The 144179-nt window shown below is 39.4% G+C and overlaps 2 protein-coding genes across 2 annotated transcripts in view; both read right to left on the bottom strand.

Moving 5' to 3' along the window:
• Positions 1-44653: 44653 nt before the first annotated feature.
• Positions 44654-117395, bottom strand: LOC127644518 (potassium/sodium hyperpolarization-activated cyclic nucleotide-gated channel 2-like). Its single transcript, XM_052127712.1, has 8 exons — positions 116599-117395; positions 113457-113880; positions 94937-95098; positions 80128-80346; positions 58834-58980; positions 57109-57349; positions 48311-48475; positions 44654-46612 (listed from the first exon to the last, which is right to left on the bottom strand). Exons 1-8 carry the CDS (start codon positions 117393-117395, stop codon positions 45633-45635), a joined length of 3135 nt encoding a protein of 1044 aa, XP_051983672.1. The 3' UTR covers positions 44654-45632.
• A 15536-nt stretch (positions 117396-132931) lies between these two features.
• LOC127644532 (E3 ubiquitin-protein ligase RNF126-like) overlaps positions 132932-144179 on the bottom strand; it is a 25380-nt gene continuing 14132 nt past the window's right edge. Inside the window, exons 4-9 of the mRNA XM_052127731.1 lie at positions 142542-142777; positions 139415-139483; positions 139254-139323; positions 137444-137537; positions 135601-135716; positions 132932-135105 (exon numbers count right to left, since the gene is read on the bottom strand). Coding sequence (XP_051983691.1) covers positions 134953-135105; positions 135601-135716; positions 137444-137537; positions 139254-139323; positions 139415-139483; positions 142542-142777 — 738 coding nt within the window. The 3' untranslated portion in view covers positions 132932-134952. The remainder of the gene's footprint in view (positions 135106-135600; positions 135717-137443; positions 137538-139253; positions 139324-139414; positions 139484-142541; positions 142778-144179) is intronic.

Genomic DNA, 144179 nt, shown 5'->3' with positions numbered 1-144179 from the left:
TTATTTTAAATTATTTTTACATAAAGATACCCATGTATGGGACAAGTGGTGATTTCTTAGGGCCAGCAAAGCCTTCTCTGCTGGCCTAACATGCCAAATAAATACATATTTTTCATCATTTCATTCTCAATCACCTCTTCTATGTATTTTTAATCGCATTCCACTCTTAATTATTCTACAAACAAATAGAGAAAAACAAAAATGTTTATCCAATCAGAATTTATTCCTTGATGTTTACATGCGAAGAGTGACAATTGTTCCACAAATCACATGCCCGAAGCATTACGTGGGTTTGAGCTCCGCCCCCACGGGCCTTCAGAATTTCTACAGAATTCCTCAAAAGTGCAAATTAATGAATCTGAACTAAAGTCAGATTGATCAGCCAATCAGATTGATTTATTTGTTCTCGCTGGATGTGATCTTTATAATATGTCCCAGTCGAGGCCTTCTAGCTGGCATTGAGTGACGCAATCACGCTTTAAGTGACGTAATTTAAAAGCAAAGAGCGTGAGATCTTACTGACGAGTCCACTGTCATTACTGCCGCTAGCGCCGTTGAGCGGGACATAGGAGTACTTTTGACTGAGAACATATAGGCTACTGTATGGGTGTATGGGGATCAGGTGAAACCCCTGAGAGAAAATTTAGAAAATGTAAAAGTCTGAATAGACCATTTTTATATTTTCCTAAAGTGAGAATCTATTTACAATAAACTAACAATTTACATCTTAAAAATACTGTTTGCTTAAGTTAAATATAAATGGGCTGACTATGAAATAATGTGGGACTGTTATCATCAGAAGCAGAGAACGATACTAGCCAGGCTAACTAATAATAATAATTTCTATGAATTATAACGACAGGTGACGACATCTCTGGTTTATTTTCACAAAATTATAACAAAAAACTGTTTGTCATGAAAGGCACTTAACATGCTGATTAATAAAGCTAAAGTCAGATGGGAAAAGATGTGACACGAGAACTTGTCCTGTCACAATCCTGCTTTAGCTGAACCGTCAGAGTCATTTATCAGAAAGATGAAGATAGTTTCACTTTACGTTATTCACATTTTCTGCAGTGTGCTTTAGTGAAAGATGCCAGTTTCCATCTTTTTTTCTGCTCACCGTGTCTCCACTGCTGTTGTTAAAATAACCACGCCTGGAACTCTACGTAGCCTAATCAGGCTTTATGCGACGCCTCATGTATATAGCGAGTTGCCACACACGGAGCAGGAAATGAAGCGTGTTCGGCGCTTGAGAAAAAGATGATATAGTGCTGATCGCCCCCGAGCGCTTATGGCATGTATAGCTCCATTGTTTTGATGCGCTTCTCACTAAAACTGTAGAAAGGTTAAGATAGGACAACCTCGTGGTCCGGATCCCTTACAAAAAATCTAAACTAGTTGCATCCAGCTGCCGTCTCTTCCCCAGGTAAACGACGCACACACACCCGTACGTCTACATGATCTAAAACAAAACAAGATTCATCAGACCACGCCACCTTCTTCCATTGCTCCATGGTCCAGTTCTGATGCTCACATGCCCATTGTAGACGGTTTTGGCAGTGGACAGGGGTCAGCGTGGGCACTCTGGCTGGTCTGCGACAGATCCTTACACTTGCCCATTTTTCCTTCTTCAAACACATGTAATTCAAGAACTGACTCTTCAATTGCTGCCTAATAAAGTATATCCCACCCCTTGACAGGTGCCATTGTAATGATATAATCAATGTTATTCACTTCACCTGTCATTGATGTTAATGTTGAGGCTGATTAGTGTATTCCACATTGTTGTAAGAGTTTCTGCATATCATATTCAAGTTTACCCCTCAGACATTCTCTTTCTGTCTAAGTGGGCAGTTCTTGACCAGAATAACATGTAAAGTAGATTTTTCTCACTTTTTCTCGACAGTAAAACTCTGGCTATGTGAGACTACAGTGCGCAAAACTTATCTGAGGATAACATGAGACACGAATTTCCTGTTCAGCTCCTGCATAAGCGTCAGTCCCAGCTTAGGTGTTTTCCTGAATCTTGACACACATGAAGGTGGATGGATGGGTGAATCTTGTATTTGGTCAAAAAAATGCCTTGGGATTCTCCACAACAATGCATAAGTAAATCACATATTTTCAATATTTTTTATGTTTATGCAATGTCAGTGTGTTTTGAGTGGTCACTAGGGTGTTGCTTAGGTGGTTGCTAGGGCATTACTAAATGGTTGCTAGATGGCTGCTTACTATCCCATGTCAAAATTGACCATCTTCAAGTCTCCGTGATATCTTGATCCCCAGATATGTGTGGGGACCTTTTCAATGGAAGTCTATGCGATTAGTTTTTTTGCTCAGAGCATACGTTTATATTCTAAAATGTATATATCCAAAAAAGCATGTATTCAGGGTAAAAATATGTCAATGTTCATGTTTATAATCAAAAGGGAGGTGTGCTGTATATCTTTTGTACTCAACCGGCTTTTTTTAACCGAACAGAAAAGTTGTTAGGAACTCCATAAAAAAGGTTAAGGTCAATGTCAAGATTATCAGTGAATAACAACTTACATTTCAGTCTGTTTTATGTTTCTGCAATATGTTCTGACATAAAATAGCTCTAATACAAAAATAAATATAAATGTTTGAAAAAAAAAAATAAGAAAAATGGGGAAATGTTGCACATACATGCTTTTTGAAGCTTGAAAGCTCCAGTCCCAATTCACTTTCATCAAATGGAAAAGAGCAACCAGCACATGCTTCAAATATTTTTGCTCCACAAAAGAAAGTAAGTCATACAGGTTTGGAACAGTGTGTACATGAGGGTGAGTAAACGATGACAGAATTTTCATTTCTTTGTGATTTATCCATTTAAGGACTTCGTTTAAAGAAAAAGTTCATTCATTTACCTGCAGGAAAGTAAGAGATGCATTTCACATGTGACTACATCCACTTTCTCTTTGACAGACTGACTCCCTCAAGCACTTCTGAGAAAAATGACTGCACACACACACACACACACACCACACACACACACACACACACACACACAAACCCACACACAGACATTTGCTCACAATCCCCATTTCTCACTCTCCCAGTTGAACCGTCATAAAGACAGGAAGGCCATCTGCCACCATAGATATTTCTGTAGGTTATTTACTGAGAATACGGATTTCTCACAGCCACGCGTCTGTAATACTTCATTAACTGATTGCTTTATGTTTCATTTCAAAGGATGTCATACTTTATCTGATGGCGGCAGACGTCGCATAGCTGGCATCATCCCTTTAACATGGCTGACTGATCTTAAACAAAGCAAATCTCACACAAGGTCAAGCGAAGTATGTGAGTTTGTGTGTGGGGTGTGAAATAGAGAGAGAGAGAGACCTGCATATTCAAAACAAAGATTTATGTTTCATCCATCTGATGCAATAATGACATCAAAAGTGAACTCACTTTTGGAGTTCACTCCACATAGACTCAGCTGATAGTGACAATGCGGCTTGAAACTAAACAACATTCTCACTAGTAATACATATTGCTAATATATCTTTCTCAATCATTTTCTTGTTCACTGCAAAAAGCACTGATAGTTTAAAGAGCAAGTAGAAAACCTCAATTTAGAGGCTCTTTATAACATCATGAGGCATGTTCCACAAATAGGTCACAAATTACTATACTTTTTTTTAAAGGCCAGCCTTGTTTTGCTGTGTTTTGTGTTCCCGGGAGTGTGAGTCTCCGGTAATGTCATGGTCCTGTCTACTGGTCAGGTTGGATTTTGTCTAACGAGGAACCTTTGTCTGACATCATCGTCCCCTGTCTGTCTTGTGTTTTGTGGTGGGTTATCACTGTGTGCGATTTGCCGCTTTGCGCCATCCAGTGATGTCACGGTCATGGCACCTTGCCAGGTTGTGTATTCACCTGTGAAGGTTCCTCTTATTTAAACCCCTGCATGTGTCTTGTCCGATGTCGGATCATTGTGGTCTATTGTTTTGATTAATAAATCCTACTGAACTATTTTCCTCTGCTTTTGGGTCCTGTCCAAACACAGATCCAGTGGAGGATTCATCTCTTCGCTCCACACTCTCACAGCAAGAAGCCCTGCTTAGGTGACACCAGGAGGAGATTTCATGCTAATTGGGGAATCGACATGTTGGAGAATGAATGCCCATGTTGCGCCTCATTCCTGGATTGCGGCATGGAGCTCTGACAAGTGTTCGACCCAGTCATGCTGCAGTGTGGTGAACCAATCACCGCCTGGGGAAGGAGGAGGAACCAGATGCCTGTTTCTCTGCTGCTGTCAGTTTCCACTGCCATGGAGGCAATTTCTCTACCACTGCCAATGTCCATGGCCATGAGGACCATTTCCCTGCTGTTGCCAGTGCCCACCACAGCCAACGAGCCAGCGCCCACGCTTGCCATGGCCAACGAGCCAGTTCCCATGCCTGCCACGACCAACAAGCCAGTTCTTTATGCCTCGTCCGTTCCAGTGGCAGCGACAGAAGCCTCATTCGTCCCATCCTCAGCTTTCCCAGTGCCAGTGTCCTTGGTCATGACGGCCACTCCCACAGCTCCCGGCCGCCTGGTGGAGGAGGAGGAGAAGGGCTCCTGGTCCCCAGGCATTCTGGCCATGGAGGCTGTTCCCCAGGTGCTGCCAGCATTCTCGGCCACAGATACCATTCTTCATTCGCTGCCAGTGCAGCCAGCCATGGAGGCCATTCCCTTGTCTCTGCCAGCACACTAGGCCATGGAGGCCGTTCCCCATTCACTGGCGAGAGGCAGACAGAGCATCGGACTTTGGAGACCTGTAGGCGGCCAAATCGCGCCGTGGCAGGATATGTTTTAAGGGCTCCATCTGCTTTTTCACCGTCGAGAACTGATGGGCGAAGTTCTCGACAGTGTCGCCGAAAAGCACCCCTTGTCGGCGTCACGCATCTCCACAAGGTTGAGCCACAGGTGTTGCTCTTGGACCACCAAAGTGGACATCGTCTGACCCTGGGCACGCCCCATGATTTTCGTCACCCGTAGAGCGAGGTCGGTCACAGTGCGCAGTTCCTGCATCAGCCCCGGGTCGGTCCTACCCTTGAGCAGATCTTTAACATTTACATTTACATTTATGCATTTGGCAGACGCTTTTATCCAAAGCGACTTACAGTGCACTTATTACAGGGACAATCCCCCCAGAGCAACCTGGAGTTAAGTGCCTTGCTCAAAGGCCCAACAGTGGTATCTTGGTGGTGCTGGGGCTTGAACCTCCGACCTTCTGGTCAGTAACCCTGAGTCTCAACCACTGAGCCACCACTGCCCCAAGCACCTTGGCCTTCTGGAACAACTAAGATTCGTCCTCCGCCACTACACCACCATGAGGACTTAGAGCGTATTGGAATTGGGTATACCAAATTGGGGAGAAACAGGGAGAAAATCTCAAAAAAAGGAGGACTGATTTTCACTTCAATAAAATTGGTGAAAAAAGTGTTTTTTTGCATTGTTATAGCAGAATCAGGAGTTTTGTAAGTGTAAATTAGGCTGAATGGAGCTTTCAGTGTTAGATCTAGTTGTGAAAATTAGCCTTACCATGTACCCTTACAAAACAACATTTATTTCAAGCAACATTAAAATTATAAATATTATTAGATAGCTTTTTCCTGGTTTTAGACCTCCTTGGCTTTGGTATTCGTGCATGTACATGTTTTTAAAATGTCAATTGGTATCATTATTTGGCTGTGACGTAAGGTGTCTTATTAATTGTAAAACAGTTTTTTTTTTTTTATGGCTTGAATCGCACTGAAGGCCTAGACTTAAAATGCATGGGCCACCAGTGATGGAATGCATATTTTATTAACTCCCTAAACTAAAACCCAAACACTATTTTAGAGTGAAAAGTACTACATTAGTTATGGTTACCCATTTAACCCTGTTATATTTCAAGAATTTTCAAGAAGGAATTAAACAGTTTTCTTAAATGTAATCATTCTGCCATTTTTGTTTTTAATTCAATACATTCAAATTCAATACATCTTCTTTAGTTTGATTTTAAGTTTAAATCAGGCTTTCTAACTGTATTTAGACATGTCCCAAATTGCAACAATTGCAAAACATATTTAAAATGAAATGGCTAAAATTATCTTTAATTTGACCACCTGAGGTGAATAGACAACATTTTCTGAAGGTTAGGCTCCACCTTCCACTGACCCTTTGTTGAAAGTGGTATTGGTGAAGCTCTCTGGGATTGTAGAACAATTGGAAACCACAGAGAATCTCATTACGACATCATACGATGGACAGAAGCCCATATAGCTGGAACAAAGCGAGTTCATAAATAGAATGCCCCAGGCTCCAGCCTTTGTAGTGTGCACTACAGTCGGCAGTGAATGATGGTGGGAATTCTGTCATAGTTCAGTATGACTCAGCTCTATGTAAATGTTATGGACCATTTGACAGCAAATGTCATGTTTGTCAAGACAAATGGCACAGTTATGCTGGCAGAAGACCTATAACTTTAACCATCCCAAAATAACAGAGATAATGTCCTGTCATTTTTACTGAAATGCTTAAAGCCTACTAATACCAATATCAATCCTCAAATTTCACAAGTTTCTTTGTCAATTTACTAATTTTATTTGTGGCCAAGTTCAATGCATTTGGTGATTTCAATTTCAATCTGACTAAATTATATTAAAAAAAAGACTTTTTCAAATTCGTGCTATAGTGTTCATCAGATTTTCCTGAAATTTGGCTTAGATCATCTTGAGATAATTTATTAAATGCATTTTAATATACAAAATCATTTGTGAGTAATGTATCAACAAACTGGATTTCATTCATTAAGGGATGCTGTATCATTGCAACGCTTCGAGATACTACAGTGAAGCATGCTGGGTATTATTACCTATGTTTCCATCCAAGTTCTGAATTGAATTTATTCCAAAAATCTGAATACCTGATGATTTTTTGATACGAATAGGAATTTATTTGATAAATATGTTTCCATCATAGTTAGAAACAAGTTTATGTTATTTATTTAATAGAAAACATTTATTGAAAATATGTTTTTGCCATGTAAATAAAGAAGAAATACACTCATCAAACCTTATGTGTTAATGTGAGGGACTCTGGACACAGAGTGCTGAGTGATGCAGGTCTAGCTGAACACATCCTCAGACATATAGCATATCACCAGAGTCTCTTAATTAAAATGGACATATTAAAACAGCGGACAGGTGTGAAACAATATCTGCGGGCTGTTTGAACAAACAGAACACACACACATGCAGCCTGACGAATCCTTGAAAGAGCCATGTAATCTAGATAGTGTGACTCTGAACTACATTAAAGGGAGAGTTCACCCCAAAATAAAATTTAAAATCTGTAATTATTTACTCACCCTCATGTTGTTCCAAACCGGTGGAACACAAAAAGAAACATTTGAACAATTGTCAGCCCAAAGTGACTTTGGGCTGTCAATTTCCAAAAAGGACACTAAGCCATCAGAAAATCATGGAAAAGTAGTTGAAACGACTTGTGCACTATATTCTGAGTTAGGGATGGACGATAGGATGATGTAATCGGATATCGATGATGTCTTACAAAGATCCCGTTACACTCACCCCCTAAACCTCACTCCCATCCGGGTCACGGCACCAATATAACCAGTCCTGCTCACCCCGTTCCGAACGGGACTCGACACTAGAGGCTAAAGGCTACAGCCTCTAGTACACCTATTGAGGTCAAGAGAGTGATGTTTACACATTGCACAGCTATCTACCAGCTGGCTCCCATTACACTCACCCCCATAAACCTCACTCCCATCCGGGTCACGGCACCAATGTGACGTTCTTATTCTACCCGCTCCGTACGAGACTCGAACCTAGGTCTCCGGCATGGGAGGCGGGTGCTCTAACAAGGAGGCTAAAGGCTACAGCCTCTAGCGTCAGTCGTACACAATGCACAGCTCTCTACCAGCTGGCTCCCGTTACACTGGCAGGCACGGCCGGAAGGGCAAGCCCCCCCCCCTCAGAAAGGGGACAGATGTACATCATGCTGAGGTTTCCCCGGAGGGTAAAGGAGGGAGGAGTGTGATGAGGAGGAGGGCTCGGCTGGGTCGTGTGTCTGCACGGCCGGCCCCCAATCAGGTTAATCAGATGAGGAGAGGGATAAGGCTGAGCCGGATGTGGCAGTTCGGGAGAGAGAGAGAGCCACAGCTAACGTTACACAGATAAGGTTAGTGAGCAATTTTATCACAGTAAAATCATGTATTTATTTGTTATACTTTTCAAATAGTGTGTATTTTTGTGTTAATGGACTGGCCCCATTCACTTCCACAGTAAGTGCTTTCCTGTAAAAGCAATTTTTTTTATTTATTTTTTTATTTGTATAAATGGAAGAGTTTAAATAATTTTTGTGGTAATCAATATTATGCCACATATTCTGTCAATTGAGTTTAACTTGCATTGAAACTGGAACATTTCTGTAAGTCGTGCTTTAGGCTAGGTGTAGTGGAATATGTTAAAATATTTTCAATAAATGATTACAATCACAACAAACAAATAGACTGTTTTGAACCCAGACCATCTTTCTTTAAATTGCTTTTGTTTCTCTGTGCACCGTGACTCCCAGAGATTGTACAGTAGATGCTCACCGTCAGTGAGCGCTCAGTGGGTGTGCCGTCTGATGTTAAGACAGGAGGGACACAGGATCTGTCGGGTAAATAAAGCCTGAGTCAGGAACACAGAGCTTGATTTAGAAAAATAAATTAGATGAAGGCAAGGCTAAAAAACCCTTCCCCAAATTCATTAGCCTCAGAAAGAGAGAGAGGAGCTCAGCTGTGAATCTGAAATGCAATATCACGTCAGCTCTGACTCTCACAGAAACACACAGCGAAGGAGAGAGAGAGACGTGAATATAAAATGGAATATCTTGTCAGCACAAAGTCATGGCAATTGCAAGGGTGTTAGATGATGTTTGTTTGTGCTGAACTAGACACAGATGCTATTTAATCTACCAGGCAGAAAATGTGCGTTGAAGCTTTTATGTTAAGCAGAACAAACTGGCTGCAGAGGGAGAAGACTGTATTTTAGGTGTCTGTGCAGTAAATACTTTCAAAGCATAGAGTGCAGAAGGGTTTATTAGCCAAGTGAAAATTCTCTAATAATATATATATATATATATTTTAACAATTTATCTCCACTTTCACTTTCACTTTCACTTTCACATTCTTCTTTTAGGTTACAAACTGGTAATTACAAGGGTATTATGCTATAAATGTGTTTTATGAGGACATTTCTACTGTCCCCATAATTTAAATAGCTTAAAAGACATTAAACACTGTTTTATTGAAAATGTTAAAATGCAGAAAGTTTTTTGTAAAGGTTCGGTTTAGGGGTTGTGTTGGGTTTAGAGGATAGAATCTATAGATTGTACAGTATAAAAATCATTGTGTGTGTGTGTGTGTGTGTGTGTGTGTGTGTGTGTGTGTGTGTGTGTGTGTGTGTGTGTGTGTGTGTGTGTGTGTGTGTGTGTGAATTTAAATGTGTAAATCTAAAAATATGTCCTAACGTGTTGTAGAAATATGCCCATTATCCAAAGGTGTCTTCACTTGTTCCAGGAAGGCTGTAAGGTTCTCACATCATGTGAACATTTTCAAATTCTGGGACATTTTGCATCCCGGAATGGAATTAAAATTCCATGATGGTTGGCTAACAACTGGGAGGATCCTGGAAAATGCTGGATGGGTGGCAACGCTAGGCATGGCTTTAAGTTGGTTTATCTCGTACTAGCATGATAGAACATTCTCTGTTAAAATGGGAAATGTTTTATCATCTTCAGCATCTTTTAAATGTGGGGTTCTGCAAGGTTTGTTTTTGGGACCAGTTTCCTTTTCCTTATACATGCTGCCCCTTGGCTCAATATTTAAAAAGCATGGCATTTCTTATCATTGTTATGCTGATGGTATCATACAATGTACCTTCCTTTGAAGTCTGGTGATGATGCTTCTTTTGCATTTTTTTTTGTATGATAATAAAAGTTGGATTGCTAAAGACTTTCTGCAGTTAAAAGAGAATAAGACAGAGATCATTATTTTTGTGATTATATATTCTGGGTGGGATTTTTTAAATTAAATTTGATAAACAGATTAATGCTGACGTGAAGAGTAGTTTCTTCCATCTTAGATCCATTGCAAAGCTGAGACCTGTGCTCTCATTTATTCATCTTGAGAAAGTAACACAATTCAGGTTGACTTCCTGTTCAGGTTGCTGCTGGCATGCTGCACGAGTGTTTGTAGCTAGCTAGCCTGCTTAGCATTGCTTATTCTTATTCTTATGTGTTTCTCATTTTATTCTATGGCATTTTACCGCGTGCTTAGTTTTTCCGCTTTTCAACAGTTTCAACTGCATGTATTTTACCACGCATGCTGTTTTTGAAATCTTTTTTCTTTTCGCGCTTGTCTACATCTTGTGTCTTGACTGCATCCATTTGTTTTCTCCACTGTGTTTTACACAGATTATTGCATCAATCTCAAACATCTGCTGATCAGGAACCACATCGATCTCAAACCCTCGCCGCACAACAACAACAAACAAATACGGTATGTCATGGTGTCAGCTCATGTTATTTCTTCCTGCATTGCATGCCACATGTTTACTAGAGCTTCTTCCATCAGCAGTGAGGGATTCACATGTGATACGTTTATGGAATTAGCCAGGCTGAAGGAGAAGATTTAATGAGTTAGAGACACGCATCCAAACACTAGTGGAGGTCAGTGAGAGAAAAAAAGCTGGTAGATAATGGATGTGGGTTGTACTGCGAGCAACACACACACTTTGGTTCCAGCACTAGAGCCCCTGCAGCAGGGCGTTTGGGTGACATCTCGGTGGCATACTCAACAAAGCGACACCACTCTCCTGTTCCTGTTCGGGTTTCCAATCGATTCTCTCCACTCAGTGATGCACCCACTGAGAATCATGTTGAAAGACCTTAATAATTGGTGATTCTATTGTGAGGAATGTGGAAATAGAGACTCCAGCCACCATTGTTAAATGAATTTCTGGGGCTTGAGCATCTGACAACAGATCAAATTTACAAGTGCTGGCAAATGCTAAATGTAGATTTTCTAAAATTGTTATTCATGTCAGCACTAATGGTGTCTAGCTTCGGCAGTCAGAGAGCACTAGAGATAATGTTAAAGAGGTGTGTGCACTTGCAAAATGATGTCAGACACTATAATATTCTCTGGTCACCTCCCTGCTTTATAGTAGTATAGGTTTATAGTAGTTTAGTGTCACTGAATAGATGGATGTCTGAGTGGTGTCCGGAGAATAGCATAGACAATTATAATAGCATTGTCATTATAGACAATTTGACACTCCAGGGAAGGTGCTCCAGGGAAGGTGCCTCTTTCCTCTCTAGTAATTTGGCTCATAGTCATAATAATGATAGTATTTGACTAACTGGGGCCCAGGCCAGGAAGCAGACAAACTGGTTAATCCGAACCTCTGCTAGCTGCCTTGAGACATCACAAAGGTCACATAAACTACAACACTGTTACGCTTGAGTAATGAGGCTGACGAGGAGATGCGGACTTGAACAAAACAAACAAATTAAAGATACACATCATGTAAAATAAGGCTACTAAACATTAGACACCTTTCTACCAAAGCACTAATTGTTAATGAAATTATTACAGATCATAGTTTGGATGTGCTCTGTTTGACTGAAACCTGGCTTAAACCGGATGAATATATTGGTTTAAATGAATCTACTCCCCAATGTTATTGTTATAAACATGAGCCTCATCTGAAGGGTCAAGGGGAGGTGTTGCTACAATTTACAGTGAAGTTCTTGGTGTTAATCAGAGGACAGGATATAAATGTAAGTCTTTTGAACTAATAATGCTTAATGTGACACCGTCTGATATAAATAAAAAAAACTTTTTATTCAACTTTTACCCATGCTACAGTGTATAAATCACCCGGGCCTTATTCTGATTTCCTTGGTGAATTTGATCATTTTTTATCTGATCTTGTAGTTACTGTAGATAGAGCTATAATTGTTGGTGACTTCAACATTCACATAGATAATGAAAATGACATATTGGGATTAGCATTGATCGATATTCTCAACTCTCTTGGAGTCAGACAAAATGTGACAGGACCAACTCATTGCCATAATTATACGCTAGATTTAATTCTGTCATATGGAGTTGATGTTGATAATATAGAAATTCTGCAGCAGAGCGATGACATCTCGGATCATTACCTCGTCTCTTGTATGCTGGAATCAGCTAATGTCACTCAATCTACACCATGCTATTGTTCAGGCAGAACTATTCTTTTGACCACTAAAGATAGCTTCACTAATAATCTTACAGATCTATCTCATACACTCAATAAACCCCAAAGCCCAGAAGAACTTGATGAAATAACAAAAAATATTCAAGAAATAAGCCCTGCACCATGGTACAATGATCACACACATGCTCTCAAGAAAGCAGCTCGGAAAATGGAGCGCATGTGGAAAAATACAAAATTAGAAATATTTCGTGGTGCATAGAAGGATAGTGTCTGTAGCTACAGACAGGCACTAAAAGCTGCCAGGTCAGCATATGTTAGTAAACTCATAGAAAATAACCACAACAAGCCTAGGTGTTTATTCAGTACTGTGGCTAAATTGATTAGGAATAAAGCCTCAACCGAACCAGGTATTACATCGCAGCACAAGAGTAATGACTTCATGAATTTCTTTACAGATAAAATTGAAATAATCTGAAATTAAATTGGAATTATGCAATCATATGTCATAGCACCTCAGAAAACAGTGTCTAATAATTTTCCTCACATGCAACTTCAATCCTTCTCTGTCATAGGTCATGAAGAGCTAACAAAACTTATTGAAACACTTATTTGAGCCACAACATGTTTGTTAGATCCAATACAAACTAAGCTCTTAAAAGAGGTATCTCCTGTAATTTCAGAACCTCTTCTTAATATGATTAACTCCTCGCTATGCTTAGGACATGTCCCAAGAAACTTTAAAATGGCAGTTATCAAACTGCTTATTAAGAAGCCACAACTTGATCCTGGAGAACTGGTGAATTATAGACCGATTTCAAATCTCCTGTTTATATCGAAAATACTAGAAAAGGTATTATCCTCCAAAATATGTTCATTTCTACAGAGAAATAGTATATACAAAGAATTTCAGTCAGGATTTAAGCCTTATCAGAGTTACAAATGACTTGCTCATATCATCTGATCACGGCTGCATTTCTCTTCTAGTGCTTTTAGATCTTGTGCTGCATTTGACACGATAGATCATGACATTCTCTTGAATAGGCAAGGGAATTATGTTGGCATTTGTGGAGTTACATTAGCATGGTTTTGATCATATTTAGCAGACAGCTACCACTTTGTCTATGTAAATGAGGAATCGTCAAACCAAACAAAAGTAAAATATGGAGTTCCACAGGGATCAGTTTTAGTGCCTCTGCTTTTTTCCTTGTATATTCTTCCCCTGGGACATATTATCAGCAATCGTGGAATAAGTTTCCGACGATACACAACTTTATATTTCTTCAAAACCTGATGAGATTTCACAATTATCCAAATTAGCAGAGTGTATCAATGAAATAATAAAAATGTCCTTCTACTCAATTCTGACAAATCACAGGTACTAATTATTGGACTAAAAAACTCTAAAAATAAGCCAATACAATATAATTTGACTCTCGATGGATGTACTGTTACATCATCTTCAACAACGAAGAACTTAGGTGTTATATTTGATACCAATCTGTCCATTGAAAATCAAATTACTATTCAGAATCAGCTTTATTGCTAAGTATGCTTACACATACAAGGAATTTGTCTTGGTGACAAGAGCTACCAGTGTATAACAATACGATAACAGCAGCAAGGCATAGATCATTAAAAAAATAATAATACAAATAAATAATTATACATATACGTACATACACTCAGACACACACCTTCATACATACCTACATATACACACACGTAGTGCAAATCTATTACAAATCCGTTATATAAAGAACAAAAATACAGTATATTATGTACAGTGCAATGTATGTAATGGCAGAAATGGATATGTTGGATAATATAAATAGACAACTGTGTATTGCACATACAGTGAGATAAATAAGTATTTGAACACCCTGCTATTTTGCAAGTTCTCCCACTTAGAAATCATGGAGGGGTCTGAAATTGTCATCGTAGGTGCATGTCCACTGTGATTATTGCTCTTATATAATTGGATAGCCTGAGGGAGAAAAACTGTTCCTGTGTCTGACAGTTCTGGTGCACAGAGCTCTGAAGCGTCGGCCAGAAGGCAACAGTTCAAAAAGGTAGTTGGCTGGGTTAGTGGGGTCCAGAATGATTTTACCAGCCTTTTTCCTCAATCTGGACGTGTACAGTTCTTGAAGGGGTGGCAGGGGAAACCAATAATCCTCTCAGCAGTCCGAACTGTCCTCTGTAGTCTTCTGATGTCCGATTTCCTAGCTGCACTACGTTTGTAGAACAGCATTCTTCCACCTCAGAAATATTGCTAAATTACGGCACATGCTCTCTGTTGCTGATGCCGAAAAACCAATTAATGCGTTCATGACCTCAAGACTAGATTATTGTAATGCATTACTGGGAGGATGTCCAGTAAGATAAAAAAATAAACTTAAATTGGTTCAAAATGCAGCAGCCAGAGTGCTGACGAGAACCAATAAATTTGATCATATTAGCCCCATTTTATCATCGTTACATTGTTACCTGTTAAATTCCGTATTCATTTTAAAATTCTGTTAATTACGTACAAAGCTTTGAATGGTCTTGCTCAACAGTACTTAAGTGACCTTCTACCACGCTATTCCATTACGTTCATTACGATCGGAAAATTCTGGCCTGTTAATAGTTCCTAGAATATCAAAACTCCACAAAAGGAGGCAGATCCTTTTCATATTTGGCTCCTAAACTATGGAATAGCCTCCCTAAAACTGAGGGAGTGTGTCTGCATCTCGAACAGTGTAAGTCTAGACTAAAGACTCATCTATTTAGACATGCATACACATAATTTATCCTTCAACTCACAATTAGGCTGCTTTAGTTTAGTCTTCCGGAACCAGAAACATTGATCACGATTTATACCTCTGCAATAAATTGAATGGCATCTATGCTAATGTTGTTCTATTTGTTTCCCTGTCACAACCTCGGGACTCCTACCCTGAGGTCACCAGAACCGGCTGGATCCAGCATCATTCCTGCTTAGTGTTGGACTCCACTGCTACGTGTTGCTGTGTGATGATGACTAATAGCAGCCGGTGCCAGCCAAGCATCACTTCAGTCTATTATGATGGTCTTCAGAGGATGAACTGATGCCAACTCCAACCATAAGACATGGGATACTTCATATGCCATTGTCTGAACCTTGGATTTAGGATGGACCACACTGAACCTCACCGAAATGACCGGCCAGTTTAAAATGCGCTGTGTGTTGTGAAAGGCGCTATACAAATAAAATAAAATGACTTGACTGTATAGAGCTCCTAGATCACTTCTAATTTAGTTGTATACTGAAAGTTCTTGGACAGATATTTGATTAATATTTTGTCCGCAGAACGATCCAAAACACTTTAAACTGCAGTACAGGCCTTTGAAGACACCCTCACTGCCTCATTGTCATTCCCATTAGTAATCAAAGATGCCACTAGCGTGAATAATGTCTAGTTTTGTTACATTTGCATTATTTTAGTTTAGTGTTGGTGTTAATGAAGTGTTTTAGTTTAAATGCATTTTAAGCTCTATCTACTAACGACTATCTCGACCGACTGTTAATAGTGGTTTAATCACAATTATCTCATGTGAACACGTAGATTGTGTTGAGGCTTTACTGCCTGTGTTTCATTGTTTATTGAAATACTTCCAAGTGACTTACTGTGAATTACACATTTTCCAGCAGCCTGTCAAAGTAAATCGCTTTTAAAATAAGTTAATGACTTTTGCCTTTAGTGTCACAGACTGCTGTTGCCGTACTGTCAAGCTTTACACTGAATACATCTCACACAGCAATTTCAATTTTTAAATTACTGTGTGCCAAATGCTTAGACATATTCATGCAAATGTATGCTAGAGGGGATGATTAGTATGGAGAAGACGTCACGTCAAGGCGATTTGAGAGGATGAAATCCTGTCGAGACAGGAAGACGACAGCTCACCAACATTACTGTTGCTAGCTGTTAAACTGATGGAAGTTTCTACACAGCAATCAATATGTCTTGTTTTCAAGTAAAACTAGCTAAACATCCTTAAAGCAATATAGTACATTAACTCAAGATACAAAACTGTGTAAGATAATAAGACGTGTTCGCAGAGAATGGATCTCGATTTAATCCCCCAAAATGAAAATTCTCTCATCAATTACTCACCCTCATGCCATCCCAGATGTGTATGACTTTCATTCTTCTGCTGAACACAAACGAAGATTTTTAGAACAATGCCTCAGCTCTGTAGGTCCATACAATGCAAGTGAATGGTGTCCAGAACTTTGAAGCAACAAAAAGCACATAAAGACAGCATAAAAGTAATTAATGCAACTCCAGTGGTTAAAGCCCTGTCTTCAGAAGCTATATGATAGGTGTGGGTGAGAAACAGATCAAAATGTACGTTTATTTTACTATAAATTGTCCTCCCTCCCCAGTACGTGGCGTTATGCATGAAGAATTTGAATCACCAGAAACAAAAAAAAGAAGAATGTGAAAGTGAAATTGAAAGAGCAGATTTATAGTCAAAAGAAAGGACTTAAATATTGATCTGTTTATTACCAACACCTATCATATTGCTTCAGAAGACATGGATCTAACCACTGGAGTCGTATTTATTACTTTTATGCTGCCTTTATGTGCTTTTTCAAGCTTCAAAGTTCTGGCTACCATTACTTGCACTGTATGGAGAATGAGATAGACTGAGATATTCTTCTAAAAATCTTTTTTTGTTGTTCAGCAGAACAAAAAATAGTCATACACATCTGGGATGACATGAGGGTGAGTAAATGATGAGAGAATTACTATAACCATAAAATCGTGTCCCTGTGGTACTATCAAAACATTGTTTTGTTTGTTTGTTTGAGCATCCGGACCAGCCGGCCTCAGCAACATTGATTGACTCAACCAGCAGCATGAGTTCATGGCAGGACTACCGGTTTGTTCCACCAATCGAGACCATTTTAAAAGAGCCATTTGTTTATAATTATTATTTGTTTTTAAATTTTTGGCAATTCCATTTGGTACCACTAGAGGCACAAAAATGACACACACCACCTTTAAGAAAAGCAATTTTTGCAGTGTAACATTTCAGCCAGCACATTGAGAGAGAGACAGAGAGAATAGGCTGTCAAGGACGGATGATCTTCAGAGCGATTCTTCTTGTTGATTGAATAGATTAGTTTGAGGACATTAGGTGGCTCTGGTGATTTGTGGCAAATTCAATTTATGTGGCCAGCAGGTTTCTGAGTCACTGAAGACGTCATAAGACCTTCGTACTTCATGTTTGACAGCTCGATTTTGGAGACCACATACTGAAATATCCAATCAAAAGCATGTTCTCACACACACACATTTCTATTCATATTTTTCTCTCTCTCACACACACACACACACAAACATATTTCTATTTACATTTACATTTATGCATTTGGCAGACGCTTTTATCCAAAGCGATTACAGTGCACTTATTACAGGGACAATCCCCTGGAGCAACCTGGAGTTAAGTGCCTTGCTCAAGGACACAATGGTGGTGGCTGTGGGGATCAAACCAGCAACCTTCTGATTACCAGTTACAGTGCTTTCTTCCAGCTTTTCTCTCACACACATTTCAATCAATTTCTGGACTGGAATTTTCTGGAATTTCTACACACGTTTTCTTGTGTTTTGTTGCAGAGTAAATAGCCGATCAAAAGCAATTACACAGACCTTTAAAGAATTAGTTCACCGACAAATTCAAATTCTGTCATTAATTACTCACCCTCATGTTGTTTCAAACCTGTATGCTGTTATTCTTTCAATGGAACACAAAAGCAGTTTTTGAAGACTCATGTGGCTCTTTTACATATGAAGACAATTCATGGTGGTGGTGTAGTTGGCTAAAGCACATAACTGGTAATCAGAAGGTCGCTGGTTCGATCCCCACAGTAACCACCATTGTGTCCTTGAGCAAGGCACTTAACTCCAGGTTGCTCCGGGGGGGATTGTCCCTGTAATAAGTGCACTGTAAGTCGCTTTGGATAAAAGCGTCTGCCAAATGCATATATGTAAATGTAAATTAAATGATGAAAATGTCCTTTAAATTTAGTCGATATTTCATCGTGCATTTAGTTCATTTTAATCTGAGTAAAATGGCATGACATTTTAGTTGACAAAGGTAACATATTTGAGTTAATTTGCTAAATGACAAAATCATGTATCAAACTGTAACAGAATTATTTTAACATTCAATTATTTTGAAATACATATACATATATATATATATACAATATTGTGTTATGCGTGGCACTCTTGCTTTTTTATGGAAACAACGTATCAACTACGCATTTTGACAAGTGCATAACTTAGTTCACCTTTTCATTGGCTTTCGTTGTCAGAGCAGAACTGCTTTCGTTGTCAGAGCAGATGTCATTTGTAACATTACATTTATGTTGAGGACATACTGTATCTGTTTAATCTCACATATATAAGATGTGTTTGAGAGATGTAATTAACTCAATAGTACAGAAGTTCAGCTCACTCAGCTCAAGCGGGGATTATTGTAATCGATTATTTCGAGATCTTTTATTTATTTAGTTGAGGAAAAAACTTTGTGAATGCATTGTTATTTTTATGCATATCTCAAATAAAATCGTTTGATTATTGTCATTATTGTATTTTTGTCTAGTCTTTCTTAACATTGATGAAATCAAAAAACTGTCAATGAATGTTTTGGTCAGTCATTTCCTTGACAAGATTAACACTGGCCAGAGGGGGGCGATTACAATTCAACAACCACTTTCATTTCAGTATTTTCTCTGCAGAAAGAATGGCTTCAGAAGACATGGAATGTAGTGCATTAGTTGGATGGATTACTTTTATGGTGTTTTTTGTGCTAATAGGAGCTTGACCGATAAATAACATCATACAGGTTTTGAACACAATGAGGGTAAATACTAAGATAATGCACATTTTAGGCTGAACCATCCCTTTAAACAGACTACAAAGGCTAAGAGAAGAGACTGATATCTCTCTCTCTCTCTCTCTCTCTCTCTCTCTCTCTCTCTCTCTCTCTCTCTCTCTGACAGTAAAGGGGTCAGCCACAAGAAGGGAACATGATTTATTCTGACATTCAGTGTATTGTCGGTGGATTGTGCGAGGACAGGCCTTTAAACAGAGACCCCAGGGAGAATGGCAGCTCTTTCATCCTTTCTCTCTCTCTCTCCATCTCTCTCTCTCTTTCTCCCTCCCTCTCTCTCTCTCTCCCTCCCTCTCTCTCTCTCTCTCTCTCTCTCTCTCTCTCTCTCTCTCTCTCTCTCTCTCTCTCTCTCTCTCTCTCTCTCTCTCTCTCTCTCTCCCTGCTCTCTCTCTCTCTCTCCCTTCTCTCTCTCTCTCTCTCCCTCCCTCCCACTCTTTTCCTCTCTCTCTCTCTCTCTCTCTCTCTCTCCCTCCCTTTCTCTCTCTCTCATTAAGTGTATCTCTTGCAGGTTGGTGGCAAGAAGATAGTGACACTATTCTACAGTTCAGTGATCTTCCTCTATTTCACACGGAGACATTTTCCACATTTACAGGCTCTTCACACAATTTTCCAGCATTCAGATATCCCCTTTTCCGCAGAAATGGCGCCGCTGCTCCAGAACCGGCCCGTACTTCCACTGAGAAGTCATGAGATAACTGATTGTTACTACATAACCTGTCTTTGTTTACGAGTCAGGACATTGGATGACGTACAAACTCCTGTTGTATAAAGGAGTTACTGTGGTCAGTGTCTCAAATTTGCTTGTTTGATTTGTGACCAAGGAATAGTGCAGAATAGTATATTTCTTCATACCTGCATAACTTTTATTTTAGGAATCAAATCTGTAAAGCAGCTTCCACATGATTCACATCAGTGTTACCCAATACATTGAACTCTATTTCTATCGGGAAGACACGCAGGCTTGAGTGAAGTTTAAGATGCCATTTATTTGATAGATGTAAAATGGGAGGTGATGTCTCTCTCTTTGGTGTAGGCCCAGTCCGGCAGTCCAAGGGAGTTGTACCCGGAACCGTCATGTCCTGCCGGAGATAGGAGGCAGGGGCGAGGAGTCTACCTCCCTGCGGGACAGGGCTCAACTGGTGGTGGTGGGGAGGTGGAGGTTGCAGTGTTAGCACACTGAAACAGCAATGTGATAGATTGTGAGCGGACTTATAAAGCATTGGCTTACGTGTGATTGGCTAGGAGTTACCCAGCTAATGATGTGATGATGTACACCTGCTGGTCTTCCCGCTAGAACTACGCTCCACTTTCATGGAGAAAGCATTAGCATTGTCCTTCCTCCAAGTGTTATGATGCATCACTTATATTTCCGACTTAATTATACATTTGACCCTGCTGCCCCTAACCTTTGAAGCCTCAGCTAATGATTACCAGATTTTGCAAATGTAACGGGAGCCAGCTGGTAGATAGCGGTGTAGTGTGTAAACCTCACTCTCCTGACCTCGAGGCTGTAGCCTTTAGCCTCCTTGTTAGCGCTCCTGGCTCCCACGCTGAGACGCCGGTTCGAATCCCGTTCGGAGCGGGCCAAGCAGGGCCGGTTACACATATACATAAAGTCCTTTACCTGCAATGACAGTTAAAACTTTACAGCAAAGTGATTTTCACATACTTTTAGCCTCACTAATCATTTTAGAGTACAAAGACACAAGAAATATAAAACAAAATCTGTAACATTTAATGAAGCGTTATTTATTATTCATAAATATTTTACTTATTTTCAGATATCCAGAGCCCTTACTTCTTGAACTCATTAGCCAAAACGGGGCCGGAGTAGGATTCATAGTCATCCTATATATTTTTTTATTATTATATATTAACTTGTTTATTTGCTAAAAGATGTGAGTAAGATTCAGCCAGCTGTTATGGGGCTCCCTTGTGGAACAAGAGGGAAGGGAAAATGCAACTGCAAGGAGAGAGTTGTAGATAGACACGCGCACCGACAAGTCGGGAGCGTAAATAAAGGAATAGGAGGAGAAACGCAGCAAGACCACTTTTAAGAAATGAATGTAAAGCCAGCTACCTGGCTAGGTGGTGTTTATTCATTGACATGCATTAAACTTTCACAATTAGTTAGCTAACTGTGGCAGGGCGGAGGGCGGGGCCGGGTCGTGATCATACACACCCGGCTAATCAAGCCTCCAAGAGGGATAAAGGCCGACTGCGGAGGATTGTGCTGGAGAGATGTGTGTGTTTGTCTTTTTGCCCCGTCTGCCGGCAGGTCATCCCAGTCTACCTGGACGAGGGAGGGGACAAGGGGAGGGAAACAGAAGTAATTAAATAGGGGGGGTACTTCCTGTAACAGTGTAGTACCCCCCAAAAACACTTACTCGCCAGTTCTCCAGTCCCTGGCGGACGGAACGCCCCACCGCATTCTTGGGAAACAGAAGGGGTCTCCCCACCCCTGGCAGCGGTTCTCCCGCCTTAGGCGGTCAGCAGCGAGCCCCTCCCTGCTCGCGGTCGGCGGTCTCAGACCCCGCCCCGTTTGTAGGTGACTCCTCCGCCCCTGGCAGTGGCCCTGACCGCTCCAGGCGGTTGGTTAGGAGCCCCTTCTCCCCTCGCGGTCGGCGGCCATCGTCCGCTTCCAGGCAGCCGGGCTCCTCGTCCCCCGGCAGATGGCCGTGGCTGCTCCGTTGGGGTGGACGGTAGTAGCGAGAACTCTACTACGGCTTATACCTCCTCCTTCCCGGATTTCGGCACCAGTGTAAAGAGGTTCAATGGGAAGGAGGAGGCAAGAACCGGCTTGACGATACAAATAATATTTGTACAAATGTAATAGTAATTTACAATTAATAATTTTGGCAGTATTTTTGATCAATTGAATGCATCTTGGTGAAAGGAAGCATCAATTTATTTCAAGAACAAAAATGTCTGTGTTATAAAAACGGAAGCGTATATACTATATATAATATAATTTTCAAGTAGCTTGTAACGTAATTACTTGAGTAGTTTTCAGCAAACTACTTATTTACTCTTACTTGAGCCATAATATTTCTCAGTACTTCTACTTGTACTCAAGTGAATTATTTCTTCAGTAGCAGTACTTTTACTTAAGTAAAAATAATCTGTAATCTTTCCACCACTGACTGCAACATAACAAAATGTGGGGAAAAAATGACAAGGTCTGAATCATTTCTGAATGCACTATATATATATATATATATATATATACTGTATACGTTTATTTCTTTCACAAGGCAGCCAGTGTAAGCTGTTGTAGTAAATTTATAGCCTGCTTTTGTGGAATGGTGTTTAAATAGCTCCTCTGGGAGAGTCAAGCGTTTAGCTATAGGCTGGAGTTTAGAGCTGACAAAGCACCTTACACGTGTTCCTCCATTCTGTACCATATTTCGACAAACACTGAATGCTGCCAATGCAGCTAATTATGGTTAAACTGCAGTGCGTGTCTCAGTAAAACCAACCGCTGGTAGCACGTCCATACAGCAGATGAGTTGAAGAGGAGATCTATGGATGTTGGATTTTCTTTCAACTGTTGAAGCAAAATTATGTTTTGAGAAAATTAAGTTTGAGTTTCTCTTTCCTGTCCTTGTCTAGAGGCTGCCAAGCTCCAACAAGGACTGAAAACACCATGAAAGCACCATACAATAGTCCATTCAACTTATGCACTATATTCCAAGTCTTTTGAAGACACATGGTAGCTTTTAATGATCATGCAGTACAGTGGAGTAGCCACGAGTGTGCCAGGGTATGCAAACTTCCACCCAAAATGTAAGATTGCACACAGGGCTGGACTGGGAAGAGAAATCGGCTCGCTGTCCTTTTCTGCATATTGCGGCCAATTCGGCATAACGCGGCGGCTCATTGTAGCTTATCACGGCCCATTCTGCATAACGCAGTGGCTCATTGTAGCTTACCACGGCCCATTCTGCATAACGCGGAGGCTCATTGTAGCTTTTCACGGCCCATTCTGCGTAACGCGGCGGCTCATTGTAGCTTACCACGGCCCATTCTGCATAACGCGGAGGCTCATTATAGCTTATCACGGCCCATTCTGCATAACACGGCGGCTCATTGTAGCTTACCACGGCCCATTCTGCATAACGCGGAGGCTCATTGTAGCTTATCACGGCCCATTCTGCGTAAAGCGGTGGCTCATTGTAGCTTACCACGGCCCATTCTGCGTAACGCGGAGGCTCATTGTAGCTTACCACGGCCCATTCTGCGTAACGCGGCGGCTCATTGTAGCTTATCCCGGCCCATTCTGCGTAACGCGGCGGCTCATTGTAGCTTACCACAGCCCATTCTGCATAACACGGCGGCTGATTGTAGATTATCATGGCCCATTCTGCGTAACGCGGCGGCTCATTGTAGCTTATCACGGCCCATTCTGTGTAACACGGTGGCTCATTGTAGCTTACCATGGCCCATTCTGCGTAACACGGCGGCTGATTGTAGATTATCACGGCCCATTCTGCGTAACGCGGCGGCTCATTTTAGCTTATCACAGCCCATTCTGCGTAATGCGGCGGCTCATTTTAGCTTATCACGGGCCATTCTGCGTAACGCGGTGGCTCATTTTAGCTTATCACGGCCCATTCTGCGTAACGCGGCGGCTCATTGTAGCTTATCGCGGCCCATTCTGCGTAACGCGGCGGCTCATTGTAGCTTATTACTGCCCATTCTGCATAACGCAGCGGCTCATTGTAGCTTATCACGGCCCATTCCGCATAACGCGGTGGCTCATTGTAGCTTACCACGGCCCATTCTGCATAACACGGCGGCTGATTGTAGATTATCACGGCCCATTCTGCGTAACGCGGCGGCTCATTGTAGCTTACCACGGCCCATTCTGCATAACACGGCGGCTGATTGTAGATTATCACGGCCCATTCTGCGTAACGCGGCGGCTCATTGTAGCTTACCACGGCCCATTCTGCGTAACACGGCGGCTGATTGTAGATTATCACGGCCCATTCTGCGTAACGCGGCGGCTCATTGTAGCTTATCATGGCCTATTCTGCATAATGCAGCGGCTCATTGTAGCTTATCACGGCCCATTCTGCGTAACGCGGCAGCTCATTGTAGCTTATCATGGCCCATTCTGCGTAACGCGGCGGCTCATTTTAGCTTATCACGGCCCATTCTGCATAATGCAGCGGCTCATTGTAGCTTATCATGGCCTATTCTGCATAATGCAGCGGCTCATTGTAGCTTATCATGGCCTATTCTGCATAATGCAGCGGCTCATTGTAGCTTATCATGGCCCATTCTGCGTAACACGGCGGCTCATTGTAGCTTATCATGGCCCATTCTGCATAACGAGGCGGCTCATTGTAGCTTATCACGGCCCATTCTGCATAATGCAGCGGCTCATTGTAGCTTATCACGGCCCATTCCGCATAACGCGGCGGCTCATTGTAGCTTATCCCGGCCCATTCTGCGTAACGCGGCGGCTCATTGTAGCTTACCACGGCCCATTCTGCATAACACGGCGGCTGATTGTAGATTATCACGGCCCATTCTGCGTAACGCGGCGGCTCATTGTAGCTTATCACGACCCATTCTGCGTAACACGGCGGCTCATTGTAGCTTATCATGGCCCGCATAACGCAGTGGCTCATTGTAGCTTATCACGGCCCATTCTGCGTAACGAGGCGGCTCATTGTAGCTTATCACGGCCCATTCCGCATAATGCGGCGGCTCATTGTAGCTTATCACGGCCCATTCTGCCTTATCATGGCCCATTCTGCATAACGCAGCGGCTCATTTTAGCTTATCACGGCCCATTCTGCGTAAAGCGGAGGCTCATTGTAGCTTATCACGGCCCATTCTGCGTAACGCGGTGGCTCATTGTAGCTTATCACGGCCCATTCTGCGTAACGCAGCGGCTCATTGTAGCTTATCACGGCCCATTCTGCGTAACGCGGTGGCTCATTGTAGCTTACCACGGCCCATTCTGCATAATGCAGCGGCTCATTGTAGCTTATCACGGCCCATTCCGCATAATGCGGCGGCTCATTGTAGCTTATCACGGCCCATTCTGCGTAACACGGCGGCTCATTGTAGCTTATCATGGCCCATTCTGCATAACGCAGCGGCTCATTTTAGCTTATCACGGCCCATTCTGCGTAACGCGGCGGCTCATTTTAGCTTATCCCGGCCCATTCTGCGTAACGCGGCGGCTCATTGTAGCTTACCACGGCCCATTCCGCATAACGCGGCGGCTGATTGTAGATTATCACGGCCCATTCTGAGTAACGCGGCGGCTCATTGTAGCTTATCACGGCCCATTCTGCATAACGCGGTGGCTCATTGTAGCTTATCACGGCCCATTCTGCATAACGCGGCGGCTCATTGTAGCTTATCACGGCCCATTCTGCATAACGCGGCGGCTCATTGTAGCTTATCACGGCCCATTCTGCATAACGCGGCGGCTCATTGTAGCGTATCACGGCACATTCTGTATAACGCGGCGGCTCATTGTAGCTTATCATGGCCCATTCTGCGTAACACAGCGGCTCATTGTAGCTTATCACGGCCCATTCTGCGTAACGCGGCGGCTCATTGTAGCTTATCATGGCCCATTCTGCGTAACGCGGCGGCTCATTGTAGCTTATCATGGCCCATTCTGCGTAACACGGCGGCTCATTGTAGCTTATCACGGCCCATTCTGCGTAACGCGGTGGCTCATTGTAGCTTATCATGGCCCATTCTGCGTAACACGGCGGCTCATTGTAGCTTATCACGGCCCATTCTGCGTAACGCGGCAGCTCATTTTAGCTTATCACGACATTATGAAATGTCAGTGGGGTTTTTTTGTTGTTGTTTTTTTTAGCTTTACTGTTTGCATCTTGTCAGACATGGTATTATCCTTTATTAAGGTAACTAAAACCTGGTGCATTTTCATATTTTTTTGCTATATTGTGCAAATTTATATTTGTGTATTTAGCACATTTTTGAAAATATGGTGAATAATTATTTTAATTTTTTTATGAATTATTAATCGTCATATTTTTATATAGAAACAGGGAACTTACTCCACTTATAGCCAAAAATAAATTGAAGCAATGATTGTTAATGGAGGGCGGCACGGTGGTGCAGCGGTTAGCACTGTCGCCTCACAGCAAGAAGGTCGTGGGTTCAAACCCTGGTTGCCCTGGCCTTTCTGTGTGGAGTTTGCATGTTGTCTGCGTGGGTTCTCTCCGGGTACTCCGGCTTCTTCCCACCATCCAAAAGACATGCAGGCTAGGTTAATTGGTGTCTCCAGAAAAATTGCTGTGGAGGTGAGTGTGAGTGTATGTCTGTCTATGTGTGACCTGTCCAGGGTGTCCCCCGCCTTTTGCCCAATGTTAGCTGGGATAGGCTCCAGCCCCCCCCGCAACCCTGTACACAGGATAAGCGGTTGACGATGGATGGATGGATGGATTGTTAATGGTCATTTTATATACAGTATTTCACTTAATTGTGCTTTAGTGCTTTTGCACATCCAGTTTCCTCTTGGCACACCTTTTGGCTATGCTACTGATGCACAATCACAAATTCGATTTCAGAGCTGCTGTAAGGTGGAGGACAAGATTATCAGTGAATAACTAAATCAATTTCTTTATGTTCCACAAAGCTATTGTAAAGCTTCAGAAACATGGAATATACAGTATCTTATATATCTTATCACATTACTCACAATATAAAATGGCACTAAGTAGTGCATAAGTATGCAATTTGGGACGCAATTTATCTCGTTAGACTTTCCCATTCTGATCCCCTCAGATTATCAAAAGTCCCCCGTCTTACAGTCTTTAAGTCTTCTCCCCTTCCTCTTGACTTCTCCATTGATTATTTCAGTGGGCAAGTGATGAAATGCTAATTTTGACAATCACAATCAGGCTGAACTCATTCAAATGATGAGACGGTACAGTGATAAATGGGATGAGACACATTCGAGTGGAACATTGACACCTTTGAATCTATCTGACTGGATTGGGGAGAATCTTTTGTTTTTTTCCACCTGTATCAAAAGCTCATTAAAGGTAAACAGAGGGGGAAGAGTTAGTTAGTTGATTTATGGAAATAGGCCAACGGGACACAATGAAAACAACTGGAAAAGAGGGAGATTTATTAGAATGATGCAGTAAATCCCTACCACTAAATTAGCCCTTGTTTCTTTTGTTTTTTTGCTTGATGAACATCAAAATGTCTCATTCATCATGCTGTCCAAGATGGAAATATTGACCTAGATTTTCCTGTTTCATGCATCTGTATGATTAATATTGCCTAGAGCACCAAACAAGGTTTCACAGGCACGCTAACAGAGCTTTCCTGCATATTTGATGTGTAAATCAGATTTAATAAAAATGGAGTGAACAGGTGGTACTACAACTTTGCATTTCTCAGGAATGTTCCTTATTACGGTCCGGGATAAATTGTTTTATTAATTGTTTAATTATTTTTAATAAAATCAATCACACTGAATTAATGCGTTAAAAAAATAACGCAATTAATCGCAATGCCCCCGGACCGTAATAAGGAAGATTCCTGAGAAATGCAAACTTGTAGTACCTGCTGTTTACTCCAGAGGGCAGTGAGTGAAACTTCAGCTGTATGAGCAATGCACAGTTTATACAGTGAAGAAAACAACAATCAGCAGAACAACACAAACTTGCGTTACATTCTTGCGTTAAAAACATTTGATGGAGCGCAAATTCGAACTAATGGATCTCAAGGTGTCTTCTATGTATTAAACTATATTTAACTTGACACAGTGACCTAAAACATTTTATGTTTATGACGCAACACACCCGAGACGCTACACAAGCATGTCTGACGCAGGTGTACATTGACGGTCCTTAAACAAGCCCTCATAATAAATCTCCAACTGATTGACAAATTCACTTGTGTAATGGATTGATGAACTGTGTGTCAATGATTGAGTTATGATCAATAATATGGTAATAAACAATACATTGTATTCTAAAGCCGCTTTTTGTAACATCTTATCAATGATTAACTCATCTGCCACAAGAATGTAATGCATTTTAATTATCTGAATATTTTTTAATTTTTAAAACATTATATATATTTAAAGATAACAATGAACAATTATTTCATCATTATATATTGAATTACTGTTATATGAGGGGCTTTCTTAGCAAATATTTGTATATGCAATTAATTGCAATAAATTAATCAGGACACTGTGTAATTAATTCGATAACAAATTTATTAATCGATTGACAGCCCTGGTAAAATGTATTATTTTTGGCAGTATGATCAACTAATGAGTCATGAAATATAGCAGTGGATATTACTTCAACATACTGTATACTTCTAAAATAGTAAGAGTAGTATGATAGTATGCTATTCCGAACCGAACCAGTGTGATTGTTCTTGCTCGTGTGTGTGTGTGTGTGTGTGTGTGTGTGTGTGTGTGTGTCCACTCTAGTGGAGTGAGTCCTTGGACTGACCTCTGCATTGACACGCTCCACTGGGAGACTTTGAGACAGACGTATTCTCATCACTGATGCAGCACAGACACTGTAAACACACAGAGAGAGAGAGAGAGAGAGAGAGAGAGAGAGAGAGAGAGAGAGAGAGAGAGAGAGAGAGAGTGGGGCTCTATTCAAAAACCTATTGAGCTACCAACATAGACAGCATTTTAAGACATCATAGGAATGCTCCACATCTATGGTGGTTTCTGATCTTTGCAAGACACCAAACTGGTTATGCTGGTCTGTTTGTGAGAAACAGATCAATATTAGAAAATGTGCTTCTTCTTTTGTTTTTGGCTACTCGCAGTCTTAATGCATATCGCCACCTAGTGTGAAGGGAGGACAATTTATAGTTAAAAATGACTTCAATATTGGTATGTTTCTCACCCACACTTATCACATTGCTTCTGAATACATGGATTAACCACTGTAGTTGTGTGGATTACTTTCATGCTCCTTTTATGTGCTCTTTGGGGCTTCAAAGTTCTGGCCACTATTCACCACTCACTGAGATATTCTTCTAAAAATCTTCATTTGTGTTCAGCAGAATAAAAGATAGTCATACACTATCAATTTCAGCACCCATCCCAGTATGATTTAAAGAAAAACAGTTAAAGGGATAGTTCACACATAAAATGACAATTCTGTCATCATTCACTCACCCTCATGTTGTTCCAAACCTGTATGACTTTCTTGCTTCAGTGGAACACAAAAGACGATATTTTGAAGAATGTTGGCAACCAAAGAACATTGGTGTGCTATCCCCGCACAGAGAGAAAAAGGAGGCCCTGGTCCAAAAAATAAAGTTCATAAATAAAAAATAAAGTGATGTGCTCAATGACAATCATTCACTTCGATGGCAAGGCACTTTTAGGCTTTTACAGACTGCTGGAAGTGAACAACAACAGCTTTATTAGCCAATAGTAAATGGAGTTATTTACCTTATCACTAGCATCTCATCTGATTGAATGGTGATAAAATCAGCTGCCTTTACTTCCTCCAGAATGTAATCCTTGAGCACTGACAGCATGCAGTCCAACAGCTCGATTTGTACCGTATTTGACGTGCCTTTAAAAACGGTAGCTGTCTAAAGGTGCTCCCTCAGCACACTGTCTAGGGAGGCAACAAAATCCACCAATCCCCTGAAAATGCCAGGGTTGTCAGAGGCATCAGTCTTGTCATGCCCACGCAGTGCCAACTCAAAGGCCCTGCAAAACTTCACACAGTCAATTATTTTGGATAAAGTGTGCCTGTTTTTATCCACCTCCTCATCGTGTTTCCTCATCGCAATCCTGTGGCCGTCGTCGAGCTGTGTAGCGATGTTCACTCTTCCCAATATGGCTAGCTTGACAGAATTATCCATGTGAGCCCTGGTATTCTCGTATTTCCTTACTATCTCAGACAGGTGCTTCATATCTCTCACTGGATCTGTCTCCATTGTTTTAAAAGCAAGCACGAATAGCAAAATAATGCATTAGCATAACCGCACCCACATAGCCGGGGCTTTCTGCTGTCTGATTGCGAGGTCAGGTTGATCTGGGCCCAGCTCTTTCAACTCTAGTTTTTCCCGCCAGTGTTCTCCTCTCAAACGGACTTTGGAAGAGATTTTACAGAGTTTGGGTTGGGTCTGGAAGCAGTGATAACTGCACTCGCCTTTGTCATGTAGTTAAAATGGCACCCCTACAGAGTCAGACTTGTCCTGACTTTAGCAGTGGCTCGTTAGGGGCGATAACATAATCGCCATTTTCGGATTAGATTTGAGGACGTTGATTGGCTAAATTGTATATGAATATGTTCATATCTTGAATCAGCAATTGGCTAAATTGCTAAATAAACCCTCCTCCTGTGGGCGATCCTCTCTATCGCCGCAGAGCTGAACTTGAGACATGAGGACAGGCAGAGGGGGGACATATAGGGAAAGCATGTATTTTGCACAGATGATTTTATATCATATCATATCAATTTATATTTATTATTATTATTTTGTGTGTGTGTGTGTGTGTGTGTGTATATATATATTGTGTATATATATATATATATATATACACAATATAAGGCAGGTGGTTTTAATGTTGTGGCTGATCATTGGACATACAGTATATAAATATATATATATACAGTATGTACAACGATCACCCATAACATTAAAACCACCTGCCTTATATTGTGTAGGTCCCCCTCGTGCCGCCAAAACAGCGCCAACGTACATCTCAGAATAGCTTTCTGAGATGTGGGTTGGTGCTGTTTGCTTAATGTTCACATCAACCATCAGAATGGGGAAAAATGTGATCAAAGTGATTTTGACTGTGGCATGATTGTTGGTACCAGAAAGGCTGGTTTGAGTATTTCTGTAACTGCTGATCTCCTGTGATCTTCACACGCAACAGTCTCACAATGTGTGTGTGATTAATTTGGGAAAATGTCTATAAGTTAACTCAGGTGTGTTCATGTTGACTGACCTCGACTGCATGAAGAAATTAACCAGAAAAAGATGTTGGCGTAACAGTAGGTGGAGCACTGGGCCAGTAGCAGTGAGAAGTTTTAAACAGCAGCAAAGTGCAGATTTTGTTTTAAATGACTTAACATCTGTTCATTCTTCAATTTAGCTCACAGTGTTTTGGCGCCTTAAGGGGCCAACAAAATATTCCATTTGATAATGGCATCAATTGTACACGTAAGGGGGAAAAAAACAGATTTTATATGCATTTTGCATTTTTACACATGCAACTAAAATTAACTCTGCCAGTTAGGCAGTGGTGGTGGCGTAGTGGGCTAAAGCTCATAACTGGTAATCAGAAGGTCGCTGGTTCGATCCCCACAGACACCACCATTGTGTCCTTGAGCAAGGCACTTAACTCCAGGTTGCTCTGGGGGGATTGTCCCTGTAATAAGTGCACTGTAAGTCGCTTTGGATAAAAGCGTCTGCCAAATGCATAAATGTAAATGTAAAAAAAAGAACACCTTGATGGTGTAAATGTGCCCAATCATTGACCATTTCAACATGGGGAAAAAAAGTACAGAAGCAAATAAAACTTCCTTTTGTATGCCAATGGTCTCTTTTTATTGCACAACAAGTCATCATGTGTAAGGAAAGCTTCAACAACATCATCACTGATGTATTAGAGTACTGAAAAAGACAAGGATAATATTCAACAGTGGGAGTGTTTGCTTATCACAGTCACAGACATCAGCTGGCAGAGTCTCATTTGACTTTACCATTTATTGTATAAATATCACTAAAAGAGAACCGTGGAACTCTAACCATACATTCCTATCTGTAGTTCTCGCTGATTACCTAAATTAGCATTTTAGACAAATTGAAGCCTTAAACACTTCCATTGTTTTTGAATACAGGAATGTAATTTTCAAGGTGCATTTGAGTTGCTGCCTATGTAGAGCACTCCAAATCAGTCACTTGTGAGGTTCCATTTGAGTTAGGATGCTGCCTTAGAGGGTAGTATATACAGCAAAGTACTTGGGTTTCGAACAGAGCCTATATTACTGAGGTTAGACATGATCGAAATAAACATATGTCAAACATGTTTTCAGCTAGCTTACAATTAGCATGTTAACGCTAATCACATCAAACCTTCATAGAACTGTACCAGGTAGATTGTACAAGAAGATTGGGCCTTGTATTAGACTTCTGTAGGAAGTTGTGGCTGGGTGAGTAAGAGACAGACACAGTGGGTTTGGCATCAGGCAATGTAGAGGTGTTTATTTGAAATAATAAACAACATAAAATGTTCCAAAGGGGGAATTAAATTGTTCAAATGGGAAACTGTGCTAAATAATGGGAAACTAGTGCGCTAAATAATAGAAAACTGGTGTCCTCCAGTGAGACTGTGGAGTTATGTGGGTCGGGGAGTGCCCATCGGATATTCCAGGATGTGGTCCTGGTCCAATGGTGCATGAGCTCCCCTGACAGGTTCCAGGGTGCCAAAGGCGGTGACTTCTGTGGCGGCCTGGCTTACCAGGGCTTGCAGCTTGTGAAGGGAAGGCCGGACCGGCTTCATAGCCTGTCGGCCGCGACACAAGCTGTCCTCGCACATCTACCTCTCGCCGGGGTTCCGGGGGTGCTGGTCTTATTTGGCTGATACCCTTTACGTTCTGCTCTTGGAGTACACCAATGTACACAAAAGAGGATAGAAGCCATCCTCCTGAAGAGAGGTGCACTCTACGTTATAATGGCAGCAGTGATAAGGTAATATTAATATCAGGTGTGCCTCATCATCCGCTGCCCAAACGAGGATTATGAAATTGCACCTCTCCTCTCTCCTACCCACTACCGTTGTGAGCCTGGCTGAAGGACAGCCCTCAGAGGCTGCGCAACAAAAATGAGAGGATCGTTCCGACAATAACCCCACCCCCCCGAGCGTTGCCCCGGCAGCGGCGGCACCTCCACCCATGCTCCTATCTGAACACTGTCTAGAGCCAGAAGTGTACACTCTTCAGCCGTCCACATGGGAATGATACTTACTCAACTAGGCCATTCAGTTGTAGTGGGCATGTAGGGGTTATCTCTCTGGTCCAGCTCACCCTGTCGCTCGCACCCGGGCAGAGACAGAGAAAACACAGGTTAAACATGACAGGGCAAATGCTTATTAAGTGCCACCTACCCTTTTGGTGGTTGGGAGGCCATCCACGTAGACTCTCCATCTCGCTCAAGGCATTCCATCTAACCAGCGATTGAGAGGGCGAGTGACATCAGTTGGTGCCCAACTGTGCCAGAGGGACACAGTTGGGCACCAACTGTTTATTTGAAATAAGACAACATAACAATGTTAAAAAGGGGGAATTATAGTGTCCAAAATAAAAGGGAACCTGGGGTCCAGCATTCCCACAGGCTCCCCTCATAGGTTCAGGGGCACATGTGGCAGAGGCATCTGTGACAGATTGTCTTCCCAGGGGCCGCAGCGTGTGAAGGGAAGGGCGGCCCGGCTTCCTAACCCGTCGGTCGCAAAGTGTGCTGTCATACTTCGGTGATGCATCTAACTTACGCTGGGGTCCCTGGGTGAGCGTCCTCGACCATCTAATTTGGCCTGTACCCTCCCCGCTCTGCACCTGGACATGTTAGGATGCCAGTGTGTGAGGGAGGAGTGGGTTGTTCCGCCACAGAAGTCTTGAAAGCCTTTTTGTGTTTTCACTCTAGTCCTGAAGAGACGATAGAAATGAAAAAGGCTGAAATTATGGCTAGTTAACAGAACAGTGCTATCACACCCCTCTGGATGACAAAAGGGGCATTGAGGGGGAGGATACAGGTCAGAACCATTATAGCTTACTGCACAGAGAGAGGGGTCTGCTTAAAGTCAGGACAGGAGCGGTTCTGGCCCGATGAGTGACAGAGAGTGCTGGGAATGAGCCTGCTGCCAACTGGACCAAAGCTGTTCTAGACCAGTGCACCTCATGCGAACTTCAAAGAGGATAGATGACTAATAACAGCACAATGGAGTGTGTGAGTGCATTCAGGGTAGAGTATCACACACACGTAAGCATGCACGCATGCACACACACAACAAAAAATTATTAAGTCTCAGGTCTCTTGCAGAGACCACACATTCACATTTTGAGTCACCATCAGCAGGGGTACAGCAGCAAAGCCAGAGACAACACTTAAAAAGTAGTAACATAGTATTAGAATATTTTTTGGATACTGTCATGATGGTCATACCTAAGTGTTTTTTAAGTACCTTAGTGTACTGTTTACATACCATGAAATATGAATATGGTAATCTAACAAAAATACCATGGTACTTCCATGGGACAAACATCCCTTCTTAAGGGGATAGTTCACCCGATAATGAAAATTCCATCATAATTTACTATCAAGTCATTCCTATTATCTATGGACTTTCGTCCATGGAACACAAAAGGAGAAGCTGTGGTTTGCACATAATTACTGCTCAATGGGGCAGTTTTAACTGTTCATTAGATGGTTAGCATGAGGGAAAAAACTGTTTCTGTGCCTGACGGTTCTTGTGCTCAGAGCTCTGAAGCGTCAGCCAGAAGGCAACAGTTCAAAGAGGTAGTGGGCTAGGTGAGTGGGGTCCAGAGTGATTTTTCCAACCCTATACCTCACTCTGGAAGTGTACAGTTCTTGAAGGAAGGGCAGGGGGCAACCAATAATCCGCTCAGCAGACCGAACTGTCCTTTGTAGCCTGCTGATGTCCGATTTTGTAGCTGAACCAAACCAGACAGTTATTGAAGTGCAGAGGACAGACTCAATGACTTCTGAGTATAACTGGATCAGCAGCGCATGTGGCAGGTTGAACTTCCTCAACTGGCAAAGGAAGTACAACCTCTGCTGGGCTTTATTCATAATGGAGTCAATGTGTGTCACCCACTTTAGTTCCAGTGAGATGGTAGAGGTAATGACTCCACAGCTGCAACAGTGCTTTTTAGAATGGTGAGCGGGGTGGATGTTGGGGTGTTCCTCCTAAAGTCCACTATCATCTCCACAGTTTTGAGCATGTTCAGCTCCAGGTTGTCTTGACTGCACCAGATAGTCAGCTGTTCAACCTCCCTTCTGTATGCAGACTCATCATCATCCTGGATGAGGCCGATGACAGTAGTATACTGTATGTATAGAGAGAGAACTTTTAATTGCAGAATTAAATAACATCATCTGATTTGTCTATGGAATCAGTGATATCAGCTACCTTTTGTTAGTACATTTTGAGTAGATAATAATTTTTTTAAAAGGGTAGCTTGAGATATATGAACACCCAATCTTCAATGGATGTTGAAAGGAAGTCCTGCTTGTTTACATGGAATATAGCTGCCCAAGAGGGTTCAAAAGATGGCCACTTGAGTGGACTGACTTGCTAAAAAAGACTTTGGTTTGGGTCAGCAGAAATAGACACAAATCCGGATCCATTTAGCCTACAGCAGCTGAGTCAAATGCCTAATCTGACATTTCATTGAATCACATATAATAAGATGGTTTGTGAGAGTTAGGTGAAATGACAGAGGACAAGTCAGGTCAAATGTATTTGTATTGTGCTTTTCACAACAGGCATTGTTTCTAAGCAGCTGTAAATTAAATTATGGTATAACAGAAAATTAATGAATGTAATGCCAATATTAGATATTTATGTTTAGAACTATAAGTGGTTAAAACCCAAGTGTTGTGGGACAATGGATAAACAAAATGATTTAGTATGAACTGTAAATTTCGTGTTAAAGTCCTTGAAGTCATCCCAAATTAACTGAGGAAATGCACGTATATGCATTGTCCTCTGATTTTGGCCGATGAAGTCTTTTTTTAGTGGCTAATTCATTTTCTATGTAGTTCTTCTTCACTTTCATTTTTTAAGAGAGTGTTGTCCCTCCTTTGACTAATTTCAGTGAACTCCATCCTGAGCCCATACTTCAGACAGAGGCTCATGAAGAATCCTATGTCTTTGAGTTTGCATCAGTTCATCCTCTGTTAAGTCTGTCTTAAAAGACTGAATTAAAGTCTGGCTGGCACGTGCTGCAGTTGGTTATCATCACTCCGTGACACAGTGGGAGGCAGACATCAGGCAGGATCGGAGATGGATCTGGCAGGCTCATGTAACCTCAGGATATAATCCAGAGATTTAGACAGTGAAAGAAATAGAATAAAATGAACATAGATGCCATTCACTTTAAAGCAGGGTTAAAGAATAATTGAAGTGTTTTCAGTTCCGGCAGACCAACATAACTATGTATTGAGGGAAAAATAGGTGTATGCCTGGCTTAATAGATAAGTCATCAGTCTAGACTTAAATTGAGAGAGTGTGTCTCTGAGTTCTGAACACTGCTAGGAAGACTATTCCATAGTTTAGGAGCCAAATATTGTTAACAGGAATTTTGCGATGATAGTAAGTGTGATTCAAGCTTTGTAAGTAATTAACATAATGTTTTAATTAATATGAAACTTTACAGGCAGCCAATGTAACACTGATAAAATGGGGCTGATATGATCATATTTCTTGGTTGTAGTCAGCACTCTAGCTGCTGCATTTTGAACCAACTGAAGATTATTTATTAAACCTGCAGGACATCCACCTTGTAATGCATTACAATAATCTAATCTTGAGCTCATAAACACATGAATTCGTTTTTCGGCATTAGAAATATAGCGTCGTAACTTAGCAATATTTCTGAGGTGGAAGAGTGCAGTACTACAATATTGGAAATGTGTTTTTCAAAGGTTAGTTTGCTAACAGCTATAACATCTAAATATTTTTCTGTAGAATTTGATGTTACAGTACATCCATCAAGAGTCAGATTATATTTTAGCATCTAATTTTTGGGATTTTGTTTCAATATTTAGCACTTCTGCTTTATCGGAATCCACTTTTTGATATCATTATATTCTGTTGATTTGTAAAGTTATGAAATTTAATTAGGTTTCAAAGAAATTTAAATGACAGGGAGACATGCTCTACACACCAAACTAATGACAGTGAGATAGCTTAAAGCACCCAAAATTTTTATTTCTGTTATCATTTACTCACTCTCATGTCATTCAAACCAAGTGACTTTTTTTCTTTAGTGGAACACAAAAGAATATTAGGCTATACATTTCATTCATTTTATCAGGAACTGTATAGGCTAGAATTAAAATGATTGATCCCTCAAGTTATTTCAGTTCTCCCAAATCTATTGGTCACGCTTGTCCATATTGACTATAACAACATTACGGCAATTTTAATTTTGTAAAAAAAAAAAGCTACTTTCAAACTTGTCCTAGCCCGTTTATCCAATTAACACAAAATTTGGAATGTGTCATCCAGAGATGCACATGACAAAAAAAAAAATAGTCGATTTAATAGTTGATACAATTTTTGGGCGAGGCCCATAATGATTAATTGCCTGATTCTTGAGAGCACAATGTCCAAACTTCACAGAACTTGGCACACAATGTCACCAGCACTGCCCAAGGATGCATGCCAAATTTCATCCATTTATGATGATAGGGGTGCTATAATGAAATAAACTCAAATTAGGGTTAGGATTGGATTTAGTGCTAGGGCTATCTTGACAGAGCAATGTCACAAAACAGGACAATCTGATAACACACCCAAAATCTAATCAATTTACAATGCTAGGGGACTCTATAACTTTAGATGAAGGTGTTCTGACAAATCTGTTTAGAAATTTTCAAAAATTCAAATATTTAAATGTATCTAAAGCATTCAAATGATCTGTTATTTCAAACTTGACAAGTGAAAAAAAAATCCAATCTTGCATATACATTTTTTTCTTATAATTAAAATGAATGGTGACTGAAGCTGCCGTTCCAATACATTCTAGTAAATAATGACTACATTTTCTTTTTTGAGTGAACTACCTTTTTAAACATGCAGCACAGCAACACTAATCACAGTACTATGGATATTTTTGCACTATCAAAGTCAGTTTTTCTTGTTAAAACACTTTTTGCTGTTATGGTTACACATAGACAAAGCTGAAAGGTCCCACGTGAATATTCAAACAAAAACCATCCTGGAGTTTGTTATTTAAAATCATGCCCCGGATCACCAACATTTTAAAGAGAAAATTGTAAATGAGATTTGCTGCTGTGTTTACCTCTGACAGCGTCCAACTGGTCTTCATCCAGGTGAACACTGTACAATTTTAAAGATCCTTTATTGCTTGTCAGACAGTACGATATTGGAATGTAACAGGGTTCAATGGAAAGGAGGAGGTGGGATTCGGATGAAGCGTCAAAGTCATGTTTGTAATAAACTTAAACACAAAGACAAACAAACGTAAATGCATACAGGGCAGCTGCCTGTAGCTCTCTCTCTCCCAAACTGCAACAACTCATTGCAAGAATCGCTTGGCCAGGAGTGCGTAGTCACGGCCCGGCCCTGCCCTCCTCATTGTCACAAGGGTATTTTCCAAATTGCATATACTTTTTATCTCATAATTCTGACTTGGTGTCTTATAATTAACTCATATCACAAATATGACTTACTATCATCCTAATTATTACTTTTTTTAATCTCATAATTATGACTGAATCTAATAATTATGACTTAGTTTCTCAGTTTGACTTGCCAAAACACTTTTGTTTTCATGTGGTGGAAATTTGCTTCCATAAATAAGAGCAAATAACATTATCATTGAAAAAGAAGCATTGCCATTCCATGGACATTTCCCCAACCTTCACTGAGCCCTGTCTCACCGCAAGGATGCCAGATTCCCCTTTATTTTGAACACTAATCCCCCCACCCTGGACACTATCTATCCCCCCTTTCAGATTTTATGTTTATTATTATTTGTAATAAATGCCTCTCTGAGGCTTGACGCCACACCCACTTTGTCTGTCTCTTGCTCACCCTGCCACAGTGGTGAAGAATGTGGGTATGAGTGTGGGCAGAGACGGCACAGTTGTTAAAACACAGTGACGTCAGTCTTCCTCTCGTTCGCCGGTTAGATGGAAAGCCATGAGTGGAACGGAGAAAGCATGAGGACATCCTCCCAGCTGCAGCAAAGGGTAAGTGGCATTTAATAACCATTTACCCTGCGGTTGGTTGAGGCTGTCATATTAATTTTTGTATTCTCTGTTCCCAACCGGGTGTGAGCAAGAGGAAGAACTGGCCTGAAGAGGTATCCCCCAATACGCCCACTCCGGCTGTAGGGCCTGGTTAAGGAAGCAGAATCCCCGTGTGGGCAGAGAGAAGGGTGCTCCTTGGGGGGTTTGAACGTGGTGGAATGACCCTCCCCTCCCTCTTGTTAACATCGTCCTGCCTCTGAGGGCCGTCCTTCAGCCAGGCTCATGACGGGAGTGGGCATGAGAGAGAAAAGGCCCATAGTTAGTAAGCCTCATTTGGGCAGCGGGGGAATGAGGCACACTTGATGTGTAGAGCGTGTAAACATAGAGCACGTCTCTTCTCAGGTAGCCAGCTTCTATTCTCCATGTGTGCACACACTGGCATCCTCGTAGGCCCAGGAGCAGAGCGGGAAGGGTTCGGCTGAGATAGATGCGTCGCCAGACCTGCTACTCAGACCCCTGAGCGAGTATCGTTGGGGAGAACAGCATTCTTCGCAGCGACGGGCTAGGGGCCAGGCCGCCTTCCCCTCGCACCTGCCGCAGTTCTGTTAAGACAGGTTGCCAAGGACGCCGCTACCCAACATGCCTCGGACCAAGAAGGGGAGCACGTGTAGCCATCGGACCCCGCTCAGATCTGGGGCATTCCATGGACATTTCCCCAACCTTCACAAAGTACCGTCTCACCGCTAGGATGCCAGATTCCCCCTTTATTTTGAACACCATTGCCCATTGGAATATTTTCTCCTTTTATGGACATTTTATGTTTATTGTTATTTTCAATAAATGCCTCTCAGAGGCTTGATGCCACACCTACTGTTTCTCCTTTCTCACCCTGCCACACCTGTTAACTGTGGCATTTAAAACCTCATGCTGAAATTATAAAATCTTATTGTAATAGCTGTTTATCTGTGCTATTATGCACATTATACAGTAACGTCATGCTTAACAAAGGATCTAGAAATGGCTAATAAGACCAAGTGAGAAGTCGTTTTATCATTTAATTTTTACAAATATTTTACCATCGGCTGTGATGTCTATGAACTGCAACAGCAAAACTCCAAGAAACCACTGTGCTAAATTAAAACCAGTCTTTTAGTCGATCCCAAACAATGGTCCATTTCAGATTCTCACTCTGTGTCCCATATGCAGACGAACCAAAAAATGTGCAAGTAGTGATCCCACACACGGGAAAGGTTATGCTTTGTTATTTGTTTTGCTAATAACACTAATTAGCAGCTACTATACATATATTGCAAGGTCAAAGAAATCGTTTAACCAAAAATTGCAATTCTGTCATTATTCATCTACTCCCATGCTTTTGACCTTTTGGTTGGCAATAGGTTTGTCTGATCGGGGTGGTCCCCCTTGGTCATTTGGCCATCTGACTGGGGGGCACAAAGACAGTCTAGTTCCAATGCCACCCCCAGCCAGCCCTTAGACCTGGCCATGCTCTCATGCTGTTATTTTATCTGTGGAACACTCTTGGTCACAATAAACTGTCATTGAATGAAAAAGAGCTGCATAAACATTCTTCAAAATGAGAGTAAACACATTTATAATGACATGAGGATAGGTAAATAATGTCAGAATTTTCATTTTTGTGTAAACTCGTCCTTTAAATAAAAAAAACACAAACTTTGCATTTTGTCTTTCATAGAATCACATACCACTAAAATAGACTATTTGGAAAGTAGGTATACTAGGCACTAGGTATTTACAGTACATTGTGCATTGGGACACATTGTCAAACCAGAACTGTCAAAAAACAGACAAAAAAATCCCCAAAACAACACTTCTTGTATCAGAAACATAGAGTACCCAGATTTATATTGGATGCTGGGAAACATGATGGAGTGTCGAGTCATTCTGTCTGCCTGTCCTTCAAGTACTTTCGGGGAAGATTGCTTCACTCAGGCCTTTCCGCACTGGAAGCGCAGAATAAAACTGTCATATTTCCACACGGATGACTTACGTGAGCGGCAGGCGAGCCGTGCGGTGAGTGTGAATGGGTACTGTATGAGTCTGTATGCTGTTGAAGGATGTTAAAATAGCCACATGGGCAGCAATCTCCATTCCAACGGTCACGTCACACCAAAATACAGGCAAAACAGCAGCTTAAGACATATGCAAATGTGTGTACATCAGGGTCAGATATTAAACAGGATTAAATATTTATAATAAATATCATAATATGAATTCCATACCGCCTGTCTGTGAGTTGCTTGATGATGCACAGGTATGAATCCTGTTTGCGCTTTGTTTGAACCTATTTTCATGAATGGAGCAAAAATACAGCATTTGACATAAAGATACGGGGTTTTTTAATGGTTATAAGTAAATGCCCCTAAAACTCACACGGCAAATATTGACTGATAATAATAAAAACTAATATCTGACACTGTTGCACATATGTAAATAAAATGATGCAGTTATTAATGTACATTCTGCTTTGTATTCCCTTACAAAAATCGAGAGTTCATGGCAAATTTGGAAAAGAAAATGGCAAACTTGCGGCAAATCGTCCATTGTTGCCAAAGGTTTGCTACAGCTGTTTAAGAGTCATTGCAAAAATTGCCTATTTTCCCAGAACTCTAGACTTTTGCCATTTCTATCGATATCAGCAAAAGCTTGTGGGTGTTACATTTGAGACAAATAAAAACAGTTTGTGTCCTTGAGCAGAAAAAAAAACAAAGCCCTAGCAGAACTGAAATATTTATTCCAGGCAGGAAGTAGAATGCACTAAATGTGCCCTTACTGGGAACCCGAATAAGAGAGATTACATTGCAAATCAGTGATAAAGTTACAAGAGCTATTTGGAGACCGAATGTCCCTTCCTTTCTCAAAGTAATATCATTAACTCATGTTACAGGATATAGGTGTGGATTTTTGAAGGTTTAGTTAGCTGTTTTTATTGGGATGCATAGGCCTGTTTACAATTATGAATTAACACTGTGTCTTCACTAGACGCAGGGCTGGACTGGTAATCTGGCATACTGGGGATTTTCCCGGTGGGCCGACGCACTTTGGGGCCAATTAGGTGCGGAATACCGAGCGGGCTGGTGGGTCGCCCGCGAAACATGCTGAATGGGCCGCGAAAAGCTAAAATAAGCCATCGCGTTAAGCAGAACGGACCACAAAACAGCGCCGCAATATGTAGAGAAGGCATACCGGGTGTTTTCCCGGTGGGCCGACGCACTTTGGGGCTGATCAGGTGCGGAATGGCCATCGGGAGAACTGAGCGGGCCGGTGGGTCAGCCGCAAAACGTGCTGAATGGGCCACGATAAGCTAAAATGTGCCATCGCGTTTAGCAGAACGGACCACATAACGGTGCCGCAATATGCAGAGAAGGACAGCAAACCCCTCCACCCGGCTCGACAACTTTTGTCTCACGTTTAGAACCGTGTCAATCGTCAATTAAAGGCCCGGTTGCTAGGGAGGGTAGAGCCACTTGGGGTAACCTCCTCGTGGTCGTGATTAGTGGTTCTCGCTCTCAATGGGGCGTGTGGTAAGTTGTGCGTGGATCACGGAGAGTAGCATGAGCCTCCACATACTGTGAGTCTCCGTGGTGTCATGAGCAACGTGTCACGTAATAAGATGCACGGATTGACTGTCTTAGTAGTGGAGGCAACTGAGACTTGTCCTCCGCAACCCGGACTGAGGTGAGTAACCGCACCACCACGAGGACCTGGAATTGGGCATTCCAATTGGGAGAAATGGGGATACATTTTTTTTTTTAAAAACATGTCAAAAATAGAAACATGTCATCTGTCAACTGAAGGTGTGTTGCGATGCACAGCAATGGCCTCTTCCAGTGTACAGTAGACAGCTCCATTGTATTTTTTGGACAAGTTTTAGACTAGCTATGTCGTTTTGTTGCATCGAGATGTGCCGCACGCATCTAGTGGAGACACGGTGTTAGTGATATGAGGTGGCATCCTCGTGCTAACAAATATGCAGCGAAATATTCAAAATGAGCTGAAACATGTCTGTTCAGGTCAATAAATAACAAACCAAATAAAAAACAATTAACAATGATCAATGCACTATTTTTTCAGCATATCTTACAGATAAGAAGCTTTCGTTTTGGTCAACTGAATTAGCTGCCAGTTTCAATCGCACTATTAATGCAATCGCAAACCGTTCAGTTTGGCAATTGGGAATGTGGTCATTATACCTGTCCTCTACAGAGCACTAATAGGGACACAGTGTGCTTTGTGGTGCAACTATCTGGTTTGGACGTAGGCTACTACGTGCCACAGATGCAACACCATCAGGGAAACAAGACTAGGAAAAATAAAAGTGTTCTAGACAAATGTGATCGAAGTATTTAGGATGTGATCGTTACAGAAAGTTGATAAATACACACAAGTTCCATTTTGCACTAAATATTACTGATCTATTTACATGGCAGTTATTTATATTCAGGTCATGACATCTGACATACATTCAACTCCACATTATGCACCAGTGTCTTTGAATTCGGAATTATTTTTCTCATTTTTCTTTTTTGTTTTTCCATGATACTGCCCAGGCTCGCACATAAAATAATTAAAGCATCATATTTACAATTTCACAGTTCAAGTGAGAAAGAAATTCCAACGAAACAAACAAATACATTCTTTTAAAGAGACAAATCGAGACAAAACAATCCAATCGTTTACATCTGTTCGCAAGCAATCACCAAACAAACATTTTGGCCGTTGTTCAAATTTACTCAACTGACAAACTTAGTACAAAGTTTACAGGCAACTTATATGCAGCATGTTTTAGATATTCAGTAATTTGTGCAAATCATGATCTATTTTTGCAATAATGGGATAACACACAACGTTATAAAAATGTCACTGTTTAACTGTAAAATATAGACTAATAAATAGAATACAGAAAATAATATATTTTGTAATATTATTTATATTACTGTATTATTTTATTGTTTATAAGCAAATATTACAATTATTTAAGGTCTACACAGGAACAATCAGCCTCTCTGACCCTTTGACTTTTTAAAAATTGTGACTATCAATTATCGTGACTAGAGCTCGTCCCGACATGTTAAAAAACCAATCGAGAGAACTCAATTAAAAACTCTATTAAAACCTGTATCCGTCATTAAAATACACTGAAATGTATGACTGCCATAGACTCTTACAAACGTAAAGCAACAACAATTGTTTACAGTAACAGTTTACTATTTACTGTATATAAACTCTAAAAAAAAACTACAGCTGAAAGTGACCTAGTCCTGTGCCTTAAACGATGACGTTTTAATTAATCTTTGAATAACACTGATTAAATTGCTTATGCTGCAACATGACATTTCAACGTGAAAGGCAGGGCATGAATATTGCTGAATTATATTGCATGTACAGATCAACACGGATCACAGGAAACAGCTTGATTCTTTTGGCTTCTAATTTGTTTCTGTCTGCTAATTTTAATGTGTTCTGGAGAACACCAATTTCTTAAAAGTCTAACACTCATGTGCAACCTTGATGCAGCGAAGTATTGCCTTTATTAAGAAACCCACTCAACAAACCAGACAAAACGACATAAAAATACAAGCATTCCACTACATGTGCATTGCACTCCCTTTTGAGAAAAAATAAATAAATAAAAATTTATAATAAGCAAATATGATCAAGCGCACAAACAAATACACACGCACACACAAACCATGAATATGGCTTCTAAACTTGGAATCAAGGCAGTTAAATAGAGGAAGTTTTCATCTGACTTCTTTTTCTCAGTTGACACAGACACAACCAAAGCTTGTGTTCAAGCTCAACTTTGGTTTGAGTAAATACAATTATTTTTCTATTATAACATTTTCCCTTTTTTCCCCTTCTTATTTACAATTAGATATAAGATCGACCAGCGGTCCATAATACGTTTTCATTGATATTTTACAATGATGTGAAAGACAATTAATTCAATTGCTATGAGTAGAGCCTCTACTGAAAGAACGGAGACAGTCCAAAACACTTTTGCAAAGCGTTACATTTCATCATTGTCATCTCTTGCAAGTCCCTGATTTTCTTGTCGTCGCAGCCCAGGCCCGATTGCACTGTATGAACTCTACAAAATACACCACGTAAAACACAACAGGATATTTCCCCTTCACTCGGGACAATAAAGACAACTATATTTAGAAGCTTTAGAAGCTATACAGGGGCGGCGCTAACTACACAAGCAAGTGGAATCGAGGCATCCAACCTTGTTAAACTACTTGTAGCATAGACTTTATATCTAGCAGTGTTAAGTCAACTGGTTCCCATGAAAAGCCATCGAGCTTACCTTCTCCATGGAAGGCTCCTATAAATACAGAACTCGGGTAGAGCTCAGACAAAAACGAATCAACTGGGACTTCCAAAGTATAGCAAACAGTCCCAGAGTTCTCGTCAGAGATTGGACGATAGCCTGGATCTGGCTGTGTAGTCCGTCTCGGGAAGGCTGACTATGGAATCTTTCTTGCGTATTACGGAGTCCACAGGCGCCAGTCCCACCGTACCAGGTGGGGTACCTGTAGGAGGTGGTGTGGATGGGCAAATTACAACCGCAGCTGCTGCTGTTGCCGCTTGATGGGGTAACACCACTCTCTGAGGAACTGCACTCCTAACTCCAGAAGGCCCGGGAATGGCTGGATGAGGTGTTTGTGGAGGACCAATTGATGTAGAGGAAACGCGAGTTGATGGCGGTGGGCTTGGTGCGACGGGTAGAGTGCCATCTTGAGGCAGTGAGGACTGGGAAGTAGACCGATCTCTGACGTCCTGGGTCATGCTGCCCGTTTGGTGCAACGGGAGGGAGCTCTTAAGCAGGGTGGGTCGTGTGGGACTGGGAACGTGCTGTTGAATGAGCGACAACTGAGAGCCGGAACGGACACCCATTGGGCCGCTTCCATACTGGAATGTCCGTCCACCAGTTGCCGCAGCTACTAGCGGACTTTGCACCGGCGTACTCGCCAAAGCTACGGCAGCAAGTGCTCCAAATGGTACTGAACCTGGTGGCTGCCCCTGCTGGGGAGAAATGGCAACTGGGCTGGCAAGGTTTTGTACCACCTGGAACCGTCTGACCATCCTGGGTGACTGCAAGGTACTCGGCCCCACCATAGGGCCTCCAAACTGGGGACAGAAGCTCATAGCGACCGCCTGCTGGAGGGAAGCAATGGCAGAGCTGCCCTGTGATTGGCCGGGTGGAGCAAACATCCCGCCTGGGATGGATGGCGTCATGGACATGGCCCGTGGACGCTGCAGGTCTATCAGCTTTACCATCTCACGGTCGTATTTTACGATCTCTTGGATCATCTCATTCTCGTGATTGTTTAAGGAGCCAGAGTTGAGGTCGTGCTGTACTTTATTCATTAGGATGGAATTCTTTTTCCCTGCAAGGGTGAGATGGATAATTATTTGTATCTTTGATCATTTAAATGTATTTCAATTATTCACTTGAATTCACTCCAAAATACATAAGATTCCTCCACTGGTTTTAAAAAGAACTTTTAAGTAGCACTAAACAATTCATTAACAACATACTCAGTGTGCATGGACAAATCCGGTTTGAATGGACACAATTGACACATGAAAAGCATGACTGGGTCTAATGGGGGACTAGGAGGTTTTGCCCCTAGATTAGCCTCAAACTAATACAACCCCCCATCCACCTATCCCCCTCCGCAACTTTTAATGCCCCTGCCTTGCGAAATGATCAAGGGGCACTCCTTTGAAAATGACGGTGAAACGATCAACATTGCTCCATCCCCACCCCCCCTAACATAGAAGTGCCCCACCAAAGATCATATCCAAGTACCAGCCCTGATGAAAAGTAACATTTCCCAATCTGAATCTTAAAAGGTTATTACAAATAGTGGTTTACTGACATGGTTTATTTAATGGCCGATGCCAGTATCGAGAAAGCAGGGTGGACAATGCTGATATAATGCAATCTATTTATTACATATAATATACAGTATAATGATAGCAGGTATACACTAAATATAACTTGCTGAAATTAAATGTATTTAAATGTTTAAAAAAAGTTAGATTTGACAAAGTATTGAAAACTGAAAATTAGCATTAACCATTGACAAGGCTAACTGACATTAGGTGGAATGAGCACTTCTGTTGCCAATTATGACATTTTTAGCCAAATACATTAAGCAGCCAAATATCGTCTAATTAATCGGAGCAGCTAAGACATTATACCAGCACATAACTAATTATAACACATCATTAGGGCATTGTTTTTACACTGTTCTTCCAAACTAATCTTTAAAGGAATATTCAGGGTTAAACACTGCTTACACTATTAACAGCATTTCTGATTAATGAAGATAACAATATTGACACATTTATTATGTAAAAACGAGCGAAAAATGCATTTACAGTAATGTACTTACAGTAGGCCTACAATGGAAGTGTAGCCGGCAAGTGTGCAGCAACGTGAATACATTTAAAATTATCATAACTTATCAAAAGTATAACACTAAAAAAGCAGCCCCACTGCTGAAAGAACAATTTAGAGCTTTACATCTCAAATAGCAAACATTTGGGGCGGCTGTGGCTCAGGTGGTAGAGCGGGTTGGCGGTTCGATTCCCAGCCCACATGACTCCACATGCCAAAGTGTCCTTGGGCAAGACACTGAACCCCAAATTGCTCCCAATGGCAGGCTAGCGCCTTACATAACAGCTCTGCCGCCATTGGTGTATGACTGTGAGTGTGGATGGGTGATTGGGAAACAGTGTAAAGCGCTTTGGCAACCTCTAGGGTTAAAAAAAAGTGCTATAGAAGTGCAGACCAATTACAATTTGAACAAAAATATTAGTGTTACATTTTAAGCTTTTAAACCCTCCAGTACGCCTCGTAGAATTTCATTGTATTGTAATTGCATTACTGGATGCACGTTATCAGTTTCCTTTTACAAGCTGACAAACAATTCAATATTTTCTGTAGTAATTGACAGCATGCTGCAGAAATTGTCGATAGAGTTTAAGCTGTATTTAACCCTGATTATTCCTTCAAGACCTTTTAAATGTGAGAGTTCACATTCTGTAATTGAAAAAGCATTTCTAGTTTTGCTTACCTAAACGGTCCAGTCGGTCAATGGCCACAGTCTCAAACGCCCTCCTCATCATGGGGTATTCCTCCAACACCTCGTTAAAATTGTCCACGGAGAGAGAGTACAGCCGACAGTAGGTCTCTGCTCGCACGCTCGCCGTACGACGACCTCGTGTCAGCAAACAGATCTCTGATAGAGAGAGAGGGGCAGTAAAACTCTTAAACACTTCAACACAGTTGCTAAGCTGTAAATGTAATTTATGCAAAAATCTGAATATCGCAAAAACAATATGCAAATAAATTTGCATTTCCATTCCAATGGTATAAGAGAACAAAACCCCTCACATACAGTATGGGGCAACTGGCGTGACATAGAAATGAAAATGGAAGTTGAATCCACTGTTGATCTTTTACTAAATGTAATAAATTATTTGGAGTGTAGAGCTTGCAGACAAGCGCTCTGGCGAACTTCATGTTTGACGACGTTCAGCAGCAGAAGCCTTAGCCTGTCAGACACTTTTGGGAGATAAAAGTAGCAGAATGTTTAAATGACAGGCTTTGACATTTTACAATAATCAGAGCAACATTTGAGATGCTATGCGATGATATTGATGATATTCTCAGAGCTTGTAGATTTCTCGGAGATTTTATAGGTCTATGTTTGGTAGATGTATTTCCATCGTAGTTTCATCGTAGTCTTCTTACCAAATTGTTTTTTCCCCACCTCAAGCAAACATGCATTTTGGAAACGTTATTTCCATCTTGGTGTTTCCATCCAGCATTTTTTAAGAAAAATCCCAACATTTGCATAAACATATGTGGATGGAAACCCACATGAAGATTCAAGGACATTCCAGGGGTCTATTTGCAGGTCTGTTCCAATTTCATTCTATCATTTAGTAACACTTTTCAATGAGGTTATTTGTGAATTTGCAGATACACTAGGTCTTACTCAAGAACTAGGTAGACGTCAAAACAAGGCAGGTAGTAAACAAACTCTCTTTTAATGAATTCACTCAGCCATGACTACCCTTACAACTTACAACTTACTTCTTCTCTATATATGTTTACTTCTTTCTCTTTAACCAATGAGCGGCCCATATGCAACACACATGACACAACAGTTACATTTGTAAACATTAGTTAGCTACATTTGTTTACACGAATGTTTTAATCTGTGTTAACTTCAATTTCAACATTTGCTTATACATTTAAAACATTTAATGTTGCATATGTTAACAGTAGTTAACGCAATATGAATTGTGAACAATTCACAATGAACAATTGTGTTTTTATCAGTAAACATTGACTGAGATTAAAGGAATATTCTGGGTTCAATACAAGTTAAGCTCCATTGACAGCATTTGTGACATAATATTGGTCATCACAAAAATGTATTTAGGCTCATCCATTGTTTTCTTTTGAATAAATGGCAAAAATCAAGGCTACAGTGAGGCACTTACAATGGTAGTCAATGGGGACATTTTTTGGAGGGTTTAAAGGCAGAAATGTGAAGCTTGTAATTTTATAAAAGTGTTTTTAATAAATAAAACTCATGTATTATTTGAGCTGAAAAGTTGTTTAAAATCATAATTTTTACAATTGTTTTAGGGTTCGTTAAATCATCATGGCAACAAAGTTTTAAAATTGCCTTTAACTAAACAAAGAAAAGGTTATTAACTGATTTCATCACATTAAAATCATGTTTACCCACATATTGTTTATGTCTTGTAGCTATACTTTTGAAACAGTGAGTATTTTAACGTTTCCGAATTGGCCCCCATTAATTTCCATTGTAAGTGCCTCACTGTTACCCAGTGCTTTTTTTTAAGAAAAGGAGGGACCAGTCTAAATATTTGTTTTGTAGTAATCAATACTGTGCCACAAATGCTGTCAACTGAGCTTAACTTGTATTGAACCAGGAATATTCCTTTAATAAGTTCTCTTTAAAATATTTTGTTCATTGATAGATCATGATACTAATGCATTCACTAAATGGGACCTTATTTGTAAAGTGTTTCCTATCATTTCTAATGATAACTGCAAATATTAAAATTATACTGTATAATTGTGCATAGTTAGGCCTATTACAGTTTCATCCCACTCACCCATAAAACATTCTAGGGTGTGGCATAAATGGGGGCTCGTCCAGGATCCTAAATAGTTACTAATCCTAAATAATGAAATGTTGTGCGTCCAAAAAAAAAAAACTTGATATTTTGGTACAAATGCATCTGTCATTTGGTAGAAACTAAATATGGGTTCACATGCAGTAAGAATAATATTGCTTTGTGTTGACTACAATTTGTTTTTTGCTCCGAATTATTGGCTGCTAACCACAGAAATTGAAGAGACATTTAGAAACAAATATGATATTTTTTTACTACTTAATACTTGTATCATGTTAAAGGAATATTCTGGGTTCAATTCAAGTTAAACTCAATCAACAGTATTTGGGGCATAATGATGATTACCACAAAAAAAATTTGGCTTGTCCAAAAAACACAATTACAGTAAGGCACTTGGAAGTGATTTAGGCCCGTCCATAAACACTAAACATTAAACTGTTTCAAAAGTATAGCCACATGTCATAAACAATATACATATAAACATGATTTTGGTGTAACAAAATAACTTTACCAGCTTTACCAGCATTGTGTTTCATGACATCAAAGTTGTAATATTGGCTATAACTTTACACAGTCAAGGTTAGTAATCGATTTTATCACAATACCATCATGTTAACACATATAATGTTTACGTTATGTGGCTACACTTTTGAATCAATGTGTATTTTAAAGTTTATTAGCTTGTCCCATTCACTTCCATTGTAAATGACTTACTAACACCATGATTTTTGCATCTTCATCTTTTTTAAATAAATGAAGGACGAGTAGAATTGTATTTTTATTTATTGTGGTAATCCATATTATGCTAAAAAAGCTGTCATCTGAGCTTAACTTTAATTGAACCCGGAATATTCCTTTAATAATTTTGAGTGTCTATTTCCACCCCAGGGTAAATACCATCTGCCACACAATAGTCTGGTGATACCACAGAAATATATGACAAACAGATATAGCTGCAGTGGCATGGGGTGTAAAGACGGTGTGTGAATGTATACTGTTGTCCTAGCAACCGTGGTTTGAATCCGTGTTATGTCCCACTCTTTTTCCCCATCTGATTTCCTGTTTCCACTCTATTTTCTTTTAATCCCCTTTTCTTCCCAATTTTGGAACGCCCAATTCCCATTACTTAGTAGGTCCTCGTGGTGGCGCGGTTACTCACATCAATCCGGGTGGTGGAGGACAAGTTTCCGTTGCCTCCGCTTCTGAGATCATCAATCCATGCATCTCATCTCGTGGCTCGTTGTGCATGACACCGCGGAGACTCACAGCATGTGTAGGCTCATGCTACTCTCCGCGATCCACGCTCAACTCACCACGTGCCCCATTGAGAGCGAGAACCACTAATCGTGGTCACGAGGAGGTTACCCCATGTGACTCTACCCTACTTAGCAATCGGGGTAATTTGGTTGCTTAGGAGACCTGACTGGAGTCACTCAGCACACCCTGGATTCGAACTCGCGACTTCAGGGGTGGTAGTCAGCTGAGCTACCCAGGCCCCCTCCTGTTTCTACTCTTAATGTTTCCTTTTATACTAAAAATAACAGATAAAAGTGAATATAAATGTTGATTTCATCACAGAGATTTGGTCAGGGTGAATGTCGAGGAGAGCAGAGAAGGGTTTGATCCGGAGGCGGGTCTGTCGATGGCACCAAGGTTATTTTTATCTAAGGTAAGGTAAAGGTTATGGTTAGGGGTTAATGTAGTATGTCTGTGACACTTGAAATAAACACAATATACACACTGCAGTGATACCCACACTGTATGTTAGTATTTAAATGTGGGTGCAATTAGTATCATTATTTGCACCAGGCTTGGGGTGCAAATATTATATGCCACTATTTGCACTGGGGTGTAAATAGGATATACCATTATTTGCACCAGGGTGCAAATAGCATCTGCCATAATAATTTTGCATATTGTTGGGTAATTTGTCGATGTTTCTTTGTCACTCTCACATGATGTAATTTACCTAGAGAAGTCTTTCCCACTGATACCTGCGTAAATGTATGTACTGCAGAATAAACGTTAAAAAGGTTTACAGAATCTCTACCGGTTGACACATCATCTATATTGTCATGCCTAGCCCTACCCACCAAGCATTGTTTTAAGGTAATTTTGTGTCTATATTTATAGGTCTATATTTATAGGTATAGGTTGTCTGAGATTAAATTTAACTCAGACAATATTGGAACACTAGTATGAAACATCTAGCTCTTCAGGATGGGAGAGAACTGTCCAGTAAAAGCCTCCGTAGATAATAAACATCATTCATCGTACATGTTGTGCGTCATCCTCTGTATTAAACCCTGACTGATCCATTAGGTCCTCTGTGTGTTTGGTCCATTTCCTTGTCTGCTCCCGAAATCAATCCACAAAATCCAATACACAACCTTGGAAGCTTCAGCTAATTTTAGAGAGCCTTGGCATTCCCTTGGCATTCTTCGGGAGCCATGGTCATTCATCAAACCGAAAGGTAGTAAATTAAAGCCACAGTCCAAGGTACGTACGTAAAGGTGAACGAACGCACCAACCCACTCTTGTATGGACATGCACACAGGTACAAAACCTAATTTGGATCTAATTTGTTCTTTCTTCTGATTACACATAAAATTAAACACACACAAAGTGGTACTACCTTTAGAAAAGAAGAATTGTAAGAATTTCTCCTAGTCAGCAATGAGATTAAATAAAGACTTCTCAGAAGCTATAATTATCTAAGCTATACCGTCAACGAACACGGCTGTTTTACTGAATAGAAGTTCCCTTACAATTACAGTTCACTTGACATTGCGTCAAGCTGACGCATATGGGAAATTCCTTTTCCGATGACCTATTTGAAAGCCATCTACAATAACTGCAATTCTAAAATTGGCCACGGTGTTTAAGCCCCGGCCTTTTAGGTGTGAAGCTATATAGGTATATAGGCGGGCGTGAAAACACAATTTCCCAAATTTTCTTCCTTCAAGACAGCGATTCATTTCTCGTCTTAGAAGCCCTCTACATTCGTCAGCGTTGAAATACACGAGTCAGCGGATGGGTAACGGGTCCTCGCTTCAGTGACACATCTACTCCATGCAGTGCTTCTGGCTACCTGCCATATTTATATACTGTATGTATGTATATATATATATAAATGAGCCGCTTACTTGGCATCTTTTTAATGATGTCATTCCTTAAGTGTTCCTTATGCGAGGGGCATATCCTGCCGTCAGATCAACATGAGAGCTGCGTTCACTGTCTGGGCCGCGCCCATGCAGAGGCAGCTCTCATGGAGACAGACTGCCATCACTGTGAGGGCATGAGTCTCAATGTGCTTTGCTTGCCCTCGTTCTGTGGGATGATTCAGCCTCCCGTGCCCTCCAAACCCGCCTCTCCTGTGACTCAAGAGGGATCACATGAGGAGGCATGTCTGGGCCGCAAGTTTGAGCAGAAAGAATTTAAGGTGGACCTCGTGCCCGCACATGCCCCACGAACCCCTGAATCTCCATGTACTGCGTCTGCGCCGGTACACTATATGCATGATGAGATTCGGCCCTCTGCAGGAGCATGCAACCTCGTCACGTTCGGCGGTTCTGGCGATGGGGATGATGCCATTTCTCTCACTGCATCTAATGCTGAATCTGCATCTTTACTGGCCAGTTCAGACTGTCCGACCAGCTCTTTGTGTGCTATGGAGGACGCACAAAAGGAAAGTCCATCTCCAAGCAAAGACTTTCCCACTTGATCATTGATGCGATTGCCATGGCTTACGAGTCGCAGGGTGTGAATTGCCCAATTGGTGTCAAAGCACACTCAACTAGAGACATGGCCTCTTCTTTGCATGGATGAACAGTGTGTCCTTACAAGACATATGCTTTGCAGCAGGTTTATCTTCTCCAAACACATTCGCAAGGTTTTACAATCTACATTACAAATCCTCTCTGTCTAAAGCGCTTGCTATTTCTTTGCCCAAACATAAATGTATGCCCCCCTTTTTAAGTATGGGCTCCCACGTCATTAACACAACCGCTTCCATTCAGACTGTTGTCATTTCCCATAAAATCACAAGCACATACTATATGACTATAGTTCAAATATCCATTCGAAGTGCTCCCCTCATGGCTCACCATGAGGGTTATACACTTGTTGCATGCTCATGTCGGTCGCCATCCCACAAGACTGTGGCATCATGTTCTTTTGAGAATTATGCTTTTCTATCCCTCTCTGGGAGGGTTATGTCATGTAGTGCAGCATGATGGGACTCTGTTCCCCATATGCTTCAACTTGACACAACATCGAGTGAACTGTAATCATAAGGAAACATCTTGGTTACGTATGTAACTTCGGTTCCCTGAGATGAAGGGAAAAACACATTGCATAAGATGGCCGCACTACAGACTTTTTTAGGTGCGAGAGATGCACTCTTTGTCCCTCAGTCAGAAAAGGGCGGGGCTTAAGCACCATGGCCAATCTTAGAATTGACGTAATTGTAGAAGGGTTTCAACTAGCACGTCAGAAAAGGAATTTCCCATATGCGTCAGCTTGGCGCAATGTCTCGTTCCTTTCATCTCAGGGAGTCAAGGTTACATACGTAACTGAGACGTTCTCATCAATGCTTTCATATATAATGTGATTCTCTGTTGAGCACTTTAATTGACAAAAATAAGACTAATTTTGTGTTTTGGATTGTGCTGTGAGGATCTTCTGCAATGGTATGCAATGGCCAGTTGTGGCTCAGTGGTTAAGGGTCTGGGTTACTGACCGAAAGGTTGGGGGTTCAAGCCCCAGCACTGCCAATATACCACTGTTGGGCCCTTGAGCAAGGCCCTTGACCCTATCTGCTCAAGAGGTGCTGTTTCATGACTGACCCTGCGCTCTGACCCCAGCTTAGTTGGGATATGCGAAAACAACTGCATTTCATTGGCTCTGTACCTGTACTTTGCACAATGACAATAAAGTTCAGTGTTCAGTGAAAAGTTTCAAGAAAACATACAATGGTTTTAATCTATTATTTACTTTAATACATTTAACTTTGTTAAATAGGCTAAAGGAAAGTGTTCAACAGGATATGACCTTTCTATTATCATTATTTTGTGGTATCGAATTTGCTATTGAGAATCATGAAATTTGTACCAACCCACACGAAACAGTTTTGTCCGAGAGTGTCAGACAAGAGCATTATCGAGATCAAATATGAGACCTGCGGCGTAGCCAAGGGTGGGCATGTGTCAAAGTGCCGACGTACTTTGGGGCCGATCAGGGGCGGACTGGCCATCGGGAGAACCAAGCGGGCCGGTGGGTCGGCCGTGAAATGGGCAGAATGGGCTGTAATTAGCAAAAATGAGCCGCCGCATTATGCAGAACGGACCACAAAACAGCGCCATGATATGCAGTAAAGGACAGAGAGCCACCTACCCCCCAACAACTTTTGGGCCAGTTGCTATGTAAAATCCCGTGCCGAAATAGAACTTATAACTAATATTTTATTGGGTGTCATTTCTAATCAAGCTGTAATTTTGCTAAATTTGTATAAAGTGTTAAAACTATAATTTCGGATTCATAAAATGTTAGCTATAAAATTAGCTTTAGCTAGACAAAGTAGTCAGCCATTTTATTTAAAAAAAAAACGTTAAAAATGTCATTTCCATCTGTGTTGTTTCCACCACAGAGTCCAATAAAGCACAATACAGAATTTGAAATGTGCTGGAAATTGCAGTGGTGGGAATTTTAATGACTTAAAGAAAGAAAAAAAAGCAATGACATAAATCCTTAGAAATACATACACATACACTGTTGCACATTGTCAGTAGACAACAACAAAAATTAGACAGTGAAAACATTTTTAACGAGACTTTACTTTCTAGAAGTCCACAGTTAAAAAAAACCTTAAATGAAGTGTAACTGAGAACTCCATTAGCTGAATTAGCTCCATTAGCAAGTCTCCTGAGCTATGAAAGAGCAACCTCTGAGCAATAACATTTTCCATTGGGTAATACTAGGATGAAGATCCTTTTAGTACAAGGCTCTCTCTTTATCTCAGGCTACACAAGACATCAGTTTGTCTTTGACCTTTCCAAGGTCACATGCTTTAAGCTCTTCCAAGCATCTCTGCCCTCTGCAGATAAAACCGGCTGACTCATGCGGATTTATGGCTGCAGAGGGATCGTGTTCAACTCCTCAGCAACACACACACTCGCACAACATTCTTCTAGAGTTCTCCAGGGTTCTGGATTTCTCTGCCAACTTAGAACCAAGAGACTTGGTTTGAATGCTTCTGCAGATCTGAATTTGATTAGTAAAGATCAAGATAATTTTGGAAATAAAGAAGCTAACACCATGTCCTGATCAGGCGTGATGCAACAAGTTTACAGAGACAAGAAGGCTCATTTATCTGTCCAACACAGCCAATCAGAGCATGTTAAGATGTTTAAATGTAAGCAATGAGATTTCACGTTTTGTGGGGCTAGCACAGAAGTGGAAAGCAGGCTCAGCACGTTTGCACCTGGTTCGACACGGTGTTAGTTTTAACATTTCTCTGAAGAGCTTAAAAGAGCACTTAAATGAAAGAGGTCACATCATATCCGGCTTTATTATTTTTCCACGTTACGGGGTTCGATCAATTTTAAGCACGTTAATTAAGCAAAAGTGATGGTTTAATTTCCATCTAATTTGCACAGATATAAAATAAGGTACATTTGAGTCATTTGTACTGTACCTCCGAAGTAGGAGCCATCAGAAAGTTTCATTCCGACAGTTCCTTTGGTAATAATGGTCACGACGCCAAGTTGAATGAAGTACATCTTCTTGCCGATGGTGCCCTCACGGATTATGTAATCGCCCGGCTGGAAGACTTCGAAATGGAGCTTCGTCAGCATGGCTGTCACAAAGTTGGGTTCGGCATTGGCAAACAGGGGCATCGAGGCCACCAGCTTACGGCAGTTAAAGTTCACTATTTCCTAAGAAAAAAGAAAACCGATGAGAGGCGAAAGAGATTAGGTCTTTTCAAACAAATTGTACACGTATATTACATACACAGCATCTTTGTAAAGCAGTTTAAGGGTGAAGCTGACAAAAATAGTAAAGACATGGTTGGTTCAATATTTATGAATCCAGAAATTGATTTAGATAATAAGAAAACACAACTTTTAATACTGAAATGTGAAAATCATATTCTCATTATTGCAATAAGAAAAAAGTTATTTAAATTGAAAGTATATTTGTAAAGTTATAAAATTGCATATGTTGTACCAAATTTACTGATAAAAAAATAAAAATAAAAAAATAAATATATATATAAAAAAAAAATCCTAATTGTGTTTGGATATGAAGATTTTCATTACAGTAATGAGGACAAGAATGTATTTTTTTTTTTATGACATTTTTTTTTTTTACATTATTGAGAATTTGGGAAAATGTGCTTAATTATTAATTGTCACAATACAACAAAAAATGTAAAAAAAAAATTTATATATATATATTTATTTATTTATTTATATGATAAAATAAAGGTAAAATAACCTTTTGTATTTTTTTGCGTGATGTGCTAGAAATTTTGGTTTGAAATTTGACCTGGGTATTTCTGTATGAGATTCAACTGTAATGGAATATATACATAATAAATAAATAAATAAAATCAGCCATTTAAAAAAACAAAATGCTTAAAAGGTAATTTCCACCATAGAATGTTATCATCCACAATATAGAACATTTCATGTCCCAGGCTTTAATTTATTATATATAAAAATAAACAATTTTATATTAATATATATATATATATATATATATATATATATATATATATATATATATATATATATATATATATATATTTTATACATATATATATATATATATATATATATATATATATATATATATGTTTTTTTGGTATGTATATATATATATATATATTTTTTTTTTTTTTTTTTACATATATAATACAATTTTATTATATGTATACTTTTATATGTATTTATTTATGGGTATTTTTTTATTAAATAATAAAAGCAATATCATTTCCTTTTGATTTTGGGATGGAATTTGACCTGGATATTTCTTTGTGAGATTCAACTGTAAGGAAAAATATTCATAAATTTTTTACAAACAAACAAAAATAGATATAAAATAGAAATCTAGACAAACTGTACAAATAAGAACATTTAATGTGTTTTTTGTTTGTTTGTTTTAATAACACAGTATTAAATGTAATGAAAGCTAAAAAAGTATTTACTGTAATTGTTTACTGTGACACAAATTAGTCTGGAGGCTTTACAGTCAGTTCCCGATTAAGTATGGCTTTGTTGATGTGGAAAGCTGTGAGACAAACTGTAACGTCTCCTGGGAGTTTTTTCCACAGATGTTTATAGACATAGACAGACCTTTGCACAGACGCAAGCAACCAAACACACACACACACACACACACACACAAGTGTCCTCACCTCTCTAAGCGGCTCGTTTAGTTCCTCTAGGATGCTTTCTTCATCAAACATCTTACCCTGGTAACGGTGCTCATAGTAATCATGGATCTTCTGTCGGAAATCTGCCGGTAGTTTATGGAAGGACATGTACTGCTCCACTTGTTTGTACTGCAGAGAAAGAAAAACATCAATGTAAAGATTATTGGTGCTCCAGTAGCTCAACTATTAGAGCATAGCGCAAGAATGTGGGTTTGATTCCCAGGGAACACACATACTGATAAATCACTTTGGATAAAAGCATCTGCCAAATGTATAAATGTAAATTTGGTTTAAATTTTCATTTTTGGTCTTGCCGTATAGGCAGCAAGTTTGCTGTTACGGTGCATACACAACACACTCAAACATGTAAGATTACATTCACTTATACCATTAAGACCACAATCATTACGTAAGAATAATATTATCTGGATGTTACTTCAACTAAAGGTACTTTCGTGTCCCAGGGGTTGATTTGTTATAAAACGTAACATTTTTATTTGTTATAGGAAAGTCACATTAACTTATACTTATATACTTTACCATGCCTGCATTATCTTTGGCTTCTTTTCAAATGCCTTTCTTGTAAAGATTTTGTTTTTTTTTACCCAAGACGTTCAATTTTAAAAGTGGTTGTTACTAGTCAATATCACCGGTGATAGAATGTTTTTATTGTGTGTCAAGCTGCAATTCTGTTCAATTATATTTTGAATTGTCATTGATTTTTAATTGTGCACATTTAGAATATCTACAGTCTATCAAGTTATTCCAGAAAATGCTTCGAAATTAATTTCCACCACCATCATTTCTACCAAAGAATAGTAATGAACACAGTGCTGATCATTTCATGTCTTACGGGGAGACTTTCGGGGTTTTTTTAACAGACAGATTTTCACTTTATTTATTTTTGTTATGTGAAGGTCTCAAAAACATGTAATTGTAAACTTTTTACCCATAAATAATTTCTGGTACTTTTCAAATGGCTTTTGTGTTTTGATTTAATTGTTTACGCCTTGTCCCAGACCAAGACTTTCAATATTAAACTATAAAATGGAATAAATGGAGCTATAATTATCTAAACAATGAGTGAAATTAACAATGAATTTCGATATTTATTGTGTGAAAATTGGCCACAGTTGTGGCATCACTTCTCTAATCACTAAAAGCATGAATCAAAGGCGGCACATCAATTTATGTATTGATGCTCCCAAATCAATTTAATTTCCACCACACCAAACAAGTTACCCACAAACATTATTTTTTCTTTTCAAAGTTAGTGTTCTAGTTTTCCGAGTGAACAAAAGTTTCAAAACGATGAGCATGCTTGAGATGAATCATGGGGCAAATGATGTTTTAAGAAAACAAGAAAAATCAATGTAAATATCACAATATTTTTATTGGCTGTTAATTCTAATCAAGATGTAATTTTGCCAAGTTATGCAAATAATATGAAAATATTATCTAATTGTGTATATTTATGTTGCATAAAATGTTAGCTAAAGTAATGAGTCATCCATTTAATAAAAACAACACTTATATCAAAAACTTATATTTAAGCAATATCACACTCACAAACGTGCGATATAATAATAATAATAATAATTTCCTTTATTTTTCCAGGAAGGTCCCATTGAGATTAAAAGAAATCTCTTCCTCCAGGGAGTCCTGGCCAAGATGGCCACACTACAAAATTACACACAAACACACAACATATATAAAACATTCCAGAAAGTCAGAGCACAACATTCATCATAAATCAAGTAAAACAACAACATGATTCAATCATTGTATACTGTAGTACATTTTTAAATACATTCAAAGGAGGAATTGTTTCTAGAGGGACAGTAGCTTGAAATTCATTCCACAGCCATGGGGCATAGTAGGAGAAAGATGATTTTCCATGCTCTGAATGTACCCTAGGTACTACTAATTTAAACCCATTAGATGATCTAGTGCTATAGTTCTTTCTACATAAACATAGAAGACTAGTAATGTAATTTGGAAACATACCCATCAATGTCTTTACAATAAATACTAACATATGGGATTTCCTTCTTTGATATAAAGAGGACCAACCCAAATAGTTGCACAACAAACAATGATGCGTACGTGAACAAGAATTTGTTATAAAACGCAGTGCAGCATGATAAACGCCATCCAGCCTTTTCAAAAGATATGTAGAAGCATGCATGTAAACAACATCACCATAGTCTAAAATAGGTAAAATAGTACTCTGTATTATTCTCTTTCTAGCTGTAAAGGAAAAACATTTTTTTCCCGAAAAGAAAACCCAATCTTGGTTTAAGCCTTTTCACCAAGTAATTAATGTGAACATCAAAGGCTAACTTCTCATCGAGCCATATTCCTAAGTATTTATAAGTTGGTACTCTTTCTATTTGTAAACCCTCAATAGTCAGAATAGGCATAACAGTAGACACAGAACGGCTACGTGTAAAAAGAATATACTTCATTTTATTTACATTTAAAACTAATTTTAGTTTCAACAAAGTAAGCTGAAAAGTATAAAAAGAATCCTTAAGAATTTCAATAGCCTGAGACACAGAGGATGCAGTGGAATAAATAATTGTATCGTCAGCATAAAAATGTAGCTTTGCCGATTGTATTCCCTGCCCCAATTCATTAATAAAAATAGAAAAAAGAAGGGGTGCCAACAAAGAACCTTGCGGGACACCCTTCGTGACTATTACCATAGGTGAGGTATAATTATCTACAGCAACACATTGAGTTCTATCCGATAAATAATTTTTAAACCAACTCACAGCCGAATTATCGAGGCCTACACTTTTAAGCCTTTATTATGCAACCAATCAGAATCTGCCGGTGCTGGTTAAAAACAAATGATGCGTCCAAGCCTTCGTTAGTAATTTAAAAATGTCACTTCAGAAATAGTATCACGGCTTGTGCTGTTTCTAACAAGTTATTGGATAAACAAGGATAGACGGATGGATGTGTGTGTGTGTGTGAGAGATAGAGCTAGAGAGAGCTAGAGAGAGAGAGAGAGTCTGTGCTCACTGTGACAGTGGTGAGGTCGAGACAGAGACACACTTTCTCATTCACTCTCAAACCTCATGCCACCGTTTTCCAGTTCAGCAGAAACAGATCAAATGCTGGTACCTGGCACCTTATTTTAATTATATTTTTATTTGTTACTATTTTATTATTATTATTATGTCTTGTCATTATCTGTTTTGTGTATTAATGCTTTGGCAATATTGTATGTAAACACAATCATGCCAATTAAGTACTTTAAAATTGAGAGAGAGAGAGAGAGAGAGAGAGAGAGAGAGAGAGAGAGAGAGAGAGAGAGAGAGAGAGAGAGAGAGAGAGAGAGAGAGAGAGAGAGAGAGAGAGAGAGAGAGAGAGAGAGAGAGAGAGAGAGAGAGAGAGAGAGAGAGAGAGAGAGAGAGAGAGAGAGAGATGGCGTAGTGGGCTAAAGCACTAAACTGTTAAGCAGATGGTTGTCGGTTCGATCCCCGCATCCACCACCATTGTGTCCTGGAGCAAGGCACTTAGTTGCTCCGGGGGGATTGACCCTGTAATAAGGGCACTGTAAGTCGCTTTGGATAAACGCGTCTGCCGAATGCATAAATGGAAAATGGAAATGAGAGAGAGATGGAGCGTGTGCGATCACCTGTTGCCACACCCAATCAGAGATGCTGTCAGCTTTCTGAAGGTCAGCTTTCTCAGTGTAAAATAGACGTCCAAGAGTCATTTACTATAGAAAAAGCGATGTCCTCCGCCATTTTAAACAGTGTGTATCCAATGTGGAAACTCCGATAAAAGGTAAGCACCTTGAGTTCTGTAATAAATCAGGTTTGTCTCTCAGCTGTGATGAGCCTTAATCCAGAAGTTGTCCGTTTAAAGCTATTTCCTAGCTTTGGTAATGTATTAGTAATACGAGCGATCACGGAGCGCTGCTCTTTGTAAACAATGACTAACGGATTCACTTCACGTCACCAACTGGCTCATATTACACACAAAAATTATCTTTTGCCACCACCTGCTGGCTAACATATGTCATTTAAAAAATAAAGACAGTAAATCCTTACAGATATGCGCTACTCTTACACGTTAGTTTAGAACAGCACGAACACAAGCGGAGTGATACACACACAGTGAAGCGTCCAAGTGATGATGCTGTCACACCATCAGTGCTCATGGAATGTCTCTCGTCCAATCAGATTCGAGGACCGGAACTAACTGTGGTGTATAAAACATATATGTTCTATTAAACACAATATAGAATTTGAAATGTGCTAGAAATGACACTCTGCTGGGACTTTCAGAAAAAAGGACAAAAAGGACATAATTCTCCTGCGATGCATGTATATCCACTGTAAGTGTACAAATTACAATAAATAAACTGTGTTTTTTGAGAGTCCATTTTCTTAAGGTCAACAGGTCAGAAGTGCCAAATGTTGAGGAAACTTTAGGTCAGTTTGTGTCTGGTGAAGGTTTCTCTCTTTTACTGTCATGTTTTCTTACACTACACAGATCCAGAGTCAGTATTGCACCTCAGGCAAGGTATGACCCCAAATCCAAAGCACAGATCATGAGTTAACATTAACGAGCCGAACATCCCTCAAAATGCGTTATTTACGGAGACAGAAAGAGAACGGCAATGATGAAATGATTTACGCGAAACAGAAAACAGGTCAGACCGCATGCATTAACAGTGCAGCTGTGTGTATCGCCTGTTGCACAACAGAATCTGCTGGCAGAGGCATTCACATAGCACCTGTAAAGGTCTCTGAGCCACTTGTAAGAATAATTGCCCCCATGTTGAGCTTTATAAAGGTCTGACTGTTTGATAGTTTATGGTGCTGACACCTTATCCACACTGGGCACGTCCGCTGACACAACATGATGCAAAGGCTTTAGGCTGTTTACAACGGGCGCTTCAACAGAAACTTTCGAAACCATTTATCTGTGTTGTTGGCAGTAGTAGCACCAGTGCAAAACGGGACACCTGTTTATTGTTGGCGTGACGCGCTGTGACTGACACTTGGTAGACAGAATCATTGAATATAATGGGTGCTATTGCTTTAGACATGAAGCGCCTCTCGTGTCCAGTGTTGACAGGGTGTGAGTGTTAACAGTTTTGCTTCAGATGAACAGTTTAATATATTCGGATGCAATGTGATGGATGTGCGTCATGTAGAAACCTTGAAATATTGTTTAGAATATTGTGGAGGTTGTTCATTCTCTGCCAATTGAATTTCAAGTATGGATGTGTTTGAGTGGCTGCACGATGTTAGCCAATCAGAACGGTGTCCATTAACATTTTAAGGAGGAGCAGAGGCCAAAACCGAATGTTCAGACATGATCAATTATTACTAAATTGTGACTGTTTTGGTGGGAAAAAAAAATAAATAAAAATAACTTCACTAACATTCTAAGTGGATTTCAGGGAAGATAATAAAACTAGAAAAAAAGAGCATTTTATGACCTCTTTAAATCAATAGTAAGGGTACCTAATACTTATCACAGTGTGGTTATAATCAGTGATTTTATGCTGTCATATTTGTTCGAAAAACTGCCCTGTGTACAGTATCATCTGGATTATTTTGAGCAGTCTACAGTGCATCTATAACCTGAAACAGCTTTTCCCAGTTTCTCATTGATCCACCAGCTTTACGGTGAAGCTGTCACTCACTTACTCAGTAGAAGCAGCAGCAGTGATGATCTAAGTGTCTTACTGATGGAATGATACAGAAAATTGTTTAATGGCCAGCCCAGTACAATCAGTAGAGTAGAGATGGACTGTTTGGCCTGAATGTGACGTCAACACTGTACACGCTCTCGCCTCATTTATAGCCAAATCCAATGAAAACCGATTCACCTTGATGGTGCTATTTACAGATGTGAGAGTTGACGGACAAAGAAAGGCCACAACATGCAACGATTTTCATCCGTTTTAAACGTGGCCGCTGATTTAATTAATGATGACATGATAGAAAGAAGTGTGATTTTTGTTATGGGACCCACTTTATATTAGGTGGTCTTAACTACTATGTATGTATCATTTGATGCAATGTACTTATTATGTACATACATGTTGTTGAATTTAATTACATTTAAAGTACTTGCATTTAATTACATTTGTAGTTACACTTTTAACTTTACCCCTAACCCAACCCTTACCCCAAAAACTAACTCTAACCCCTAATCCTAACCCTACCCTCCTAAACCTACCCATACCTCAACCTCAGTAGCAGCACAGTAAATACATTGCCTTGTGTGTATTTAATGTTAGTACATAGTAGTTAAAGTCACCTAATATAAAGTAAATGGTAAATGGCCTGCACTTATATAGCGCATTCTTAACCTTAGCAGATTTCAAAAAGCTTTACACATTCACACACCAATGCCTGCCATTGGGAGCAACTTGGAGTTCAGTGTCTTGGCCAAGGACACTTCGGCATGTGGAGTCATGTGGGCCGGGAATCGAACCGCCAACCCTGTGATTAGTGAACAAGCCACTCTACCACCCGAGCCACAGCCGACCCAACAAAGATGTTATGGGTGGTTGCTAGGGAGATGCTATGTGGTTACCATGGTATAGTAATTGTATCACATCATAAAACCATGGTACTTCGATATATGATTCTTTAAAAAAAATTTAAGAGAATTTACATTGACATTGTGGGTGCTTGCTTCCCCTTGCAAAGGTGTTCTGAGTGGTTGCTAGGGTGTTGCTATGTTCTTATCATGGTATATTAATGGTATTTAATTGATAAACTATGGTGCTGAATGATTACATTCTCAAATAACATGATATTTTTATAGTACATTATCTTAACCCTAACCAATAAAACTGTAGTATATTTGTTTTGGTGCTGTAAAACCGATAAAAATAAATGAAATCAAATTAAGTACATGATTTGGCAATTAATTAATTTAATCAATCACAATTAGTTGCATATATCAATATTTGCTGGAGAAGGCACCCAGTTAAAGATCATTTAATATATGATAATCAAAATAATAAAAATATAACATATAATAATAATAATTCAGATAATTGACAGACATTATTGTGGCACTTGCATTGATTAAATGACACAAAAAGTGCCATGATTAAGGCGTAATTAAATGTGTTAATTGTTTGGCACATTTTTATATAATTATGAATAAGCAAAGAATAAATGTGATAAATTGTCAGCCTTCGTTATTATAATAAAAAGACAATAAGAGCAAAAGTTCACTAGAACGTTGTGGGTGGTTGCCATGTGTGTTGCTATGGAGTTGCTAAGGTGTTCTGAGCGACTGCTATGGCAATTCTATGCGTCACCATGGTATAGTAATGGTATTAGATTGAAAGAGCATGGTGCTTTGATAATACTAGAGGTAGACCGATATATCTGTTTTACCGATTAATCAGGTGTCGATAGTTGCTTACTGGAACTATGGGTTATCTGCAAAAATCTGCTGACAGATTTTTCATTATTTCATCATTTCAAAATAAGAGTCCCCTGTTTGTTTTTGGGCTTGTTTAACCCCAAGTTATGTATTCATTATATTATATATATTCATTTTGGACTCATTGTGTGTGTCCGTCATAGTGCAGAAAGTAAAGGTAACATTTTTGACATTCTATAAATCTATTTTAAAAACGATTGACTAATTAATCAGTTATCGGCCTTTCCTACCACCTCAGTCATCGGTATGTGCAAAATCAACTATCAGTCGACCTCTGGATAAAACCATGGTACTGAATGTTTACCATGCTCACATACCCTAGTACATACATAGTACCACAAGCTACTTCAAAGAATACCATGGTATTACTATGGTACATTACCCCAAACATAACCAATAAAACTGCAGTATTTTCTTTATTAGAACTATAAATAGATACAAATAAATTATCAAATATATTACATGATACGCCAATTAATTTACCAACTTAATCACAATAAATAACATTTATAAGTACATGCTGAAAAAGTCCCCCCAAAATAAATAATATAATATAAAATAAATAATATAATACATAAGACATTTCATTATTGTGGCAGACTTAGACAATACAAAAATGGGCAGAATTTAGGTAAATTGTACATGGTACATTACCCTAACCTATAAAACTATAGTATATTTTATGGTAATACCATTGTATTTTGTGTAATGAAGAGGAGATGCTTTAGAATGCTTTACTTGAACATTAGAGTAACCTGAGTGCAGTGTGTGATTTGTTTGCTACTTTCTGGTTGTCCAGTCATGGAGTGCACGACAGAAATGTGCAGACGAACAGAAGCAGGAGGACAGCAGCAGTCACAAAGACTCAGTCTGCTGCTGTAGATTTAGACCATGTCTTACGGCAAGCCCATTTATAAATATACACAGCACACACAAACTCTTTCCATCTCTCGCTGCAGTATTCCAAAACACTGCACAAAGAGATTTAAAAGCCTTTTAGTGCGGGATCGAGGGTTTCAGACTGTTTGGTAAAGTGCATTTTAGGTCAACATACCAAAAATAAAATTGCAGATAGGAGAGAGCAGAGAATTGTTTGGAATTGTGAACAATTCAGAGGCAGTTTAATCTGCCGGTTTGCATCAGCTGCTGTTCCTGATGAGTCTGTGAATGGACAACTGCCCTTCCAAACCAGGACACACAATAATGTTCCACTCATGCTTCATTACAGTGTGTGTGTGTGTGTGTGTGTGTGTGTGTGTGTGTGTGTGTGTGTGTGTGTGTGTGTGTGTGTGCTGTCTATATAGTATAACTGATAGAGGCATACAATGTCAGCTCTAAATAGTAGTTTAAAGGAATAGACCACCCAAAAATAAAAATTCTCTCATCATTTACTCACCTTCATGCCATTCCATAATCCTATGATTTACTTTCTTCTGCATAACACAAGCTTTTTTGAAGAATGTATAAGGTGTTTGATCCATGCAATGCAAATCAAAGGGGTTAAAGGTTTTAAGCTCCAAAAAAATAAATAAAAAGGCAGCAAAAAAGGAATCCATTCGATTTATAATCCATGGCTGGCAGTAATGCCCAGCAGACTAATATTCTGGGAGACCAGTGTTTACTTGAAAAGGGAAGTTGTAGTCCAGGGAAGACTGGAAGACTGTCAGGAAAGTCTGCACAGGGGTTGGAAGGCTAGTTACCTTACCCACAGGTGACACCCTAACTAACTACGAGCACTATACAAGAAAAACAGCCCAGTGGTCCTCCGAGAGGTGGGATGGAAGATGGACTAATTAGGGTGGACTCTACGGACAGGACTAGAATGACCATGGATAAATGAGCAAAGGATGCTTAGGAGATGCAGCTACGGGTGGACGAGCGTAATGAAAGGAAGAATGAAACGTGGCAGGAACAGCCAGACACAACCTTGCAATGCAGCAGCAGGCCAGACAAGAAGGATATAGAGCCCAGTTGAGCACCATAGCGCTACTGAATCCACCATTGTGGAGGGTCACCAAGAAGACCATTACCACCAGTAGGACAAGTCATACTCGCAAGGTGAGCCGCAGAAGGATACTGTTAATCCACAAGAGACGGAAGACAAGACAACGAAAAGAAACCAGGGATAAGGAAACTAATTAATTGGCCAAGATCTGGTGATAATGAAGCCTGGAGCCAACTAGACCAAGACCTGTGCTCCACATTGGAGAATGCACTCAGCGGAAAGATGGGTGATTGGGGGACCCCGTGCATTAACTGCACTGATTTTTGGTATAAATCACCTCAGTATCACCAAAGCAAATTTGAGAAAATTAGTCACTCAGATCTCGTTTTAAATTTGTGTTGTTATACCAGTCACAGGCAAAGATATCTGTCATTTATCTAAGAGATTTGTAATCAACTGCCCAATGTAAATAATTTCCAAAATAATCAGACTTTGTTCTTTCTTGCAAATAAGTACTGTGGCAGTACCATGGTTCTTTGATATAGGCTGTATAGTTACAGAATGACTGTTTTGGAGGAGTTTTGGGCACTTGCCAGCTGGTCAGGCAGGGAGACCAGCTGGCTAACCATCTAAACCAGTAAAAGACCAGCCAAGCTGGGGCTTAGATGTCTTTTACTGGTTTAGATGGATGGCCTGCTGGTCTACCAGCCTGACCAGCTAAACCATCAGGGTGACTAGCTAAACCTAGCTAAACCAGATAAGACAACTAGCATGACAACACAAGCATTGTGTTCCACATTATATCTCCATTGCCATTTATTCAGAGCTAGAACCGGCCACTTAGACCAGAGGAGACCTCTATGAGTGACATGTAAAGCAACAACCACAGTTCGTGTATTCCATGTGACATTTGGGGGCTGGTAAATTTGAAATAAAACAGAGAGAACTCATAGAACATAGCGAATACAGGTGAGGTCAAGTATATTTTGTTTTCTTGCTACTAAGGCCACGTCCTTTTTCAGTTTCCAAACCAGGGGCAGTTCTAAGACCAGTGGTTATCCAGAGCTCAGCCCAGACCTCTGTGGATACATATGGGCCATACTATGACGAAATATTGTACTGTAATACACTTTACAATAAAAGTTTTAATCAGTGAGGTGTCATATATCTAGTAAATCTTTAAATATTACTGAAACTAAAACATCATCTCAGCCTCAGATACACTCTACATCAGAAGTTGTGTGCTTTTAACACTGTGGACTGTAAAACATGATTAAAGAAAAAATTCCCTTTCGGTTTTCCTTAGTTCGACACACATTGTATACAATTGATAGTTTTGAAGCCTATTATTGATTCATCAGGTGTTTTAAGTCAATTTAGAAGATAAATGGGCTAAAATAGGATAAATTTGAAAATATAAGAAAGAAAACTGTGACGTCCAATGCATTGTGCCTTAACGTTTGCAAATTCATAATCTTAATTAAAATATTTGGTACTTGCATCAAGGGGGTACATCAAGCTTGTGGACTGGTGGTAGTGTAGTGGGCTAAAGCACTGAACTGGTAATCAGAAGGTTGCTGGTTTGATCCCCACAGCCACCACCATTGTGTCCTTGAGCAAGACACTTAACTCCAGGTTGCTCTGGGGGGATTGTCCCTGTAATAAGTGCACTGTAAGTTGCTTTGGATAAAAGCATCTGCCAAATGCATAAATATAAATGTAAGCTTGCATTGGTCCGATGGTAGGAACATTTCTTCTTAAGGAATTTATGTACAGGTCCGGGGCATAATTAACTTTTGTTTTTTCATAGAATTAAATCAGACAAAATGAACATGATGGCCATGGTTCTCAGCAGGAAACCGATGGAGTGCGTACTCCAGGTAGAGAAGGAGGTACTGCCCCAAGTGAAGTTCAAGTAGTACCTTGGGGTCTTGTTCACGAGTGAGGGGACAATGGAGCGGGAGGTTGGCTGGAGAATCGGGGCAGCGGGGGGGTATTGCACTCGCTCTATCACACCGTTGTCACAAAAAGAGATTTTTGTTCCTACCCTCACCTATGGTCATGAAGGCTGGGTCATGACCGAAAGAACTAGGTCGCGAGTACAAGCGGCCGAAATGGGCTTCTTCAGAAGGGTGGCAGGCTTCTCCCTTAGAGATAGGGCGAGGAGCTCAGTCATCCGTGAGGAGCTCGGAGTAGAGCCGCTGCTCCTTTGCGTCGAAAGGAGTCAGTTGAGGTGGTTTGGGCATATGGTAAGGATGCCCCCTGGCCGCCTCCCTAGGGAGGTGTTTCAGGCACGTCCAGCTGGGAGGAGGCCTCGGGGAAGACCCAGGATTAGGTGGAGAGATTACATCTCCAAACTGGCCTGGGAATGCCTCGGGGTCCCCCAGTCAGAGCTGGTTAATGTGGCTCGGGATAGGGAAGTTTGGGGCCCCCTGCTGGAGCAGCTGCCCCCGTGACCCGACTTCGGATAAGCAGTTGAAGATGGATGGATGGATGGAAAATTAACATGTTAAAAAGACAGCCCTAATATATATATATACACACATACATACTGTACCTAAAGATACTTTTACATCACTACGGTAAAAAAACAAGAAACAAAATGCAGGATTTTGTTTCTTGTTTATTTACCGTAGTTATTTTTCTACGCACCTGCTTTATCCAGTGTGCTTTGTTTTTTGTCCATCTAACATCACTACAAGATGACAAAAACTTTCGGGCCTTTACTGAAAACATTCCCACCCCTGACTGCACCCATGTTCCCAACATCATTGTTATTCAAAGTTTGCGGTTACGGAGTGCGTTTTCACAAGGAAAGCTGGTGTCGAGATAGCAAATCAGAATTGATTTTCTACCTGTTCTAATCTGTCCAGCTCTGTCAATCTCTTTTAGTATCCAGACTGTTTCCTGCCTGCCAGATTTAGTACACAATCAACACACTCTTATACCAGTGATATAAACGAGAAAAGCTAGCAAACACACACACACACAATCCATTCTGAGTGGCCACTGCAGCCACGACATTGTTGAACTGAATATTTGGTATCTTGCAGCTATGATGCAAATCAAACAGAATCGTTCATTGTAACATATGTGGAATCGCTTTAAATGTATGTGCCACACTTCTTCTTCAGGCAATGTGTGTGTGTGTGTGTGTGTGTGTGTGTGTGTGTGTGTGTGTGTGTGTGTGTGTGTGTGTGTGTGTGTGTGTGTTGTTTAGATATCATGAGAATTCAAACGACTCTCTGGGGCAAATTCATGTAACTATCACATTTCATTGCAGCATTTCAGCACAAAACTGCTGCAAAACAAAACAAAACATAAACATGAGATTTTTACGCAAAAGAAGTAGACCTAAAGGGAATGTTATAATCGTCAATTTTCATAATTAGTCAATCGCAGCAGCTATAACCATAAACTCAATAATTTTGCAGCCTTAATGTGTACATGGGATGACCCTTTTTCCTTTTTTTTTTTTTAAAAACATGCCCGGTGTCACGATTCACTGTTGTCTGGCCTGTGTTTCTCCCCTGTCATCTGTTCCCGGACTACACTTCCCATAATTCCCTGCTCTCATCTCTGCCAGCTGTCCCTCATTGTCCTCACCTGTGTTTCATTCCGGAGGAAAAGGATAATGACTAAATGAAACACAGGTGAGGACAATGAGGGACAGCTGGCAGAGATGAGAGCAGGGAATTATGGGAAGTGTAGTCCGGGAACAGATGACAGGGGAGAAACACAGGCCAGACAACAGTGAATCGTGACACCAGGGGCAAAGACACAGACATAAAGGTCTAATAGCTGATGATCATCATTAAAACTCTCTCATAGAGAACTAACTGTTGACTCTATCATAAACTAATGATCAATTCTCAGAAGACTCTATAGTTTGAGCAAGAGGCTTCCAGAGGGACCTGAATCATTCATATACTTTCGTCATTTTGGAGTACATGTCTGCATACATTTTTTTCTGCTTGAGAGCAGAATTTTTCCCAGTCGGATGAGTCATGCCTTCTGTGATTCAGATCAGGTATGAGTTTCAGGTGACAAACAGCACAGACAGTCTGACTGCAATGGAGCGAATCTCACCGAAACATGTCCAGGTTATATTTCACGGCAAAATCAAAAGAACACAAGAATTTATAGGGGCATTGTATCGAAATCAATAGTAGGACTGTGTATTGATCCAGATTTCCAGATTCAATTCAAATGCAATTCACAAGCTCTTGGTTTGAAAGCTAATAACCATTTCTTCAATAATCTATTTTTGGGTAAACAGTCCCTTTAAAACTGAAGCAGGGATTCAAGATGAGGATTTTTCAAATTGAGTGCAGCACAATGCGCAGAGAAACAGGTCACTCGTCCGTGACCCCTACAGGTCTATCCATCCCCCACACCCTATTCCTCTCTGCCTGTCTTTTCTTTCTCCCTCCCTCATGAGTTAATTACAGCACTCTCAAGGACACACAGGTCACAGTGGGCGTACACACACACCTATGTCAACTTTACGAGGACACTGGCAGGACAGTAATCTGCTGCCTCATCAATTTTACCTTGTCCAGGGAGACATTGCAATATTACACACACACACATAAATGGTGTACACAACCACTAGAACACACCTTGTCTGCCCTCCACTTAGGAAACACACCCGCCTCAAATTACTGGCTAACCAGGGTGAGGGGGCAATCCCCCCCTTTTCAAAGCAACCAATCACAGAGCTCCGTTGCATTTGGCTAAGGGTTCTGCATGGTAACAGAGCAGACAAGCGATTGGCTGAGCTCACCGGCACAGAAACGATGATAGTCACGCCAGGTCTAATCTACTGTTATAAACACGACATGCAGAAATATGCCAGCCACGACCAAGTCAGCAGCACTGCGGTAGGTAGTACATTAGCTGATTCTGTAACTTTGGACTCTTCGGCTAATAGAGAGCTTGCAATGAAAACAAACACAGAGATTGTAAGGCAAACACATATCTGTCACATTAGCAGTCATTATCCAATCAAAGCAACAGCATGTGAAATGTTGCTGACACAGTGCAAAAACAAACAAACCATAACAGCTGCGCAAATAGTAGTTAGCAGGAACAATAGTGACTTTAAATGAATTAGTGTAGGAGTCAAGTCAAGTCAAGTCATTTTATTTGTATAGCACATTTAACCGAACAACAGTTGACCCAAAGTGCTTCACAGGTTAAAACAGGAAAGGCAAAAACAATATGCCTTGACAAATTCATAAAAATGAGTACAGGACTCCTTAAATACATTAAAAAAAAAAAAAAAAAAAAATCAAAAAGAATTAAAGGCAAGAGAATAAAAGTGTGTTTTCAGATTTGTCTTGAAACTACCAATTGTATTACAGGACTTAATATGAAGTGGGAGGGAGTTCCAGAGTTTAGGAGCTATTACAGAAAAAGCTCTGTCCCCTCTGGTTTTAAGACGTGTCTTGGGGATAGCAAGTAGCTGTTGGGTTGTAGACCTGAGTGGTCTGACGGCAGAGTAAGTAGTCAAAAGCTCAGAAATATACAAAGGGGCTTGACCTTGTAGAGCTTTAAAAACGAAAAGTAAAATTTTAAAATCAATTCTCAATTTCACTGGTAACCAGTGGAGCTCAGCTAAAACTGGGGTTATGTGCTCATACTTTTTAGTGCCCGTGAGAAGTCTTGCAGCCGCATTCTGGACTAACTGAAGTCTATTTAAATTATGTTTGGTTAGACCTGTATACAGAGAATTACAGTAGTCTAAGCGTGAGGAAACAAAAGCATGAATGAGTGTTTCAAGATCTTTCTTGGATAAAAAATGCTTCAGCTTAGCTACTGTTCTAAGCTGATAGAAACTACCTTTGACAACAGAGCTAACTTGTTTATTCAAATTAAGAGAACTTTCAAAAATGACACCTAGATTTCTGACCATATTCTGCAAATTTGATGAACAAGGGCCAAGGGCATTACTCCAGTGTTTTGAAGTGGGGGACGATCCAAACAAAATCATCTCTGTTTTCTTAGTATTCAACTGAAGGAAATTTTCTGCCATCCATGATTTAATGTCTTCCAAACAGTTAAAAATAGTATCGATATCTGAAGTACAACCAGGGGAAATGGGTAAATACAGTAATGTATCATCAGCATAGCAATGGTATCTTAAGTTGTGCTTTTCAAGGATTGAGCCAAGGGGCAGCATGTATAGGGAAAATAACAGGGGACCAAGAACTGATCCTTGAGGGACACCATATTTAATATCCACTGGAGGGGATGATTTAGCACCCAGTTTAACAGAGAATGTTCTCTCTGTCAGGTATGATTTAAACCAGCGTAAGACAGGGCCCTGTAGTCCGACACTATTTTCCAGGCGATCAGTAAGAATACCATGATCAATAGTGTCGAAGGCAGCGGTAAGGTCAAGGAGGATAAGTGATGCACTTGATCCAGAGTCAATGGTAAGAATGTCATTATAAACTTTAAGTAATGCGGATTCTGTACTATGTAGAGCTCTGAAACCAGATTGGAATTTATCCTGTATGTTAAAATTAGTCAAGAAAGAAGAAATCTGCTTGAAAACTGCTTTTTCCAGGATTTTAGAAATAAACGATAATTTAGAAATAGGTCTGAAATTTCCAGGATCATTAGGGTCAAGATTGTTTTTTTCAATAGTGGTTGTACCACTGCATGCTTAAAACCAGATGGAACAACACCAGTGTGTAATGAACAGTTTACTATAGCTAACACAATTGGAGAAAGGACATCAAAGACCTCCTTAAAGAGACGAAAGGGAATAATATCAGAAGGGCAGCAAGAAGGCTTAAGGTGAGAAACAATCTCAGACAACTCAGGGAAAGACAGAGGAGTGAAATACTGGAGAAAGTTGGTAGGACTGTAAGATGTAACTGAGATGCAACCCTGGGCTGTGACATCATAAGGTGAAACAATCGGTGTTTGGACACAAAAATATAAGTATATAGTAAGATTAAAGACTGAGAATGGATAGTTACAGCATGTCCCTTTCTGAAATTCTTACGTGGACAATAGTAACTGGGTTTACTCTTTTTGCTCGTAGTTCGTACACCATGCTAGTCAAAGCGGAGACCATTTAGCAGAGATGGGCCACTTCTATTAAAAAGAATGGAAGAAATTGGAATGCCCAACGGCAGGCAACGGTCAACAAACAAAATGCAGCCTCATCACCGATTTCCCCATTCAAGTATATAGGAGCTGCACTGTCATGACGCTTGTTTACATAGAGAAATAGCTGCCCAAACTAGCCAAGAGCATACCAAAGATGGCCGCCGAGTGGACTTACCTTGAAAAAGAGACTTTGTTGAAAGGATCCGGAAATTAATTTGGACTGTTCCAATTCATTTTGTTTTTATACATTCTTGAAATGGCCTATAGTTGAACTCTAGATACTGTAATAAAACCATGTTACATTTTGTGGTTACTATGGGAATGCAAAACGTATTGCGAGGGTATGCAAACTATTGTGAGGGAATGCATGCATATTGCAAATGTGGGCTGGGTCAAGTGCAATTTAATTCTGAGGTTCTTCTCCGGTTATTGCAGATTCTGCATCATGTAATATAGTCCATTCCCTGTCAAGCACAGGCGATATAAACAAAAACAGCACACCCATAAGAAGTTGGTGTAAATGGACTGTATGCAATGGATTAGAATAAAATAAATATGGACATACATACACTTTATATGCTTAGAACATGTTACTATCAGGATTTATAAGCCATGCAAGTATTATTGCTGACACACAAATCATGACTAGTATTAATAGTGATTGACATGCACTTCACTTCTACCTATCGATTTTGATCAATTAAAATAAAAAAATTAAACAAAAAATATTTCTAAATTCAGATTGCACTTCAAACTAAACAAAAATATAATCAAAATAAGGAAATGGTAAAAAAAAAAATGATATACCAAATCTAAATATTTTATTCTCTCCAACTTCTTTCACCTGCACCTTTTGCATTGACATAAAAATCATTCCTCAACAACAGGTGGCAAAATACCAAATAAGATCATAAATGCAATAGTAAATATAAACAATAACGATAATTTAAATAAAATCAAGAAAAAAAAAACAGCCGTTTGTCAGGGACATAATTTCATACCTCCACTTTATTTTCAGAGTTGGACATGAACTTTATTACCCCCTGCTGGTGGAATTACCAAACTGCAAAATGCAGGAGGTGAGTTTGGACTTAGCGCTGAAAACAGACCTGCTTTTGAAACATCTTAGCGCAATTACCTATTTCTCAGGAACAAACAGCAATTTGCACTATTTTGCCACTTAATTTACATCCAATACATTCTCAGTTTGTGTGCATACACCCAAAGATAGCACAAAAGGATGGTGGATTAGCAGTTAAGGCTTTGGGATACTGAACGAAAGGTAGGGGTTCAACACCAGATACCACTGTTGGGCCCATGAGCAAGGCCCTTCACCCTATCTGCTCCAGGGGCACTGTTTCATGACTGACCCTGCGCTCTGACCCCAGCTTAGTTGGGATATGCGAAAACAACTGCATTTCATTGGCTCTGTACCCATACTCTGCACAATGGCATGAGAAATTGCAACCTACCCTGATACGTTCATAACAGAGCAGTATTTGCATATTTTAACCATAAAAATCAAACACATATCTATTGCATTGGCAGTAATAATCCAATCAAATGTACAGCATTTGGAAAGTTGCTGACACAGAGCAACAGCATCAAACAAACCGTGACAGCTGAGCAAACATTAGCCGTACTGGGCCTGGAACAACAGAGACTTTAAATGGATTTAGGAGTGCTTTTTCAATGGGTTCTTTGTAAGTATTGTTTAAGTTAAAAGACTCTCTACTGCAATTGTATTTAAATTGGATTATCTTGATCGAATATTTTGGGTTAGGCAATAGAGCTCATATTCTGAGTTCCTGTAGCTCAACAGGTACAGCATGGTGCTAACAACTCCAAAACCATAGGTTTGATTCCCAGGGAATCCACATAATAATGAAATATAAAGGGCCCACTAAATATTTGATATAATCTAAAATTGAAATACAATTGATTTTTACAAATAGAGTGTGTTTACATGCACAACCTTGCAATGATCATGCTTAAAAGCCATGTGTAAGGTCATGTAAACAACTTGGTTTCTTTTATCGAGGTAAAGTCATAAAGCTGCACTATCTCCGAGTCATCACAGGCAAAGCAGGTAACAGCAGTGCCAAATCACATCTCCCATAAAATGTTCCTATGCAAGTTTCTTGCAATTTTAGGTTTCAACCACAGATGTCGCCAGAGAGCCCAAAGTTCAGTAGTGCAGCTTTAAACGGATTAAACATATATCAATCAGCACACTTTTGTCACTTTTCCACTGCACGTTACGATACGGTTCGACTCAATTCTACTCACTTTACTTTTCTGAGCTTGCATTTCCACTGCTGTTTAGTGCCACCTCAACGTGGGTCGGCTTATAGACTGATCGTCATAGTTGCGCCGCCTCTACTGCCGTGACATCATCTTAAACATGACACAAACATTACTGACCTTAAACAATAACACGACTGCTAGCTGTTAGCTACTAGCTCATTGTGCTGCATAAAGCAGTTGTTGCATAGTGATTTTACACAAGTGTAACAGTTAAATTGGCCTGGTTGTTTTAGAAGCTTTCCAGTAGCTGGTCAACTAAATAAAGTGAAGCTTTCAAGCAGAGTATAGAGTTAAGTGATTGTTTACAATTTGACGCCAAAATCAGAGAATAACTCATCTAACACGTTATCTTGCGTTGTCATGTTTTTATTAGGCTGAGTGAGGCATGATCTTTGTATTAATGCTTATTAGATATTGATCGGAAATTCTTGTTGCCGCTCCTGGAAAACACTGCTCGTAGATGCACCAGTAAACTGTCAAGGATCAGTTTCCCCACATCATTTACAATCTATAATTGCTAGCGTAAAGGGAAAGCTGACTCTAGATCAGTGGCTGTGGCCAAATTCATCTTAAAACGTTAATCTCTTGAGTCGCTGTAGACATGGAGATTGCCTTTATTTCTGAAAGAATTGAACATTTTAAAACAAATATAAAATAATGTAGTGCAAATCTTACATTAATACATATTTATTAGACTAAAGTAGCATTAAGTGTATCCGCATTTGTAACATTACGATTTAATTGCATTCATTTACATTTATGCATTAGGCAGACGCTTTAATCCACAGTGACTTACAGTGCACTTATTACAGGGAGAATCCCCCCCGGAGCAACCTGGAGTTAAGTGCCTTGCTCAAGGACACAATGGTGGTGGCTGTGGCGATCGAACCAGCAACCTTCTGATTACAATTATGCGCTTTAGCAGACTACGCCACCACCACTACGCATCCTTTCATGTTTAAATCAATAAGCATCCTATCAAACATGAAACAAACCAACATGAAGATGACTGAAAAGAAATTCATCATCGTTCCTAGAGCTTTTGAAGAAGACTCTCTCCACTGGATTTTATCTTAACTTTCAAAACTTGAATTCACCTGCATGACAGATGCGGGACCCCTTTTAATGGTGAATGCAGGTCCTAACAGTTCCGTTCGGTTATTTTTATTTTGTATTTTATTTTGCTGGGTTAGTAAAGAGTTTTTACTACCCCTTATTTAATTGGCTGTTATGCCAATCAAATAAATCGTGCATATTTGTTTGCTGTAGCCTAATAAAGAGTGGTGGTAGTGTAGTGGGCTAAAGCACATATCTGGTAATCAGAAGGTTGCTGGTTCGTTCCCCACAGACACCACCATTGTGTCCTTGAGCAAGGCACTTAACTCCAGGTTGCTCCGGGGGGATTGTCCCTGTAATAAGTGCACTGTAAGTCGCTTTGGATAAAAGCATCTGCCAAATGCATAAATGTAAATGTAAATGTTTAATAATGATGTCAGATTTATTTTATGCATTTTATAATAATCAGATGACAGCTGGGACAAGTTTATCTTCTTCTTGCCCGAAGTAAGGCGTCATCTTGCCTTTGAACATGCAAAACTATTTTAACATTCTCAAAGGGTATACAGAATAAACAAAAATAAACAAATTAATAAGAAAAATTGCTACTGCATATTGATCTCAGAAATGGGTGAGCAGTTGATTCCATAGAGTATGTTGCGATTTCTATGAATTAGTGATTGGACCGCAGAACAATAGAGAAGCGCAATGCGTGTGTGTATGCGGGGGCGCAGTCTCGCGCCGTTCTTGAATAGCTGCCTCTACCAGCATGCAGAACTGACTAGAGCGAAGCATAATGAACTTGAAAGATGTCTGAGGAAGTATACTTGTGAATTGAGCCAGAATGTGTGAAATAACAAACAAAAACCGTGTCAGAACATAAAAGAAATAGAACAGATTTATAAATGATAAATGGTCTGCAATTATATAGCGCCTTTTTAACCTTAGCGGTATTCAAAGTGCTTTACACTGTGACTCATTCACCCATTCGCACACACACATTCACACACATTCACACACCAATGATGGCAGAGCTGCCATGCAAGGCTCTAGCCTGCCATTGGGAGCAACTTGGAGTTCAGTGTCTTGCCTGAGGACACTTCGGCATGTGGAGTCACGTGGGCCGGGAATCGAACCACCAACCCTGTGATTAGTGGCCAACCCGCTCTACCACCTGAGCCCTACAAGCAAAGGTGCCGGACCATTGCAGCCCACCTTAAACCCTGGGGGGATATTGTAGCCTTACCCTGCAGTGCGATCACCCTCCGCCTATGGTCTTGGTTAAATGGAAGTAAATGTAAAAGATAACTCAAAACAATCATTTATACTCAAGTGAAGTGGTAATTATTCCAAAAATCTACTTAAGTACAGTAACAAAGTATTTCTACAGACGTGACTCTTACCTTTTCCTGGTACTGGCGTCGCGAGGAGTCCAGTGATTGGATGAGGGCCGTAGCGTGTCCGATGAAGACGGCGTAGCAGGTGGCACCAACAATCATGCTGAGCATCGTCAACCAGATATCAGAGAGACTCTCCGGAGCCTGACGGCCGTAACCAATACACAACATGTGACTCATCGCTTTAAACACGGCAAACGAGTACAACTCACTCCACGTGTCATTCTGTAGAGAGAGAAAGAGACAGAGAAAGACAAATGAACAACATAAACAACACGTAATTGCATCGTACAACACCTGGGACCCATTTGAGAGCTAATCATTCATATGTTGATTCCTGCAAAAATAGTAAACACAGCAGAAGTCATTCTAACGTTTATAATCTGGATTGATTGGTATATTTGTTACATATTTCATATTGTGTATGCAATTCATATTATGACTGAACTGTCCCAACTCTCCAGCTTTCTAAAGTCTTGTACAGAGATTAAGCTGCAGTACGGCGGTCTGTCAGAGCGTCTCCGGCGATGACACAGATCAGCGTGTGGTTGGGGTCGGTCAACAGTCTCAAACAAGTAGCCATTAAATGTGCCCTTTTTAAAAATGCGTCTGCAGTCTGACTTGTGCTGACATCCGGCTAATTCCCAAGGCAAGATTAATTACTGTTGCTGTCCTCTGCCAAACTGCTCAAACTCGTGAGCTGAAAAGAGAAAACTGAAACTGGCACCCTGTCGTGAATCCAGAAGTCTCAAAATTCATGGATGGATTGATCACTTTATATACTGTATATCTGCATCTTATAGAATTTATTTAGATTAAGATCAAAATTTTTGACATTTTCTAAGGGCATGCATGGAATGGTGGACTACTCATACTATTTTTGCAGTAGAAAGTATGAAGTATTTGCACCTTGCACAGTATGCAAATGTTTTTTGTATGCAGAATACCTGGATGACCTACAGTACTACACTGACATGGTACACTGTATTGTGATTATTATTGTATTATTAATTGAGATGATACCTGAACATTACTCACTGAATTACATTTATGCATTTGGCAGACGCTTTTATCCAAAGCCACTTACAGGGACAATCCCCCCCGGAGCAACCTGGAGTTAAGTTCCTTGCTCAAGGACACAATGGTGGTGGCTGTGGGGATCGAACCAGCAACCTTCTGATTACCAGTTATGAGCTTTAGCCCACTATGCCACCACCACTCCATTAAATAGGCAGTGTAGTATATCATGTGACAACAACAATGTGGCACACTCCTGTTCATAGTTGAATACGGCATACTGTTTAGCATACTATTTAAAAAACGTAGACGGCAATAAGGCCTATATTGTATGTACTGCACAGTATGCAATGAGCAATGCACTGCTTTGGAGTGGTTGTGGCGTAGCTGACTAAAGCACATAACTGGTAATCAGAAGGTTGCTGGTTCGATCCCCACAGCCACCACCATTGTGCCCTTGAGCAAGACACTTAACTCCAGGTTGCTCCGGGGGGGATTGTCCCTGTAATAATTTCACTGTAAGTCGCTTTGGATAAAAGCGTCTGCCAAATGCATAAACGTAAATGTAAATGCTAAAACAAACCCTGAGTGGGTTTTTTTCTCTTCCAAGACATCATGGTGGGATGGAACACAGAAGGAAAGAAGAAAAAGGCAGATAAATGATGAAAAAATTTAAAATAAGTAAAGAGAAAGGTGAAGTCAGAGAGAGAGAGAGCAGGCCGATGTAAAAACACTGGAGTGAACGGAGCTGAATTATACATGAGTCAAGAGCACTTAGCCTGGAAAACAGAAGCAGAGTGTCCATGCTGGAGGTCTGGACACACACACACGATTATATTTGCAGACACTTAAATAGAAACTGTGGATAGAGTAAAACTAATTCTATAGCGTCAATGACATGCAAACTTGCATTTACATTGGCTATACTTGAAATGCAATCCTAGCATACAGCTTACTGTGCATTATATACTTCATACTACCAATATATTTTTAAAGTATGCGAAACGTTATGCCATTGCAACGATTCATGTTTCCAACAGCAGTATGCTACATTGTTGTGAAACTACATTGTTGTTCTCATTAAGTTACATGCTTAATTCAGCGAATGACATTCAGTTATTTCGGAAATAACATTTTATGTTAAATTGTCTCAACGTTTTGCAGTCCAATCAAATATTGAATCAAAAAACATTAAAAAAGTGGTCCAAGATGAACATTACTTCTGGTTCGTTCATCAAGCTGAAAATGGATGGCCAAGTAGAGCACGTTGCATTGTGGTATACAGTATTCTTTGCAGTGTGCTCTGGTTGTATACTGCACATTTTGACATGGTATATGTACGTAGTAGGTCATCCAATATTTTGTGCATAAACACAACTCTATCTATACTATGCAATTACTGCATATGGAGTGGTGGTGGCGTAGTGGCTAAAGCACAGGGCTATTAATCAGAAGGTTGCTGGTTCGAATCCCAGGGCCACCACCATTGTGTCCTTGAGCAAGGCACTTAACTCCAGGTTGCTCCGGGGGGGATTGTCCCTGTAATAAGTGCACTGTAAGTCGCTTTGGATAAAAGCGTCTGCCAAATGCATAAATGTAAAAGTACTGCAAATATAGTATAGGTAGTATGCTATTCCAGACACATCCATATTCATACAGGTTATACAATGTTAAATCAAGCAACTTTTAGAAACATCCCCAGCTGAAATTTGTGATTTTGTTAATATTCTTTCTGAAGAAAACATAAACATAAATGATGATGAAAGCCAAAATATGAAATGCTGTGAATCAATATTTAGCAAGTAATCCATTATTTAGTAGAAATTGAAATAGGTTCGAAATTGCAAAGTTCACCTCATGATTTTGGATCAAAACTACAGGTCAAATAAATAACATTAGAAAGATGGCATTTTTACACTGAGATAGGCAAGTCTGTTACTAAAATTAGTTGACTCCAGCAACCCGTGTTGCATTCTATGCGAATGGGGTGTGTCCAAAAATTGGACAAAAGTATTGACTAACTGAAGAGCTATGCGTGTCGTTTATTCTGTACAAAAGTGTCTTTTTTGGTTCTCAAATCAATCATTGTTTTTATGTTAATAAATAAAGGTGAATTTCTAGTTTCAACATTATTTGTACTTCAGCCCTTTGTATTGTTGGAGAAGAAAAACTAGCTTCATACCATCTGACCTACATTTGGTTTTCAACCATTGAAAATCTGTTAAATTGAAGCATTCGTGCATGGAGCCACATTGAGAGCCTTATATCTCTAGAATTTAACCATATAGAGCCTTAAAAATGAAGATATTAAAAGTAAAGTTTGTTCTGAATCAGATTATAAAAGGGTATTTAGATATCTTTAATAATTCTGGAGTTATAGGCCCCCCAAATTGGGAAAAACAACACACAAACAAATGATGATATAGACCCCATTGGCTTATAATGCAACAAGGGGTGCTGAAGTCAACTGATTTTTAGTCATAGCCCTACATATCTCTGTGTAAAATAAAATAATGATGCTGACACCTTTCTAAGGTTATTTTTGGACCTGTAGTTCTGCTCCAAACTCATGAAAATTGTCATTTTGACTCCAAAACATTGATTCATGGCCTTTAATATGTTGGCTTTCGTCATCATTTATGTATTTATGCATTATGTACATTTATGTATTTCTTTCACCAAGTTTTGAGCTGGGGATCTGGTTGGCATGGAATGACCTAACTACCTAACCCTAACCTTGTTGGGACTTTCCATACCCTATTCCTAAAATACAAATTTTTGGCATTTTTAGATATGAACTAACACACTGATATGTGTAGTCATCCTAAGGTAGGCGTCTCCTACTGGGCCTATCGTGATACATAACAAGAACAAGAAGTATTGAAAAGTGGATCTGAGAAGAATTGATCGCTCTCCCATTCATTCATTCATTCTCTCCTGCCCTGGTCTGTCATGATAGGGCATGAGACAGTACAGCAAGACATTTATTTACCATATAGACGAGTGTGCCCTGCGGCCGATAAGCTCTTCGAATATCAGCCTCTTGGATTCTGCCTTTAATACTGTCTATGTGGCCGCCAGCCTGTTCTAACTCTGTTTATCTGAATGTACAGCACTCGGCATATCCTCTACTGCGACGACACGCAGCGCTGCCCAAACAAACAGTGACCAGATGCTGTCTAATATATGTTTTTAATCTCAGCAGGGACAATCAAACATCTTTCCACGGACCCATTCATCTCCACATTTGACAGAGATGGGAACACGTCATTTCTTATTCCTAAAATGAATGCGGCAGTCAGCCAGAAAAGCCTCCTGGAATGATGATACTGTATGCCTCTGTGCTCTTCAGAATGAATATATTTAGACGGGGAGCAAATTACAGAAGAAAACAGGACTCGTCAGGATTATATTTCTGATCATTTCAGTATGACAGAAAGAGGTCATTTGCCCCAATTTACTTTTGACATGTTTTGACATAAAGCATTTCTGCAGGAGAGCATTACAAATACATTTGGTTAAACTTTTACACCCAATCGTCGTTCTTAAATTCAAGTAAAGATACTTTTATGGATATTGACTTAATAAAACGTTGAAGTCATGAATGTGAAAAATATAAATGTTTTTTAAGTAACTGATATTAAATGAATACTATATTTCAAATTCTGTATTGTGTTTAACAGAATTCTCTGCTGGAAATTACGCTGATGGAAATGGTAAATGGTCTGCACTTAGCGCTGCACCTTAGCGGTATTCAAAGCACTTTACACTGCGTCCCAACCACCCATTCACATTCTTACTCATACACCAATGACGGCAGAGCTGCCATGCAAGGCGCTAGCCTGCCATTGGGAGCAACTTGGGGTTCAGTGTCTTGCCCAAGGACACTTCAGCATGTGGAGTCCTGTGGGCCGGGAATTTAACCGCCAACCCTGCGATTAGTGGCCGAACCGCTCTACCACCTGAGCCACAGCTGCCCGAAATGACACTTTTAACGTTTTTGAAATAAAATTGTTGACTCCTTTTTCATGCCAAGGCTAATTTCATAGTTAACATTTAATGCGTATTAAATAAAAACAATTAAATTATACTGTAAAGGGATTAATGGCAAAGAGGTGGTGAGAACCGGCATGACAATATAAATAACACACAAAGGTGTTTGTGGCACTTACACACCGTAACGGCGATCGTGCCAAATTAACAAAAACATTTTCAAAAGAGTGGGAAAGGCCAACAAGGAGCAGAAGTGGAAGAGAGAGAGAGAGAGAGAGAGAAAAAAAAACACTGCCAGTTCTCTGATACGCCGCAGCTTGGTCCTCGCCCACTCCTCCACCCTCTAATGGAGGACAGCTTCGCCTTCCGGGTGGATCGGAGGCAGTCTTCCGGCCCCTGGTGGACGGAGCGCCCCTGCTGCGTTCTCGGGAAACAGAAGGGGTCTACCCTTCTGGCAGCGGTTCTCCCGCTCAAGGCGGTTGGCCAGGAGCCCCTCCCCACTCGTGGTCGGCGCTCTCAGCCCCCGCCGCGTTACAGCGGCTGGTAGGGGTCTCCTCCACCCCTGGCAGCGGCCCTGACCACTCCAGGCAGTCGTTTAGGAGCCCCTTCTCCCTTCGCAGTCTGTCGGCCATACCTCGGCTCTCAGGCGGCCGGGCTCCTCCATCCCCCGGCAGATGGCCACGGCTTCTCCGTTGGGGTGGATGGTAGTGGCGAGGACTCTACTACGGCGCATCCCTACTGCTTCCCAGATTTCGGCACCAGTGTAAAGGGATTAATGTAAAGGAGGAGGCGAGAACCGGCTTGACAATATAAATAATAGTTTAATAAGCAACAAACACACAAAGGTGTCGGACAGCTGTCCGTAAATCTCTCTCTCTCTCGCACTGCAGTCTCCAGTCGGCTTTTATCCCTCTCTGAGGCTTGATTATCCTGATTAGGGGCCAGGTGTGTGGAATCACGACCCGGCCCTCCGCCCTGTAACAGATACTTAGATGATTTTTGAATAATTTGGCACAATTTGATTGAAAATGATGTCCAATGAAATATTCTGCTCACATGTGATATTTATCTTGATTTTACTATGTTTTCTTCAAATTTCACTTGCTTCAAATTTTATCTCAAACATGCTCTTCACTGACTCTTATGTCAACTTGGTCAACTAGGCTACACTAACTTTTGAATATGATACTTTTCACATGTTAAATATTGAAATGGTTTATGTTTATTTCACTAGATGATCATAGTTATAAACATATAATAATTCATTTTTTTTGTAATGGATTTGTATAGTTTAATATTGAAAGTCTTGGTCTGGGACAAAAATGGATGCTTAAGACCTGCTAAAATGTCAATTTTCATGTGAACTTCAAATAACAAAAATAAAAAAATCTCTTTGTTTTAAGTAAAAACAACCCCTGGGACATGAAATTGCACAAAGATGAAGAAACACACATTTAGTGAAATTCTGTTCACTGTGTAACACGAGTGAAATTGCATTATGTTCAGAGTGAGTTTCTCAGAATGCTCTGTGTTTTATGCGAAACCCTACGGCTGCTGTGTGTGTCCACTAAAGTTAGTGTGCTACCTCATGCTATCCTAATAGATTTATGTTAGCACTGAGGAACACACAAACATACACACACACATATTCAAGTTTGTTTAAGGATGATTCACAGCGTGTGCAACTCTGTTGCCTCAGTATGCCTTTATTTATAGCCGTTATCATAAACCTTGCTGAGAAGGAAGCTGCAGAGATAGGGTGTGATTTAGTTTTCGTGCCCAAAAGTTGTTGACACCGTGCAGTCAATTGCCCCTGGTAGTGAAGGGCCCCTGGGCACTGGCCCCGTTGGCTCGGTCGGTAATCCATCCTTGATGTGTATGCGTGTGGTTCTGGTAAAATAGGTGATGTCCTTTACCAGCTATCTAGAGCGTCAGGCTGAAGATACATAGTCTTTTCCTGTATGTGCTCACTAATGATACAAGTTGACAAGCACCGGCTCTCCAGAGACAAAACCACACATGTATTCCTTTGCCCGTGTCTCATAATGCCCCCAAGTGACCATTGATGTGAATCAGTATATCATGAACACAGATTCCGGCACTAGCAAGGGATCACTAATGACGCAAATACGTGCGACATGATTGGTCTGCACCAAAATGCTTTATTTTTCCACTGCTCATTGTGCGTATCGTGTGAGTTTGCTGTTGAAATGAACACTAGAGACGCTACAACAACTTTGAATGTTATTCACTTTCATACAAATCACAAGTAAAACGGCAGATTATCAGTGCATAAACACTCACTTTACACCCTGTTCCTCACATAATGCAATTTCATGGCATCAAAACACTTTTACTATAGTGCATGACTTCTAAGGCGATAAATGTTTACATTTGCACTACAAAACCAACTATATTTACAAGCTTGTTGGCCCGTCTGCCAGCGGGTCATCCCCGCCTTCCTCGACCTGGGAGGAGACAGGAGGGGAAAACAAAAAAAAACAAAAAAATAGGCAAGGGACAGCCCAAGATGGAGCGACAGGGCGAGAGAGAGAGAGAGAGAAAGAAGCTTATTCACTGGTTCTCTGATGCACGTTGCAAGGTCCTCGATCACTCCTCCACCCTCTCAGGCGGACGACAGCCACTCCACCCCAGGCAGACCGGAGTCAACCTCCGACCCCCAGTGGACAGAACGCCCCTCCACTTTTCTGGTGGTATGTTGGGACACTCCTTCGCCCCTGGCAGCGACTCCATCGCTCCAGGTGTTTGGGGAGTCCCAACCCTCCTCGCCTCACGGACGGCGGCCGTTCCCCACATCTGGGCGGTCTGGCTACTCCGTCCCCCAGCGGATGGCAGCGACTCCATCGATCCAGGTGGTCAGGGAGTCCCAACCCTCCTTGCCTCACGGATGGCAGTGGCGCTCCCCTGGGTGGACGGAAGTGTCGAGGACTCTATGAAGGGCATCCCTCCTCCCTCCCAGGTTTTGGCACCAGTGTAAGGGGGTTTAGATGGGCAAGGAGGAGGCGAGAACCGGCTTAACAATATATATAATATGTCATTAAATAAAAAGACACACACAAACACACACAGGGCATCTCGATCGGTCGTCCTCGGCCACCTTTATCCCTCGCGAACCCCCATCAGGCTGATTGGGGACCGGGCATGTGCTGTTCCAGCCTGGCCCCGCCCTCCTCCGCTCTACACCCATATTTTTAATCATTACTGCAAATTCTATGTTTATTATGTGGGAAATTCATGAACACTTTTGTTCACTTATTATTATTGTTAAACCAATTGATGCAGATGAACAAATCGGAAATTAACAGGGGCTCTGGGCAAGTTCCTGTTGTTTTATTAATAACATCTGATACAGTTACAAATGCATACATTTCAATCTTCATTCGAATTTTAGCTGAACATTATTTGTTTCGTGTCATCCCTTGTGCAGATGTTGTGGAGTCAGGGGCTGATGCTGGCGCCATAAACACTAAATGACGTGACCATTCGCTCCTTTCATTAGAAATAAATGGTCCTAGTAAGTAACACTATCACTCCCTGTTCTATAGCCTACCTCCCTGCCCATCGGCTCATCTCACTTATGCACCTGTCTGAAAATCCTCCTCACCAGCTAGAAGCCAAACGTGCGGGAGGGGTGGATGTTAGATATTTATGACGTTAATCAGGTCTGAAAAAATACAAAATATAATGTAACCAAATGCTACAATGTAGATAAGAATAGTATTAACTATAATAATATCTGGATGTATTAAAATGGCCTTGATGCTAAATAAAACGTTATTAATATTACTAATAATTTAACCGAACACAAGCACTTTTAGTGTATTAATCGTACCGTATATCTGACTAATGTTCATTGTTAACATTAGTAAATTTGCTCATTTGCACATTTGTTGAACTACTGTCCCTAGACAGAAGGTGTGCCACCACAATGTAAGACAAACAGATGCAAGTTCTCTCTGGTGCCATAGTCGACAAAGATGTTGAATAAAGAAAGGTGACTGAAATGATTGAGGTACTGAGGGTATATGGTGATTATTGTTTAGTATCCTGTTTTGTGGTCTAAGTATATTGGAGGTACAGTATATGTTGTCTTTTGTTATTGTGTTTCCAGATGTAACAGGAAGACATTATGTGAATATGTGATGAGGATATAATTGTGTTTATATGTAATAGCAACCTTAATGTCCATAGCAATTTCCTCTACTGAGACTAATAAAGAATTAACATGAAAAGCTTTTGCATTGTTGTATTCCACTGGCATGAAGGAGTTGCTAAGTTTATACTATATATATATATATATATATATATATATATATATATATATATATATATATAGCGGCATCTCCTGCATGGGAGGCAGTCACGCTAACGAGGAGGCTAATGGCTACAGCCTCTAGCATCAGTCGCTAGTGCGCCTCTTGAGGTCAGGGGAGTGAAGTTTACACATACCGCACAGCTAACATGTACCAGCTGGCTCCTGTTACACTCACTCCCCTAAACCTCGCACCCATCTGGGTCACGGCACCACTATTGAGCAGAATATACAGTACATATATAAGCTCCTTATTCCAAATCTATCTATCAATCTCTGTCTTTCAATCTCCATCTATCTATCTATCTGTCTGTCTGTCTGTCTGTCAGTCAGTCATTAATTTATTCATTCATTAATCATTCATCCATCTATCTCCTCCACTCCCTGGGTAGTGTACTTACTAAACTAGGGAGCGGATTGAGAAACACCCTTTGTCAGATTTGTTCTTGCGCTCATGTAAAATCTGCATATGTTTACATAATTCCTCTCTTTTCTCTTTCTAGCCCACTGCCATGTCTCGCTCTCTGATCTCTAGAGGGATGGTGACCATAATGTCATGTGTGACATCATCACGAACCCTCTGTATCCAGAGCGACAGTGCCCGAACACCCAGACAGAATCTGCACTTTTTTTCCTTTTCCTTTTTTTTTTTTTGGCATTTTGTGTGCTGATATTGAGGAAAAATCTGTGGAATGGGTTTATATATGGTAAAAGTGTTAAACTGAGCAGAGTAATTAACTAATTAATTAATTAAGCGAGTTTAGATCCTTTTAAAACAGTGTTTACAAATTGCTTAATACCATAAAAGTGTTCTAAAAGTTGCTGTAAGAGATATAATTTTTTAAGTACACCTTACATGTCCCAGATATCACTGAGAATAGGGTGTTCTAGGTTTTGGACAAAGGGGGTGGTCTAATTTTAAGAGGCTGTGTTAAGTGAAAAAGAACTTCAACTGTTAAAAACGTGCCTCAAGTTTCAGTGCACTATGTCTAGGTATTTTTATTTTTTTTTTATATTTCATAAGACTCATGTGCTATTTTACAAGTCTTCTGAAGCCAAACGGTAGCTTTGTGTGAGAAGCAGACAGAAATTGAAGTCGTTATTCCCTGCAAATTGCACAACGTGTGTGTGAGATGACAGAACTTTCATTTTTGGATAAACTATCCCAATGTTATTTGGAATCAGTGGTGTGTTTGTCTCTGTATGTGTGTGCGTGGTGTCTGGCCCTCTAAACAGGTTCTTTCATGTCTGTTTGAGAGATGTACAAAGAGCACAGCTGCTTTGGCGCATCTCTAAACCTTTACATGCACAGACACACATACACTTTTATCTCCACTGCCATCACCCTGTCTCCTCTCACCCACCCCAAAGAGCCCAGAGCTGAGCACCAACACACACTTCAGTAGACTGATGCTGGATGAACTAAGTGTCAGTGACAGATTGGAAACCTCAACCAGACTAAAAGACAACAGAGGAAAACAAAAACTTAACTTGAGAGAATACCCAATTGAGATGAACTCTTTCGAGTGTTATATTTTGGGGGATATATTTGCTGTCTAACTCTATAAATATGCACCGTCTGGATGAAATGAGGATGAAAACACAAAGGACACCAGTAAAATAAATTTGAGAGCCAATAATTCTCACGTTTCTCCTGAAAAGACCCCAGTAACCTCATGTGTGAGATGAGAATAGATCTTAATAATTTCTCAAATTGTGCTCACATTAAAAAAGCGCATTACACCGAGTCTCATTCACCCATTCACACACACACATTCAAACACCAATGATGGCAGAGCTGCCATGCAAGGCTCTAGCCTGCCATTGGGGGCAACTTGGGGTTCAGTGTCTTGCCCAAGGACACTTCGGCATGTGGAGTCACGTGGGCCGGGAATCGAACCACCAACCCTGCGATTAGTGGCCAACCCGCTCGACCACCTGAGCCACAGCTGTCCCAAAATGGAAATATGATTTGCGTTGATGAAGATACACTCTTATTTACATATTTGAAAGAACTTTACATATATAATCTCTTTTCTGACACAATACTAAATCACTTTTAAAAAGACCAGCATATCTTAATAGGGTTATTCTAGCGTTTAAACTACTATTCATGTTTGAATTGTTCTACAATTTAACTACAAGGTTAAATTTGTGATATGGCTGATACGAGTTCAAAAGAAGACTTATTTTTATACTATAGTGTCCAGCCTAGCATGTCTATGCAATGCATACAATAACACCAAAAACATAAAACTAGGATTCAGGGGATAAAATATACTTATTTATTAACTGTAAAAATAATATGCTTGGGAGCTGGGTAGCTCAGCGAGTATTGATGCTGACTACCACCCCTGAGTGGTGAGTATGAATCCAAGGTGTGCTGAGTGACTCCAGCCAGGTCTCCTAAGCAACCAAATTGGCCCGGTTGCTAAGGAGGGTAGAGTCACATGGGGTAACCTCCTTGTGGTCGCGATTAGTGGTTTTCGCTCTCAATGGGGCACGTGGTTGTGCGTGGATCACCGAGAGTAGCATGAGCCTCCACATGCTGTGAGCCTCGGTGGTGTCATGCACATCAAGTCACATGATGAAATGCACAGATTGACTGTCTCAGAAGCAGAGGCAACGGAGTCTTGTCCTCCGCCATCAGGATTGAGGTGAGTAACCACGCCACCATGAGGACCTACTAAGCAGTGGGAATTAGGCATTCCAAATTGGGAGAAAAGCGGATAAAAAATAAAAAATATATACAGTACTGTGCAAAGGTTTTAGGCACTTGTGAAAAATGTTGCATAGTGAGGATTCAAAAATGATGACATAAATAGTTTTCATTTATCACTTAATGTCATACAAAGTCCAGTAAACATAAAAAAGCTAAATCAATATTTGATGTGACCACCTTTGCCTTCAAAACAGCACCAATTCTCCTAGGGACACCTGGACGTCATACATATGATTTCAGAAGTCATACATATTAAACATGTTACAGTAACTTCACCGGACAATGTAGATACATCGCGATCGGTTAACACACGAGTAATGTTCAATTCATACGAGCATGATAACCAATATAAGCTTCAACAACCCTATCAGAAAACATATCCAAGCATTATAGCAGGTAAACAACTTCGCCAAACGGACAACAGATAAACATCCATCTGGACTGCAAATGTGTGAGTGTTCCTGAACTGAGCTGAACAGCGTATAGTTTCTCCAGCCCGAACATGAGACAGCCGGTGCTTCTTTCCAGTGTGTGCATAATGATGCAAGGATGAACGACATAAGCCAGCGATTTCGTGCCAAATTGAACCCGACAGCTCAAAATACAAATCATTTTTATAGGCTTACCGTAGTGAATCGGGGTAAGGACATTGATTTGAACACTGAATGTTTATGTACTCAATAAATAATGGCAAATTTGATAATTTTTAACTAAAACATCTTTCGTTGAGCAGCTTTAACAGACCAATAGTTCAAATACTTACCGTACAAACGTTATGAAGCTTTCATTCATTATTAGGAAGCCGGAATTTGGAGGCCAAGTCAACACCTGGAACTCTTCATCATGTTCCTCAAACCATTCCCGAACAATTTCTGCAGTGTGGCAGGGCACATTATCCTGCTGAAAGAGGCCACTGCCATCAGGGAATACCGTTGCCATGAAGGGGCGTACCTGATCAGCAATGATTTTTAGGTAGGTGGCACGTGTCAAATTGACGTCCACATGAATGGCCGGACCCAGGGTTTCCCAGCAGAACATTGCCCAGAGCATCACACTCACCAGCTTGACATCTTCCTACAGTGTATCCTGGTACCATTACTTCCCCAGGTAAACGGCGCACACGTACATGGCCGTCCACGGGACATAAAAGAAAGTGGGACTCGTTGGACCAGGCAACCTTCTTTCACTGCTCCAAGGTCTAGTTACAACACTCTCGTGCCCATTGTAGCTGCTTTTGGCAGTGGACAGAGGTCATCATGGGCACTCTGACCGGTCTGCGGCTACGCAGCCCCATACGCAGCATGGTGCCATGTTCTGTGTATTATGATACATTCCTCTTGTAAACATCATTAACATTTTCTGTGGCTTGTACCACAGTAGCCATACCTTCTGACAGTTCGGTTCAGACAGGACAGCCTTCATTGCCCTCGCGCATCAATGAGCCTCGGGCACCCAACACCCAGTCGCCAGTTTGTGGTTTGTCCCTCCTTAGACCACTGTCAGTAGGTGCTCACCACTGCTGGACTGATTTTTGTAAATGTCTTTGATGGAGGAATGAGAGACCCCGATGATCTTCTCAGCTGTCCTCACTATCCTTTGGGCTTCAGGGCTTTTGCACTTCATGGTGCAAGTCCCAAACCAGGCAGTGATGCAGCTGCTCAGGATGCTCTCAATAGTCCCTCTATAGAATGTAGTGAGGATGGGGGGTGGGAGATGTGCTTTCCTCAGCCTTCGAAGAAGGTAGAGACGCTGCTAGGCTTTCTTGGTAATAGAGCTGGTGTTGAGGGACCAGGTGAGGTTCTTCACTATTTTATTCTCTGTTGATTCGCTTTAATTTCAGACATTCCAAAGTTGTTGTTCTGTTCGCTTCCTTCACTTTCTATCGTGACCTGCACCTGAGTTGTGATGCAGTAGTGGGGTTTGCCCTCTGTGGCAGGGCGGAGGGTGGAGCCAGGTCGTGATTCTGCACACCCCACCCCTATTCAGGCTAATAAGCCCTCGAGAGGGATAAAAGCCGACCGAAGATGGCAGTGCAACAGGGCTAATTAGCCTGATTAGGGGTGGGCGGAATCACAACCCAGCCCCGCCCTCCACCCTGCCACACCCTCTTACATAAATCTCCGGGATTCCCCTAATGTATGAGCGCATATACAGAGACGTTAGGGACAGTCGATATTTTCCATTGGTGTTAATGAACGGGTATAGTTAATAGTGTATGTGATTTTCCCACTGTACTAGCAGAAATGTTGAATTCTTTCAGCTGTGTTGACGTTGTGTTGTTGGGCTCCATCCTATAACATTTGTCCCGGTCTGTTCCACGCACGCACACTCTTCAAACACCAATCAGAACCCTGCTTCTACATTTACATGGCCACAATAAGCCACGTTCTCCGAGAGACATCTAGGTGTGGTGGTGGCGTAGTGGGCTAAAGCACATAACTGGTAATCAGAAGGTTGCTGGTTTGCTCCCCACAACCACCACCATTGTGTCCTTGAGCAAGGCACTTAACTCCAGGTTGCTCTGGGGGGATTGTCCCTGTAATAAGTGCACTGTAAGTCGCTTTGGATAATTGTAAATGTAAATGTAAATTGGAAGTTTACTCTGTTAACATTGGATCTGCAGGGCGCTGTATTGTTCTGCAATAACAAGCAATGTGCTAGCTCGGAAGACAGCCTCGTTCAAAGCGTCTTTGTTATCATGAATATTAAAGAAAGTGCATTCATCTTGATGATATGAATGAATAACGTACCACCATCTTGTTGAGGGATACCCAGCAGTCTGAGGGGAAGTCTTGCAGCATGGGCACCAGGAACTGTAGACACCCGTCCCAGTGACACAGCAACAACATCATCGCGATCAAGTTAATTATCCTCATCACTGCACTCGCCAGGTCATAGGTCATGTGGAAGATCTGTGAGGGGGAAAACAACATTTGAAAACCAAAATGAAAATTTGCTTGATAAAGTTTGGGAATAAGTTACTTCATTTTTGTGTTCTGAATACGTCACACTGTTACATGTACTCCGTTACAGCCCAACACTGGCTATAGGTGCATCCCAAACCGCACACTTGTGCACTATTCTTCATTATATTTAGTGGAAGTAGTGCAAGTTGTATTTTAACACAAACATTTTTACAAAAAGACATGTACTACTAGTACCTGGATAATGCACTTCTACAAGTGTGGAACGTTGGACACTTCATGCACACAGCACTCGCGGCTTGCCGAATGTAGCTGAAGGGGCGGAGTTACATGGCTGCTTTGCTGTGTCCAAAGCAACGCATTATACACTGTTCACTTATATGATATGCAATATACACAATATACATAAGATACACTATGCACTCAGCCATGTACTGTATGAATATCAAAAGTGTAGCATCGTCCCAAATAGAACACTTAACGTTTATTACTACATGGAAGCATTCGCCGTTTAACAGAAGTGACGTTTTAAACACGTGCAATGTGTTGCCACCAGCTTAAGAGTGTTAGCCAACCTCAGTTCAACACTTGTACATTGCAACATTCTCAATAATGACATTATTTATCATCAGACCAGCCAGGTAACTCCGCCCCTTCCACTACGTATGGCTCTGGATGCTCTGGATGCATGAAGTGTCCAACGTTCCACACACCAACATAGTTTTGACGGTTGAAGAAGTGCATCGGAAAAGAATACCTTCTTATATACATACTATACTCTCCAAGTGCTTCCTAGGTACAAGTGTTGAACTGAGGTTGGCTAACGTGCTAAAGCTAGTGGCAACATGTTGCATGCGTTTAAAACGTTACTTTCGTCAGCTGATAATCGGCGAAGGCTTCCGTGTAGTAAGAAAATCGTTAAAGGAATATTCCGGCTTCAATACAAGTTAAGCTCAATCAACAGCATTTGTGGCACAATGTTGATTGCCACAAAAATAATTTCTTTAAAAAAAGCACAAATCTGGGTTGCAGTAGAGCACTTACAATGGAAGTCAATGGGGCCAATTTTTGAACACTAAAATATTAACTTTCTCAAAAGTGTAGCCACAAGACTTAAACAATATGCATGTAAACATCATTTTAGTGTGATACATTCACTTACTAACATTTTCTGTGTTAAGTTATTAAGTTAGTAATTTTACAACTTCATTGCCATTACAATGTAATATCAACAAACCCTGAAATGACTGTAAAAATTGCAATTTAAATAACTTTACAGTCATTTTCAGAAAGTATATTTACATTTACATTTATGCATTTGGCAGACGCTTTTATCCAAAGCGACTTACAGAGCACTTATTACAGGGACAATCCCCCTGGAGCAACCTGGAGTTAAGTGCCTTGCTCAAGGACACAATGGTGGTGGCAGTGGGGTTTGAACCAGCGACCTTCTGATTACCATATTACCAGTTATGTGCATAGACCACTACAAAGTATATGATGAGGTTTTGGTGAGAAACAACCTGAAAAGTATGTCATCTTTAAGTGTAAATCTTGACATACTGTAACCTATCGTATGCTTTCAGAAGACTTGGAATATGGCACACAAACCAGCGCAAAGCTCAAGTGTGGCCGGGAGTGTTTGTGCCATCTGCGGGTGCGTATATGTTCGCAAACTGTGGACCAATGGCCAGAAAAAGGCTCTTGCGCTAAGACATTTTAGTAGCATGCCTGTTTTTAGTGCAAAGTCTAAAATCAGTTCCTGCATTTGCAGTTTAGAGATTTGCAGATAAATGTCCAAAATGTACTTGATTTTTGTTAAACTATCTATAGGTCATGCTGTCATGGTTTATTTTTCAATGTGTTTGTATTTATGATTTTGATATTTTTGGTTGTATTTTTTTATTCAATTCAATTTCTTATTTAATCCACAGCCTAACCTGGAAGGCCGATAAAATCACTGTTAATACTAGCAATAATTTATGTGTCACTTATGACAATATAATTCATAATATTTACATTCTCTATCATTTCAACGGAGCCTACATCCAAATCCTGACGAGAACCACATTTCCCATGTGTATAAAAAGACATTCAACAAGGACACAGTTAATGCCTAAAAGAACGTAAGTCCATATTTCTATTCTTCTAATTCATTGCATACAGTCCATTTACACCAACTTCATATGACTGTGCTGTTTTTGTTTATATCGCCTGTGCATGACAGGGAATTGACTATATAATAGGACACAGATCGTGCAATAACCGGAGAAGAACCTCAGAATTAAATTGAACTTGACCCCGTGCATTAGCGCTTCCCATGCACAATTTCACCAAACCCACATGCGCCTAGACTTAGTGCACGCTGGCACAACATTTTTTAAATATAATAAAAATAAATAAATAAATGATCCTTATAAATACATTTGCATGTAAGTTCTGATTGTTATCATCAATGTTGTACTGTTTAACTAATTACAAATAACACGTTATGCAATAAAATTATTTTTTGGAAGTACTGAGTAAAGTTTTTGAATGTACGCCACAATACTTATATTGTATATTATATAAAATATTACAATATTAGAAAATTGCATAATATGATTGTGGCAGGGTGGAGCCCGGGGCCGGGTCGTGATCCTACGCACCCGGTCCCGTATTAGGTTAATCAAGCCTCTGAGGTTTAAAGGCCGACTGCAGAGGATCGTGCGGGATGTCCGTCATGTGTGTTTATGTTGTCTTTTAAGTTTACCATTAAACTATTATTTATATCGTCAAGCCGGTTCTCGCCTCCTCCTTTCCATTGATCCCTTCACAATGATCAATTATTATAATAACTGTTTTACATTCTCTAATTGATTTATTTACTGACAAATACCATTTAAAATCTCTCCCGTCCCCATAACTTTGAAGCAGTGTATGTGACGTCTACATTGTAAATGTAATAATCAGTAAATCTGTCTACACTGCAAGCGATGCAGGATATAGCGGTTTAGCGGTTACATGCAAACTAATTTGGTGGGAAAACACTCGTCCACAGTCCACAGCTAATAAAGAGAAAACTATCTACCATACAAAACTATATGTAACATAATTTGCTACTTTCATTAGGAGTAATGCATTATTGTAATTATATTACTTTTTAAAGTAACATTTCCTTCTGTCCATCAGACAATACAAAAACACAGCGGGACACTTGCTACACGCCGTACGTACACTGTGAGCATCAGTTGGTTGGTTCAACTGAACATCCACCTCCAATCAATCACATTAAAGCAATAGTTCACACAAAAAAATTAAGTTCTGTAATCCTTTACTCAGCCTCAGGTTGTTCCAAACCTGTATGAGTTCATTTTGTTATGTGGAACACAAAAGGGGAACTTTCGAAGAATATCCTGGCAGCTCTTTTCCATGTGATAATAGAAAAAGGAACTGGGTTTGTCAAGCTTTAAAATGACAAAAAAATGCACTATATTTCAAGTCTTCTGAAGCCATACAGTAGCTTTGTGTGAAATGTTAGTTGTTATTCAGTGAAAATCTTCCTCTTAATGAGGAAAAATGTGTTCATTAAATCTTTTGGTATACTGCGTACTGTTATACTAGTGTAATACAGTATTTACTTAAAACTTTATACTAAAGTGGCCTACAACAGTTTGTTTTAACATTCATCTGACACAATTTATTTAATTAATGAAATACTAAACGTTTTGGGGGTTAAATCAGGTAAGTTAATTTTGGGTTAAAATATAAATCTGAAGTCATTCAATGCCTTTGTTAACCTTATTTACATGCATGGAGTTACATAGATTGCAGACTTTGGTTTGGCATAACAAAAAACATTTATAAATGCTTACGCAACAACTGTTGTCATTTTTTTTATTTATATGATTGACTCGAAAATCGTGACTTAAGTGAGTCTTTCAAGGGAGAATGTACTGTTCAGAACACATGATTATAAAGATAAAACAATTACAACAGAGCCCCGCAGCACGACATGTAATCAGACTACTAATCAACACATAAGTGAATCACTGAGTCACTTAACCCCAGTTTATATCACGCTGAGACAGCAAAATATTGCTAAACCCTCATGCACAAAATAAAATGACCATGTACTCTAAAAATAAAGATTGTGATTAGAAATAAAAAAGGATTTTAAAGTCTTATATCAGAGAACTTTTTAAATGACACAAAGAATTCTGAATTCTCTACTTCTTAAAAAAAAACATTTATGTACTGTTACTTTAAAAAAAAAAAAAAAAAAAAACAGAAGCCAATACACTAATCTGAAGAACCTATAACAACAGCAATATTTGTTTTAAATAACCATATAAAACATGCAGCTCAACTCAAGAATCTTAATTACTGTATCCAACATTTTTAATTCTATATATTCGGTGTCCCCAAACCCTACGCCCATTTTTATTGGTCAGACAAAGCAATAGATCTGCCCCAAACTCACGCCAATGTTGCCGTTTCAGGCTGAACAAACAGAGCCATTTTTAACTAGTTGCATAAATCCACTACACAAATAATTAAAAAACTTTATTCTAATAATATTACGACTTTACTCTAATAATATTATGATTTTACTCTAATAATCAGATCTTTACACTTTTCAATCAGATCTCTGCCTATCTCTCACAGAACAAGCTGCTGGATGACAATCAGTCAGGCTTCAAAAGTCGCTGAGACAGGCGAAAGCTGAATCCAGATCATCCGTTCTGATTCTGCTGGACCTTTCTGCTGCCTTTGACACAGTCAACCATCAGATCCTACTCTCCACCCTCTCTAAACTGGGCATCACTGGAACTGTGCTTGACTGGTTCAACTCTTATCTCTCAGAAAGGTCCTTTGAGGTAGCCTGGAGAGGGGAGGTATCCAAGCCACACCAGTTACTTACTGGGGTACCTCAGGGATCAGTGTTGGGCCACTTCTCTTCTCTATATACACAACATCACTGGGACCCATCATCCAGTCACATGGTTTCTCTTACCACTGCTACGCCGATGACACGCAACTCTACTTGTCTTTCCAGCCCAACAACACCACAGTGACCGCTCGAATCGCTGCCTGTCTGGCAGACATCTCAGCCTGGATGAAGGAACACCACCTGCAACTCAATCCAGCCAAGACCGAACTCCTTGTCTTTCCAGCCAACCCTGCTCTTGAACACAACATCACCGTGCAGCTGGGTCCAACTATAGTTTCACCTTCCAAAACGGTCAGAAATCTTGGGGTAACCATTGATGATGAGCTAAATTTCACAGACCACATTTCAAAGACTGCAAGATCATGTAGATTTACACTCTACAATATCAGGAAGATAAGACCCTTCCTCTCTGTACATGCCACACAACTGCTCGTTCAGTCCCTTGTCATAACTAGACTGGACTACTTTAACGCTCTCATTGCAGGCCTTCCTGCATCTGCTATTAGACCTCTCCAAATGATCCAGAATGCAGCAGCACGTCTGGTTTTTAATGAACCTAAGAGAGCACATCACCACTCTTTGTCTCTCTCCACTGGCTGCCGGTTCATGCACGTATTAAATTCAAGGCCCTGATGCTGGCATATAAAACAGTCACTGGGTCTGCTCCAGCATACCTAAAAACATTTATGCAGAGCTACATTCCCACCAGAAGCCTGCGGTCGGCTAAGGAACGTCGCCTTGTCATACCAAAACAAAGAGGCACCAAAACACTTTCCCGGACTTTCAGTTTCATCATACCACGGTGGTGGAATGACCTTCCCAACTCAATCCGGGAAGCTAACTCACTCTCTATCTTCAAAAAACGGCTAAAAACACATCTTTTCCAAAAGCACTTAACCAGTCACTAAAAAAAAAAAACATTTCTTGTTGCACTTAAATCTGTTTTGTATACTATTCTGATGATAGTGAAACTTTGCAATATGGCACTTTTGTACCACTGTCTCCCTAATATGATTCGCTTATGTTTTCCTCTTTTGTAAGTTGCTTTGGATAAAAGCGTCTGCCAAATGAATAAATGTAACTGTAAATGTAAATGTAATAACATTATGACATCACTCTCATAATATTGCAACTTTATTCTAATAATATTGCAACTTCATTCTAATAATATTATGATTTTACTCTAATAACATCATGACATCACTCTCATAATATTGCAACTTTACTCTAATAATATTGTGATTTTACTCTAATAACATTATGACAGCACTCTCATAATATTGCAACTTTACTCTAATAATATTGTGATTTTACTCTAATAACATTATGACAGCACTCTCATAATATTGCGACTTATTCTAATAATATTACGACTTTAATAATATTATGACTTTACTCTAATAACATTATGACATCACTCTCATAATATAGCAACTTTATTCTAATAATATTACAACTTTACTCTAATAACATTATGACATCACTCTCACAATATTGCAACTTTATTCTAATAATATTACAACTTTACTCTAATAACATTATGACATCACTCTCATAATATTGCGACTTTATTCTAATAATATTACGACTTTAATAACATTATGACATCACTCTCATAATATTGCAACTTTACTCTAATAATATTATGATTTTACTCTAATAACATTATGACATCACTCTCATAATATTGCAACTTTATTCTAATAATATTACGACTTTACTCTAATAATATTATGATTTTACTCTAATAACATTATGACATCACTCTCATAATATAGCAACTTTATTCTAATAATATTATGATTTTACTCTAATAACATTATGACATCACTCTCATAATATTGCGACTTTATTCTAATAATATTACGACTTTACTCTAATAACATTATGACATCACTCTCATAATATTGCAACTTTACTCTAATAATATTATGATTTTACTCTAATAACATTATGACATCACTCTCATAATATAGCAACTTTATTCTAATAATATTATGATTTTACTCTAATAACATTATGACATCACTCTCATAATATTGCGACTTTATTCTAATAATATTATGATTTTACTCTAATAACATTATGACATCACTCTCATAATATTGCAACTTTACTCTAATAATATTATGATTTTACTCTAATAACATTATGACATCACTCTCATAATATTGCGACTTTATTCTAATAATATTACGACCTCACTCTCATAATATTGCGACTTTATTCTAATAATATTACGACTTTACTCTAATAACATTATGACATCACTCTCATAATATTGCAACTTTACTCTAATAATATTATGATTTTACTCTAATAACATTATGACATCACTCTCATAATATTGCGACTTTATTCTAATAATATTACGACTTTACTCTAATAACATTATGACATCACTCTCATAATATTGCAACTTTACTCTAATAATATTACGATTTTACTCTAATAACATTATGACATCACTCTCATAATATTGCAACTTTACTCTAATAATATTATGATTTTACTCTAATAATATTATGATTTTACTCTAATAACATTATGACATCACTCTCATAATATAGCAACTTTATTCTAATAATATTACGATTTTACTCTAATAACATTATGACATCACTCTCATAATATTGCAACTTTACTCTAATAATATTACGATTTTACTCTAATAACATTATGACATCACTCTCATAATATTGCAACTTTACTCTAATAATATTATGATTTTACTCTAATAATATTATGATTTTACTCTAATAACATTATGACATCACTCTCATAATATAGCAACTTTATTCTAATAATATTACGACTTTACTCTAAAAACATTATGACATCACTCTCATAATATTGCAACTTTACTCTAATAATATTATGATTTTACTCTAATAATATTATGATTTTACTCTAATAACATTATGACATCACTCTCATAATATAGCAACTTTATTCTAATAATATTACGACTTTACTCTAATAACATTATGACATCACTCTCATAATATTGCAACTTTACTCTAATAATATTACGATTTTACTCTAATAACATTATGACATCACTCTCATAATATTGCAACTTTACTCTAATAATATTATGATTTTACTCTAATAATATTATGATTTTACTCTAATAACATTATGACATCACTCTCATAATATAGCAACTTTATTCTAATAATATTATGATTTTACTCTAATAACATTATGACATCACTCTCATAATATAGCAACTTTATTCTAATAATATTATGATTTTACTCTAATAACATCATGACATCACTCTCATAATATTGCAACTTTACTCTAATAATATTACGATTTTACTCTAATAACATTATGACATCACTCTCATAATATTGCAACTTTACTCTAATAATATTACGATTTTACTCTAATAACATTATGACATCACTCTCATAATATTGCAACTTTACTCTAATAATATTACGATTTTACTCTAATAACATTATGACATCACTCTCATAATATTGCAACTTTACTCTAATAATATTATGATTTTACTCTAATAATATTATGATTTTACTCTAATAACATTATGACATCACTCTCATAATATAGCAACTTTATTCTAATAATATTATGATTTTACTCTAATAACATTATGACATCACTCTCATAATATAGCAACTTTATTCTAATAATATTATGATTTTACTCTAATAACATTATGACATCACTCTCATAATATAGCAACTTTATTCTAATAATATTATGATTTTACTCTAATAACATTATGACATCACTCTCATAATATTGCGACTTTATTCTAATAATATTACGACTTTACTCTAATAACATTATGACATCACTCTCATAATATTGCAACTTTACTCTAATAATATTATGATTTTACTCTAATAACATTATGACATCACTCTCATAATATTGCAACTTTATTCTAATAATATTACTTGACATCACTCTCATAATATTGCGACTTTATTCTAATAATATTATGACTTTACTCTAATAACATTATGACATCACTCTCATAATATTGCAACTTTACTCTAATAATATTATGATTTTACTCTAATAACATTATGACATCACTCTCATAATATTGCGACTTTATTCTAATAATATTACGACTTTACTCTAATAACATTATGACATCACTCTCATAATATTGCAACTTTACTCTAATAATATTATGATTTTACTCTAATAATATTATGATTTTACTCTAATAACATTATGACATCACTCTCATAATATTGCAACTTTACTCTAATAATATTATGATTTTACTCTAATAATATTATGATTTTACTCTAATAACATTATGACATCACTCTCATAATATAGCAACTTTATTCTAATAATATTATGATTTTACTCTAATAACATCATGACATCACTCTCATAATATAGCAACTTTATTCTAATAATATTGCAACTTAACTCTAATAACATCATGACATCACTCTCATAATATTGCAACTTTATTCTAATAATATTGCAACTTAACTCTAATAACATTATGACATCACTCTCATAATATTGCAACTTTATTCTAATAATATTACGACTTTAATAATATTAAGATTTTACTCTAATAACATTATGACATCACTCTCATAATATTGCAACTTTATTCTAATAATATTGCAACTTAACTCTAATAATATTATGATTTTACTCTAATAACATTATGGCATCACTCTCATAATATAGCAACTTTATTCTAATAATATTGCAACTTTACTCTAATAATATTATGATTTTACTCTAATAACATTATGACATCACTCTCATAATATTGCAACTTTATTCTAATAATATTATGATTTTACTCTAATAACATTATGACATCACTCTCATAATATAGCAACTTTATTCTAATAATATTGCAACTTTACTCTAATAATATTATGATTTTACTCTAATAACATTATGACATCACTCTCATAATATAGCAACTTTATTCTAATAATATTGCAACTTTATTCTAATAATATTATGATTTTACTCTAATAACATTATGGCATCACTCTCATAATATAGCAACTTTATTCTAATAATATTGCAACTTTACTCTAATAATATTATGATTTTACTCTAATAACATTATGACATCACTCTCATAATATTGCAACTTTATTCTAATAATATTGCAACTTAACTCTAATAATATTATGATTTTACTCTAATAACATTATGGCATCACTCTCATAATATAGCAACTTTATTCTAATAATATTGCAACTTTACTCTAATAATATTATGATTTTACTCTAATAACATTATGACATCACTCTCATAATATAGCAACTTTATTCTAATAATATTGCAAATTTACTCTAATAATATTATGATTTTACTCTAATAACATTATGACATCACTCTCATAATATAGCAACTCTATTCTAATAATATTATGATTTTACTCTAATAACATTATGACATCACTCTCATAATATTGCAACTTTATTCTAATAATATTGCAACTTAACTAATAACATTATGACATCACTCTCATAATATTGCAACTTTATTCTAATAATATTATGATTTTACTCTAATAACATTATGACATCACTCTCATAATATTGCAACTTTATTCTAATAATATTGCAACTTAACTCTAATAATATTATGATTTTACTCTAATAAAATTATGACATCACTCTCATAATATTGCAACTTTATTCTAATAATATTATGATTTTACTCTAATAACATCATGACATCACTCTCATAATATTGCAACTTTATTCTAATAATATTACGACTTTACTCTAATAACATTATGACATCACTCTCATAATATTGCAACTTTATTCTAATAATATTACAACTTTACTCTAATAACATTATGACATCACTCTCATAATATTGCAACTTTATTCTAATAATATTACGACTTTACTCTAATAACATTATGACATCACTCTCATAATATTGCAACTTTATTCTAATAATATTACGACTTTAATAATATTATGATTTTACTCTAATAACATTATGACATCACTCTCATAATATTGCAACTTTATTCTAATAATATTACGACTTTACTCTAATAACATTATGACATCACTCTCATAATATAGCAACTTTATTCTAATAATATTACGACTTTAATAATATTATGATTTTACTCTAATAACATTATGACATCACTCTCATAATATTGCAACTTTATTCTAAAAATATTGCAACTTCAACTTTATTCTAAAGATATTGCAACTTTATTCTAATAATATTGCAACTTTATTCTAAAAGATATTGCAACTTTATTCTAATAATATTGCAACTTTATTCTAATAATATTGCAACTTTATTCTAAAAATATTGCAACTTTACTCTAATAATATTATGATTTTACTCTAGTAACATTATGACATCACTCTCATATTATTGCAAATTTATTCTAATAATATTATGATTTTACTCTAATAACATTATGACATCACTCTCATAATATAGCAACTTTATTCTAATAATATTGCAACTTAACTCTAATAATATTATGATTTTACTCTAATAACATCATGACATCACTCTCATAATATTGCAACTTTATTCTAATAATATTATGATTTTACTCTAATAACATCATGACATCACTCTCATAATATTGCAACTTTACTCTAATAATATTGTGATTTTACTCTAATAACATTATGACATCACTCTCATAATATTGCAACTTAACTCTAATAATATTATGATTTTACTCTAATAACATCATGACATCACTCTCATAATATTGCAACTTTATTCTAATAATATTATGATTTTACTCTAATAACATCATGACATCACTCTCATAATATTGCAAATTTATTCTAATAATATTGCAACTTTATTCTAAAAATATTGCAACTTTACTCTAATAACATTATGACATCACTCTCATAATATTGCAAATTTATTCTAATAATATTACGACTTAACTCTAATAACATTATGACATCACTCTCACTGAAATGCCATCATACTATCAAACCCTGGTTACTGAGGTTATTTACCACAACAATAATTCAAGAATGCGCTTTAAGGATGTACAACAGGGCTGCATGCATGCAATCAGTGGTGTACTTGAGTCATGTATGTTTCTAGCCTTAGTATACTTACAGACTGCTCTGTAAGTATACTTTTTTTTTGTAAGTTTGTTCAAGTCTCTTTTGTTGATAATAGTAAAAGTAAAAAATTTGAACATTTAGGCAAAGGCTAAACTATGCAGTTGTTTTAGAAGAGGAGGTCATGTACAGGAAAGGAGAGCTCTATGTTTTTAGATTGTTGTTGAGTTCTCCCCTGTGCATGTTGTGAATATAAATGCATCACACTTTTTTGAAAATGCTAGAACACCGTGTCTCACCTTTACTGCGGTACCCTACAGTAGCTGAACAGAAAGCTAACAAGGCAGGCTCTGTACAGCAATGGTCTAATAGCGTATTGCAGGCAAATAACCAATCACGACCTCATAATTATGCAAAGTAGCCACACTTGAGTGCACCACCATGACCCACCTGATCCAGCTGTTGTATCTTAATTGATAAAAGACAGTTATTAACAATACATTAACACGATCAATCTACAGGGATCAAGAGATCAATACAAATTATGTCATTTACTCATTCTCATTTTTTACACCAAATTACACTTTTTGAAGAATATATACGTAGCTCTTTTCCATACTACATCTGTCAAGCTCAAAAAGGGACAAAACAGCACCATAAAGTAGTCCATATGACTCATGCACAATAGTGTAAGTGCTCTGAAGCCATTCAATAATAGTTGCTTTGTTTATTTCGTTCAAAGATCTCCTTTTGTGTTCCATATCAAAACAGGACACAACTTTGGAACAGCACAAAGGTGAGTAAATAATGACAGAATGTTTATTTTTGGGTGAACTGTTTCTTTAATGAATTAAAATTAAATGTATTTCCACTGGAAAACCTTGCTTTTCTTGTAATTGAAAAATGCCCCAAAGAAAAAGACCCTTTATGTTTTGTTCTTTTTAATGGGCAGTCAATAATCATGCTGAAATAATTAAACGATAATTAAGCAAATTATTAAGGGATTTAAGTGCCACAGAGCACTCAATGTTAATTACAACCCGTTCTTTTCTTGTAACAAATTAATTTGGTGCTTGAGGTCTTTATTTTCATTCTCTGTAAGAACATTCGCTTCCATAACATCTGGGTGATACATTACAGATATACCTGTAGTGGATATATATCTACATATCTGCCCTAGAGTAGGGCTGAAACAATTCGTTGACATTGTCGACAAAAAAACGTAATTGTCGACTAGTCATTTGATCTCATTTAACGTAACGTGATCACATGAAACTCGAATGATGAGAGCAGCACTGCAGTTCTGACTGAGGAGAGGAAGAATAACACAGATCACAGTCCAGACGCACTCTAAACTTTCCAAACAGCTTCAGGTGATGCAGATCACAAAGTATGAAGGATTTATAATGCAAAAATACAAAATAAGTCAATACAGAAGCACTCTCGTTGTGGAATATGTGGAGCTGGTGCTCTTTAAAGGAAACCCCCCAGTGTACCACCTTAAATGAAGTTATATTTAAGCTTTATTAAAGTTAAAAAATATGGAAGCAGGTCATGTAAATAACTACAAACTCGAAACTGGCATTTCTCTGTGCAGTCAGCGCCTCTACTATGAATTGCACGAATGTCCCGATCTGAGGGGGAGAGAGGCACACTCTGGTGCGGGGACGCTCATCCCTCGAGCACATACGCTTAATGCAGCTAGACTGTAACATGATGGCTTGTGTCATTCATTTCTTATCGTGTAGAACATTGGCAATACGCAGTTTTATAACAATACTTTATTAATAAGAGAGAGTTTGTTTTTTTGTGAGTTAAAGATGGATTGAAGTGAACAGAAAGGTGAGAGAGAGGGCAGTCTTCGCCCTATTATACACTGCAACAAAATATTTTTTTATTTGTTTTAAAAACGATGAATTCACCTGAGAAGCAGCTTATAAGATATTTAGACTTGCTTTTAGAGAATAGATCTTGAATATAAGTATATTTTGTCTTTACTGCACTTCAGAAGAATAACCAAGTGAAAAAATACACTTTTATTTAAGATACATTCTCTTAATGATCATAAATTCATCTTGTTTTAAGGATTTTTAGACAATTTTAATGGAAAACAAGACAAAAACAGGATTTTTTGAATTTACTGAATTAAATTCAGTAAAAGTCATTTAAAGGTATTTTTAAAAGATGATTTTGTCCTCTTTATTGTTAGTAAGCACGTTTAATACAACCTTTTAAGTTGGGCACAAGCTGAATAATCGGTTAAGAGCTAATGATTAATCATTGCAATAATCGTCGAATAATCGTTCTAATAAGCATTAGATTAATCGATTATCAAAATATTTGTTAGTTGCAGCCAGGGCTGGACTGGGAAGAGAAATCGGCCCGGGATTTTACATGGCAAATGCCCAAAACTTGTTGAACGTTTTGTGGTCCATTCTGCATAACGCGGCGGCTCATTTTAGATTATCGCGGCCCATTTGGCACATTTCACAGCCGACATACCGGCCCCGTCAGTTCTTCCGACGGCCAGTCCACCCATGATCAGCCCCAAAATGCGTCGGCCCACCGGGGAAATGCCCGGTATGCCAGATTATCAGTCAGCCCTGGTTGCTGCCCTACCCTAGAGCTCTAATAATCACGAGTCACTAAATAACAAATGCATTAAAATCACTGCAGTATCCACAACATTGCTTGATTTTATATCATAAGAGAAAATCCCCACGTCCAGTATATAATGTGAATATTCTATACAGTATATAGCCCAGCCCTGGCTTTCCTGCATGGTGACGTCCAGCCAAGAGAACCTATTGACTGACAGTGTCTTAGACACAGTGCTTTAATTAGTGAGAGAAGTGTGAACCTCCCATTTTTAAGACTCGTTAGACATCTGCCTGGACCTTTTTCGGGGCCATGACAAGAGAACCGTCAACACCTTTTTGTCTGTGTTAAACACACCATCTGCTATCTGCAGGGTCTGCAGTCATAGCAAAGAAAAATCACAAATGAACTTTCTTTAATATCTCAATTCTTTCTCCTAAAAAGCAATAGATCAAATGGGAGACTTTTTTTCCCAAGAGCAAATGATCTGAGCTACGTTTCCAAATTAATTTTAGCACTATGTTCTTACTGTGTGTCTAATTTGTGTCTATTTTAGGACACACATCTAACACAAAGTTGACACTTAAATAAAACATAACATAAAACATAGCTGAGAACTCCAGTACATCTGCTGAGCTCCAAAACAACAACATCTGAGCCAGAAAATGTTGGCCTACTGGGCCCCGTTCAACTGGCACATCTCCACAACCTTCATGCCCTCTACCTCTAATACGCATGTATAAACATCCACATTCAATTTGTGCCCATCAGGAGAATAACCCCAACCTTCCCTGACACTCACATTCATATTTCGTCACATTTTACACAGAGCATGCTGAGTTCATGCTGGAATCCAGTATAGTTAGCTTTTGAATGCATGAACGTGGTTATGTAATGCACCTCATTCGTTAAAACATGGTTTAAATATTTAAAATGCTAAAGGAAAATAAGACAAAATAAATATTATAATAGTGATTACGTGCATACTAAGAAGAATAATACAAAAACTACTGGGTAGATATGTAGCGTTATGTATAAACATGCAGTGATGGGATATACAGTATATAGGGCGATTTGTGTATATGTGAAGTGATGGGGTATATATGGACCTCTGTGTGTGTATATATATATGAAGTGATGGGGTATATACTGTATGGACCTCTGTGTGTGTATATATATATATATGAAGTGATGGGGTATATATGGACCTCTGTGTATGTATATATATATATGAACAGATGGGGTATATATGGACCTCTGTGTATGTATATATATATATATATATGAACAGATGGGGTATATATGGACCTCTGTGTATGTATATATATATATATATGAACAGATGGGGTATATATGGACCTCTGTGTATGTATATATGAATTGATGGGGTATATATAGACCTCTGTGTATATATATATGAACAGATGGGGTATATATGGACCTCTGTGTATGTATATATGAATTGATGGGGTATATATAGACCTCTGTGTATATATATATATGAACAGATGGGGTATATATGGACCTCTGTGTATGTATATATGAATTGATGGGGTATATATAGACCTCTGTGTATATATATATGAACAGATGGGGTATATATGGACCTCTGTGTATGTATATATGAATTGATTGGGTATATATGGAGCTTTGTGTATATATCAAGTTATGGTGTAATCATAATATGGAGCTTTGTGCATATATATGAAGTGATGGGGTATATTTAAATATGGACCTCTGTGTATATATATATATATATATATATATATATATATATATATATATATATATATATATATGAAGTGATCGGGTATATATGGACCTCTGTGTATGTATATATGAATTGATGGGGTATATATGGACCTCTGAGTACGTATATATGAATTGATGGGGTATATATAAATATGGACCTCTGTGTGTATATATATATATGAAGTGATCGGGTATATATGGACCTCTGTGTATGTATATATGAATTGATGGGGTATATATAGACCTCTGTGTATATATATATGAACAGATGGGGTATATATGGACCTCTGTGTATGTATATATGAATTGATTGGGTATATATGGAGCTTTGTGTATATATCAAGTTATGGTGTAATCAGAATATGGAGCTTTGTGCATATATATGAAGTGATGGGGTATATATAAATATGGACCTCTGTGTATATATATATATATATGAAGTGATCGGGTATATATAAATATGGACCTCTGTGTATATATATATATATATATATATATATGAAGTGATGGGGTATATATAAATATGGACCTCTGTGTATATATATATATATATATATATATATATATATATATATATATATATATATGAAGTGATGGTGTATTTATGGACCTCTGTGTATATATATATGAATTGATGGGGTATATATAGTGCTTTGTGTATATATCAAGTTATGGTGTAATCTGTATATGGAGCTTTGTGAATATATGAAGTGATGGGGATATGTGAAGTGATGTGGTATACATAGATCTCAGTGGATATTTGAAGTGATGGGGTATATATAGAGCTTTGCACATATATATGAAGCTTTGGGGTATACATGGACCTCTGTGTATTTATGAAATGATGGGGTATACAGTATATGGAGCTTTGTGAATATATGAAGTGATGGGGATGTTTGGAGCTTTATGTATATATGAAGTGATGGGGAGTATATGGACCTTTGTATATATACAAAGTGATGACGTATAGAGCTTTATGTATACAGTACATGCAGTGATGGGGTATATTCGGATCTTTGTGTATATATGAAGTGTATATATATAGAGCTTTGTGTATAAATACAGTAATGGGGTATACAGTATGTGGAGCATTGTGTATATATAAAGTGATGGGGATATATGGAGCTTTGTGTATATACAGTACTGTATGAAGTGTATATTGGATCTTTGTGTACAGTATATGCAAAATGATGAGGTATACACAGTATATGAATCTTCATGAATACATGCAGTCATGGGGTACATTCAGACCTTTGTGTATATATGAAGTGATGGGGATATATGGACCTCTGTGTATATATGAAGTGATGGGGAATATATGGACCTCTGTGTATATGTGAAGTGATGGGGATATATGGACCTCTGTGTATATATGAAGTGATTGGGTATATAGGGACCTCAATGTATATACGAAGTGATGGGGTATATATGGAGCTTTGTGTATATACACAGTGATGACATACTGTATATATGGAGATTTATGTATACAGTGCATGTATAAATGGACCTTTGTGTATATACAAAGTGATGAGGTATACTGTGTATGGACCTCTGTGTATATATGAAGCAATGGGCAATATATACCTTTGTGTATATAAGATGTGATGGTGTATATATGGATATTTGTGTATATATGTAGTGATGGTGTATACGGTGTATGGAGATGTGTTTATAAATGTAGTGATGTGGTATATAATGTAGATATACACATACTACATTTAATAGGGTATAAATGGAAATTTGCCCATATGCAATTAATGAAAGGCTATATACTGTATGGAGCTCTGTATAAATGCAGATGATGGAATATATACTGTACAAAGCTTACACTTGCACTAGATGGGGTTCAAATGTAGTTTCATGTATATGCAGATGATGGGGTATATTTGGAACTTTGTGAATATGCACAAGGTGGTGTATACAGTACATAGTTTCACATGAATGCAGTAGTTAGGGTTTTTGGAGATTGTATAGAATATGTGGTATATTAGAGAGGTGTGTGTTGACGTACCTCTTCCCATTGGTGAATGTAGCGGATTAGCCGAGAAAGCCGCAGTAGCCTCAGCAAACTCAGGATCTTAGTGAATCGCACAATCCTTAGAGCACGCGCCGTCTTATACACCTCTGAGTCTATGCCCTGTTCCACAATCAGGAAGATATAATCCACCGGGATGGATGAGATCAAGTCTACCACAAACCAGGTCCTCAGGTACTTCTTTTTGATGGTTTTAGGGTCCAGAATGATGTCAGAATTGTCCTCGATAATGATACCCGTGCGAAAGTTCAGCACCAGGTCCATGAGGAAGAATGTATCAGAGAATACGTTGAAAATGATCCACGGCGTGGAAGTCTCCTCTTTAAAGAAGGTGATACCGACAGGAATAATAATCAGGTTGCCGACCATGAAGAGAAGCATGGTGAAATCCCAGTAGAACCTACAACAGCCATACAGAAAGAGAGACAGGAAAGAAATGGGCCTTTCAAATGTGAAATTATCAACTGATGGTCATTTTTAACCAACACCCATCCATTCAGTTAAATTCAAATTATTTGTATAGTTTTCACAATAGGCCTATATAATGTTCCTAATCAGTTTAACCCCTGGAATACCGGATTCTGTGCAGTGTGCACTGTCTGTATACTACGAATTACTTCAAATGTAGTAGGTCATCCTTTATTTTATGTATTCAGAAAATGTGCATCCTGTATACCTCAGAAATCCTAATAGTATGGTAGTATACTGCTTCAAACAGAGCTGTAGTTTCATACTGCACATTATCCAGGTTTTCCATGCATACTGAGAATGTGTTCACTGTATACAGTACTAAATACTGCAGAAAGCAGAAGAGCAGTATAGTATGCTATTCCAAACATAGACATAGTTGCATATTGCAAATCATCCAGGTATTCCAGCATACTTAAAATGTGCATACTGTGCATAGTATAATTAGCCTACTAAATACTGCAGAAATTGTAAGAGTAGTATGGTAATATGCAATTTCAAACAGAGCCTTAATTGTTTACTTTGTCATACAGGTAATATTTTCTGTAAAGCTGCTTTGAAACGATGTGTGTTGTGAAAAGCGCTATACATATAAAAGTGACTTGCATACTGTTCACTGTATACATACTATATAATGCAGAAATTGTAAGAGTAGTATGGCTATGGCAGTATGCTATTCCAAAAATAGCCATATTCGAACATACTGTACATCATCCAGGCATTCCATGCATATAAAAACAAATGTTACTAGTGTGCGCATATATCACAGTGCAGAAATAAGAATTGTATGATAGATAGTATGCTATTCTTCACATAGGCTTAGTTGCATATCATCCATGTATTCCATGCATACTGAAAATGTGCATACGGTTCATAGTATAAATTGTTTTCTGCAAAACCTGCATGCTTATTATTGGTAGTATGCCATTTATTTCATGCTTTGTATTCCAAAAACAATCACTTAAAGCACCTTTAATTCAACAATGTGGTGTAGACATGGATGGCCATAATTGCCTCTCTAAATTATTAATATTGAAAGGGAGATTGTTGCAAGCTTTACAAGACCCCTGATATGTGAGAGTCTCACACGGTTAGGTCAATTCCTGAGGGTCTGGAATGCATGTCTGCGCGTGTGGAGCGGAAGTGATCTGTTTCCACGTGGTGCTGCTTGCAGTCGCGCGCGTGTACAACTCAAGGTCACAGCAGCGCGCGTTGAAGTGCATGCTGACTCATAACTGGAGACTGATGCAACTCATGCAAAATGGCAGAAGTTTGTTTTCGCTTGGTTTGCATGGCTGAACGTCTTTAAAAAGCTCCGAGGGAATGTGAAATAGCAGATTACATTTTCACGGAGACAACGCAAAATGATGAGAATATTGGCATGTTATTGCATGGCATGTTTGAACGCAGAGATTGCATGCACATTTTTATAGTCAACGATATTGATATGCAGATATTAGTTTAAAACATTTTGGTCTACTTTAGACGTGATCTAAACTGCTGTCCGCTTTGTATGGTGCTGAAATGACGTACTTCGTCTGAGAACCCAGACTAGTTCCCTAAACAGAGAGTTAGACAGTTCTGCCCACGCTTGAAGTGCATGTACTGAGTGTATACACTGTGTTTCAATTATTCAATATTTTAAAGACTATCAGAAATTAATAAAGAAAAATAATAAATGACAATGAGGCAATCTGACTATCAAAATAAATGTGATTTTCTCAAACTTAGCATATATTGCGAATAAGTCAATATTTGCAATTTAGTCTTTATAATCTATGATAACATCTATCACAAGCTATCTCAGCATGATATCTGCTGGACAGAAAATTGCTTATGTGCCACAATCTGTATGATATGAGGCACAATTTTGCTGCATTCTGTTTTTAGAAGATATATTGCCTGGTCAGTGTACATTATACTATAACATCCCTAAATGCATTCTCTTGTGTGAGCATATGATGATTGTGTCTTTATTTGTTGGACAAAATTGTCTTTGGGGCCCAAAAGTCTCTCTCAGAAATAAAGGTACTGTGAAATGTATAACACCCCTCAAGGGGACCTTTTCTGTACCTCTAGTAAAAATAAATATGTCATATTGGGAGTTAATGAAAATGTGTCCATTTAGCATTTTACTGATTTAATTCAAGTTTTTAATTAAATATTATATTATCAAATTGACCATTTGAGTGGAACGTTGCATTGAAACATTTGCATGCATTTGAGAATATCTTCGTATTTGGTATGTCTTTATTTGCATTAATGACAGCATGCAATCGAGCTGGTTTGGACTCCACAAGTTTGAGCAAAACCTGCTGATCAATGTTATCCAGCATCAATGGAAGCAAGAATATCTGACCATCTGTGCAAATCCTTTAACATGTTCAGTACCACAAATAGTGCAGAATCTTAAATATGTCTTATTCATATCATGTTACAATGTCACATAATCCTAACCCTTTGCTTATTTTCAGGTTTAGATTAACCAAAATTCTGTCTTCAGACTTTGGGGCCTCCAAAGTGCTGTAAATGTTCGTACTGCCTTTCTCATGCATCCTAAAGGAGCACTTTTGGACATAAGTGATGAAATATTCTCATGCAAAATCGCAAAACTTTATGCAAAAACTTGCATGCACCCTTTAGCTCTTACCTGAAGTCACTGTAGGGGTGAATGATCCAGTTGCCCGCCGATTTCACCCGTTCTTGCTCCTTCTCCACCGCTTTCTGACTCCCGTACATGCGTAAGGAGAATTTATTGACCCCGGGCTGAAGCATGCTGCTGAACTGCCGCTGCATGAAGCTCGCCTGGCTGTCCCGGGTCTCACTATCCTCGGCCCCGATCTGGGAAGCATCCTCGGATTTGATAAATGTCAACGAGTTCCTGGGCTGCTGGGTGCCGTGGATGGAGGAAGAAGCTTTCCGACTCGGCGCGTTGGAAAAGGACACTTTCGAGTCCTTCTTCTCCGGAACACCGGTGGACATGGGGGTCGCACTGGGGTTTGACGCGTCCTGCCCCTGAGTTAGGGCTCCGATTCCGTCCATGCTGGACGTTGAATTGCAAGCAGCCCGTTTACTCCCGTCCGTCTTGGACATGATGGACCGGAGACTCCCCGTGCCGGAGTCACGCCTGCATTCCCCGTTTTTGTTGCATTTCATGCTGGAAAGCGGTGCCGAGGTGTTGCCGTCACCGACACCTGCAACATTACAAGTCTCCACCTCTACGGTAGACGCTCGACCTCCTCCTCCGCTTCGACCCGCCGCAGCAGCATCAGCACCCGGGCGCGCATCTGTGGAAGTGGACTGCTCGTGGTGCGCGGAGCTCCTCCGTGACGCGGCTCCCCCTCCTGGCGCGCAGTGTTTATTCTGAATGCAACTCCCACCCCCGACTCTCCTCAGACGAGGATGTTGAAACTTGGACTCTTCCTCCCCACCATCCGCCTCATCCATGGCGACGTGATTGGGTTTCAAGTCCGGCCCGGCGGCATCGGAGTGGGACTCCAGGCAACTCTTGGAGGTGCAGTTGCGCACAGGTGTGCTGCTGCTGTGGGCAGCATTCTTTGTCATGGCAACATCCTCATTCCGGTCCATGTCATTCACTGTATCAGCTTTGGCCTGGAATTATCTTTGCGGGAAACCAATCAGTGATAGCAGCGGTGATGGTGAGAGGGAGAGAGGGAGAGAGAGAGAGAGAGAGAGAGAGAGAGAGAGAGAGAGAGAGAGAGAGAGAGAGAGAGAGAGAGAGACCTACGTGACTTTTTTGCAAACAAAACGAAACATCTCTGTTTATTAACTATTTACTGGTTCAGTCTATGAGTGCTAGTCATTTTTGTAAGAGTTTAAATAATGGCTTTAAGTGTTAATTATTTGCCTTGTGCCATTTCAAGCGAAATTAAAACACTATTTAAAACTGTAACTGTAAAAGTAACAGGGTTGACAATTTAAGATATTTTACTAACCTTAATCAGTTGACGTTGGAAATACAAGGCTATAGGGCCAGGCCCAAAAAAAAGGAAAAATAATTAAATATATTGGTAAAAATAGATTGGATGTCCCCTTAAAAATGCATTGTGACATAGCAGTAAAAGTTGTTTTCTATTCATTGTTAAAGGAATATTCTGTGTTCAACACAAGTTAAGTTTAATCAACAGTATATGTGGGCCAAAGTTGACATTTCGACTCATCCCTCCTTTTCTTTAAGATATGTTCCAGTAAGACACTTACAATGGAAGTGAATGGGGCCAATCCATTAAATACTCACTGTTTCAAAAGTAAAGCCACAAGACATAAACAATATGTGTGTAAACATGATTTGAGTGTGATAAAATCGCTTAGCCTATGACCTTTTCTGAGTAAAGTTAGAGCCAATTTGACAACTTTGTTGCCATGATGACGTAATGCAACAAACCAGGCTGTAATCCTACAAAAATTACAATTTAAACCACTTTACTGCTCAAATATTACACTTGTTTTAATAGAAGAATTAATGTAAGTGCTTTTATAAAATTATAAACTTCACATTTCTGTCTTTAAACCCTCCATATGTTATCCCATTGACTTCTATTGTAAGTGTCTCACTGTAACCTCCATTTTTGCTTTTTTTGTTTTGTTTTTAAGAAAAGAAGTGACGAGTCGAAAGGAATTTTTGTGGAAACCAACATTATACCACAAATGCTGCAGATTGAACCTGGAATAGTCCTAGAAAGTCCACAATTGGTTAATGATGTAAACAAAAGGCACCCATTTTGTTTATTGACTCAAGATATAAATGTGCTAGCTTATGATCAATAAATGAATAAAAAATGCCACCAGGTACAAAACAAATGACTTCAGTATTTAGTGGGCATACATACTGGTGTCACATAAGCAACCTCGCATTTTTCTGTTCATTTTCTAAAAAGGCAGATGCCGTCATGGCATAATGATGTCATTGAGCTGGCAGAGGGTGACCGTTTCAGAAGTCCAATCAGACTGCAGTGTGCCGCCCCCTACTGGCGCGCAGACTAAAGTACAGCAACTCATTATCAAGCGTTTTGGACAACCTCTGGGGTCACTCATCTCTAAAGACCTGTTGAACGCCCTCAGAAACCATAAGAAACAAATAAACTCTGCTTTTGAGAACAAAATGACCTTTCCACCCCTGTCTGTCTTCATTGGACCTCGTGCTTTTTTTGTTTACATCAAGCATAGTATCAAGTGTCTTTGATGTCATAAACATCCTTCCTCTTATAAAGTGCATTCATAAAATACAGTGGGGTCAAAAAGTCTGAGACCACAGTGGAAACACTTTCCTTTTGCATTATTTTCTAACTGTTTTCAACATTTTCAATGCATTATTTTCAACACGTTTCTTCTTCCTCATCATCTTCTTCTTCCTCCATCCATGATCCGGATATTTGACTTGGTACAGGTTTTATGCCAGTGGCTGGGGGACTCTCACTCACAGAATATAAAACGTTTAATTACTGACTGTGTAATCATTATAAAAGTTTGAGTGTAAAGATGAAAAACCGAACAAAACCTGAAGATCATGTTATCCAGCATGAATTGAGAATGTTCCGATGAGCATCTTTAGTGCTTCAATGAAAGCAAGGAAATATTTTGCATAAAGGGGTTAACATGCTCAATGTCACACATTTGCGTAAATGCATGGGTATTTTGCCAAATATAATTACATACTCAGGTCTTTAGAGACACGACACATACTGTATATCTACATTTACATGTATGCATTTGGCAGATGCTTTTATCCAAAGTGACTTACAGTGCACTTATTACAGGGACAATCCCCCCGGAGCAACCTGGAGTTAAGTGCCTTGCTCAAGGACACAATGGTGGTGGTCGCGGGGATCGAACCAGCAACCTTCTGATTAACAGTTATGTTGTTTAGCCCACTACGCCGCCACCACCACTACTTCTTATCTAACACAAAAGGATCTATAAACTGCCCAGATAGTGCCACATTTTCAAAGCATTTCCAAGACAATTAAAACATATTAGAATGGAGTATAATCGGGTATATTTTGATGTTTTATTTTTAATATATCAAAGAGATGATGCAACAAATTAGGACCAATACAGAACAAGATTCTTTCATTTCAAACTGAAATTTCATGAGACGCAATTGGCTGTCAAACACATACTGAGCTATAGTGGTGGTGTAGTGGTCTAAGCACATAACTGGTAATCTGGTAATCAGAAGGTTTCTGGTTCGATCCCCACAGCCACCACCATTGTGTCCTTGAGCAAGGCACTTAACTCCAGGTTGTTCCGGGGGGATTGTCCCTGTAATAAGTGCACTGTAAGTCGCTTTGGATAAAAGCGTCTGCCAAATGCATAAATGTAAATGTAAAAATGTCTTTTCTGTAATTGAGTCTAATTAGATGAGTAGTTACAGTATAGTAAACTCAAATGGCAATACTCATATCATACTGTTGATGTGTTACACGTGCTGTAGTTTACGTCCACGTTGCTTCTTCATCAGATAACAATGACAAATGTAAATCAAGTCAATCACTGCAACAGAACCACCTTGAGTAAAACAATTGCATGGGTAAAATGTATGCATACACGCATTGGGGATACTGATAATTCCACATTGTTGCACCGGAAATCGACGTGATGTATTTATTTGTCTTTTCATAAACAAAGAAATATATATAGTAAACTTAAATAGACGTGAGATAATCATAAAAACACTATTACATCTCTTGGGTCACTAATGACCCTAAACACTTTTGGTACTTGAGCAATTACATTTTTGTTGTTGTTGTTGTTGTTGTTGCAATTTTGGCATTTTTTATTATTTATTGTGTGTCATAAGAGAAAGGTTGAGGAATACTAAAGAAGTGTCTGCATAACTCCAAAAAATGAATGAGGTACAGGGTCACTAAAGACCCGAGGTAAGGGTTAATTAGTGAACTAGAAATAGTTCGGATAATGCGGAATCTTAAATACATGTAGCAGTTGTTGTTGTTGTTTTGCATTGTAACTTTTCTGTGTTTGAAATATTAAAAAATCCTAAACTTTGTTCATTTCCAGCTTAAATCAATAAAACTCTATATTTTCAATGTTGTCCACACAGCCCATTCTCAAATAACAGGTACTGTATGATCATGACATTAACATAAAACACCATAGAAAGCGCATTTGTTTGAACCATAAACCCATATAGCTGCAGAACTGCATCTCTTCTTGACCTTTCCCATAAACTTAAAGCATTTTAATAACCTCATCTACAAAAAGCAAGTCATCTACCGCTTTATGTATCATTTATTCTGACCTAGAAGATTTCCCTCATGTTGGAACGCTGGATCACAGAATTCCTGCTGCCTTTCAGATGTCATTCCCCTAAAAAGCTGGGTCTATCTTGACTGAAGATCTTCCCTCATTATCTCTAATGCTGATGTGTAATCAAGCACAACCAGTACAGTGCAGAGTGAGACGTACCTTGAGAAAGCTGTTCGGAGCAATGACATTGGAAGGTTGTCTGAGCCCAGTGGAGATGCGGGACGCGTCCCTTCAGTGATGCAGCGGTTTATCCTCTGAAGGTCACTAGGGTCGCCATGCTCCCTACCACACAGTCTGCCTCCCACTTGGGAAGTGGTTAACCTGAGCAGTACTGATTCTCTCTCTCTCTCTGCAGATCAGAATGCCGGCACTCACTTCCTGGTATGACACATGTAAGTATGATGCTTTGGGGTTAATTTGCATAAAATGCAAAGTTCCAAGAAAGTGGTTTCGGATTGATCTTGGAAGCTACCCAGACTCAGGAGATCTAAAGAGTCAGAGAAGTGTTTATACGACGACTCAACAGATTTGGACTAAATAAGCAGAAATAAGCTTTATAAGCAGAGATGGAAAATATAAAGCAGAGGTAGACTATATCAGCAGATAAACTATTTAAGCTGATATAGTCTATATTCAGCAGATAAACTATTTAAGCTGATATAGTCTATATTCAGCAGAGATAGACAATATAAAGCTGAGATAATCTGTATAAAGCCAACAGACTATATAAACAGAGATGCACTATATTAGCAGACAGACAATATAAGCAGACAGAGACATTATGAGTAGAGACAGACTCTATAAAAGCAGAAAGAGACTATAAGAAGAGATGAATGAATGAATGAATATGAAATGAATAGTTATATTTATATAGTCTGAAACAAACCATTTTATGACATTTTGGTAGCTTTAAAAATGATTCCATTCAAGTTGTATCAACATGTGCCTTTGAAGTTGTATGCGACCAGTGGCGTCTGTACACACCGTGGATCAACTCAAAATAAGCGTGCACTGAGATGACTTAAGTGAAAATATTCTTTTACTTTCAGACACAGTCCTTGAACATGTGAGGAACTTTTGAAAAACATCTTAAGTTGACTCTGACATTGTTGATGGGTTCAGCATATGATGACATATATGATGCAGGTTCGAATGTTGAACTGGCTGCTTTAGGTAAGTGTAAAACAGTTCAAGGATGGGACAAGGAAACCAGCGTCAACTTAAGGGGTAAGTCTTTTTAATCTTTTTTCAACTTCTTTCTACAAGTATGCAGAGACAGTCTTTTCTTCCCTCCCCATGCTCCGTCGCTCCTGCCCTTTTTATGCCGCTCTCCTCATGTTACTGCAATCAGACACAGGTGTTAGTCATCATTTAGCTCAGGTGTGAGCGCCCTTACCGCTTTTCTCTCCTGGACGGGCGCTTGACCACGCCCCCGCTGCCACATAACCCCGCCGCCCGACTCAAGCCGGGGCGTCATCCAGCCTGCCTACCACTCCCCCCCCATTTCTGGAGAGGAAGTCAGCGGCAGCCATCTGCACCCCCGGTCTGTGGCCCACCTTGAACTTAAAAGGCTGGAGGGCCAGATACCAACGGGTGATCCGGGCGTTAGTATCTTTCATGCGGTGGAGCCACTGCAGTGGGGCGTGATCCGAGCAGAGGGTGAAGGCCCGCCCCAGCAGGTAGTATCGGAGGGTGAGGACCGCCCACTTGATGGCCAAACACTCCTTCTCTACGGTGCTGTACTTAGTCTCCCTCAAGGAGAGCTTCCGCTAATGTACAGCACCGGGCGCTCTCTCCTCCACCAACTGCGAGAGCACGGCGCCCAACCCTCTGTCTGAAGCGCCCGCCTGCAAAACAAAAGGGAGAGAGAAGTCAGGTGCATGCAAAAGCCGCCCCCACAAAGTGCAGCTTTAATCTCTGTAAACGCCTGTTGGCACTGCTCTGACCACTGGACCGGATCTGGAGCCCCCTTTTAGTAAGGTCAGTCAGCGGGCTGGTGACATCCGAATAATTAGGTACAAACCGCCTGTAATAGCCAGCCAGCCCCAGGAACTGCCTCACCCCCTTTTTGGTCTTGGGTCTAGGGCAAGTCGCAATCGCCGTGTCTTGTCAATTTGGGGTTGCACCTGGCCATGACCCAAGTGGAACCCCAGATACCGTACCTCCACACGCCCAACCGCAAGACTTTTTCGGGTTTGCCGTGAGCCCTCGCCGCAGCAGCGATCTCAGGACGGCCCTCAGATGTTGCAAGTGCCGCTGCCAATCATTGCTATAAATGATGATATCATCTAGATAAGCAGCGGCGTAAGCAGTATGCGGTCTGAGGATCCTATCCATGAGGCGCTGAAACGTGGCTGGTGCCCGAACAAACCGAAAGGAAGCGCCACGAATTGGTGTAATCCGAACGGCGTGGTGAAGGCCGCTTTTCACGGGATATTGGTGTCAAGGGATCTGCCAATAACCCTTCGTTAGATCCAAGGTCGAATAAAACCGAGCAGAACCTAACCGATCGAAAGCAGTTCATCAACACGGGGCATTGGGTACGCATGAAATTTAGACACCGCGATTGACTTTTCTATAATCCACACAGAAACGCATAGACCCGTCGCTCTTGGGAACAAGGACGCACCGGGCTGGACCAATCGCTGTGAGATTCTTCTATTACTCCCATGTCCAGCATCGCGCCCAATTCTTCCCGAACTATTTTCTTTTTATGTTCGGGCAAGCTGATAAGGGCGCAACGCACCACTCACGCCCGCTCGGTCTCGATGTGGTGTTGTATGATGTCTGTACGGCCCGGTAGAGGAGAGAACACGCCTGCAAACTCCTTTTGTAGTTCGGAAACCTCTGCGAGTTGGCGTGGTGAGAGGTGGTCTCCACAAGGAACCGGGTGTTAGGATCGCAGGCTTTGTTTACCTCCGGTCCGAGCTCCGCCCTCTCCGAACTACCGCTGCCAACGCCACAGAGGCCGCCTCTTCCCTCCACAATTTCAGGAGGTTGAGGTGATATATTTGACGCTGCCCCTCTATCGGCACGCTTAACTTCATAATCGAGGTCCCCTACTGGTCGTGGTGACCTCAAAGGGTCCTTGCCACTTGGCGAGTAATTTTGAGCTCGATGTTGGGAGTAATACAAGCACTTTATCTCCCGTGCAAATCCTCGTAGCTGAGCACCCCTGTCATACAGCCGGCGCTGGCGTTCTTGAGCCTGGAGCAAATTCTCCTGTGTTAATTGCCCCAGTGTGTGGAGTTTTGCTCGAAGATCAAGAACGTATTGAATTTAATTTTTGGCATTAGAAGGTCCCTCCTCCCAAGTTTCACGGATGACGCCGAGGACCCCGCGTGGCGCCGTCCGTACAGCAGCTCAAATGGGGAAAATCCCGTGGAGGCTTGCGGAACCTCTCGCACTGCTGAATAACAGGGGTCCAGCCACTTATCCCAATTCCTAGCGTCTTCGGCACCGAATTTACTGAATCATATTTTTGAGTGTTTTATTAAATCGTTCCACCAGCCCATCCGCCTGAGGATGGTACACGCTAGTGCGAATCGACTTAACGCCCAATAATTCGTAAAGTTCGCAAAGTGTTCGTGGACATAAACGTAGTGCCTTGGTCGGTGAGGATTTCTTTCGAACCCCCACCCGGAGATTATCTTGAAGAGTGCCCCGCAACACTGCGTGCTGAGATGTTGCTCAGAGGCACTGCCTCCGGATACCGCGTTGCGTAATCCACCAGGACTAACACAAAGCGATGTCCGCGTGACGCCCGTTCTAATGGCCCGACGAGGTCCATTCCAATTCTCTCGAAGGGAACCTCGATCAATGGAAGGGGCGCAAAGGCGCTTTTGGGGTGGCCGGTGGGTTTACCAGCTGACATTCGCGCACGCCGCGACACCACCTGCGGACGCCGCCGCCAATGCCCGCCAATAGAAACGGGCTATTAGACGGAAAAGTGTTTTCCGCTCCCCTAGGTGACCGCCATAGGATTATAGTGAGCCGCCTGGAAAACCATTTCCTGGCGGCTCTGTGGAATCAACAATTGTGTCACCTCCTCCTTTGTTTGAGCTGCCCTGCGCCACTCTATATAACCGATCTTTAATAACTGAAAAATACGGATATGAAATGGCTGACACCGGCCGGAGTTGTTGACCATCGATTACTCTCACTTGGTCAAAAGCGTGCTTAAGGGTTTCATCCCACGACTGCTCCAAGGGGAAGTCCCCTCAGGGAACTCCCTGAGAGGAGGGGTGACCCCTCGCCCTTCCCTCGCCACTGAGCAGCCGAGGACGGCCCCTGCCCGCCTCCCTGCCAAAGCATCGCACATCACACACCTCTTCACTTTCATGCAGGACCCATCCGCACAAACTCCCTCTAATACATTTCTAAAATTCGGCCAATCAGTACCCAAGATTAGCGGATGGGTGAGGCGGAACTAACCGCTGCCTCCACACTATGTTTTTCTCCCCGAATTTGATTGCTAAAGTCACCATGGGGTACTTGTGAATATCCCCATGCACACACCTCACCCTCACCCGCTTAGCTGTGCCCAAAGCCTCGGGTTGAACCAAGCGTTGGTGGATGGTGGTCTGATTACAGCCGGTATCCATCAATGCTTGGTATGTACCCCCTGGATCCTTACCGGGACCCGCACGCTCCAGCCCGACCGGGGCAGCCTGCGGGACATCGGAGACCAGCACCACCGCCCCCACCTCCATCAGCGACACTGATCCCGAAGTGGTCCGGTCTCCGCACCTCCAACAGACCGGCCCAGGCGCCACGGCCGCACCCGTGCTGGCGGGCGCCACCACCTGAGGAGGAGAGCGGCTGAAGGACGGGGAAGGGTTAGGCGGGTTCTCCCACGGCCGGGAAGTTGGCCTGATGTATCCTCCACGCCTGCGGGGGGCAGGAACGGGCCCTGGGGAGAGAGCAGAGCGAGAGGGAACAGGGGGGGAAGAAGCAGGGGAAGACACAGGGGAAGGGGAGAGAGAGAGAGAGAGGGGGAGGACTCATCTGCCCTCGGTATCGCCGCCAGGTGGTCCTCCGCGAGCTGAACAGCTGCCTCCAGCGACGCCGGGCGGTGGCACTGGACCCATTCCGCCGTTCTCCTGGGCAGTCTTTGCGTAAATTGCTCCAGTACCACCTGATCGATGACTCCCTCGACGTCGCGGTCCCCCGCCAACAAGCGTCCCGGAGCCGTTGAACAAACGCAAACGGGCGGTCGGACTTCTCCAGCTTCATGCTCCGGAAGAGCTGGCGATTCTCTTCCGGGCTCCGACCAACCCGCTGCAGAATGGCCCTCTTCAGGTCAGAGTAAGCCAGGAGGTTCGTCGCTGGCAGTTGTTGTGCCGCGAGCTGTGCTTCCCCGGACAGGAGAGGAATAAGACGGGCTGCCCACTGTTCGGGCGGCCAGCCCCAGATTTCAGCCGTCCTCTCAAACAGGTCGAGGAAGGCCTCAGGATCATCTGCCACCCCCATCTTCTGTAACATGGGCGGGGGCAGCGTAGCGTGGGTGTCCGGGGTCGCGGCTGGGGCTGACGCAGCCTCCTGGCTGAGGAGTCCATCTTGACCACGCCCCGCTGCCACAGTAAGACAGTGGTTATTCTTTATTATTCATATTGGCTACCATGTTGATGGAAAAACAAATCATGCATATTCATGTTATTGAGTCTTTGTTATAAATATGACATGAAGACCTACTTCCTAAATATCTATGTTGTTTTGACATGAGTGTTGTACAGTGGATGATGCGACGGTAGCCATAGTGCGACACCATGTTCACCACAGACCATTTGTTGGTGGAGAGTAGAGTGATACAGCCATTTGAATGATGGGGATTATTAGGGTATTAGGAGATGGACTATTTAAGAAGATGGAGACTATATAAGCAGAGATGGACTATATAAACATACAGAGATTATATAAACAGAGATGGTCTATATAAACATACAGAGATTATATAAACAGAGATGGACTATATAAACATACAGAGATTATATAAAAAGAGATGGACTATATAAACAGACAGAGATTATATAAACAGACAGAGATTATATAAACATACAAAGATTATATAAACAGAGATGGACTATATAAACATACAGAGATTATATAAAAAGAGATGGACTATATAAACAGACAGAGATGGACTATATAAACAGACAGAGATTATATAAACAGACAGAGATTATATAAACAGAGATGGACTATATAAACAGACAGAGATTATATAAACAGAGATGGACTATATAAACAGACAGAGATTATATAAACAGAGATGGACTATATAAACAGACAGAGATTATATAAACAGAGATGGACTATATAAACAGACAGAGATTATATAAGCAGAGATGGACTATATAAGCAGACAGAGATTATATAAACAGAGATGGACTATATAAACAGACAGAGATTATATAAACAGAGATGGACTATATAAACAGACAGAGATTATATAAACAGATATGGACTATATAAACAGACAGAGATTATATAAACAGAGATGGACTATATAAACAGACAGAGATTATATAAACAGAGATGGACTATACAAACAGACAGAGATTATATAAACAGAGATGGACTATATAAACAGACAGAGATTACATAAACAGAGATGGACTATATAAACACACAGAGATTATATAAGCAGAGATGGACTATATAAACAGAGATGGAATATATAAACAGACAGAGATTATATAAACAGAGATGGACTATATAAACAGACAGAGATTATATAAACAGAGATGGACTATATAAACAGACAGAGATTATATAAACAGAGATGGACTATATAAACATACAGAGATTATATAAACAGAGATGGACTATATAAACAGACAGAGATTATATAAACAGGGATGGACTATATAAACAGACAGAGATTACATAAACAGAGATGGACTATATAAACACACAGAGATTATATAAGCAGAGATGGACTATATAAACAGAGATGGACTATATAAACAGACAGAGATTATATAAACAGAGATGGACTATATAAACAGACAGAGATTATATAAACAGAGATGGACTATATAAACAGACAGAGATTATATAAACAGAGATGGACTATATAAACATACAGAGATTATATAAACAGAGATGGACTATATAAACATACAGAGATTATATAAACAGAGATGGACTATATAAACAGACAGAGATTACATAAACAGAGATGGACTATATAAACAGACAGAGATTACATAAACAGAGATGGACTATATAAACAGACAGAGATTATATAAACAGAGATGGACTATATAAACAGACAGAGATTACATAAACAGAGATGGACTATATAAACAGACAGAGATTACATAAACAGAGATGGACTATATAAACAGACAGAGATTATATAAACAGAGATGGACTATATAAACAGACAGAGATTATATAAACAGATATGGACTATATAAACAGAGATGGACTATATAAACAGACAGAGATTATATAAAACAGAGATGGACTATGTAAACAGACAGAGATTATATAAACAGAGATGGACTATATAAGCAGACAGAGATTATATAAACAGAGATGGAGTATATAAGCAGACAGAGATTATATAAACAGAGATGGACTATATAAACAGACAGAGATTATATAAACAGAGATGGACTATACAAACAGACAGAGATTATATAAACAGAGATGGACTATATAAACAGACAGAGATTACATAAACAGAGATGGACTATATAAACACACAGAAATTATATAAGCAGAGATGGACTATATAAACAGAGATGGAATATATAAACAGACAGAGATTGTATAAACAGAGATGGACTATATAAACAGACAGAGATTATATAAACAGAGATGGACTATATAAACAGACAGAGATTATATAAACAGAGATGGACTATATTTATCAGACATCTGATAAAGATCTCATGGTGGCTTTCATATAGACAATGGATATGAGTGAGTGGAGTGAGTATGCCATTTGGTGTTTCTTACGTGGCCCCCAAGTGAGCTTGTCTCGCTGTACATACACTTGACTGTTGACTTGGAGTTCAAGTTATCTCCAGCTCACTGATCATTTATTTGACTGTCCGAGGAAACTGAAGGGATTTTTTGTTCTTGCTCCGCTAGTGGTTGGAGTTTGTTTTGTGGAGGAACACACCTTCAATACAGTTTTGTGAATGAATCTACAAGTTCTTTGTGTTTATTCTGCCTATTGTCTGGAGTTTGTTTTATAGATTATTTTCCATTATGTAATTCATTCATTCAGTGAAAAAAAAAACAGGTGTCAATAATTGTCCTTTATTTAGGAAGAAGGGAAGCAAATGTTTCACACATTGTTATAAAATATATTTCCTTCTGAATTGCTAAGTAAAATGGGCCGTTCCAAACATTGTTTGGAGGAACAACGTAATTTGATTCAAAAGTTGATTGGAGAGGGGAAAACGTATTAAGAAGTGCAGCAAATTACAGGATGCTCGGCTAAAATGATCTCAAATGTTTTAAAATGGCAACAAAAACCCAAAACACACAGAAGATAACAAGCAACTACTGTTAAAACAGATTGAAAAATAGTCAGAATGGCAAATATTCAGCCAATCATCACCAACAGAAAGATAAAAGATGATCTAAAATGACCTTTATCTTTGAGATTTTGGGATTCCCAGATCTCAGTTCTTTAGGTATTTACAGATACGCCACCTGCTCTGCACTGTTTTTGGGAGTAGCACACACCCTCTTAAAGCAGCAGATACTCTGGGAGTGGTGATTACTGCTTTTGGAAATGTTCATGAGGCATCAGTGTATTACTCCATGCTTTAACTTCTCTCAAGAGATTATCGGAGAAACATTTAAACTCTGTATTGGAGAGGGAGTGTGGACTAGGATTCTAAAAAGCATAATCTGCATCTAGAGAAGCAATTTAAGGTTTTACATAGGTTTATTGGGCACCCTCTAAATTGTATAGGCTTGGTCTTAAAGGCACACGCATCTGCTGGTGATGCCAATCAGAAGATGTAGACACGACCCATGTTTCTGGGGTGTGGTAAGATATATACGAATTTTGGTTGAAGGTACAAAGTTTTGTGTGTGATGTGTTGAGCTCTCAAATTACGTTCTGCCCCATACTCTGTATTTTGGGAGATGGGGCGGTCATAAATTTGGAGGATAATTACAACAAAAATTGGGTTTTGAGCAGTGTGATGATTGGTAGGCAGGTTATTTTAAGGGAATGGAAGACGGATGGAGTGCCCTCGTTCCCGGAGTTGTGTTCGGTGATAGGGGGGTGGTTGCTTTCGAGGAGGGGTCGAACAGGAATTAGGAATTTTTTTGATAGGAAATGGGGCAAATATTTAATGTTTTTGGAGGACTCTCGAGGAGGGGCAGTGGAGAGAGTAATTTAGTTTTAATTATACTTCTTTATTTTATTGACCACAGGGGTGTCTGTGAGGGGGTCAGGGTGGAATGGGTGATTGGGAGGAGTTGTTGTGGGGGTTTAATGTTAAATGTGGTTGATTCATTATATATACACTTTGTTTTTTTCTTTGTGTTAAGTTTATGAATCAATACAAATCTTAATTGAAAAGAGCAGAGATGGACTATAAGAGCAGAGATGGACTATATAAAAGCAGACAGAGACTATATAAGCAGAGATGGACTATACGCAGAGACGGACACTATATACGCAGAGACGGACTATATAAGCAGAGACGGAGACTATATACGTAGAGATGGAGATTATATAAGCAGAGACGGAGACTATATACGTAGAGATGGAGATTATATAAGCAGAGATGGACTATATAAGCAGAGACAGAGAATATATAAGCAGAGACGGAGACTATATAAGCAGAGATGGACTATATAAGCAGAGACCGAGACTATATAAGCAGAGACCGAGACTATATAAGCAGAGATGGACTATATAAAAGCAGACAGAGACTATATGAGCAGAGATGGACTATATATGAGCAGAGATGGACTATATAAGCAGAGACCGAGACTATATAAGCAGAGACAGAGACTATATAAGCAGAGATGGACTATATGAGCAGAGATGGACTATATGAGCAGAGATGGACTATATATGAGCAGAGATGGACTATATAAGCAGAGACCGAGACTATATAAGCAGAGACCGAGACTATATAATCAGTGATAGACTATATAAGCAGAGATGGACTATATAAGCAGAGACTGAGACTATACGAGCAGAGATGGACTATATACGCAGAGATGGAGACTATATAAACAGAGACGGAGACTATACAAGCAGAGATGGACTATATAAGCAGAGACGGAGACTATATGAGCAGAGATGGACTATATAATCAGTGATAGACTATATAAGCAGAGACGCTGACTATAAGCAGAGATGGACTATATAAGCAGAGACTGAGACTATACGAGCAGAGATGGACTATATACGCAGAGATGGAGACTATATAAACAGAGACGGAGACTATACAAGCAGAGATGGACTATATAAACAGCAACGGAGACTATACGAGCAGAGATGGACTATATACGCAGAGATGGAGACTATATAAACAGAGACGGAGACTATACGAGCAGAGATCGACTATATACGCAGAGATGGAGACTATATAAGCAGAGATGGAGACTATATGAGCAGAGAGTGACTATATAAGCAGAGATGGACTATATAAACAGAGACGGAGACTATACAAGCAGAGATGGACTATATAAACAGAGACGGAGACTATATGAGCAGAGAGTGACTATATACGCAGAGATGGAGACTATACAAGCAGAGATGGACTATATAAACAGAGACTATACGAGGTGAGATGGACTATATACGCAGAGATGGACTATATAAAAGCAGACAGAGACTATATAAGCAGAGATGGAGACTATATGAGCAGAGAGTGACTATATAAGCAGAGATGGACTATATACGCAGAGATGGAGACTATATAAACAGAGACGGAGACTATACAAGCAGAGATGGACTATATAAAAGCAGACAGAGACTATATAAGCAGAGATGGACTAAGCAGAGATGGAGACTATATGAGCAGAGAGTGACTATATAAGCAGAGATGGACTATATACGCAGAGATGGAGACTATATAAACAGAGACGGAGACTATACGAGCAGAGATGGACTATATAAACAGAGACGGAGACTATATAAGCAGAGATGGACTATATAAACAGAGATGGAGACTATACGAGCAGAGATGGACTATATACGCAGAGACGGAGACTATATAAGCAGAGATGGACTATATACGCAGAGACGGACTATATAAAAGCAGACAGAGACTAAATATAGAGATGGACTGTATAAGCAGAGACTGACTATATAAAAGCAGAGAGAGACTATATGAGCAGAGATGGACTATATAAGCAGAGATGGAGACTGTATAAGCAAAGATGGACTGTAAGGTGGGGCAGTTGTCACAGAAGGCCTTTGGAAAACATTCACTGCCACTTAAGACATAACAGATTGGCATGTTGAAATCGTGTGACAAGCCACATACTACTCACTTTATAAAATAACAATTATTCAGTACCTAGTACTATTACATGGTCAAACAGATATCCTAGGTCAGTATTGTGATTTGCAGTGCGTTGATAAAAACAATTTGCTGAAGCAAATAACAAACCCTTAAACCAACGATTATTATGTGTTTGTGATCTGTGAAGACAAACTGTGAATGACAGTTTTGAAAAAAAAACACTTTATTATCAGCAGGGTACATTCATCTGATTTTATTATGATTTACAAAAACAAATCATTTAACTTAAAATAAGTTAAAATAAGTCACCTTGAACTGAAAGTGACTGAATGTGTGTGGACGGGAGAGATTAAAAAAAGAAAGAGAGAGATTGTGTTATTGTGTGGTGTTTGTAAAGAAGTCCAAACATGCAGGGTTTCCTCTATGACAAAAGTTGCAAGGATGACACAAGATGTAAAAAAAAAATCATATCAAATGTCGCCAAAGACATTCACATTTTTCAGTTTGTTCATGAAAAAAAATAATACTGTGCAAATTAATATAGAGGAGAGAAACCTACAGTACAGTCAGTGTTTTCCTCGGTAACATATTATTGGATTAGTTGGCTTAACACAAAATGATGCAATTTTATTTGTTTTTCAATAAATATAACAGGTCCAAGTCATATTTCACCAAAATCAAGCCCAACAAAAAATATTTTTGGCATAAAGAAAATGAAGCCTATTTAGAGCGCTTTGTTTGACAACTAAGCACATTTTTAATTGTAACACAAATACAAATCGAATTACCATAATGCATTTAGCTTTTAAGTTTCCCTTTGTTCTCAATGGCGATACGTTACTGTGATACAGTACTTTATATTGTACAACAGTAGAAATAGAAAACTGTAATACAATTGTATTTATTTAAGCATAAATTAAAGAAATAGTTCACCCAAAAATGACAACTCTTTCATTTTCTCACCCTCATGCCATCCCAGGTGTATGACTTTCTTCCATTCTGCTAAATATAAAGATATCAGCTCTGTAGCTCCATAAAATGCTAAAAATTTGAAGCGCTAAAAAGGACACAAAGGCTGCATAAAAGTGATCCATAAGACTCCAGTGTTTAAATCGATATCTTCAGAAGCGATAGGATAGGTGTGGCAGAGAACCAGATCAATATGCAAGTCCTTTTGAACTGCCCTGGTGGCGATATGCATGGAGAACGCGAATCGGCAAAAACAAAAAAATTAAAAGATGTTAGAATTAGAAGAAAGAAGTTAAAGTGAAGATTGAACGTAAAAAGGGAACAATTGATTTGTTTCTCACCCACTTACCTAGCTTCTGAAGATATGTTTTTAACAACTGGACCCATACGATTACTTTTATGCTACCTTTATGTGCTTTTTGGAGCTTCAAAGTTCTGGTAACAATTCACTTGTATTGTGAGGAATTACAGAGATTTGTGTGAACTATCCCTTTAACGGCGTCCCTTTTTAAATATCGAACTATCCCTTTAACGATTCATTTACGGTTATGGAATTTGTAAATTTGTGTAAATGTGCTACATTGTCATAAAAAAAAAATCAATCTTAAATGTTCTTAAAAATTGCCTTCATTTTCTTCAAGCTGAATATAAATTTGTATTCCTTCCTTTTGATTTTGGGGTGAAATTTGACCCGTTCTTGACAAGTTTTGTGAATTCGCTCATATGCAGGTTCACATTAGCCACTTTTATATGTCAAATAAAAATCAAATGATAAAAAGAAAAGGTTCTTTTATTAATGCGCCCCTCTTCTGAGAGACACAAAGTCTGCTTGTAAAATGCAGTTCAATTCCGCGAGTCTTCGTATCTGGCACTGTCATCCGCATCACGCAACCTCCTCTTCGTCTCTTTTCCTGTGCGTTCTGCTGATTAAAACCACATCACGCGGACAGGCGCTGCCGTCCGCCAGCTGAATTCTTGAGGAATGATCGTTCTTGAGTTCAACAGTTTTTAAAAAAGAAACAAAATGCTGTTAGAAGGAATATAAGAGTGTATTTGCTCTTCTGGGTTTTGGTTGTCCTCTGTTTCCGCCGTTCCAGGGCTTGTCAAATGCATGTTAGTGATGTTCGGGTTCAGAGGTTTTCTGCAACCCTGGTTCCACACGTTCTCAGTTCAGTGCCGCTCGGCCTCGTTATCAGTGGAAGGTAAAGGTGTGGTTTGTTGGCCAGACCAGCACTATTGAGCTGAGATGATGTTGTGCTCATGTGATCCGGATGTGCGCTGAGGTCTTACGAGTTGTTGGTGGCGTTCTCATTGTTTGGAGAGCTGGAGGAGGACGAAGAGGAGGACGAGGGGGAGAAATTCATCCCTGATAGGCCGGGTGGATCCGTGGCTGTGTTCTGCCCACTCAAACTCTTCCTGCACACTGGACACGTGTCATGCTGGGAATTGGAGAAACACACAAACACACACACACGTTATTTGCATCTGTAGACTTAAGTTATATCCAAAAGTCTGAGATTTTAACACAAACATATAAATAAATGTAACGATGCAAAATTAAGTAACAGGTTTCCTCTTGTTATTGTTCTTTCCATTGTGTAAACAAACACATAATTAAAAAAGCTTAAGTGCCCGAGCTTGACCAAAGCATATTTCTGAAAGTATACTTCCCAATACAACACAAACATATTCATTTTGTCTGAAAAGTTCTGCATAACAGGATTGACCCAAGCGCGCCACTTCTCAGGCGTCCGCAGAATTCAATTTGCAATGTTAACTAATGAAAATGTCACAACTACAAATTGATCAGGACCTTGTTGGAATGACTCATTAAGCACAAAATAATGATGTCAGACGTTTGCACACATCCAATGCAACGGAGTTAAACGATTAAGAGTGGAGGAATGAAATAAAAGAGAATCTAGAAGTTGCACCTGCTCGAGCCAGGGAACTATACAGTCGTTGTGAAAGAGATGATTGCAGGGAAGCTGTCTAACGTTCTCTCCTGTGCTGTAGTCTTCTTTACAAACAGGACACTCCAGACCGGCACCTGAATGACAAACAAACATGTTACATATCACAATCAAACTCATAATGGTTCATCACTGTATTACAAAAAGCAGGAGCACAATATTGATGGTGAGTGCAAACCGGGTTAGCGATGTATGTATCAATATAGAAACGGATTTAGATTGACGCTTATTATTTTATGTTTTTAGATGCAATCTGCTGACATTGTGTGGGCCAGGTTATGGCCAATAAACATAATGATAGCAGATATTATAAATCTATACTTTTCCACCTTTTTTTGATAATAAAAGAAACAACAAACGTAATAAAGTAATATCAGGCATCAGTGGTGGCTCAGCGGTTGCGGCTCTGGGTTACTGACCAGAAGACACCACTATATGGCCCTTGTATGGGCCCTTGACCCTATCAAGGGGCGCCGTATCATGGCTGACCCTGCACTCTGACCCCAGCTTAGCTGGGATATGTGGAAAAAAAAAAATCACTGTGTGTGTGTGTGTGTGTGTGTGTGTGTGTGTGTATATATATATATATGCAAAAACATATGTATAATTATTTTTATTATAAAAATAAATATCATTATTATCATAAACAACAGTGTAAATGTAATGTTGACCGATACTACAGATGCCCAAAATGAGATATATTTAATTTTGACATATTTTAATATTATTTTTCATGTCATTCTACCTCTGTGCAAAATTTAATTACGTTTTTAAAGCCTTTTATAATATAGTTGCTTATTTTATTATATGATTCAAAGTTTAAAATAACTTTTAAATGTGTATTTAAGGGATAGTTCACCCAAAAATGCTAAATCTCTCATCATTTACTTACCCTCATACCTCACGAAGATTTTTAGAAGAATATCTCAGCTCTGTAGGTCCATACAATGCATGTGAATGGTGGCCAGAACTTTGAAGCTCAAAAAAGCACATAAAAGGCAGCATAAAAGTAACCCATAAAACTCCAGTGGTTTAATCCATGACTTCAGAAGTGATATGATAGATGTGGGTGAGAAACATCAATATTTAAGTAATTATTTTTTTACCATAAATCTCCACTTGCACTTTCACTTTCAGAATGTGAAAATGAAAGTTGAGTTTTATGGATTACGTTTATGCTGCATTTATGTGATTTTTTGATCTTCAAAAGGTCTGGCCACCATCCATATGCATTGTATGTAACTTGAGTAGAGATATTCTTTTAAAAATCTTTGTTTGTGTTTTTATTTGCAGAAGAAAGTAAATCATTCACATCTGGGATGGCATAAGAGAGTAAATGATGAGAGAATTTTCATTTTTGGGTGATCTAATCCTTTAAGCACACATACACCTTCAGAAGTATGACAATTACTCATCAGCCAAATTTCATAATAGTGGCGGCCCCATGTATAAATGTTAAATAACTTTCCAACCTGGCTGATAATAATAAAAAAAAAAGGCTTACACCTTCTGATGCCAGTTAAGCAATCTCACATAAGAAAGAGTGCTATTATGTGCTAAAGATCATAAAATAGATGCGATGTATGGAAATAACTGTTGTATATTTAACTGAACTATTAAAAGAGTACTAATCAATCTACAAAAGTGCACTAAAATAGTATCATATAGGGTTTAGCACTGTAAACTTGTTTATTATACCATACACTGCCATCTTTTATGTTATAGGCATACATAAACATGTATTCTGCAGGTCAGGATATGCTGCAGTACTCCGAGAGATCTGTTTGGTCTTATGTGTTCTTACCCACGTGCTCATCTGTGATCTGTACTGTGGGGAGAGTCTTTATCTTCTCTTTGTCTGCTGGAGGGGGACCCGTATTTTCAAACTGATTTAATAACTACAGGAACAGAGAAAACAAGTAATAATGATCAGTGAAATTTTCCATCAAACAAATGATTGAATGTCCTCAAAGCAGATGGTTTATGGCTGGTGTATTGATGTGGCCACATATGTGTGTGTGTGTGTGTGTGTAAGCTATTTTACAACCACGTCAAATGTGACTCATCTAATCTGACTTTAGAGGCAGGACTATTAGTATTGTAACTGTAATATTGTTACTTTTATAACATTTCTTAAAGGTGCAGTATGTAAGATTCAGAAACCCTTGTTATTAGTGACACCTGTGGCCGTTAAGTGAACTGCAGTCTGCTACCTGTTGCTCGCGCTCATGCACACACTCTATAGGGACACGAGCGAGCGAGCATCAGCCAAAACAATGACGTAACGTACAAAGCGACTGAACGTGACTCACCGGCATCATGCTGACAGATGAGGTAGCATAATTAAAATAATTAACATTTTTTAAAGGTGCAGTATGTAAGATTCAGAAACCCTTGTTATTAGTGACACCTGTGGCCATTAAGTGAACTGCAGTCAGCTACCTGTTGCATGCACACACTCTATAGGGACACGAGCGAGCATCGGCCAAAACAATGACGTAACGTACAAAGCGACTGAACGTGACTCACCGGCATCATGCTGACAGATGAGGTAGCATAATTAAAATAATTAACATTTTTTAAAGGTGCAGTATGTAAGATTCAGAAACCCTTGTTATTAGTGACACCTGTGGCCGTTAAGTGAACTGCAGTCAGCTACCTGTTGCATGCACACACTCTATAGGGACACGAGCGAGCGAGCATCGGCCAAAACAATGACGTAACGTACAAAGAGACTGAATGTGATTCACCGACATCATGCTGACAGATGTTAGCATAATAACAATCGCACAGTTATGATTGTTTTACCTCAAACTTTGAGACTGTATATTATATAGTCGACACTCCAGTGCTGGAACAGGGCTAACACAAAGTCTGTATATAGGTCTGACTATGCAAGACAGTAGTTTGAAGTTATCACCTTTCTTTGCATGATACATTGATGCATTTATACGATAACCCATGTCGGCGTTAGCATTTCACATGATTTGCAGTTATGCAAGTTTACCTGTCCAATAAGAAGAATGCCAAAAACAAACGAAGGTCCCTCCAGGAATCAAATGCCCTGCCGATGTTCACTCTAGTTTTCGCACGACCACGATCACATTCCCGCTTAGCCAGACGGGATTCAGTAGATAAATGTTTTTTTTTTGGCTTACTCTTGAGTTTGTGTAGGATTCGGGGTTGTGCTGGGAGGACATTTGTTGGATTCCATCTCTAAGATAACGTTACCTAATGTTGCATTTTGTTGTCGCTGTTGAATAGCGGAAGAGAAGCCATTACTGAGGCAAGGCTTTCGGGAGCGCGCATAAATGTCACTTCCTTTGGATTTTCCCAGCAAAAGCGACCCGCTCCCTTCGCATGAAAAGGCAACCTAGGAAGTCGGGGAAGGGCTCATTTTTTAAGTTGCGTTACAAGCCATTCACACAGCGAATATTACATGAAAACGTTTACATATTGCACCTTTAAAACATCAGAGCTTCATACAACCACACTAACATATGAACTATCCACAGCAGCTATTTTTAGATCCTAACCGCAAACCATTCCAGCACTGATGTGTGTCTGCTTAAAGCATCCCAACCCGGAGAAAGACAGCGTGTGGTGTGTACTACCTGTGTTATGATGGCGTCTAATCCATTAGCACCCCATGCATAGTCCATTGGGTTTGAATGCAACATTCCCCTGCAACAGAACAGATACAGTCATCAGCTGTGCTTTCTCATAATCTGAGGAATGCCGTGAAGAGACGAAAATAATCTTATGAGTAACTCACCATGGCCCAATTCCCATGTTTGGCATAGCTGTCGGAGCGATGATTCCATTAACTAACTGCTGAATTATTCTGTGGGGAAAACAACATTTTAATCAGTCACACATTTTAGAGCTGTATTCATTTTTTTATCAGTCTACAATAATTAAAATCTTTTAGATATTAAATACAATAAACAGCCACAGAGTGAAAAATACAACGACCATGATTCAGGTTTTACGGATGTAATTTTGATGCCTGTATACTTCACAGTGCTTTTCACTTTAAAATGTATCGTTAATCACCGTAGCAACTAAAAAAGTCTGCATGATGACTTAAAGTTCATTAAGAGTGACACTTCCTGTAACAACCTGTATTCCATAATGCAGTAACCATGAACTAAACTACATCAAATATGACACCGAACACCGCGATACACATAACTGAAGAATAAGAAGAAATGTAAATATTCCCATAAAATAGAATGAAATGTGATTGGTCACGCAGAGACTCCTGGGAACGCCCGACTATTGTTTTACACCGAAATTTTAAGTTTACCATAAAAAGTAAATGTACCCTCCTGTTAAACATGATACACATTTTTATCATTAATAACACAGAAAAGTCATACTTTACATCTAAAAAAAAAAAAAAATATTTTTTTACAAACTTTCACTTTAAAATTACATGTATTATCTTAAGTATATAAAAAAAATCTAACCTTTCTTTTTTTGTTTTTTATCTGTAAAAGAATGTAAAAATTCAATATCTGCAGGATATTCAATGTCAAATCAACAAAAGTTGAAATTTGATTTTTTTTTTAACACTACTTCTGAAGAAAGAGAAACATAAATGATGATGAAAGCCAAAATATTAAATGCAATGGATACATTTATACATAGTAATCTATTATTTTGAAGAGAGGGGTCAAATGACAATTTTTCACCTTTGATTTGACAGATTAACTATAGGTCAAAAAATAACATTATTTTTGCACAGAGATATGGAGGTCTATTACTAAATTCAGCTGACTTCAGCACCACTTGTTGCATCATATGCCAATGGTGAGTTAAAAAAATGGGGAGGGGGACACCTTTTTTATGTTACAGGAGTGCCTACAAGGACACCAAGTATTAAAGATATCTATATATCCTTATAGGTCCTAGTTCAGAAAAACCTTTCCATTTTGTGTCTTCATTTGTAAGGCTCTATATGATTAAACCCCCAGAGATATGGGGCTCTCAAACGTGGCTCCATGTGGACCATTTTAAATTGTACACACTTTCAATGGCTGAAGACCCAATGTGGTCACATGGTATGAAGCTAGTGTTTCTTGTGCAACAAAGTCCTGAAGTACAAATAATGTTGAAATCAGAAATGCATCTTTATTTATTCACATAAAACAAATGTCCAAAAGTCCAAAAATACACTATTAATAATAATAATAATAATAAGCGACACATGTGGCTTCTCAGCTTTTTCAGTTAATATTTAAATTTTTAATATTTAAAAAACAAAATGACAACAAATCATTTTAAAATATTTAAGGTGTGGCACAATTTCAAGGTCACTAATCAAACAAGCAAATGTGACATGTGACAAACTTTTCACAAACTTGAGAAGTCCATGCCAAATCAAGTGCATGCTGAAAAAAATGTCTGATTATTATAAAATTGTAAACAGTTATGCATATAATATAATTTATAATGGAAACATTATTATTAGGGCTGTCGATTTAACGCGTTAATTCAGTGCGATTAAATTTATTAAAAAAACGTGTTAAACAAAATTAACGCAATTAATCGCAATGCCCACGGACCGTAATAAGGAAGTTTCCTGAGAAATGCAAGCTTGTAGTACCACCTGTTTACTCCAGGAGGCAGTAAGTGAAATTTCAGCTGTGTGAGCAACACACAGTTTATACAGTGAAGAAAACAACAATCAGCAGAACAACACAAACATGCGTTACGTTCTTTGCGTTCAAAACACTTGATGGAGCGCAAATCCGAACTAAGAGACCTCAAGATGTATTCTAAGTATTAAACTATATTTAATTTGACACAGTGACCTAAAAATGGTAACGCACTCGAGACGCTACACAAGCATGTCTGACGCAGGTGTTCACTGACGGGCTCTTAAACAAGCCCTCATAATAAATCTCCAACTGATTGACAAAGTCACTTGTGAAATGGATTGCTGTGAACTGTGTGTCAATGATTGAGTTATGATCAATAATATGGTAATAAACAATACATTGTATTCTAAAGCCGCTTTTTGTATCGTTGTGGCAGGGCGGAGGGCGGGGCCGGGTCGTGATCCTACACACCCGGTCCCGTATTAGGCTAATTATGCCTCTGTGAGGTTTAAAGGCTGACTGCCGAGGGCCGTGCGGGAGAGAGAGATCGTTAGCGGACATGTCCGTCATGTGTGTTTTTGTTGTCTTTTAAGTTTATCATTAAACCATTATTTATATTATCAAGCCAGTTCTCGCCTCCTCCTTTCCATTGAATACGTTACACTGGTGCCGAAACCCGGGAAGGAGGCGGCGAGAACCGGCTTTTCAATATAAATAATAGTTTTAATATGTAGGATCACGAACCGGCCCCGCCCTCCACCCTGCCACAATCGTCTTATTAATGATTAACTCATCTGCCACAAGAATGTAATGCATTTTAATTATCTGAATATTTTTTATATATATATCATTTTTTTATATTTAAAGATAACTATGTATAATTATTTCAGCATTATATATTGAATTATAGTTATATGAGGGGCTTTCTCAGCAAATATTTGTATATGTGATTAATTGCGATTAATTAATTGGGACACCATGTAATTCATTCGATTAAAAATGTAATCAATTGACAGCCCTTATTATTAGTAAATTAAAAAGCACAAAAGAGTACAAGTTTCACGACTGTTCTCAGACCTTTGGACCCCAATGTATTTTTAATATAGACTTCTCCAGGGCTGTAAATCACAATTTAAAAATTCCCCTGATATTTCATGCTTTTCAAAGACTTTGGAAACCCTGAATAGAGAGACCTGTTTTATAATATGAGAAATTTCCTTTGTACAATAGATTCATTCCATCTGTTTTGCATTTTGATTTTGCAAAGTCATTCTGTGCCATCTGCTGTATTCTTACCCCTCTAAGGTTGGCACACCCTCATGCCGTGCCCCTTGTCTTCGGGGAATGTGGCGTCCTCGTGGCTGTCTCGCCCCGTACCGTTGCCGCGAGGCATTCTCCTGTTCTCTGCGGTTCTCTGCGTCACGGTTATCCTCCATGGGCAAACCCGCCCTGAAGTCAAAGCCCTCATCGAAGATCCCCAGAGCAAACTGCCCGTAACCATGTGGGAATGTAAACAAATGCTGGTCCACATTCTGTCGGAGGAGGAAGCAATGCTTTGATGAGCTTTTAACATACAATGGGCTTTATGCACAGGAAGTTCTTAAAGGGACAGGTTACCGAAAACATGAAAATCATTCACTCACTATCACATTGTTCCAAACATGTCTGACTTTCTTCCATGGAACACAAAATAAGATGTTAATAGTTGAAGACCGATATATCGATTTTAAGGTTAATTGGTGCCGATGGTTACTTTTCGGTTATTTGCTAAAAATCTATGCCGATAGTTTTATTTTATTACTTCCAATTTTTTTTTATTCCTAATCAATAAACCTCATCTGGTGACATACAGATATAGATATATAGATATATAGATATATAGATATACACACATACACTCACCTAAAGGATTATTAGGAACACCATACTAATACTGTGTTTGACCCCCTTTCGCCTTCAGAACTGCCTTAATTCTACGTGGCATTGATTCAACAAGGTGCTGAAAGCATTCTTTAGAAATGTTGGCCCATATTGATAGGATAGCATCTTGCAGTTGATGGAGATTTGTGGGATGCACATCCAGGGCACGAAGCTCCCGTTCCACCACATCCCAAAGATGCTCTATTGGGTTGAGATCTGGTGACTGTGGGGGCCATTTTAGTACAGTGAACTCATTGTCATGTTCAAGAAACCAATTTGAAATGATTCGAGCTTTGTGACATGGTGCATTATCCTGCTGGAAGTAGCCATCAGAGGATGGGTACATGGTGGCCATAAAGGGATGGACATGGTCAGAAACAATGCTCAGGTAGGCCGTGGCATTTAAACAATGTCCAATTGGCACTAAGGGGCCTAAAGTGTGCCAAGAAAACATCCCCCACACCATTACACCACCACCACCAGCCTGCACAGTGGTAACAAGGCATGATGGATCCATGTTCTCATTCTGTTTACGCCAAATTCTGACTCTACCATCTGAATGTCTCAACAGAAATCGAGACTCATCAGACGAGGCAACATTTTTCCAGTCTTCAACTGTCAAATTTTGGTGAGCTCTTGCAAATTGTAGCCTCTTATTCCTATTTGTAGTGGAGGTGAGTGGTACCCGGTGGGGTCTTCTGCTGTTGTAGCCCATCCGCCTCAAGGTTGTGCGTGTTGTGGCTTCACAAATGCTTTGCTGCATACCTCGGTTGTAACGAGTGGTTATTTCAGGCAAAGTTGCTCTTCTATCAGCTTGAATCAGTCGGCCCATTCTCCTCTGACCTCTAGCATCAACAAGGCATTTTCAGCCCACAGGACTGCCGCATACTGGATGTTTTTCCTTTTCACACCATTCTTTGTAAACCCTAGAAATGGTTGTGCGTGAAAATCCCAGTAACTGAGCAGATTGTGAAATACTCAGACCGGCCCGTCTGGCACCAACAACCATGCCAC

This window comes from Xyrauchen texanus, chromosome 6 (genome assembly GCF_025860055.1).
Source record: "Xyrauchen texanus isolate HMW12.3.18 chromosome 6, RBS_HiC_50CHRs, whole genome shotgun sequence".
NCBI classification, from domain to species: domain Eukaryota; kingdom Metazoa; phylum Chordata; class Actinopteri; order Cypriniformes; family Catostomidae; genus Xyrauchen; species Xyrauchen texanus.
Note: the sequence above shows the minus strand (reverse complement) of the source record. Positions and strands in the feature narration are given on the sequence as shown.

What these genes read in the sequence shown, in the direction of transcription:
- LOC127644518 (XM_052127712.1), bottom strand. Translation starts at nt 117,395, where the DNA reads ATGGATGAGGCGGATGGTGGGGAGGAAGAGTCCAAGTTTCAACATCCT. An exon ending in TATCCCTCAACAAGATGGTG is followed by an intron (nt 80,347 to 94,936) that starts GTACGTTATTCA and finishes CTCTCTCTACAG; the next exon opens with AATGACACGTGGAGTGAGTT. An exon ending in TGATGGCTCCTACTTCGGAG is followed by an intron (nt 48,476 to 57,108) that starts GTACAGTACAAA and finishes TCTCTCTATCAG; the next exon opens with AGATCTGTTTGCTGACACGA.